Source organism: Mustela putorius, unplaced genomic scaffold, assembly GCF_011764305.1.
Source record: "Mustela putorius furo isolate JIRA1106 unplaced genomic scaffold, ASM1176430v1.1 tig00537235_pilon_pilon_pilon, whole genome shotgun sequence".
NCBI classification, from domain to species: Eukaryota; Metazoa; Chordata; class Mammalia; order Carnivora; family Mustelidae; genus Mustela; species Mustela putorius.
Window position 1 is genome coordinate 1 of NW_025422375.1, and position 113158 is coordinate 113158.

The following is a 113158-nucleotide window of genomic DNA, read 5'->3' on the forward strand; positions in this document are numbered from 1 at the left end:
CCAATGGAGTGCTCTTTCTTCTACCTAATGCCAAGCACTAGCTCCTTCCAAGCGAGGCATTCTGGTGAATGAGACAAGATATGCAGTGTGGTGACTAAGTCAACCAGAAAGCCCAATGGAACAACCTCTCCTCCTGCAGCCCCACTGGGACCCCTCACTGCTTGGGAGCACCTGCAGGTTGATGCCTCTCTGGATCTCCTCATCTCCTGCCCTGTGCATTGAAGCCTCTAACAGCCTATTCTCTCAGTGTGATTCCCGTGACTCCTGAGGAGGAGTGCACTTTCCACCCCTGCAGTCGTCCCAGCTGACCTCCCACTGCCAGTGACATCCTGCTCAGGCTCCCATCCGATCTTTGAATCCCAAAGGAAAATATCATATTCTCCCAAGATTTTTTTTTTAACCTTGTACATCCAAACTTCAAGGATGCTCTGGGAATGATAATTCTTCAGCTCCACCCACCTTCAGCCCGGGTGGGCGGGACATATCAAGGGTCAGCAGACGCCCCAGGTCTCGGTTGTTCTTAGAGCTTTCTCCCTGATAGTAGGGCTGAAGTGCTTCTCCTCTTAGTTGCTAGGGGTTGCGCTGCCCTCAGCAAGTCCTGCAGAGCTTTGTCTAACCTCTGTGTATGGACCAGGAAGACACGTATCACTCACAGTCCTTAAATGTGTGATGTTTACCAAAATGCAAAGTCAACCAGAAAGCCCCATGGAACATCTCGTTGCACCCAGCTGAGGAAGTTTGGGGCCCTGTTCAAAACAGTTACACAAAGGCAAGTTTCACCACCATAATTTTGCACATTTAAATACCACACAGCAGCTCTTCTTAGCTTTCTAATCTGTTCCTTTGTGTCTCTATAAGTTTTCCGCCAGCCTCTTCAGCTCTGAGTGGGTTATCGAGCAGGTTGCCCTTACTGACATACCTGCAGGAGATGGCTTTACTCTCCTCCAACCCCTGCCCACCACCTCCCACAGAGTCTCCTTCACAACCCTGCTCCAGCCCACGGGAAGTTATTTACAAATTACCCTCCAGCTGTGGATGGAGGGTCACTTAGAATTGCTCCTTGAGTCTAATTAGAGCTAACTTCAGAGTGTGGTCGACGTTGCTATGTGTTCTCCAAGATCATTTTGTCTTTTCCAACATACAGGATGGCCACTTGTCCGCCTCCTTTGTAGCTGGATGAGGACCTGTGACAGATTTTTTCTAGAAGATAAATGGAAATGGTACGTGATTTCTAACAGAGGCAAATAAGAGCAGGAATAATGTTCCCCCACTCTCCCTGCCAGCGATTGTGACCTTGAAGTCCCACATGCCTGGGTTGGCATTGCTGTGTGATTAAGACGGGCTTCCCAACCCACACTGAGCCGTAATGTGAGCGGGACATACACTTGTTATGTTGAGCCACTGAAGTTCCAGGATTATTGACTACTGTGGCTGACTAATAGAACAAAACTTTTCTGTTCTCCTTAAGTCCTCCTTAGGGTTTGCCATTTGAAACTGTTATGGTTTTCGAGTTAAAGAAGAAAACAATACTAAAGCAGTTATTGTGTGGTAGGGAGAGTGTTGTGATTTCCTTCCATGATCTTTCATCTCATTTCTCCTTTATAACGTTTCCTTTTGCCTTCTGCTCCGGACATGCCCCTGTGGACAGAGCCGTCAGTCAATAGGTGTTGAATCGCGAACTGAGCTCTGGGGCCCTATTTTAGGAACAGCTTGATGAAGAAATCCATTATCCATCCCACGACTCCCAGAGCTATTAACAAATGACTTTGATTGACGGGAGCTTTTTTTTTTTAAGAGTTTATTATTTGAAGGAAGAATATTAAACAAGCAGCAGAGGGGTGGAGGGGCCAGAGTGAGAGGGAAAAAGCAGACTCCGGCCAAACAAAGGGGAGCCCGATCCAGGATTCAATCCCAGGTCCCCGGGATCATGACCCTGAGCTGAAGCAGATGCTCAACCAAGTGAGCCACCTGGGTTGTCCCTGACAGGAGCTCGTTTAATTCCCAACAAGCCGTCTTTTTTTTTCTTCCTCCTCTCTTAAAATAAACCAAAGACCTATTCTCTTTTGTTGGGTGGTGGCCAAGAATCAGAATATAGACATTTCTCACGGGAACTAAGGGATTACCAGAATCAACATCATTTCGTGTATAGGGAGAACACACAGACAAAGAAAGCAATAAGGAAAGGGGGAATCCGTGACCATAGTCACTGAGCGCAGGAGGAATGAAAGGTGATGGTGCCAAAAAGCTGCTTTGACGTGGTGTCATAAGATACAGAAAGAAAACCTAGCCTGTGAGAAAGATAGGGTGCAAACGGCATGCACAAGTCAGTTTTATCTGCACACAACCCACTAACACGGCCAAAGACCACACAAACGAGATACCCTTACTATCGGCCATAAAAAAAGAAAGTGAAATATTATGGCCATTCTTTGGAGCAGTGGACATGGCCTCAAATCCATTGGAGCGACATGACGCAACCATCAGCGAAATAACACAGCAGAGAAATGAATCGATACTACACAATAAACTAATCTAAAGGTTTGTCTACTGACCTAAAGACCATTAGCCTAAGAGCACCAAACAAACCATCACAATGGAACTACCAGAATGGACATGGATAAATAGATTTGTGTGTTGTCGGAGGGGTTCTACCCACAAGGATTGGCATAACCGGGGGTGGAGACAGAAAAATAGTTTTGTAATGCAAAAACGGATACAAACTTGGTCTAGGTCTATGAACTAAAGTAAGTCCTTGGGGTTTTCATTATGCCAGCTGTGGTGACTAATAGTATTAGAAGTATCATCATAGTTCAATATTGGCAAATGATTGCCTACAAGAGATGTAAAATCTTATAAGTGTAACCATCCAAAAGAAAAAAATCTGTAGTGTAAATTATGTGTGCTGATGCAGACTACTACGATAGACTTATTGTGGTGATCACGATTTGTCATATATGACAAATCTTCAGATTCACTACCTAATGTAGCAAAAAGCGTGAAAATGTGGAAGGCCCCTAATAATGTAGACATGAAATTATATCTCAGTCCAACGACACGCAAATTTTAAAAGAACATAATCCCATCCAAAGGATTGCATTTTATCTTATTGAATCAGAAAGCAGCCGAACCTCCGTAAGAAGACACATTGGTCTGATTATTCCTGAGCTGAGCATTAAGGGTAATATCCCGCAAAACAAGTCTGGTCTCATACGCGGTACATTCCACAGAGGGGAATCATGTTTGGGAAATCTACCCTAGAGTTTGATTAAACAACATCGGAGCGCACTCCTCCGTTTCTATCTGAAACGATATAGTAAGGTTGTCTTTGGGGAAGGAGGGGAGGGAGCTCAGTCTCTAGTCATAGAAGCAGAGGTCAAATGTCTTGACTGTTGACTCAAGTGGGGGAGAGCATGCTTCAATTTGGGTAGGGATAGACCATATGCCAGGAGCTCCGTCTGAGGCCATCCCAGCTCTAATGACTAAGCTATGGGACTTGGACAGCAAATAAATGTTCTGGACACCACTGACCATATCTCTATCACTACTTTTTTTTTATTTCTTCTTCCTGAAAAAAAAAACAAAAAAAAACAAAAAAAACCGCGCCCTCATGAAGTTATTAGCACCATGAGAAAGTAAACAAGAGGTTCATTGCGGACAAGCAGCTTATCCTAGTTGAGTCCCAGATTGGTGCTAAAGTTGCAAAAGTACTTTCTGGGTAAAGTCAAAACTGACCAGGCACTCTGGAAGGCAGACCTCAGGAAAGAAAAGAAAGCGTGATGCTGACCAGGTTTTGTTTAAAACTGGGTCTTGGAGAGCACAGGACTTTCTACATCTACATCATATTCAGGAACAGAGTTACCTCACAGGTGATATCAGTTTGACCCTTGTTTCTTTTGGAGCTTCGCTTAAGATGAAAGTTGCTTGGAGAACAAAATGCTGAGGGAAACAAGGTAACAGGGAAGAAGACCCAAACCCCCAAAAATTCTGCTTCCAGCCATGCACAGCTGGTGTGGAGCTCTCGGGGACGTGTGAGCGTCCTCTTGCTGGGTGACACACCACCCTTAAGTTAGTCCCATGAGGGGGACCGGGGGTATGGTCACTTTAAATTATTAAGGGATCCACTGGGGGAGAGGACAGCAGGTCAATTCCCTCCCACCGCTGGACTATATGCGTAGATGGGTTTCCAGAGAGCAGATGGACAAGGATCACAAGGTTTCATGGGACCTGGCACCAAAGGTCAGAGCAGGCCCCAGGTTCTATTGCCAATATCTCATTATCTGGATAATTTAGACCCAAATGCATCACACTTCGTTCAGTAGCTTGCTGCTGACCGAAAATTCCACAGAATAAGTCCTTTAATTCTCTGTCTTGCAAGGGAGAGCTGGTCCTCTATTTCCCAAATCTCTTTCCACGTAGTGCCACCTGGGTGGGTGTGTGTTGGTTAAGGATCTGACTCGATATTCTGCTCAGATCATGATGATCTTGGGGTCATGAGATCGAGCCCTGGGTGGAGCTCTGCTGCTGTGTGTGGAGTCTGCTTAGGATTCTCGTCTCCCTCTCTGTTTCCCCCCCCCACCACTCTGTTCTCTCTCTCTCTCTCTCTTTTTTTCTCTCTGCGCAAAAAAAAAAAAAAAAAAATCTCTTCCTAGGTACACAACCAGTGGATGGGTAAATGGTCCAGCTCCCCCCCCACCCGCCGCCAGTGCACCTGAAGTCCTTCTCAAATTGATCTCTCTCAAGGATCGTCAGATAAACTGAATAATATATCTGAGCAAGTGTTTTGTTAAAAACAGGGACACATAAAAAAGAATTTGTTTCAAATCTAACAATGAGGAGTGTAACTAAAAGCCTCCTTCTGTCAGTTGCTGGGACCCTTCCTAAGGTCTGCAATCTCTTGCGGGTCTAGTCCATGGGTGTCAATAAAAATGTGTTTCTGAAAATACCACATTCTTTTCCTGAGACAGTATCTCTTCTTCCTCCTCCTGTTTATCCTCAGAGAACAAATGATAGCAAATTCATGGTTTGTTGTTTGTTGAATGAAGAAATGCCCGAACTCCTCCTCCTCTCCATTCCCTCTCGTCCCCCTTTCCTTAAGCCAAGACTTTACTTAGTCGCTCTTCTATGTGTCAGGCTTCGTCAAATATCAGCTCGCCTAACACTCAGACATTACAGAAGGGGGAAACCAAGGCACAAAAAGGTTAAGTCACTTTTTCAAGGTCACTTTTCCAAGCTAGTAAATAGGAGAGCTGGGATTTGAAGGCAAACATCTCTCAGCTCTAGAGAACGTGTGTGCTCTTAACCATACCCCCCACAGCCCTGCTTCACTTCTTTAGGAGCTTTCTCAACATGCCGCTTTCCCTGCGAGACTTCTTAGCATTGTCTTCCTTAGTTGTGACTTTCAGAAGGCAAATGAGTTTGCTCTGGAACTTCCAAAGAAGAGTTTAGTTTTTCCATATTGAGAAAAATCAGACTGTGGAGTAACTGAGGTTAGTGGGAAACGCTTTTCATTTCCACATGGTTTGCAAACTCATGTCCTTCCAGCACAGCCCCTTGGTGCCAGACAAGGCACCAAGAGATAAACGTGGCAGTGCTTTGTTCCAGTGAGGCTCCTCATCTGCTGGGAGGAGAAGGTTTAACATAAAGTGTTAACATAAGTCCCAAGAAACCCTCTTGTTGAGAGCAGAAAGGGAAGGGAAGGGAGAGTGGGATGCTCCTGGCTTGAACTCTAAAGGCCAGAAAGCAGCGCATTACAGATAAATGGGGCATCGAGGGGATCGCGAGGGAGAGGGTAGAATGAGGTATTGCAGTCAAAGGCATTTACAATGATGCAGGTTTTGAAAGGAGAGTGTATGGCTTTGTCTTCAAGAACTGTTAGCAATTTGGGTATGTGGAGCTGGAGATGTAATCAGAGGTTAGAACCTGCAAAGTCACTTCTATTATGCCTAAGAAATAAAAACTAACCAGAGAGGCTTTTTTTTTTTTTTTTTTTTTTAACTAGACCCCGTCGTTTTAAGTCCCCACCCCCCATCCTCTACCCCTATCCCAATCCCCTCCTATCCCTCCTTCCTCTCCTCCCCGAGCCCCACAAACTACCGCTCAGTCAGGATTTCCCTTGCTCCATCTGCATGGGTCTCCACCAACCGCTCTGGCTTCCATAACCGTGCTTGTTCAACTGGTCCCACATCAGATTGGTGTCTTCTCCAACAGATATCCTTGAGTGGAGGGCATGAGCACCTATTGTAGGAACAGCAGCTTCTCATCCAGTAGATGGATTATAGTCTTAGAATGCTCGAAAAACTGGCCAATGTGCTTAGAGGTCAAGCTTTCACAGCCAGAGATGAGCAGCTGTTTTATCGTTCTCATGTGAGGACCTGCAGCCTTCACCCTTCCAGTTCTTGTCCCGTGGGCAGCAGCCGTGGTAGGGTGGCGCGCTCCAAAAACTGAAAGCATCCATTTCCCCAGCTTTCCCTGGCATCTGGCGGGCGTGGGGTGGAAATTGGGGTGGTGGAAATACTAAGACATTTGGCAGCTTTCTACAGTTCGTTTTTCTGGGGGGAAATTACAGTCTTTGGCTGCAACAGCATCAGGGCTTCTGTAGGCTTAAGCCTTGGTCTCAACTTGTCTGAACCCAAAGGAGGAGCTATCTGGCTCTTTTTTCTTTACTTTCCAAGTGTCGTATGGACTACCTTTCCCCCCCCCCCATGGGTTACTCTGGTAAATACATCCTGAAGTAGAAGGAGTTAATGCCCAAATGGGGCAAACTGTGGACCAATAAGAGATCGGAGACCCAAAAAAAAGGACCCACCATCTTAAATCCTTCCCCTGCTTGATTTTTTCATTCCACAAGGGACCCATCTTCCCATAGACTTTAAAGCACAGTGATTCCACATTCTTTCTGGAAGAACACCTTATGGGACTGAGCAACAGATTGTGTTTTCTTGTGAAGCTTCAGCAGCAGCGTGAGTGGTAAACAAATGAACTCCCTTCCCTGTCTCATTTCCTAGATTTTTAAAACAGCTTTTTTTTGAGATGTAATTCGCATTTTCTCTTTACCAATTTCACCCATTTAAAGTGTACCATTTGGTGGTGTTGAGGATTATACAGACCCTGTGAAACCATCCCGTGAAACTTAGAAGTTTTCATTAACCCAAAGAAAAAAACCCCATTACCGTGAGCAGTCCACTCTGGATCCCACCTGGGGCCCATTTCCCTCTCACCTCAGCCCAGGCTGACAACTAATCTACTTTGCATCTACCACAGAGTTGCCTCTTTTGGGGCACATCATCTAAAGAGTCTTGTGTCATGTGATCCTTTTGTAACCTGGCTTCTTAAACTTCGCATAATTTTCGCTTTTTTTTGAGGTCATTCTGGAGCACTTGTCAGACGATTTCATTCCATCATATAGATAGTCTATATTTTATTTACCCATTCAACTGTTGATAGGCATTTGGGCTATTTTCCTCTTATTGTCTATTAAGAGTAATGCTGCTAAAAATATTCATGGACCAGTTTTTTGAGTGGATACGTGTTTTTCATTTTCTCTTGGGTATATATCTAAGAGTGGAATTGCTGAGTCATGTGGTAACATTGTGTTTACCCAAACTGACCCATTTTAGATTTCCACTAGGCATTTTACATTTTCTACCACCCATCCTTTGCCAGCTTTGGCAGCGTTGGTTATTATAGATCATCCTCATCTGCTCCTCCTCCTCTTCTTCTTCCCTTTATTTTTTTTTTTTTATAATCCCCCAATTATTATTATTATCATTACTATTTAGCCATTTCTAGCATTCTAGTGAGTACGAAAATGATATCTAATTGTGGTTTCAATTCATATCTCCCTTTTGACTAATAATGTTGGATTGGGCCTCCTTTTCATGTGCCTTATATGGCCATTTATGTATCTTTTCTGGAGAGAAATGTGGTTTTCATATTCTTCATCCATTTTTTAATTGGGTTTATTTATCTTTTTATTATTGAGTTGTAAGAGCTCTTTATATATTCAGGATACAAATCCCTTATCAGACATGAGAGTTACAGTATTTTTCCCCATTCGGTGAGTTGTCTTCTCACCTCACTTCCCTGATAGTAATAGTTTGGAAGCACAGGATTTTTATTTTTGATGAAATCCAGTTTATCTGTTTTTTTCTTTTTTATTTGTTGTGGCTTTGGGATGTGTATATAAGAAAGTTTTGCCTAACTCAGGATCATCAAATCTTATTCCTGGTGGTGTTTTTGTTTTTTTTTGTCCAGTAGGTTTTGGGGGTTTAACTCTTACATTTAGTCCATACTCCCATTTTGAATTAACTTTTATGCAGGTTTATAAGCATGGAGTATGTCTTCATCATTTCTGCATGTGGATATTCAGGTTTTTTTTAGCACATATGTGTTGGAAAAAGTTATTTTTTACTCATTGAATTAATTGTGTTGGAACCCTTGTCAGGAATCAATTGACAATAAATGGAAAGACTGATTTCTCTTTTCTCAATAATTGCTCTACTGTATGTACATTCTGATGCCAATATCATATTTCTCTTGATTACTGTACCTTTTGTAGTAAGGTCTGTTTGTTTACTTTTAGGATTTAATTTATTTTATTTGAGAGAGAGAGAGAGCAGGGGGAGCGGTTAGAAGGAGAGATACTCTTTAGCGGATTCCCCACTAAGCATAGGGGCCAAAACAGAGTCTCGATCTCACCACCCCGCTGAGATCATGACTTAAGCGTGAGATCAAGAGTTGGATGCTTAACCGACTGAGCCACCCAGCCACCCAAGTTTGCAGTAAATTTTGAAACAGAAAGTATATGTTTTCCAGCTTTGTTTTTGTTTGAAAATAGTTTTTCAAGATTGCTTTGTTTCAAGATTGACTGATTGATTTTGGAGAGAGGCTTTTCTGGACATATTCCATATAAATCTTAGGACCAGAGCTTGTCAATTTCTGAAAAAGAAAAAAAAAAAGACGCGTGGGATTTTGATAGAGATTGTGTTGAATCTGTAGATCATTTTTGGCGGAAATATTACCATCTTAACAATATTAATTCTTTTGATCCACGAACGGGGATATCTTTCTTTCCATTTATTTACGACGTTTTCTTTAGCTACTTAACTTTGTGTTGTTTTTTTGGAATACAAGATTTACACTGCTTTTGTTGAATTTATTCCTAAGAAATTTAGGCTTTTGATGCTATTAATTTCACTTTGGTTTATTTCATTGTTACTATAAAATGCAATTTTGTTATTTTTATATTGATGTCATACCCTGCAAATTTGCTGAAGTTACTTACTAGATCTAGGAGTATTTTTATTCAATTATTTAGGATTTTCTTATATGTCAAAGGGACCTTTCATGTATAAATAGAGATGGTTTTTACTTTTCCCTTGCAATCTGTATATCTTTTAATCTATTTTTGTGCCCATTGCCCTTGCTAGAAACCTCCCGTGGAACGTTGAATGTGAGTGGCAAGAGCGAGTCCATCCTTGTCTTATTTCTGATCTTGTGGGAATACATTTAATCTTCACCATTATGGATGATGGAAGCTGTGGATTTTTTATAGTTGGCCTTTATCATGTTGAGGAAGTTCCTTTTAATTCCTACTACTCTTGAATGTTCTTAAAATGAGGGATATTAAATTTTGTTAAATGCCTCTCCTTAGTGTACTGAAATGGTCACGTTAGTTTTGTGGTCCTTTTATTTCCTTTGGTATGACGTTATACTAACTGACATTTGGATGATTAGCTGGGCCTGTTTTGTCCTAGGACAAATCCCATTTGGTATAGAGAAGTTTGTAATTGCTATGTCTTCTTGGTAAGTTAGTCCTTTGATTTTTATAAAATGCTCCTCTTCATCTCCAGTAAAATTGTCTTTTTTTTAAAAGATTTTTTTTTTTAATTTATTTTGACAGATCACAAGTAGGCAGAGAGGCAGGCAGAGAGAGAGGAGGAAGCAGGCTCCCCACTGAGCAGAGAGCCCGATGCGGCGGGGTTCGATCCCAGGACCCTGAGATCATGACCTGAGCTGAAGGCAGAGGCTTTAACCCACTGAGCCACCCAGGCGCCCCTCCAGTAAAATTGTCTTAACAATCTATCTTTTTTGTCTGTTATTTGTTTTAAACCACTCCAGCTTTCTGACCTTACTGCTTTAGGGTATATTTTTTCCATCCTTTTATTTTCACTCTACTTGTGTTTTTGAATCTAACAGTGTGCCTTCGGGGTGCCTGGGTGGCACAGTTGTTCGAGTGACCGACTCTTGACTTCAGCTCAGGTCACCATCTCAACGTCATGAGATTGAGCCACACATCAGGCTCCATGCTCAGCGGAGAATCTCCCTAGATTCTCTTTCCCTCTCCCTCTGCCCTCCGCCACCCCCCACTTGTGCTCTTTCTCTCTAAAATAAATAAATAAATCTTTTAAAAAATGAGGGGATAGCATGGGAAAATCTGGAGATAACATGTAGTCTTACATTTTGGTTGTTGTTAAAACTAGACATTTTAATGTCTTATAGTGACTCTTCTCACACGATTCTTTCTTCCCCCTCCCCCAGCTCCAGCTGTTACTGCGATCTGGTTGTCTGTATAGTGACTTGGATGGACTTGTTTTGGTAAAGTCCGCTTCCCTACGCAGACTTTAATATTGTCTTTCGGCCCATTTGGTCTTAGGCATACTCATAATCTCCCTGACCTCTTCTCCTCTCAGCCAGGATGGCAGTGCATTGAATAGGAGTCCCTTTGACTTTTTCCCTGATATCCCTGTTAAGTTCTGGCTGGTCTGTTGTCTCTATGAACATTATATCTAGCTCTTAGCTTCCAGTAATTGCTAGCTGAATGATCTGTTGTGTTCGATGGGCCTTAAATTGCTCCACAGTCTGATCCAAATAAAGTCAGGCCCTTTTCAGGGAGATCCTGAGGCCAGTCTTTGACACTCCTCTGACCCCATGATGACTCTTCATATCTGTTTTCTTTTCCCTAGTTCTTCTGTTATACTTCTAAGTAGTCTACCTTTTTCACATATTGGTATCAGGGGAGCTACTGGCTCTTCTTAACTTGAACTCTACCTAAATCTCCGCTGTCTTTGACAGTCCCCTTTGGCTTGAACTTCCCTACTTTTTCCTCCAAGTAAACTCAGTCCCCTTAGAGATACTTACGGAGTTCTCTCTTCTAGGCCTGTCTTCCCCCTTAACAGAACGCCTGCTCCAACACTCTGGAAATGGATACAGGGATAGCAAATGGCTTCTCTTGGAATAACACTCCTGCTTTTACGAATAAGTTCCCAGATAGAGGCAGTAACTCTCAGTATTCTTGGCTTGTCTTCCCTGGTGTGGAAACTCAGCCCTATGAGTAAGAGGTGGTGAGAGTGACTGGGACCCAGTATTCTTGGCCTGCCATGCTTGGGGTAGAATTTCAAGCCTATAAGTGAGCAGTATTGTATAAAAGAAGGGATCTCCAGTCACACTATCCTGCAATGCAGTTTGTGTAATGCATTGCTTGGGGGTGGAGGGTGGTGGGTGAGGTGGTACCGATGGCCAATACTGACTGTCTGACTTTCTGAGTAGAATTTGTAGCCTAAGACCAGGAGCTAGGGTTAGAGGGAGCCACATCCTCTTGACTGTGCCTTCCCAGAGTAGAGTTTTCTTCACACTGAGTGGGGAGGTAGGGGCAGAAATAGGTCATGCCACAGACTCTCACAGGTTTTACCAATATTTAGAAGATTTATTTTAGTTGCTGAATTCCCAGAGGGCAATTTCCACAGACCAAAGGGATATTCTTTTTGTTTTCAATAGTTCTTCTCAATTACAGTTGTCTCCCTAACACTAGGGAGAGGGTCTATAGAACTCCCCACACCACCATTCTAGAAGTGTTTCTCCCTTGCTTCCTTTTTTCTCTCACTTTGCTACCTTTGGTTTGCACCACTCATGTAAACTTTGTCTCACACACAGTTTTTCTAGAGAACCAGGACTGAGGTGATTTTAGAAAGAATGTTTCATGTGGCTGTGTGCAAAGCACTTTTGCATGGGTGGAAATGATACCAAGGGCGGACCCTGCAGGCAAGGCTGGGGGGGGGGCTGGAGGTTTGGAGGAGACAGCAACCTCGATCTGGAAGACAAGGTGGCTAGTTGCTGTAGAATTCACATTTTCCTCTCACCATCCCCTGACCTTGGCTTCACTTCTCTCATAGTGATTGTACTCTCAGCTACCTGATGATTGTATGGCAAAGCATGTTGTAATATATTCACAAAGATTTGAAACTTTAGAGCAGGAAAGAGACCTGGAGTGGATAGCATCTTCAGTTTTATAGATGACAAAAGGTGAAATGTTTTTCCCAGAGTGTAGCAGGTAATTAAAGTCAAAGAATAGAAGTTTTCTGATTCTTGTTTTTGGTCTTGTTGTGGAGCACTATGGGAAATTCTTTCCCATTTCGTTTTAGAAAACAAAAGTAAAACAGATGTGCAAATGAAAAGACAAGTATCTAGTCTAAAGAAGTTTTCCACTACAAGTTTATGCATGTCATCTTTCTTGAAAAAAATATTGACCCAATATGGTGACCTACTAGTGGTCAACCTCTAAGTTTAGTGACTAAATCAGATCTATTTTTAGAGCCAAACTGCAAAGGAAAGAGAAAAACCCATATGCGAGCTCTTAATCCTTGTCTTACTAAGAAGTTGCATCTAGGTGCTAGCCTTCCTCAACAGAGGTAGCTCTGTTTTTCCAGTGATCTCTGCTGAGCATGGGGTGGAGGGTCGGAGTGATCCACACTCACTAACATGAACCAAATGTATATATATATATATGAATTGTCCTGCAATATGATACGGAAAAGGCATTGAGACCGTTTATGAAGATTAATTTGCTTTTTCCATTGAGCGCTAATCCGCATTGCAACAGAGTTCTTGTTTTCATATAGCCTAAGAAATGTGAGGCAAAAATAATAATACCAGCATTTATTATGTGCCACTTAAATGCCAGAGACTTTACTTGCTTTATCTCTTTTAATGCTTCTAGTCAGTCAATGAGGTAGACATTATTACCCTCCCCCCCTTTTCAGAAAATGATGCTTTGAAAAAGTAACTAATTTGGTTAAGGTCACTTGGCCAGATATAGTAGACCAATGAATCCATTTCAAATTCTTCCATAAACCCTCTGTGGCACTGCTCTTTTCGAACAAAATAAACCGTAATAACAAAATTCTTTAAAATGAAAAAGTTTGGGGGCACCTGGGTGGCTCAGGGTTAAAGCCTCTGCCTTCGGCTCAGGTCATGATCCCCAGGGTCCTGGGATTGAGTTCCTGCATCAGGCTCTCTGCTCAGCGGGGGAGCCTGCCTGCTTCCCTCTCTCTCTCTCTGCCCGCCTCTCTGCCTACTTGTGATCTCTCTCTCCTCTGTGTCAAGTAAATAAAATCTTTAAAAAAAATGAAAAATTTGGATGTTCCATGGAGGGGTTTTATTACAAAGTTTTAAATGTATTTCATAAAACATGTTTTTTTCTGCCCCCCCCTTTTTTTTTTTCCTGTGTTAAGTTCTTGGAAACCTGGAACTTTCTTTGAATTACCGCTCATGAGTTTGGTAATGTGTTATGCTGCCTCCTTTTCCTTCCTAATTTACAGAGACCATATGATCCCGGGATAACCCTGGCTGACACCCATAGTCTGACATTAAGTATCAATCGCTCTTCTCTACTCTCAAAAATGCCCTTGTGTGGATGATAATTACAAGACCACCTTAATCATTCATCATTAAACATGCAGAAGTGTCATTTTGCGGCTGCCCACTAGGTGTCAGCAGCGTAACCGCCGGAAAAACCCTCAAGGAGAGCATTTCATTACAGAAGTCCTATCAGAGCAAATAATTAAGTGCAGGAGCTACCTGCAGCCTTGCCCATTCAAAACAAGTACGAGAGCAGGGGGGAGGAGAGAAGGAACAGGTGCAGGACAGGTAGCTCCTTACTGAGACCTGGTGGAGAGGGAAGGATCGCCTTCCTAGTCAGAAGGACTCCAGTGATACCTGGAACGCACACCGTGGTGTCCTTCTTAATTTTCACTCACAAGATGAAACCAGTGTGCCGTGAAGTGAGGAAACAGCTTTGAATGAAGACATGTTTTTCCCCTTCCCAAACTGTTCTTCAAATCACGATCGGATGAAGGTCACACAGGTGACTTGGGCTTTACCGGGTCTACTGAATGACTGACGCCTTGGCCAGAGGCTCAGTTGTCTGGACACAAATCCTTTAAAGGTGATTTGAAAACATCGACACTCAGAATACCATGGCAAGCTCGGACTCTTCCTGGAATGACCCACAGACTGTATGTATATTACCTTTGACCCAGGAAGACGCCTCTGTGCTCTAGAAACCCTCCTTGCGGCAGATGTGTGGCACACAATCGCACACGGGGTAGGAGAAGCCCACAGCATGGGTTTTCCAATGCTTGTGCCTTTCAGTCCTTGGAGCTGGGTTGCTACTGCTGGTGGCCCTCAAGTGTTCTGAAGCATCTTCAGATTTGAACAAATCCACAAATTCCACTGCCCAGCATGAAACCTAATGTTCGGTTTGCGGCTGCCAGCTTAGAGGCCGATGAGAAGATATCTGTTTTTGCCCTGGATTATGACTACGTACAGATTCCTTATGAGGTCACCCTCTGGATACTTCTAGCATCCCTTGCAAAAATAGGTAAGTCCCCCAGACGCCTGGTTGTGGGAGTTGTTCTCCACGTGAGGTAATATATGTGAACTTTCACATACATTTCACTTGTAGGTGGTGAACTACATGGATTTTTAATGGTTTACTGCTATTAGATTAAAAAAATCTGTTCCTTTGAGTCAAGGGAAAGTTGTAACTGCTTTTTATGAAGCCATGTAATACCTCAGGATTGTGCTTTGAAATTTGAGCAGATTTCTGGGTCCTGGGTTGTTTTGATTTCTTCTTATTTCAGGGTGACAACTATGGGACATTATTTGGCATGTAAAAATCTCGAGTTCTATGCATTAAAAACTAGGGAATAAGGCATTAGACCTTGGAATGATACCCATTGGAAATTTCAGGAGCACATAATGATTCTTCTGTAAAATAGTCTTCCTTCATTCTTGGCCATGTAACTGTGGGTTTCATCAATGACTCCCATTGTTTATTCTTTAAAAGTGACATGTGCTCCTTGCAGAATGACAGAAAGCAAGGAACAAGACAATCACAGGCCACTCTTATATCACCCAGTGGTGGGATATGGGGGCGTAAGGGAGGATATGTCAGTAAAATACTGGTTCCAGTGGGGTACCTCTGCTTTCCTTTGTGAAATAAAGGGAGTTTCAAATTCGTGGATTAAATTCTAATCAGGATTATTTGTGTCCAAACCCAAAATAATGGTTTACACCTTGTGAACCTTTAATCCCTAACTCCACCCCCCCTTTCTCCCTAAAACCAGCTTATTCCAAAGTGAAAAACTGATACAATTATCTCAGTCACTATGCAGGACATCTCCTTTGCCTCTGTGAGGAACTTCATTACTTGGTAGATAAGTTGTCCTATTGGGATAGAATCTATGATTCATTTGGATGCTTATTTATAATTTTCCCCTAGCATGGGTGTGAAACAAGGGTTGAGCCTTGGGATCCGGCAGATAACTCCTGGGGATCAGGTCTGCGGGCTCCGACTCCCCATTTTACTCCCTCCCGGGGATGACAGGATATGAGTGTAATCTCTAGATGCCCTTCACAATTGCTACTCATTTTGAGCTAGTAAAGTGTAAAGAGAATGGAAATTGTTAATTAGAAGAACTCCTGTGTGATTTATCCAAGCATTAAATTACATAGAGGGTCTCCTGTTATTTCTCAAAAGTGCTCAAGTGAAAATGGCTTTCTGATGGGATAACATTCTCCGTTCAGAGGTAGGGTTCTACCACCTTTCACGCAACTGCATGGGTGCTGGTATCGTTCGAAGTGATCTTATATGGATCTTGTCTTTTCCTGGGTGAACAGTACTGTCCCCCCACCCACTCCTTCCCTCTTTACAGTAAAGGAAGAAGTTGGGCTGGGAATCAAGGAACTAGAGCTGTCACTGACCGACTAGTCACATTGTCTAAGTCTTTGCTGTGAAATTATTTCTAAGACCTCCTTTTGGTGCAAATAAGGATTATCTAGTGGCAAAAAAGGTTTACATTTTATGTCAGTGAATGGTTCAATGCAGAGAGGATATATTTTATCTTGGTCTTATATTAGCATAAAACTCAGATTTTTCTTTTTAGAATATTGCCCATATCCAGACCCACAATGTCTAGAAGCTCAGAGGATGGTAAGGATGCTGTTATTCACAGGACTATGGGCTTTAAATGGTCTTGATTTTCATTTTGGTGAAATGCAGCATACTTTAGAAAAAGAAAGTAACTTCAGTAGGTTATCATTTGGATCATTTTTTTTTTAAAGATTTTATTTTTTATTTGACAGAGAGAGAGGCATACACACACCCACACACAAACCACACACACACACACACACATAGCGAAAGAGGGAACACAAGCAGGGGGAGTGGGAGATGGAGAAGAGCCTTTGATGGAGAAGTAGCCTTCCTGCTGAGCAGGGAGCCTGAAGCGGGGCTTGATCCCAGGACCTGGAATCATGACCTGAGCCAAAGGCAAACGCTTAATGACTGAGCCACCGAGGTGCCCCTGGATCATTCTCATTCAAATACAATTTCATACTTTCTAGCCTTTAAGAACTCAGACTATTTCTATATTGTACATGAAAAGAAGGCTACATTTAGTGATTATTATTTCTTATGTCAAGTACTGGGCTCATAGTTTTCTATATGGTGGCTCATTTGCTTGGGGCAAAAAAAAATGACATAAAAGTTTCACACATGAAGAATCTATATAGATTTTTTAGATTCTGTATTGTGAAACTTGAATCAAAATATAATTAAACAATATTATATTTAGCATTCATTCATTTTTTTTAAAGATTTTTATTTATTTATTTGACAGACAGAGATCACGAGTAGGCAGAGAGGCAGACAGAGAGAGAGGAGGAAGTAGGCTTCCCACGGAGCAGAGAGCCCGATGTGGAGCTTGATCCCAGACCCTGGGATCATGACCTGAGCTGAAGGCAGAGGCTATAAACCCACTGAGCCACCCAGGTGCCCCTTAACATTCATTCTTTCATTCAGTCATCTGTTGTTGACACACATTTTTTGAATACCCCTACCATACATCGTAATGACCATGGTTCCTGGCCTCAAGGGACTTAGCACAATGGGGAAAACAGATGAATCTAGCACTGCCTGGCAGGTGCTCGGACACAAGAACATCACAACTCTCCCCCAATCCTTTTTAAAACAGCCAACTCTATGTGTTATAGAAGAATATTATAGAACAAAGATAATACCGAGTCATCTCAGATTTTGTTGTTTCTTTTATTTTAGTTCCACTCCTTGGCACATTACAGAAGGGTGTTCCTTGAGTCATTGGGCAGAATGGAATGGTAGAACCATCTCTGACTTTCAGGCAGGACGTTGCTATCAGTGGCCATTTAAATTTCAGGCACTGGAACTGAAAACTCTCAGTGACAACTCAGGACGGATGCTGTGGTCCATTGTGAAAGAAAAAGAAAACTGGAGAGTGTGATGCACATGGTGTTTCTCCTTATATTGCCCTACTTTACAGTGCACAGTGCCTCTTCCTGCTACCACTGTGTAGGCGTAACTTGGGCTTAGACAGGGTGGATCCATTTCAGGAAACTTGATTCCTGGAAGAAGGACCAACTGGGAAGACACAGAGCCTGAGGAAATCACACTGTAGGCTCTTCCACCTCTTTTACATGTTAAAGAATTCAATGTAGTTAAAAGGAGCACGAATTGAAGAAGAGGAAGAAGGAGGAGGAAGGTGGGGAGGAGGACAAGAAAGCCGTTGTTAAGGAACGAAGAGAGCAGGACTCTGAGAATCTTGAAGGAGACCTCAAACTGGTCTTAAAGCCAATGTTGTAGGCTTGTGGTTTTGGACAGTCCCTTGATACTAATATATCCTATCGTAATAACCTGCCTGCTGATTACAAAAAAAAGAAATTCAAAGCTGTGATCAGGTGAACCTACAGACTCTTGGATGTCTTTTTTTTTTATTTTAATTTTTTTATTTCAAGTTTTATTTAAATTCTAGTTTATTAACATATATGGTAAAATTGGTTTCTCATAGAGAATTTAGTGATTTATCACTTACATGTAACATCCAGTACTCATCACAACAAGTGCCCAAAAAAAAATAACATCATCCATTTAACCCATCCCCCCACCCACTTCCCTCTATCAACCCTCAGTTTGTTCTCTATAGTTAAGAGTCTCTTATGATTTGCCTCTCTCTCTCTCTTTTTTTCTTCCCTTATGTTCATCTGTTTTTGTTTCTTAAATTCCGCATATGAGTGAAATCATATGGTATTTATCTTTTCTCTAACTGACTTATTTCACTTAATATAATTACACTCTAGCTCCACCCACATTGTTACAAATGGCAAGATTTCATTCTTTTTCGATAGCTGAGTAATATTTCATTGTGTATATGTGTATATGTGTGTCTGTATATATATGCATACATATATACATGTATGTATACATCTATATGTATACACGTATGTATACATATATACACATATATGTGTATGTGTATATATATACACATATAGATGTATACATACATGTATATACACACGTCCATCAACTTATGAATGGATAAAGAAGATGTGGGTGTGTGTCTGTACACATATACACACATATACATGTATGTTATACATACATGTAAATATATAATGTATACATACGTGTATTTATATGTATGTATGTATATAGAGACACACACCCACATCTTTATCCATTCATAAGTTGATGGACGTTGTGGCCTTCTTTCCACAATTTGGCTATTGTTGATAATGCTGCTATAAACACTGGGGGAGCATGTGCCCCTTTTGAATCTGTATTTTTGCATCCTTTGGGTAAATACCTAGTGTGCAATTGCTGGGACATATAAGGTAGTTTTATTTTTAACTATTTGAGGAGCGGGCTCATCATACTGTTTTTTCCAATGTGCTGCTGCAATATAATCATTTGCATTTCCAGCACCCCAAATATATATAATCCAGTTAAGAAATGAGCAGAAAGACATGAACAGACATATTTTTCCAAAGAAGAATACATCCAGATGGCCAACAGACACATGAAAAAGATGCTCAACATCACTCATCATCAGGGAAATACAAATCAAAGCCACAATGAGATACCACCTCCTTCCTGTAAGAATGATCTAACCTTTCCTTCCTGTAAAATGGAATTAAAATTAAAATTCCTAAGGAGATATTCAATAGCTCACTATGGCCTGTGGAGAAAATCTTACATTACTTAGCCTTGAACTCAAGACCCTGTCTTATTTGGTTCAATCATCTATGGACTCTTCTTTCCAGTATTCTTCCCAACTCATAAAAACTTTGCTGCAACCAGGTGCATCTCCTCAATGAATGTCAGATATATCTGACTGGGGCTATTCCTGTCTCCCCTTTTTTTCCTTGGGGTTATCATCCCCATTTAAAATATCTTCCATTCTGCTGTCCAAATATGTAAGTCCTAATCACTCCCAACAACCTGTTCAATTCCTACTTCTCATATAAAAGCTTCTCTGGTGAACATTTAACCAGATCGATCATTCATGTACACACTTATAGATTCTTCCAGCAAACAGACCAACTTGTTGTGGGCAAGACACCTTGCGAAGCACTTTGGGTCAGTTGGAAGAATTTGGAGGTTAGTAGGGCAGATAAGTCATGCACAGAAAATGGTAGGAAGAGAACATTGTTAGACAGATACTGATAAAATATTACAGTATTTCAGAGGAAGGCATATGATTTCCTTGGGAAGTGGTCGGGAAAAGTTTAATTTTGAAGACCAAGAAGGGGACCTAAGTAGGTTGAAGAAAAAGAACAATTCAGGCAAGCAATAAAATAAAGATACAAAAGGGGACCACAGGGAAAAGGTGTGTTGGTGTGGCTGTCACATAGGATGCATAAGAAGGACGATGTTGGGTGGGAGGGATACTGACTTGGAGAGAATCCTGGAGTGGCTGCTGTGCACTGATCTCTTCTCCTGTTTGGTGGCACGGTCAATGTACACTTCACTGCATTCCTTATGCATTGCCGTTGTCTTTGTCTTCCTATTTGTTAATGTGTTATTTTCTTAAATGGTGTTCAAAAAGCTGGAATTATAATAAGCCTGTTTGGTTCTCCACATCACACACAGTGCTCAGCAGTGCCACACAAAACCCTCAGCTAAAAATCTGTGAGATGCTTTGTGTGCTTTGAGAGTCCTAGGTCGGAAATGGGATGAGCAGATACACATGATTTGGAAAAGTCATCTCTGACAGGGGAAGGTGGAATGGGCTGGGGAGTTGAAGGTGAGACAGGAGACCCAGGAAGCAAGTGCAGAAAGTCAGGATGGAAAAATGGGGAGCCCCTACATAAAGGTGGTGACTGTATGAATAAGGAGGAGGAGATGGTCCTTAGGGTGCAGCTACTGAGAGACACAGATGACGAAATAGGGAGCTGGTTTGCACGAGGAGTAAAGTGATGGGGTTAAGGAAATGCAACTTGATTTCCTTCCCTTTTTTAAAGATGTATTTATTTATTTTAGAAAGAGAGAGAGTTTGTGAGTGGTGGGAAGGGTGGAGGGAGGGAATCCTCACATAGACTCCCCCACTGAGCATAGAGGCTGACATGAGGGCTCCATCCCATGACCCATAAGATCGTAACCTGAGCCAAAACCAAGAGTCAGACACTCAACTGACTGAACCACCCAGGCACCCCTTGATTTCCATCGTATGCACCTGACCAGATGGCAGTGTCATTTGTTAAATGAGGAAAATACAACAAAAGACTGAATTTTCATGTATTGGCTTAGTGGAAGGGTAAGTTTGGAAGAAACTGACGGTGATTGATTCTGAATGAGCCCTTAGAGGGTCTAGAGCCTCTCAGGGAGCCTTAGAGCTCCTTGCACAGGAGCTTCACCTCCTTGCTCTTCTTTCTCTGCTGCCCTCTCAGACCCTGTGAAGTGGGGAAACAGGAAAGAGGAAGAGGAAGGGGACAGCAGACTAATTGGAGGACTAATATGAGAGACCTGCACTGAGGCCTGGCCCTGTAAGTACTTGATCTGACTGTGAAAGCCCTGGCAACACTTCCAGTCCCTGCTGCAGATGGGGTGCTAAGGCTCAAGGAGACACATCACTGTATTTTATCTCCCAGGTCCTCATCTGCTTGGTTTCAAAGGCCTCTTCTTTTCACCAGCTCCTGGTATCTTCATGCCAGAGCCATTTTATTAGCAAACATCTCAATGTAGTTCTCTGCTCTTTTCTAGGCTTTCATCTTTACCACAGACTACCAGGCCTCATGCCAGAAAAGCTGCCTCCTCATCATAGTTGGGGCTCTGGTGGGCGCCATCATCTTCGGCACTGACCATAAATCTCCTACCCCGTCATGGATTCAAGCATCTACTTCCTGTACCTTCCCCTCCTTCCACCCATCCCGTCGTCCTGGAGGGTGGTTACTTCACTTACTTCCATGCCCACCCGGCCCCTTCTTTGAGAACATTGGGTCCATCCTGTGGTGGGCAGGCCTAGGGGCCCTGATCAATGCCTTTGGCATTGGCCTCTCTCTCTACCTCATCTGCCAGATCAAAGCTTTTGGCCTCACTGACGTCAACCTGCTTCAGAACCTTCTATTTGGCAGCCTGATCTCAGCCGTGGACCCCGTGGCCGTGCTGGCTGTGTTCGAGGAAGCGCGTGTGTGAACGAGCCACTCTACATGATGATCTTCGTGGAGGCCCTTCTCAATGACGGCATTAGTGTGGTAAGATGTCAAAAGCGTATCCCCAGGGAGAGCAGGGGTCAGGGTGGACCTGGAGACAGGAGTCTGTCCTCAGGGCAATGGGAGAAGGCTGAGCAGGACTGGGTCTTGGCTAGGGTGGCGATACGGCTTTGGTCAATGGGAATGTGACCCAAGTTCTGGTGACTTCCCTTATGACCTACATCAAGTATATAATTACTAGCTAATAGTGTTTTTCATTCAGTAACCAGATGACCTCTTTAAAGAGAGAAAAAGTAGAGGACAGATATCTATCATTGTTTAGTTAAACTCAGTTTTTCACTTAGCAAGAAGGAACTGGCTGCCAGGGCTCATCTGGTTTTCACACTGGGATAAACAATACTTAACCATTTTTCTTTCTCTCTCATTCACTGGACCTCATCCTCCTTCTTTTTTTATGTCCTTTCTGTTTGTTTGTTTTTTAACGTGTTTGCATGAGATGACGAAGTCAAATAAAAGATGGGGTAAGAAAAAAATGAAAAGGATTTGCAAAAATACTTTGGCTGGGCATATCTGTCTTGATTGCCTGACTCCGCCAGAAATATGTGAATGAGACCATTTTGCTTTAGAAACTCCCCCGGAGAGAAGCTGAGAAAAATTTTAACAGGCTGACGGCTGATTCAACACAATATGTGTTAAGGCCCAGAAGATATCTTTGGTGCTGGGATAGTCAGACTAGGCACTCCCACTCCTTAGTTGTGTTACATTACTACAAACCTAGACTAACACCAGGTGTTAGTCTAGGAAACTTTTGTATATAGTTTGATTTCCCTTCCTTACTTAAATTTCTATCACATCACATGATACTAGAATGCACTTTCAGTGTAGAAGGCTCAAACGGTGCAAAATTACACAGCAAAAAACACAAAAGCCTGCCCCTTGTCCTTCTCCTCCCTGTCTACAGTAACTCTGATCAGTTTTTTTTTTTTTTTTTTTTTTTTTTAATTTTTTATTTTTTATAAACATATATTTTTATCCCCAGGGGTACAGGTCTGTGAATCACCAGGTTTACACACTTCACAGCACTCACCAAATCACATACCCTCCCCAATGTCCATAAGCCCACCCCCTTCTCCCAACCCCCTCCCCCCGGCAACCCTCAGTTTTGTTTTGTGAGATTAAGAGTCACTTATGGTTTGTCTCCCTCCCCAATCCCATCTTGTTTCATTTATTCTTCTTCTACCACCCACTTAAGCCTCCATGTTGCATCACCACTTCCTCATATCAGGGAGATCATATGATAGTTGTCTTTCTCTGCTTGACTTATTTCGCTAAGCATGATACGCTCTAGTTCCATCCATGTTGTTGCAAATGGCAAGATTTCATTTCTTTTGATGGCTGCATAGTATTCCATTGTGTATATATACCACATCTTCTTGATCCATTCATCTGTTGATGGACATCTAGGTTCTTTCCATAGTTTGGCTATTGTGGACATTGCTGCTATAAACATTCGGGTGCATGTGTCCCTTTGGATCACTACATTTGTATCTTTAGGGTAAATACCCAATAGTGCAATTGCTGGGTCATAGGGCAGTTCTATTTTCAACATTTTGAGGAACCTCCATGCTGTTTTCCAGAGTGGCTGCACCAGCTTGCATTCCCACCAACAGTGTAGAGGGTTCCCCTTTTCTCCGCTTCCTCCATCCCGCCAGCATCTGTCATTTCCTGACTTGTTGATTTTTAGCCATTCTGACTGGTGTGAGGTGATATCTCATTGTGGTTTTGATTTGTATTTTCCCTGATGTCCGAGTGATATGGAGCACTTTTTTCATGTGTCTGTTTGGCCATCTGGATGTCTTCTTTGCAGAATGTCTGTTCATGTCTTCTGCCCATTTCTTGATTGGATTATTTGTTCTTTGGGTGTTGAGTTTGCTAAGTTCTTTATAGATTCTGGACACTAGTCCTTTATCTGATATGTCGTTTGCAAATATCTTCTCCCATTCTGTCAGTTTGTCTTTTGATTTTGTTAACTGTTTCCCTTTGCTGTGGGCAAAAGCTTTTGATCTTGATGAAATCCCAGTAGTTCATCATTTTTTTCCCTTGCTTCCCTTCCGCCTTTTGCGTTGTTCCTAGGAAGATGTTGCTGCGGCAGAGGTCGAAGAGGTTTGCTGCCCGTGTTCTCCTCAAGGATTTTGATGGATTCCTTTCGTACATTGAGGTCCTTCATATCCCATTTTTGAGTCTATTTTTTGTGTGTGGTGGTAAGGAAATGGTCCACTTTCATTTTTCTTCTGCATGTGGCTGTCCATTTTCCACCCCAGCACCATTTATTGAAAAGGTCTTTCTTTTTTTCCATTGGACACATTCTTTCCTGCTTTGTCGAAGATTAGTTGACCATAGTTTTGAGGGATTCTATTTCCTGGGCTCTCTATTCTGAATTCCATTGATCTATGTGTCTTTTTTGTGCCAGTACCATGCTGGTCTTGATGATGACAGCTTTGTAATAGAGCTTTGAAGATCCCGGAATTGTGATGCCACCAACGTTGGCTTTCTTTTTCAATATTCCCTTTGGCTATTCGAGGTCTCTTTTCTGGTTCCATATAATTTTAGAATTATTTGTTCCATTTCTTTGAAAAGATGGATGGTACTTTGATAGGAAATTGCATTAAATGTGTAGATTGCTTTAGGTAGCATAGACATTTTCACACAATATTTATTCTTCCAATCCAGGATCATGGACTTTTTCGTTATTTTTTCCATTTCTTTGTGTCTTCCTCAATTTCTTTTCATGAGTACTTTATAGTTTTTCTGAGTATAGATTCCTGTGTCTCTTTGGTTAGGTTTTTATTCCTAGCTTATACTTATGGAGTTTGGATGCAATTGTAAATGGGATGACTCCTTAATATCTCTTTCTTCTGTCTTGCTGTTGGTGTAGAGAAATGCAACTGATTTCTTTCTGTGCATTGATTTTATATCCTGACACTGTTACTGAATTCCTGTATAAGTTCTAGCGTTTTGGAGTGCAGTCTTTTGGGTTTTCCACATATAGTATCATATCATCTGCGAAGAGTGATATTTTGACTTCTTCTTTGCCGATTTTGGATGCCTTTAATTTCCTTTTTGTTGTCTGATTGCTGAGGCTAGTACCTCTAGGACGATGTTGGAATAGCAGTGGTGATAATGGACATCCCTGCCGTGTTTCCTGACCTTAGCGGAAAAGCTTTCAGTTTTTCTTCTCTCCATTGAGAATGATATTTGCGGTGGGTTTTTCAGAGATGGCTTTGATGATATTGAGGTAATGTGCCCCTCTATCCCTACACTTTGAAGAGTTGGGTTGATCAGGAAGGGATGTTGTACTTTGTCAAAAATTTTTTCCAGCATCTATTGAGAGTATCATATGGTTCTTGTTCTTTCTTTTATTGATATTGTTGTATCACATTGACTGATTTGCGGATGTGAACCAACCTTGCAGCCCTGGAATAAACCCCCACTTGGGTCGTGGTGAATACTCTTTTTAATGTACTGTTGAATCCTATTGGCTATATTTTTTGTTGAGTATTTTTCGCATCTGTGTTCATCAAGGATATCGGTCCTATAGCTCTCTTTTTTGGTGGGATCCTTGTCTGGTTTTGGGATCAAGGTGATGCTGGCCTCATAAAATGAGTTTGGACGTTTTTCCTTCCATTTCCTATTTTTTTGGAACAGTTTTCAGGAGAATAGGAATTAGGTTCTTCTTTAAATGTTTGGGGTAGAAATTCCCCCGGGAAGCCGTCTGGCCCTGGGCTTTTGTTTGTTTGGAGATTTTTTTAATGACTGTTTCAATCTCCTTACTGGTTATGGGTCCTGTTCAGGCTTTCTATTTCTTCCTGTTTCAGTTGTGGTAGTTTTATATGTTTCTAGGAATGCATCCATTTCTTCCAGATTGTCAAATTTATTGCCGTAGAGTGCTCATAGTATGTTCTTATAATAGTTGTATTTTTCTTTGGTGTTAGTTGTGATCTCTCCCTTTCATTCATGATTTTTATTATTATGGGGGTCCTTTCTCTTTTCTTTTTGATAAGTCGGGCCAGGGGTTTATCAATTTTATTAATTCTTTCAAAGAACCAGCTCCTAGTTTCGTTGATTTGTTCTATTGTTTTTTTTGGGTTTGGGGTTATTTCATTGATTTCTGCTCTGATCTTTAGGATTTCTCTTCTCCTGCTGGGCTTAGGGGTTTCTTTCTTTGTTCGTTCTCCAGCTCCTTTAGGTGTAGGGTTAGGTTGTGTACCTGAGACCTTTCTTGTTTCTTGAGAAAGGCTTGTACCGCTAGATAGATTTTCCTCTCAGGACTGCCTTGTTGTGTCCCACAGATTTTGAACCGTTTGTATTTTCATTATCATTTGTTGCCCCCATGATTTTTTTCAATTCTTCTTTAATTTCCCGGTGGGTGACCCATTCATTCTTTAGAAGGATCCTGTTTAGTCTCCATGTATTTGGGTTCTTTCCAAACTTCCTTTTGTGGTTGAGTTCTAGCTTTAGAGCATTGTGGTCTGAAATATGCAGGGAATGATCCCAATCTTTTGATACCGGTTGAGTCCTGATTTAGGACCGAGGAGGTGATCTATTCTGGAGAATGTTCCATGTGCACTAGAGAAGAATGTGTATGCCTTTGCTTTGGGATGAAATATTCTGAATATATCTGTGATGTCCATCTGGTCCAGTGTGTCATTTAATAGGCCTTTATATCCTTGCTGATCTTTTGCTTGGATGACCTGTCCATTTCAGTGAGGGGAGTGTTAAAGTCCCCTACGATCATTGTATTATTGTTGATGTGTTTTCTTTGATTTTGTTATTAATTGGGTTTATATAGTTTGGCTGCTCCCACATTGGGGGCATAGATATTTAAAATTGTTAAATCTTCTTGTTGGACAGACCCTTTGAGTATGATGTATAGTGTCCTTCCTCCATCTCTTATTATAGTCTTTGGCTTAAAAATCTAATTGATCTGATATAAGGATTGCCACTCCTGCTTTCTTCTGATGTCCATTAGCATGGTAAATTCTTTTCCATCCACCCCCTCACCTTTAAATCTGGAGGTGTCCTTCGGGTCTTAACGGTGGTTTTGTTTCTTGGAGGCAACATATAGATGGGTTTTGTTTTTTTTATCCATTCTGATACCCTGTGTCTTTTGACAGGGGCATTTAGCCCATTCACATTCAGGGTAACTATTGAGAGATATGAATTTAGTGCCATTGTATTGCCTGTAAGGTGACTGTTACTGTATATGGTCTCTGTTTCCTTTCTGATCTACCACTTGTAGGCTCTCTCTTTTGCTTAGAGGACCCCTTTCAAGATTTCCTGTAGAGCTGGTTTGGTATTTTGCAAATTCTTTCAGTTGTTTGTTTGTCCTGGAAGCTTTTAATCTCTCCTTCTATTTTCAATGATAGCCTAGCTGGATATAGTATTCTCTTGGCTGCATGTTTTTTCTCGTTTAGTGCTCTGAAAAATATCATGCCAGCTCTTTCTGGCCTGCCAGGTCTCTGTGGATAAGTCAGCTGCCAATCTAATATTTTTACCATTGTATGTTACAGACTTCTTTTCCCGGGCTGCTTTCAGGATTTTCTCTTTGTCATTGAGACTTGTAAATTTTACTATTAGGTGACGGGTTGTGGGGCCTATTCTTATTGATTTTGAGGGGCATTCTCTGAACCTCCTGAATTTTGATGCTCATTTCCCTTTGCCATATTGGGGAAATTCTCCCCAATAATTCTCTCCAGTATACCTTCTGCTCCCTCTCACTTTCTTCTTCTTCTGGAATCCCAATTATTCTAATGTTTGTTTCGTCTTATGGTGTCACTTATCTCTCGAATTCTCCCCTCGTGGTCCAGTAGCTGTTTGTCCCTCTTTTGATCAGCTTCTTTATATTCTCTGTCATTTGGTCTTCTATATCACTAATTCTTTCTTTCTGCCTCATTTTATCCTAGCAGTGAGAGCCTCCATTTTTTGATTGCACCTCATTAATAGCTTTTTTGATTTCAACTTGGTTAGATTTTAGTTCTTTATTTCTCCAGAAAGGGCTTTTAGATCTCTCGAGAGGGTTTCTCTAATATCTTCCATGCCTTTTTCGAGCCCGGCTAGAACCTTGAGATTGTCATTGCTGAACTCTAGATCTGACATATTACCGATGTCTGTATTGATTAGGTCCCTAGCCCTTCGGTACTGCCTCTTGTTCTTTTTTTTGTGTTGAATTTTTCCATCTTGTCATTTTGTCCAGATAAGAGTAAATGAAGGGGCAAGTAAAATACTAAAAGGGTGGCACAAACCCCAGGAAAATATGCTTTAACCAAATTAGAAGAGATCCAAAATCGTGAGTGGGGAGAAAGGGGATAAAAAGAGGTTCAAAAAGGAAGAGAGAAAAAGAAAAAAAAAAAAAAAAAAAAAAAAAGAAAAGAAAAGAATTTTAAAAAAAAGAAAACACCTAAGAAAAATGTAAAAAAAAAAATAAAATATATATATATATATATATATTTAGATAAACTAGTAAAAAATCGTTAAAAAAGAAAAAGGTAACAGTTAAAAAAAAAAAATTTTTACCCGAAGGCGAGAAAAAAAAAAAAAAGAAAAAAAAAATGAAAACGCAAAAAAAATTAAATTAACTGCAAGACTAAAAAATCACAGGAAAAAAGCCATGAGTTCCGTGCTTGGCTTTCTCCTCCTCTGGAATTCTGCTGCTCTCCTTGGTATTGAAACCGCACTCCTTGGTAGGTGAACTTGGTCTCGGCCTGGATTTCTTTCTTGTTGATCTTCTGGGGGAGGGGCCTGTTGTAGTGATTCTCAAGTGTCTTTGCCCCAGGCGAATTACAACACGCCCTTACCCGGGGCCGGGTGAGTAATCCGCTCGGGTTTGCTTTCAGGAGCTTTTGTTCCCTGAGCGCTTTCCGTAGAGTTCCAGAGGACGGGAATACAAATGGCGGCCTCCTGTCTCCGGCCCGGATGAGCCGAGAGCCCAGGGCCCCACTCCTCAGTGCGCCCTCAGAGAACAGCGCCCAGTTACTCCCCTCTCTCCTGACCTCCGGCCGCGCTCCGAGCTCACCGAGCCTGCGACCGGTTTCAAGGTAACACGGAGCTGCGAGCTTACTGTCTTTTTGCTCTGTCTCTGTAGCCGGCTTTCCCGTTCCAATACCCGCAAGCTCTGCGACACTCAGACAAACCCCCGATCCTTCTGTGACCCTGCGGGACCTGAGGCCACGCTGACCCTGCGTGGGCTTCGCCCCGGTTTAGCCTCTGGAGCGATGTCCCTCAGCGGAACAGACTTTTAAAAGTCCTGATTTTGGTGCGCGGGGTTGCTCCGCCGCTTGCCGGGAGCCGGCCCCTCCCCCCGGGTCTATCTTCCCCGTCGCTTTGGATTCACTTCTCCGCCGGTCCTACCTTTTCAGAAAGTGGTTTGTTTTTCTGTTTCCAGAATTGCTGTTCTTCTTCTCTTCGATCTGCCGATGGATTTTTCAGGTGTGTTTGCAATCTTTAGATAAGCTATCTAGCTGATCTCCGGCTAGCTGAAGCAGTCTCAGCTTGCTACTTTCTCCGCCATCTTGACTCCTCCCCTCCTTTTTTTTTTTTTTTTTAAAGATTTTTAGTTATTTATTTATTTATTTGACAGACAGAGATCACAAGTAGGGCAGAGATGGCAGGAGGCAGAGAGATAGAGAGGGAAGCAGGCAAATTCCCTGCTGACGGCATAGAGCCCGATGCGGGACAAAACGATCCCAGGACCCTGAGATCATGACCTGAGCCGAAGGCAGCGGCTTAACCCACTGAGCCACCCAGAGCGCCCCTCTGATCCTTTTTATTGTCCTTCCTTCCCTGTCGTTATTATATGTGTATATGTATATCAGTGTGATAATGCACACACACACATATATGTAGGTCTATATTATTTTGCATAAATTGGGTGCTATTTACATTGTATTGCTTAAATATACAAGTCTTGGAATTCATGTCTATGTCATTTTAATTAATTATTAGGTAGTGTTTCACAGATTACATTGACGATAATTTATTTTAACCATTTCCTCACAGATGGATATTCAGGGTTGCTCCCAGGATTTTTCACGAACCTTCATTTTGTTTTCTTTTTTTTAAATTTCTCTTTAAAAAAAAATAGGATGTTGTATTGAATATTCTTGTTTTCTGCATGCATCTCTTTTTTGTTTGTGAGTATTTTTATAGGATATTTTGTCAGAAGTGAAATTTTCAAAGTGAATACCTTCAAAAAATTTGAAAGACCTGCTATTTTAATCACCTCCTCTTCATGGGGTTGATGAGGGAAGGATTTCCTGCCCCAGGGAATAGAAGCGACAGCTCACCATAAATAGATGACACCAACTAGATGCATATACTCACAGCCCATGGGAGGAGGACGCTGCACACAACCCAGGCCCACATGGGGGCTACACGTGGGAACAGAAGGGAACAAATCAGTGGGTATGGGTGTAAGGCTTTGTGTTGTAAGCAAGAAGAGAGTTGCCGAACTCGCTGGTTCCCACAGGACGGCGTGATTGGTTTGTGTTACATAATTCGCACATAATCCCAAGGCTGTCCCAGGAGTATTGACATCGAATACTCATTGGATGAGCATGTATGGCACCCAGTCCCCAGCATTAAAGGAGGGCTATTTGGCCAGCAGACAATCAGACTGGGGAGGAAAAGTTTGCAGTTTACATGATTGAGGACCCTCCCAGCTTTACCAAATGACAAGGTAGCACATAAAAACATTGGATCTTAATTTTAGGTCTTACTTAACCAGCTATAGCTGGCTAGAATTTTTCTGGAAACTCCTTATGGTCTTATATTTTTCCATAGACATGGCAATTAAATATTATTATATTTAAGTATTTGGTTCCTTTTATTGAATCCCCACAACGGACATTGCTTCTTAATGTTTTTCCAATCAAATGAGCAAAAACGGGGTTAGGCATGTTGTGTTTAATTTGCATACATCTCTTCCATGATCTTGCATCATTAGTGTTTTTCATGTTGTGAATTGGAGGTTCACATATCCTCTTACAGTTTGCCAGACTTTAAAAAACAACAACAACCAACTGAGGATACCCAGTCAAATTGAAATTTTCACATAAACAATAATTTTTGTTTTAATGTGTGCCCCAGTTTTATTGTATGCAAATACCACATCCTGTCTGTTTTCTTTCTCTTTCTTTGCTGGTTTTTTTTTTTTTTTAATTTTTTAATTGATTTGTAGAAACTCATTATCTAAATTTGAAACCTTGAGTATTACATGCAAATTCAAATACTTTCTCTCATTCTGGTCACTTAAAATTTTTTAGACTAAGATTTTTTTTATCTTATAAAAGTTTTAAAATTATTATGAGCTCAAACCTAATGTACTCTTTTATTGCCTCTGCAATTTATATTCTTGTTTTGCAGAGATTGTATCTAACCAAAGAAACATGCAAACATGTTTTTTTTTTAAGATCTTATTTATAAATTATTTTACAGACAGAGAGTGAATGCCAGCCGGGGTTGGGGCAGAGGGCGGAGATAGAATCTCAATCAGAATTCCTGCTGAGTGCAGAGCCTGGTGCAGGGCCTGATCTCATAACCCTGAGATCATGACCTGAGCTGAAATCAAGAGTTTGGGCCACTTTACGACTGAATCACACAGGCACCCCACAAACATTGTTTTGTTTTGTGTTTTGTTTTTCTTTTCACCTTTTACAATTAGCTATTTAATTCATCTGGTAGACAATGCTTATAATAGTGAAGACTTCATGCTAAAGTAGATAGTACGATAGTACGGGACAAAGTCTCCTAAAAAGTAAATCCAAGACATCTAGTTTGGATTCACCAAGTGAAGGAGACCCATACATGAAGTTGGAAGTCAATTTATTGATTCATAATGCAAATCTCTAACCGTTTAAGAAGATGCTGACTCATAGAGGGCTCCATAGTCTTTCCTTTTGGGCAAGTTTCCACAGGAAGCCAAGTTTGTCAGAAAACTGAGAGGGGAGGCTGGGAGTCCAGACTCCGTGTTCCCCCGCTCTATGCCTCAGAAATCACCTCGGTGATTCACCTCATGAATATCTGAATGTCCAAACCCCATCTCAGACTCTCTGAGAATGGAACCTGTCAATCCAAATTTAAACAGGCACCGCTCTTGATGATTATCGACACACTGTGAGAACTCTTGGTTTCCTGCCTTTAAGTTGAGAGTAAGCTGCTGTATCTTGATGTAAAAGTAGTGCTATGTTTGGAGCAAGGGCAGCTCTCTCCTCCTCACACTGGGCTGGATTGCCTCTGAGATCCCCTTTCCTTACCCCATTCTGTCTTTAGATATTTTCATCCTTGCAGTGTTCTTACAATGGAGTAAGTGGCCTCAGCTGGGAGGCCTATCCACTCCAAGATGGCCCCTCCTATAAGCAATGAGGGTGTTCATTTCACAGTTCACCTTCCAAAGATTTCACTTTAAATCCAAGTTATTGGGGTTTAACTACTTGCTTACTTGTAACTCCCACTACTCTCCCCAGCGTCAATGAGGAGGCTTATCTGTGATAACATCAAAGGCACCTCTTGGCAGGCCATTCTGAGGTAGTTTTAATTCTTCACAACCTTTTCTTTTCACCAGTGCCTTTCCAAATCTTACTTCTTGTCATTTTCCCAGAACGTGCTATTTATAGCACAATGGACTCTGTTACCTCTTTGGGTTGCCTCTGAACTTGAGAATCTGACGTCCCTCTGAATTTTCTCTTGATTTTACATCTAGAGCCAATCACAGCTTGGTTTCTTTCTGGTTGGAGATTTCTGTGGCTAACAAGATTTGTTTGACTTTCCCAGGAGTTTAATTGTTTCCACTTGGACTATTTTTTTGTTTAATGATCATTTCAAATAAAATTGCAATTTTCAAACCCACCACAGTATCTGCTGAGGGCACTGCTGTGACCCTCCAGTGGGCCAAGCTGTAGTTGTGTTGGCTGCAGGGGGGTCACCCCCACACCGTCACACTCCTGGGTCACTCTGTGGTCGCCCACAGCACAGTGAGTATTAAGTGTGTGCTGGGGCACTTCTGTGACCCAATGTGAAACCAGAGAAGCTCCAGGGCCAGATTTAGAAGGCAGTTTTGAAAGCAACTGGTATTTAATGCAGTCCAGTTGTATTTTGAGCAAAGGCCCTTGGAACTCACCCTTCATTGAGGAAGGGGGCCTTCCCGAGGGCAGCAGTCACAAGCACGCTCTTTCAGCAGAAAGTCTGAGTCATCGGGAAAGCGATCTGTGATTTGTGGGTTACATGTGACAACTCCACGGATCTTTATCCACTGAAGAGATGCTTTCTCAGTAAAGAAGAGCTTGTTCTAGAATTGTCGAAATACCAATTGGACCCTCCAGGTCCTCTTGTCCTACGTATTTTATTTTTCCCTCTTGCTGAACATTCACCAGATCACACTCTTAGTGGTGGGCAAAGGGAGCAGAGACAAAAACCCGAATAGCTCTAATATGATCACTAGCACCCCCGGTTGAACGACATGGCCAAAAGTCATAGCAAGGGACTATATCCAGCTAGTATATCCGGGCCCTGGGTGGGATCACCTCAACCCTTATTATTTTATTAAATTCTTTCTTTTTACTATGACACATGACTTAACAACTCCATTTCACAGATAAAGAAAACAAGGCAAAGGAAGTTAAAGTAAATTGAACAAGGGCATTGTTTGGTTAACAAAGGACAATCTGGACAAGACACACAGCTCTGCCGCATTTCAATCTTTTTCCTTGTATTCTTACCTCTTGCTTTTCTTCCCTTTTCTTTTTCTTTCTTCCCTTCTTTCCCTCCCTCCCTCCTTTCCTTCCCTCCCTTCCTTCCTCTCTCTTTCTCTCTAAAGATTTTTTATTTTTAACTAATCTCTACACCAAGCAAGGGGCTTGAACTCACAACACCGAGGGCAAGAGTTTGCCTCTCTACCCACTCAGCCCATCCCTTTGAGTTTCCAACTCATGGAGTCCCAAGAGATATGAGAGAAACCCATGTGTTACCACTGAGTGCCCTGGGCTCGTGTCCACTTAGCAGGGAAGCCAGTGCTCTTTGAATTGGCTAACGGGGCCGAGTCCAACTTATGGCTCCGGGAAAGGTTCTGATCATCTCTGTGTCTCATTTCTGTAAATATTGGAATGATGAGATTCCTTAGCTCCTAGGGTCACTGGAAAATTCCTATTAAACATGCATGAGTACTCAACACGCAGGGAACGTGAGTGTGTCGCAGAAACTCTTGGACACGGCATGGCTGTTGGCTTACTCTTAGTGGGCAGTCGGTTTGAAATACGGTGCTCCTTCATTTTCTGGAGGCAGATGGTTCTCCCTGAGGGAGGATTGTGTTTTCCCCTGGTTTCCCTGAGTCAGTCAGTTTCCTGGTCAGTTTGCTACCAAAGTCTCTTTTGTGTCTCATCTCTCCCCATCTTTCTCCCCCTCCTCCACCTCATCTGAGAGGTCCAAGAGGCCAGCACAGGCAGGACTGACACTTGAGCCAGGGCGGAGGGTTCCAGAGCAGTCTGCTCCTGACCGGTACTCTCATGCTCTCCCACCTCTCTTCCTCTCTCCCTGCGCTTTGTCTTTCCCTCTGACTTTCTTTCCTTTGTATTCATCTGGCATCTTGCTACGGTGGAGTCCACCCCTCCAGCACAACAGAGAATGAGAGAGTAGTAGAGGGAGGCAAATGAAAAATATCGGACTGAACACAGACCTCCGGCCCCTCCCGTGGCTGGTGCTTCATGGAGATTTCCTTATTCAAGATTCACTGCAAACCTGATGTAGCCAGCGTTGTTGTCCCCATGGCATGAAGGGACAGTATGTACGGGTTAAGAAGAGAGACACCCCCCACCCACCCCGGATTCCAACCTCCGGGTTCGCATCTCCTGTTGGTTCTTCTTGCTTCTTTGAGCCTCTGAATTCACAGATCGCCAGGTGCTTATGGTTCTTCATTGTTATTTTTATTATAAAGACACAGATGGTCTGGAAGTTGTTTTTTGGATACAATTTATTCTATGTGGTTCAGGAGCCAAGAGACAGAATGAAAAGCTGCCCTCCCCCTGCTTTTCCAGCCTGGTTTTCTAAGGCAGAAATCCATAGCACCAGGTTCTTCACAGAGAGCTTTTGCCTTTCATTCAATTTACCCCTTTGTTTATTATGCATGCTTGTTGCTGGCCTTAGATCCTAAATTGCCGCCGCCCCCTTATGCTAGAATTCCCTGACCTGTTCCTCTCCTCTCATCCCATCCTGCCATCCCTTTGCCAACCTAACTTGGCAAACTATTTGCCAGGTGAACCCCGTGATTCCGCTCCTAGCAGCTCCTGCCATTATTCCTATGACCTTCGGCTCATGTCAGGGTCCTGGAATCGAGCCCCAAACTGGGCTCCCTGCTTCTCTCAGCAGGGAGCCTACTTCTCCCTCTCCCTCTGCCTGCTGTTCCTCCTGCTTTCTCTGTGTCAAATAAATAAAAATAGAATCTTGAAAAAAACAACAATGATGAAAGGACCAGGTTCTGAGAGTTTGGGGGTTGGTGAAAGTGGAGATTTAGGGATGTGGTGTGGTCTGGAGAGAGCATGGAAGCTCCCCACACTGTCCCCCCCTGTGCCTTACCCTATGCACCCCTCCATCAGGCTGTTTCTGAGTTATAACCACCTATACCAAACTGGTAATCTGGTCAGTAAAATGCTTCTCTGGAGTCTGGAGGGTGAGTTTATGTGAGCCATTCTGGCACATAAATAGAATCTGAGGAGGGGGTGGTTGGAACCTCCTTTTTATGTTCAGCTGATTAGAGACACAGGTGACAACTTGGACTTGTGATTGCCATCTGGAGTGCAGGTGGGGAGGACATTCCTGTGGGACTGAGTCCTTCACCTGTGGGGTCTGACGCTATCTCCAGTTGAGTTAATTGCTCAGAGTTGTGGGATTAATCACACTCATAGCTACTGGTGTCAGAACTGGGTGTTAGTAATAAACACAAGTCCACCTATGTGAGTGCTTCTGAGTCAGGAATCTCCTCACACCCTAGGTGATGCCACGTTACCCAGTCGATCAGGCAGTCTAAGCTTTTCCTAGAGAAGTGCTGTGCGCAAACTTGACTCTTTAGTGGGCATGGTAGGCATTATTTTCTTGTCCTCTTTTTTTACCTCCTTATTTCCTTATTTCAACTTATTCAGGCTCCTAGGATAGGAAGTGAGAGGCTCCACATACAAGTATAAATACAGTTTCCTCTGGCCAAGAATATAGGGAGCTCAGGGTAGAAGACAGAGGCAAAACTTACAAGTTGTACAATCTTGAGCAGGTGGCTCAATCTATTTGCGTCTCCATTTTCCTGTGTGTACAATGGGATAACTGATCTCACCTCAGAGAGCGGTTTTTTTGGTTTTGAGGAGGATATGAAAAAATACACAAAAGATGTCTGGCACAATAGTAGTTAATGACTAAATGTCCCTTTGTCCTTCCCATATTTGAAGGGAAGTTCCACACAAGAAAGGCAATCTGGTTGGCATCTGTTGGCATAGAAATGGGAAGAAGCCCTGAATCACAGACAAACTGGGGCCCTGGGAGCCTTGGCTGGTTGGGTGTAGGTGCCTGGGGAGTGAAATTTACTGCCCCCCGCCCTTGCAAGGGCTCAGCAAGTGCACCGAGCTGTGAGACTCCTCCCCCATGGCTGCTTCTGACCCACCAGTGGTGGGGGAGAGCAGGTTTGTCTGGTGCTCGCCCAGCCAGGGGCCCAAGCAATTTCCTTCAGACCTGGTGTGCTTTCCACAAAACATTTGGAAGTTAGCCCACAGCTTTCACTGGCAGTGAAATATAGTGCTGACTATGAGGTGCAGGAGTGGGCACACGCCTGCACACGTGTGATGCAATGGCAAAAAGAACTTGGGATGAAACAGGATGTTGGAGAGGTCACAGATTCACCAATCTGGAGGAGGCAAATCTGACTCCTAAATGTCCCCAATTGGGTGACATCGGTTACCTCTCCAAAATATCCTATAGACTATTGTTTCGCCAGCAGCCTTGAAAGATCTGTCCCCTAGATGCATGTCCCAATTCAGGAGCTTACGCAGTACAGGGACAGAGAGGGACACTGCAATCATTATTTCACTGGAATTCCTCAAAACTTGATTCACATACACTTGTTTGGTTCATTTTTCTTTGGGTTGAAAAAACAATGATTGCAGTGGGAAATTGTGTAAATCGACTTTCCTCCAGCCTACGCCGTGAGCCCTTTAGGGGTGGTTAGAGCTCCCTCCAACTCCCAAGTGCAGGAAAAAAGAACAAAGCCTCCCTGGTTGTCAAGTTGTCCTTCCTTTGTCAGGAGGGTGGTTGAACAGCTGTGGAAATGAATTTGGAAAAGAAACACTTGGGGAGAAAATCAAACTCTGTAAGCCTTTAGAGAACAAGCAGAATGAGCACAGAAAGCATGGGCAAGCACTTCTTTCAGAACCATAACGACCCACGCACTGCACAGCGACTGCGCTAAGTGCCCGGATGCAGGAGCTCAGGAACGTTTGTCTCAACCTTTGATGAGCCACCAGCTATCAACATTTGCCTTGTTTCTTCTTAGCTGTAAATTCTTTTTCTTGCCCTACAACCAGGAACCTGCCTGTTCTTCTTTTATTTTTTATTGTCTTTTTTCCGTTTGTCGATTTATTTTAGAAAGGAGAGCCTGCACTTGGAAGTGGGGGGAGGGGCAGAGGGAGAGACTCTCAGACAGAATCCCTGCTCAGCGTGAGCCCCACTTGGGGCTCCATCGCCCCAATCCTGCAATCCTGAGATCATGATCTGAGCTGGCCCTGAAATCATGAACCCAAGAAACCAGAGACCCGAAACCAAGAGTTGTTTGCGCAACCAAGTGAGCCACCCAGGTGCCCCCTTCTGTTTTCTCTTACTGCCCTTTCAAGCCATAGAGATTTTCTTAGGAAATTACATAATTCATTAATAAAAGTAATTGACTTGGGAGAAAAAGCCTGGAACTACAAAGAGAGTTTCCTAGTTCAGTGGTTTTTAATGGAGCCCACCCTCCTGCATTCTCAAGGGTGAGTTGGGTGTGTCGGGCTGTGGTTGGGAAAAAATATGCTCAACGTCAGGTGAAAAGCCCCACGAGTTGGCTGACAAAGAGTTTCCCTATAGCTTCCTAAATGATTGTGTAAGGTGAACAGTAGGTCCAGCAGAACCTGTTGCACAAGGCTGCTCTGTGAACGTGATACCCAGATGGTGGCCTGGAGGGGTGAAGCCATGGGTACTGTCTGGACTGTCTTTCTCCAGATTTTACTCCTCACAACCTAGGACCAGCTATGGTCCTTAGTAAGTAGGAGACTCACAGCCTGGAAGAAAAACGGGAGAGATCATGAAACCCAGAGCCTTAATTTTAAGGATGCAAGTTCAGTCCTGTTTGAGCCAGAGAGCTCCTGAATTCGAATCATCTATTTACTCCTCATTCTTTTTATTCACAAAAAAAACTATTACTGAGCAACCCCTTTCAGTTTCTGAAAGTTCAGTTTTCTCCAAAGAAGCCAATCACCGAGCTCGTCTCCAGTGAATTTAAATCTACTGGTCACAGCTGATGTTTGCTTTTATAGTTAATAAAATTTCTGAGGTTAATAGCCTTTAAGTGACTTTTCCTGCCATGTTGGTGTACTAACACCAGATGGTGAAACATAGCCCTGTGGGCATTTGCTCTAAGCTGATGAGAGGGCGGGGGAGGCTAAGCTGAGGTAGACTTTGGAGTGCTAGGCTTCGACCTTCCTTGGATGGTAGTATGGGTGAGGAACAGGTGTTGGTAGGGGCCACGTGATGACTGTTAGGTGAGTTTTGACCTGCTGACTTGAGATAACCTATAAGCCATTGAAAAGAATTTTCCCTGAGTTTTACAAATAGGAGTCTGGAGGAGGGGTGCAGGATCTAATGGACGTGCATGCTTGGAAGCCATTGGCAGGTAGGTGGTAATTGTAGCTTTGAAACCTGGCAGCCCTCCTTCCTACCATTCTTCGGGCTGAGAAGAATTTTCAGGCTTTTTGTATGAAAATGAATTTCTCAAAGAAGCTTCTTTGCTGGGCCCCCTACATCAATAAAGTCCTGCTGCTCACACTTCTCTTTATTAAATCTTCTGACATCTCTTCAGGTCATCTTCTTGGCCTCTGTTTCTCTGAGGTTCTAAGCAACATGTATTCAGGGATATCCATCCTAGGAGAGCTGGGAAATCCCGTGTTAAGTGTCCTGTCTGGGGTTGCTGATCATCTCTTTCCTTTCTTTAGGAGTGAGGCTGAAGCTTTCCTCCATTCTGTCTTTTATTTTAATATCATTATGCAGTGCCTTTAGGTCATTGCTGTGTTCCTTAGTTGATTTCCTTTACCCGTCAGAACCAGCGGTTGTTAAGGAAATGCTCTATGACAGAGTTTAATGTGTCCATGACCCTTCAAACAAAAGAGAAAATTAGCTGGGCTTATTATTTAATTTCCTGTAAGGTCGTTGGGTACAGCTCCCTCTGACAGTCTTTGTACCTGTCCATTATCTGATGGGAGAGAAGGATCCTCTTTACTGTGATTCTGAAATTTCAATGCTTTTCACATGTATGTGGAGTCAGGAATTAGTTAGGCTTTTTGTTTTTAAGGAATCGAGTTTATGGCAAACTTAAGGAATGAGATTAGTTAAAAAGACATACACAAAGTCATCAGGAAGATAGAGATCCCAAAGTAGTCTGTTAGGGGCCACCATAATAAATAGCACAGACTGGGGGGCTTACACCAGAGAAATGTATTTTCTCAGACTTCAGGAAAAGTCCAACACCAAGGTGCTGGTTGGTTTGGTTTCTGGTGAGACCCTCTCTCCTCCTGGCTGGCAGTTGGCTGCCTTCTGGCTGTGACTTCATGTGGCCTTTCCAGTGTGCGCTTTCTTGGTACCTGGTACCCCCCCTTCTTTTTCTTGTAAGGACACCAGTCTTACTGGATTAGGACCCCTCCCTTATGATCTCATTTTAACTTAATTACCTCTCACTAGACCCAATCTCTTATTCACTCATATTCTGTAGTACTGGGTGTTAAGACTTCACATAAATTTGAGGGGGACACAATTCAGCTCAGAGAAGACCCATCAGGAAGCCTTCAGGAAATGCTTTACTACCAGGCCTCATAAAAGCTGTACCTGGAACCAAGCTGGTTTTAGGGGTTTCAGAAGTACCTAAAGTTCAGGAAAAGAAACAAACAAACAGAAAAGTAAAATCAATGAATCACTGAAGTAGTCGTTAGTGTAAGTTTATTGTGTATAGACACAAAAAGATGTCTGCAAACCAGGAGCACTCAAACCAAAACATGGGAGCGCCTGGGTGGCTCAGTGGGTTAAGCCGCTGCCTTCCGCTCAGGTCATGATCTCAGGGTCCTGGGATCGAGTCCCACATCGGGCTCTCTGCTCAGCAGGGGGCCTGCTTCCCTTCCTCTCTCTCTGTGTGATCTCTTCCCTTCCTCTCTCCTACTGTGATCATCTCTCTCTGTCAAATAAATAAATAAAATCTTCAAAAAAAAAAAAAAACAAAAACCCAAAACAAGGAATGAGGATATGTTGTGAGCAAGAAGCTTATCTAGTGTGAGGGCAGAGACTGTTCTTTATAGTGATTGGTTAAGATATTAGAATTTCTTAAATGAAAGGGAATTGGTTAGTGGTGTACTTCATATCAATTTTAGGGAATTATTTAAGTTTTGCTAGAGCGCACCTGGGTGCCTCAGTAGGTTGAGTGTCTGACTCCTGGTTTCGGTTCAGATCATGATCTCAGGGTCCTGAGTTCAAGCCCCGCATTCAGCAGGCTCCACATTCAGCAGGAAGTCTGCTTGAGATTCTCTTTCTCTTTGTCTGTCTCTCTCTCTGTCTCTCTCTCTTGTCTACTTGAGATTCTTTCACTCCCTCGGACACTCCCCTTGCTCACTTACTCTCTCTCTCTAAAACAACAAACAAATAAAATCTTTTAAGTTTTGCTAATGATTTTCAGAGGTGTATGCAAAGAGAGACCCAGGTGGTGCTAGCCTGGCCTTTGTCTCACAAAATAATGTAAATTAAGTGTTGCTGACTAAAATGGTTTTGTCTGCTCAGGAAATTTTTCCACTCTGGTTTCCATTTGTGTTTGGCTTTCACAGAATCAAGAGTTCCTAATCTTCTGGCTTGTCAGGGAAGGTCCAGATTATGCTGTGGTAATAAACATCCTTCTAAACCTCTTATTTCTTACTTTACACTACTGGTTTCTCATGGGTCAGCCAGATGCTCTATTCATTATTGTTGCTCGGGACCCCTGGGCTTATAGAGCAGGCACCATATTGCACATTGCTGGGCACTGCTGGGAACTGTGCCACAGGGTAAAAGAGTTATGGAAACTCATCTCATTAAGCAAGTGTCCCATCTCATAAATGATATATATCACTCCTCGAAAACTCATTCAAAATCAAAACTTGGCCAGGCTTAGTCACAATGGTGGAGCTGAAAGTGGAGTCCTACCAGGTGCCTTGAAGGAAAAGAACTATGGGCTAAACTGTGCTAATAATTATCACATGATCCCTCCAGAGCACTGCCTCCCCCACCCCCACCCTGCCCCACCATGGATGCACCATGGGTCAGTTGCTTAGAATCTGCTCCTTTGTATAGCTCTTTCCAGTTTCATTCCAGTAGAGTCAACGTAATCTACTCAATTATCTTTTCCACTAATCCTACTCCAATTCTTACTTCTTTGTGCCTCTTTATCATCTCTTAATTGATCTCATGGTATTTATTTGTCTATACCTAGTCAAGTCTCCTGTATTTTTCAGAAAATAGAGTTGTTATAGATCATAAGCAAACAGGGAGAGGAGGATATTCCTGACAGTTACGTCTATGGACAGTTTTCTCAAGAGTCTGTGTACTCTGTTCTTGAATGGGAAGTCTCATGTTGAAAGCCGCATGAGGCTACCCCTTCCTTAGGTTCAGTGGGTCATAGTAGTCACCCTTACAAGGAGTCCACTGAATGGTGGGGAGTATGACTAATGATGTCATGAGGGTTTGTGTATTGAAAGGGTTTTGCCGACTTTTTTGCAGTGGGTTTCTGGTTGGTTAGTTTGTTTGTTTTAGATTTTTATTTATTTATTTATTTGAGAGAGAGAGAGAGAGAGAGAAAAGAGAATGAGTGATCATGAGCAGGGGAGAGAAGCAGAGGAAGAGAGAGAAGCAGCCTTCCCACTGTGGAGGGAGCCAGATGCGAGGCTTAATCCCAGGACCCTGGGAGCATAATCTGAGCTGAAGGCAGACACTTAACCAACTGAGCTACCCCAGGTGCCCCTCAGTGGTTTGCTCTCTCTCTCTCTCTCTCTCTCTTTTTTTCATTTATTTGACAGAAGGATACCCATCAAGACAGGGAACACACAGCAGGGGTAGTGGGAGAGGGAGAGGGAGAAGGCTTCCCACAGACCAGGGAGCCCGATGTGGGGCTCGATCCCAGGACCCTGGGATCATGACCTGAGCCGAAGGCAGACGCTTAACGACTGAAGCCACCCAGGTGCCTCCTCAGTGGTTTCTCTTAAAGGGTTGATGTTATTATGATCTTGGGAGGTTTCATGAACTTCTTCAAGGGAACATAACGGGACCATTCCCTGAGCCCCCACCCCCCACCCCCGAACTGTTGTGTTTTACACTGTTTGTGACACAATCAAATGTGTGGCTGTGTTTTCCTATAACCAGCCAGTTCTCAAACTATCCAGACTTGGTGTTCTACAGTTTAATTTAATTCTGACACTAATTCTGAATAACACAGATCCCACAGATGAAGGACTCAGTCCCATTAAATGGCCCCCACTTCAGACATCCATTGTAAGTCTGGGCCACTCATACCGAAATTGGGCTGCGAAATTGGGAGTTCCGAAACCCTCTCCTCATGTTTGATAATTTGCTAGAATAAGCTCATAGAACTTGGGAAAGCACTATACCTTGGTTGCCAGTTAGTTATAATGGATGGCAAATCAGGAAGAACCAAATGAAAAAGAGGCATAAAGCAAGATATAAAAGGAAGGGTTGATATTCCATGTCTCTCCAGGCATGCCATCATCCTGGCATCAACCTGGAGACTTTCTGACTCGGGTAGTTTCAGATTTTTCTGGAGGTTTCATTACATAGGCATAATTGATTAAATCATTAAGCGCATTGGTGATTGAACTCAATCTCTAGCCCCTCCACCTGCAGATCATGGAGTGGGGATGAAAGTTACAACCTTCTAATCACTTGGTTGGTTCCTCTGGCAACCAGCCCACCTCCAGAAGCTCTCTGGAACCCAGACAAGAGTAACCTCATTAGCAGAAACTCAGGTGTGGTCAAAAATGGTCCACTTGTGAACAACAAAGGATGCTCTTCTCACTCAGGAAATGGCAAGGTTTTTAGGAAACTCTGTGCAAGGTATTGGAAACAAAGACAATAAATACAGATTTTTCTATTATATCACATTACTGCATCTTCCATCTCAAGTGAAGAGGGTAAATCTAATCTTGTTTCCATGAAATGCCATGGACATGTTTGACATTTAGCATTGGCTGAGATTTTCCCCTCCAATATGTGAAAAAGATCCACAAGATTGTGATTGAAATGAGTCCAAAGAAAATCTTTTACAAACTTTAATGACATCCAGAGCCATGTAATTTGGAAAGATAAGAATTGTTTTTTTCATGTAGTCATAGGGGACTGTGGTTTGTAAGTGTAGTCTTCTTAAATTATATGTGCTACTTTAGCTTCTCAAACTAGCATGCATCTTTCTGGCAGTGTATACTGGTGTCCAGGGACAGGGCTGGCCCAACTGACTTTCCCAGACCCTGGGAACAGACTGAGTAGCTCTTTAGAACCCGGAGGGCTATGCATAGGAGTTTTCGTTTTGTGGCAACAACATGCAAATCTTTGAGTCTTAATCATATCCCCTTGTTTCCTCTAGATTTGAGAGTCAAATAAACTCCTAGGTCTCACTAACACTCATTCAAATACGCCTGGAATGTCTGGCCCCACATCTTGGCTTCACTCCTTGGAATATGAGCACTATCTGCAGAGGTTGTCTGTATGTGGGTTGTTCTAAGGTCAGGCAGAAGGTACAATGGGGACCGAATAAACTCATTGAGCTGGGATACAACCACTAAGCTTCTGTTGTGTCCATTTTGAAACCTAACATCACAATTTCCTTTCAAACACTCAGCCAAGATTTTTCTCTCAAAATCTGGCCTCACTTTGCTTAAACCAAAGAGACCAATATTATAACAGCTTTGTAAATATGCTGGGTACAGTTGGATAGATATTGTCCAGGTCAGCCATGTGCCAGATATTCAAAGGGCATTTAGATGCACAAGAGATGTATAGGGGAAATTCCTATTAAAGAAAGATGGGGGGGAGCTTAGAGAAACGGGGAACTCAGACCACCATGCAGAGTGACCCCAGCTGAGCAAAAGGGGACCTGAAGGGAAACCGGAGGGGACTGGCTGACTGCATTTCTGAGAGGGCTTATAAGCCCCAGTGGGAATCTTCAGGCTAAGAACATCCATCAGAGGATCCTGCACCTTCCAAGAATGGGCCTGCCTTAAGGCGCTGCCACACCAGGTTCCTTGGCTGAGGACAGCAGTAGGAATCAAGGTGTAGTCCCTGGCTGCTCAGTTTCATTCCCTGCAGTTGGAGACCTGAGGGCTCCTGACTGCCATGGAAGGAGAGGTAGATCACAGATGATGGACAGAGAAAGCAGGATTAGAAAGGACATACACGGGACGCCTGGGTTTGGCTCAGTTGGTTAAGCAGCTGCCTTTGGCTCAGGTCATGATCCCAGGTTCTGGGATCGAGTCCCACATAGGGCTCCTTGCTCGGCAGGGAGCCTGCTTCTCCCTCTGCCTCTGCCTGCCTCTCTGTCTGCTGCCTGTGCTCACTCGCTCTCTCTCCCTCTGTCTCTGACAAATAAATAAATAAATAATCTTTTACAAAAAAAAAAAAAAAAAAGAAAGGACATACACAGTGTTCGTTAGGCATACATCTCTGTGTACCTTCCTCCCTCCCTGCTTATCTGTGATGCAAAGGAATTAAAAACACAAATGCAGACTAGCACTTACCACATGTGGGGTGGTAAGTGGACAGGATGGTGCAGAAAAACAGCCACAGAGTACAATAGAGATATATGAATTATTGGAAATATATAGCTCTTGTGTCAGAGTGTTTCTATATAATGTTTATATTATAAACGGGTAAATTAATCCACATATAAATAAAAATGATGTGGGAGTCTATTGTTAAAGATGAAGAGGAGAATGGAGATAGAAGGTGAAACAGCAGGTGACTCTTGGATTTCTTGCAGGAGTAACTGAAGAGAAGGAGGTGCCATTGAACCTTGAGATACTATGGATCCTGAGAAACATCTGGGGGGTTCAGAGGGGAGGAGGGTAGGGGAAGGGGTAACAGGGTGATGGGTATTGAAGAAGACATGTGCTCTTATGAGCACTGGGTGCTATACTTAACTAATGATTTACTGGACACTGCATCAAGGGCTAATTATGTACTACACAGTGGCTAACTGAACATAATAAAAAAATTTTTTTAAGTATTAAAAAAAGAAAATTTTCAAATGTTGCTGACAGGAGAAAATAAACCAAATGTAGTATATATAAAAAAAAAAAAAAGAAAGGACATACATATGTGTGTGTGTGTGTGTGTGTGTGTTTACATGAGATTTACAGATGTATTTATAAATATATATGCATATACTGTGTCTATATATCATATTTAGAGTGGCTTTCTCTGGGAGGAACTGGGAGACAATACGGGGATTTTACTTTGTCCTTTTAAAATTTCTATGCATCAGCATGAGTATTCTTAAGCAAATCTGGTGTGAAATTTCAGCAAGTCTCTCCCTTTCTCTATTTAAGGCAATTCCTTTCCTAATTGCACCAATGTACAGAGCTCATGATGTAAGAGTATGTGTGTCTTTGCTTGAGTCAATTTGCGCTAAATTTTTTGCTGCTGCTGCTTCTTCTTCTTTAAAGGTTTATTTTTTTAAGCAAGAGAGAGAGAAAGAGTGGGTGGTGGAGGGAAGGTGTCAGAGGGAGAGGGAGAAGATCCCCCACTGAGCAGGGAGCTTGCTTCAGGGCTTGATCCCAGGACCCTGAGATCATGACCTGAGTTGAAATCAAGAGTTGGCTGTTTAACTGACCAAACCAGCTATGAACCCCTTTTTCTTCTTCTTATATACCTTCCCCAGCTTCTTCTCCTTTTCCCAGAAGATGTCTAGAAACATTTCTTTAGGGGAGGAAGGGAGCCTGTTTACAATCTTCTTCTACATATCCCTCTATCTAACCAAGCTTGTTGGCTACTGGCTACTAATCACATTAAAAAGCAGGAACTAATCCAGACACTGAAAAAACATGTGTCCTAGGCTCCCTAAAGAAATAAAATGGAGCCATTTGGAGGAAAGCCACAGATCAGGACTTTTTGAAATTCAAAATCAAGTTGTAGCCTGAGAGATTGACAATGAAAATCTGCTAGTCTGTAATACAAGTCATTTATTTGGGTTATAGAAGCTGTACTAGATTGAATAGTGCCCCCCTCCCCCAAAAAAGAACTCATGTCCCCCAGAACAAGATCACATGAGATGTGATCTTATTTGGAAATAGTTCTTTGCAGATACAATTAGTTTAAAATGAACTCACACTGGAGCGAGGCGGGTTCTAGTCCAAGGACAAGTATCCTTGTAAGAAGGCAATGTTGAAGACACAGAGGAGGGGACACACAGAGAAGTCCATATGTGGACAGTGGCAGAGACCACAGTCCTATGTCCACAAGTCAAGGAACACCAAGGCCTGCCAACAACCACCAGAAATGAAGAAGAAGCAAAGAACTATCCTTTCCTAGAAACTTCAATGGAGTGTGTGGCCCTCTCAGCACCTTGATTTTGGACTTCTAGCATCCAGGGACAGTGAGAGAGAATCAAATTTCCCGTCCAAATTTGGGGCGTGCTGTTTACAGCTGCTCTGGGAAACTCATACAGAGGGCAATGTGACAAAGCTGCACTGGGAAAGGGAGGTACACTGGACACCCTCCTCATTCTCTCCCCTCCCCATTCAGCAAAGTCCATTAGTGATACAGCATCCTACATGAGGAGTGGAGACAACCGAATGACGTTGAGGACCGACCTTTCCACCAACTCATATTCCAAAGACAAAAGCCATTCTGTTCTGGATAAGACTTTTTTTTTTCTTATAATTCTCTTTACTAAAGGTATTGTCATTCCCAAAGCTAGAGGATATAGGGATGGAAGTTTCCATTTTAAAGGTAAGTGTTCACAGCTGCAAGGGCCATGCAGGAACAGGAAACCACACAACACATTGTCATTTCCGAAACATCATGGCAATATAAAAGAGTCAAAAAAAGGCCCAAAAGGATCTTTAAGGGAAAATTAAGATGGAACAAAATTGGAGGCTATAAAATGGCATATTGTGAATGCATGAGAATCCCTTATATGAGGAGGTAGCATCATAGTTTAAGACCCATTATTAGGGAAACCCAAACACAACAATGACTTTTCAGCTTTTAACAAATTCCCAGGAAAACAGAAACATTCCTGGGTTTTTTTTCCCCATTTATTGTTTTTCTTTGGAGGTTTGAATTTAATTGGAATTTATTCTATTAACTTTACTTCTTTGTAAGTTAGTGTTCAAAGACTAAATGTGAAAAGTCACTACTCTTGCAAGATCTTGTAGCAAAACCCTAATGTCTTTTTTTTTCTTTTCTTTTTTTTTTTTCTCTTTCTTTTCTTTCTTCTTTCTTTCTTAGGAGAGAATATGTGTGTACAGTGAGAGGGAGGGGTAGAGGGAGCAAGAGAGAGAGAGCACCAGGCTGGGTGTGGAGCCTGACTTGGGCTGGATCTTGCGACCCTGAGATCATGACCTGAGCCCAAATCAAGAGTTGGACACTTAACTGACTGAGCCACCAGGTGCCCCCAAACCCTATCTTAAAGAAGGTGATATACAAGTCTGTGATTCAGAAAGGAAACTCAAGTCCAGAGGTTCTGTAGGGAAAAGTAGACAGTACAAGAACATTTTCCCAATGAAAATGTTTTCCCAAATTTGACATGCAAGGATCCAAAACCAGATTAAGAAAGAAGAGAATAGTATTTCCAAGAGAGGGAGGCAGGGAGAAAGACCTGAAGTATCACTGTAAGAAAGAAGTGCTCTACATTTGGCCAGATTAGGTGCACCCTGGTGGGTGTGGGAGGGCAGTGGAATGGCGGCCAGCACGGAGAACAGTATTTAAGTGTTGGTTACAGTATAAGCAAGTTGTGTATGTTCTGTGGAGTGCCTATAGTTGTAATAGTAACCAGCTAAATATGTAAGACTTGAAGAATGGAATATTTAAATTCTTCTTAAGAAAAAGAACACCAATTCGTCCTTCAGAGATGTAGTACAAAGTACTATGCTTTCCATAGACTCCCAAAGAAGGACATGATATGGGCATAAGAACCCATCCTGCCCCAGCCCCTTACCTCCCATCTCCAGAAATAGACTTAAGTATAAAAGTAGTAGTAGTACTTTTTTATAAAAGTAGTAGTAGTAAGTATAAAAAATTAACGTGTTAACAACTGGACTCTGGGGAGTTCTGTCTACATGTCCACAGACTTTTAAACAATTCTGCTGAAAACTTTTTCAGACAGGCCAATCGAAATTTAAAACCTGTTGCAAATCCCATATTGTCTAACTTTTTTTTTTTTCTTTCTCATTCTAGCTTTATTGAGCTATAATTGACATATACCCTGAATAAGATTTTTTTTTTGCAAAAAATGTATTTTCTTTTCTTTTTTAAAAAAAATAATTTTATTTATTGTGTTAGAATGATGAGAGAGTGAAAGAGAAGGCACAAGCAGGGGGAGCAGCAGGCAGAGGGAGAAGCAGGTTCCCTGCTGAGCAGGAAGCCCAATGCAGGGTTTGATCCCAGGACCCTGGGATCAGGACCTGAGCCAAAGGCAGATGCTTAACCACCATGCAGGCATCCCTGGGTAAAATTTTTGCTCTCCACAGAAATGGATAACAAAGTGTGTTAACAGTCTATACAGTAACTCTAGGGCACCCATGAACAGAGACACACATTGCCACAGAGACGCAGCTGAGCTTGTGCTATTTCTATTTTCTGCTACTGGAGAACAACCTCACTCAAATAAATGAGGCACGCCTTAGAAAATAAATGCAAATGAGTTAAGTGGGGCTTTGCTTTAAATGTACCTTGATGGTTTATGATTTTTGAACCTAACAAGAAGCCAGCCTAGGCTTCTTCATTGACCATCTCTGTCAGAAAAACAAATATTTTTTAAAGATTTTTATTTATTTATTTGACCGACACAGATCACAAGTAGGCAAAGAGGCAGGCAGAGAGAGAGAGAGAGAGAGAGAGAGAGGAGGAAGCAGGCTCCCTGCTTAAGCAGAGAGCCCGATGTGGGACTCGAACCCAGGACCCTGAGATTGTGACCTGAGCAGAAGGCAGAGGCTTTAACCCACTGAGCCACCCAGGCGCCCCAAAAAACAAATTTTAATCAAAGGTGATGTCATGAGGTATCAGCAGAGGCCCTTCACAGAGCAGATCTGGAAAGGGCAGGACTGGGATAAGGGCTGGAGAAGCAATGGCGGATGAAAGACCATGGCCAAAAGGTCAGTGTGTATACAAAGCTGCCAGTAGTTTCTGGTAAGCCTCATGGGTGAAGTCAAGGCCAGTATCCAAATGCTATCAGGGCGCCCTGTAGAACAGAGGTGACACTGAGTGTCTCAGTAAGGAAAGACGAATTGGGGATGGAGAAGTCAGAGTCACACAGGAGGCTCAGGCCTGGGCAAGTCTTGCAGGTCACAGAGTAGGGGATCATTCCAGAAGTAAGGTGAGAGCAGAGTGAGAGCCAGAGTAATGAATGGGATAGAGACCCAACCATACTGGAGGGTCTGTCCACTCCTGTGGTTCCACATACAGCAGATAATCATTGACCTTATTTCCTTGAGTGTTAGCTTCTGCTCCTGCTCTGATTCCCCACCCCCCCATTTTTCCTAGTATAGGCAAACAAAGGCCAATATGTATATTTGTGGTTTATCTGGGCTGTTCAGGGCCTGATCTTCTCAAAGGTTCTTCAATATCCTCAGAGATCTCACTTTATCTGTGTGTCTCATTAACGGTGTGGCAGCTGCCACTTTTCAGAAGTTCAGTCTAAATTCTGGGCTGCCAAGCACATGAAAAAGCAGCGATTCCCTAGATTCCTGTAATTCATTCATTCATCATTTCATTTCATTTAGATTTTATTTATTTATTTGAGAGTGAGAGGGAGAGAGAGAATGCAAGTGAGAGAAGGAGCAGAGGTAGAGGGACAAGCAGACTCCCTGATGTGTGTGGCTCCATCCCAGGACCCTGAGATCATGACCCTGAGCTGAAATCAAGAGTCGGATGCTTAACCACGTCACCCATGTGCCCCCACTCTAATTTCTTACACTTACGTTGACCCACGTTGACTGAGTAGAGAAATAGTCAGGAAAATTGGGGAGTGAGTGTATCAGGTGGGCTTCCAGTGGTTTGAAAGATTCAATGAGATGACATTTTATGCAAAGTATAGTAGGTCGGGTCCAATTGGAGAGAGAGAAACCACACACAGTAGGTTAAACAGAGAATTTTTTTTAATATCGAAATGATTAACTATAACAAAGAACTAGCTGTAAACTAGGAGAACTCTTCCTTAGAATAGGGTAACAGGTTTACCAAAAACATAAACTTGAAAGGGATTTCCCATCTCCCTGGAGGTGTGGATGGACCATTGGGCAGGAGATAAGATGGCCATCGAGCTGCTGGGCAAAGAGCAGGGGCAACCCCTCAGGGAGGCAGGCAGGGAAGGAGGGGCATCAGTAGTTGGTGGCACAACCCGGTGTGCAGTGGGAGGTTTGGGCTTAGAGGGGGCACAGGGCCTTCTGAGAAGGCTGTTGTGGGGCAGGAGAGGGTTTTCCACAGAGTGGGCTGCCCAGGGCCCCTCACGACAGACATGCTGCATGAGGGGGGGTTATGCCCAGGGCTTCTTTTTTCCATGTCAGGAGGTCCCCGGACAAGTTATCCCCAGAGGAAGCCGTAACTTACAGACCAATTTCTTCCAAGGCCTGTGAACCCGCCCCTCCGAGGACCTACGGGAAGTCTCTCAATTACCTGCACAGACTCTTGCCCCTCCACCGGAAGTTGCTGGAAAGCCCCTTCTCCCAGCAATGTCCCTTCAGCTCCCTCTGCTGAGAGAGCTGTAACATGCGGCTCCCTTGAAGGAGAAAAAATCTGCAGAGGGGAATTCCGTTGTTTATTATAGAGCCCAGTATTGAAAGGTGGGGCATTTGGAGCTGGGAGGGAAATTGAAACTAGTTGATAACTGAAACAGAGAGCTTCGCAAAGAGAGAAAGAGATGGGGCACAGAGTAGGTGCTCAGTGGGGGACTACAGCTGTATTAGACTCTTACCCACTGTAATGAATAAGAGTAAATTATGTAGAATGATTTTTTTAAAGTTAGTTTGTAAGACATATTAATTATATATGGTCCTGTAATTCACTTATGTATTACTCAACTGGACATGAAGTTAAGAATCTGTGTGTCAAGTAATTCTCATTTTCCTAATTCTTGTTTCTTTCGTTTTTCTTTTTGTCTAGGTCTTATACAATATATTATTGCCTTCACAAAGATGCATAAATTTGAAGACATAGAAACCTGTTGACATTTTGGCTGGATGTGCCCGATTCATTATTGTGGGGGTTGGGAGGAGTGTTTTTCGGCATAAATTTTTGGGTTTATTTCTGCATTTATCACGCGTTTCACTCAGAATATCTCTCTCTGCCATCGAACCACTCATCGTCTTCATGTTCAGCTACCTGTCTTACTTAGCTGCGGAAAAACTCTACCCTCTCCGGCATCCTGGCGTGAGTACAAACCAAGGACTGACTCTTACAGCAATAGAAGAGAATGCAGGGGGGGGGGACCCCACAGCATGGGACTAGCATTTGCAGAAGGCACTAACTTTTGACACTAATCTTGCAAAGGTGTTGCTGGATTTAGGTTTTTTTTAAACTTCCCGTAAAATCTGATTCAGGGGCCTTTGCTAAAAACACAAATGTTCCTCTTCCTCCCAGCCTTTGTGTTTGCTCTTCTCCTGAATGAACCTTAGCAGAGCAGAGCAATTACGAGGTCAAAGGTTGAAAGACTCAAAAGCTCTGATGCAGAGAAGAACTAGAAGTTTCAAGCTTAAAGCCTCAATTTCAATAGGCTTTTTTTTTTTCCCCCTTGAAAAGGTTCATTATTTTGAAGGTAAAAGGGCCAGCATACCATGAAGGACTGGGTCATTCTGAGGCTGCCTGCCCCTTCTGCTATTTCCCCTAAATTACATCACACCAGACTGGAATGAGACTAGGTAGATGGGGATAAGAACCAGAGGCCCAGATTCTTGTTCCTAATGAAAGAAACTATTTGTAAATATTTATCCTTCCACTAGGTCTTGGAAATGAGGTTTGCTTAAACTTGGCTGGCTATAATCTGGTTGTGTTGTTGTTGGTTTTCTATGGCATTATCCGTTCATAGAGCCCACGCCTGAATCAGGCAGAAAAAAGATTTAATTTTTTTATTGGCCTAGAAAAACACTATTTTAAAAATTTAAAATCTAATAGTAAGCAAAAATCTTATAGTTACTTCATTATTTTTCAACACCAAAATAAAAAGTGGTTATAAATGTAACTAGGGATCCCAAGGCAAAGGATTTTTTTTTTCTCTTCGCCTGGGCCCCTCAGGTGAACCAACCCACCCACCCATTTTCTTTTCCCCGCTGGAACGTGGCTTTAGTGGGGGGGACCCTGAGAGTAAAAAAAACATTTTTTTAAATAAAAAAATTTTCTTCATTAAAAATGTTGTAAGGGAAAACATTGCTTTTCAGGGGTGGGGGGGGAAATGAGAAGGGGGGGGGCCGTGCGTCATGAATTTTTCCAGAAAAAAATAAACACTGTATGCTGTGGGGTTTTGTGCACCCAGTACCAACAAATGGTTTGTTTGATACCATTTGTCTTTTTTTTTTTTAAGGTTTTAGTATTTTTTTTTTGACAGGGAAAAGGAGAAATTCCACAGGGCAGGCAGAGGAAGGTAGGGCATAGAAAGGGAGGGGCAAGTGGGAAAGCAAAGCCATCCCCCCACGGAGCAGGGAAAGAGGCTGGTTGTGGGGACCCCCTCAGTTCCCCAGTGGCCCTTGGAGATCATTTGATCCTAGCTGAAGGGGCCAGAGGGGCTTAAAAACCCACTTGGAAAACCACCCCAGGGGAGCCCCTGCTGGGCCACTTTTTCTTGTGAGGAAAAAAAAAGTCCCCAATTGCCCCCATGGTTTCCAACCTTCTTTTTCCTAAACATTACTCAATTGAGGCAAAAAAAAAAAAACTCTTTTGGTGGGAAGGGATAAGGGGGAAATAAATGAAAAACCTGTGGGGGGAAAAGGGAGAAAGGGGGGCAAATGGAGGGGACGGGTGTTTTCTATGAATAATAAAAACAGGATGTGGGTATTCTATCACATCACCCAGGAGGGGAATTTTCCGTGGGGATGGGGAACAAAATTTCTTTCCAGGCGTTCTTCCATGAAGATGTTTATTTCTTTCTGCATAATCACAGCGCTGAGGAGGCGTATTCAGTAACAATGATAAGAGAAGTTATGTAGAGGAGGAAAATGTTTGTCCCAGAACATCCTACACCCCACCATCATGGTATTTCATCTGAAGACATGCTGAGCAGCGTCAAGTCGCGAAAAAACCTTGCATCTTCATCTTCATTGGGGTGTGTCCACCATTGGGGAAGAACCATGAATGGAACTGGGCCTTGCATTATGTTTCACCCTGGTCTTTCGCCAGATCTGAGGAGCCATTAGTAAGAGACAGCAGGGGGGGGTTGAACCCCCCACAGAGGCTTCTGCCTGGCTTGCTTTTTACAAATTTTCTCTTTTCCCTTTCTGCAGTGTTTTTGTAACAACCTAAGTAGTGAGGTGAACCAAACTGGTTTTGTTAGGTTAGGGGGTAAAAAGTAGAGGCACTTTGTAGGGGGGGAAACAAGGAATGTTTGTCTGTGTGTGCTCCCTCATCATCCAGATTTCCAGAGAAACTAGGGAGGCTAAAAGAAGGTTGTGCACTTGAAGCAGAGCTGGGGGAGGGAAGGGAAAGGAGTTGATTTTCTCTTTTTTATTTGAAGAGAGAATTTCACATCTACAAACATTTAAAGATATAACTCACTAAATTTATCCCTTGTTGTTCTTCATTTCCTTGTTAGGTTTTTACCCCTCTTGCACCTTAAATAAGAATATCTTAGGTTTATTACCACTGTGAGCAATTACACTTTTAATTACAAGAAAAAAGTGAGAGATCTCACTACGGTATTCTATGTAAGGGCAGAAAAAAATAAAACAGTCCCCCTAAAACCCACACAGGTGATTTTAGTTGAGGGTTGAAGTTTGACCCGTACAGAAAACCAAGGACCAGGAAGTGAATCTTTATTTTATTTATTTTTTTAAATATCTTTTTTTTAAAGATTTTTATTTATTTATTTGAGGAGAGAAATGGAACTGGGAGAGAAGCATGAGCGAGGAGAAGGTGACGAGGGGAGGTAAGGAAGCAGACCCCCCCCCCCCGTTGATTTGGGAGGCCCAAGGTGGGACTCGATCCCAGGACGCCGGAATCATGACCTGAACTGAAAAAAGGCAGAGTCAAGGGGCAAGTCAACTGACTGACTTGAGCCACCCAGGAAACCCTGAATCTTTATAGTTTTTTAAAAGCTCTTATTACTAATTAGTAAAGCCCAATTCCATAATGTAACTGACTTCACCTGTATAAAATGTGCCTAGCTTAAAAAACATGAGATCTCTTGACTAATGGCTGCTTATGTTATCTTGTACATCATGTTTGTCTGGGGCTAGCGTAGTTGATCGAGAACATTAAGTACAGAATGGACATTATAAGTGCATGCTGTGCCCTTTGATTAGAGCCAGGCAGTTTTTATTTTTAAGTGATTTTGACCAGGATTTGAAACATTTGCTTGATTGAACTTTATCAATATTTTAAAGCTAATTACAGTTAAAGAAGAAAATTAGGAGAAATGATTCAAGAACTTACCTTGAACATGCAATTCTAAATTAATTTAAGGTGGGTTTAAATCTAGGAAGGAATAACAAAGAATGCAAAAATATTAAAAAATATTCAAAAAAAAAACCAACTCTGAATATGTATGCTATATTCAAAATCGTCTTCCTCAACCACAAAATGGGAGGCATGAACAAATTTTCTGGGTTCCCTTCCCTCTCTAATGGTCAAGAGAGAAGTAATATTACTGAACTTCAGCCCAGCCAACAGGAGTATAAAAACCATCTAAGAAAAGGATTAATTATTTTGGATAACCTCAATATTGTTGGTCCTTGGTGTGACAAGGACAAGAAACTTGGTGACCAACTTCCCCCTCAGATTCTAGCTGACGAGAATGGCTGGACTGGGTCACGTACCACAGTGAGGGGGGGGACAGAGCCAGCTGACAGGGATCCAGGTTCTCTCTCCCAAGCCTCTTCTCCTCCGCGCAGGCTCATGACTTGTGGCTGAATAGTAGCCATGAAGGCTTTTATAACGCAAATTTCTGCTGTTCCTTTTGTTATATATAGAATATTTAATTTATGTAAGCCCTTCCCCCATCTACTTCTGAGGTAAATATTACCATTACATCTCCTCCAGAGAGATGGGACTACATGTTGGAAACAAAGAGATTTTAGAAAACCTTAGCCCAAACGTCACATACTAGTATGTGAAGGGAGCACACTCAGGATCACATAAAAACAGACAAATATGAAAAAATTTTAGATTTTACCATCTCTCACATCATCCATGTGTGGCCCTGTCATCAAGGGGTTGCTTGCTTGTTGTGGAGGGGTCTTCTGTGTGATTAGAAAGTCAGTCACGTGGATGACTGAGAGTTTTATTCTGCAGTAAAAAGCTCCTTAGTCAGAGCTTGGTTAGTGAAGGACCTTCCCCACCAGGGGAAAGCAGGGCGTATTGGTGCGTAAGCTACTGGTCATGATGGGCCACTCAGAGATGTGGGGGAAAAGAATCAGTGAGGTAGGGGAAAAAAGAAAACACCTCTGTGGGTTTTATTAAAACAAGCTCTGTCACCCTCCACCTTCCACACTTACCGATCGTAAGAAAACTACCCCCCCCCCCCTTTGAGCCCCTTGCCAACTTTCTTGTTTGCATTATTGAACCTCAAGAAAGAACCCAAACCAACCACACAAAAGTTTTTAGCTTACCTCAGCAGAAGGACTACACAATCACTAAGAGAGTCCTCTTATGTTTTAAAATTATATATGGCCTCCTTTGGGTTTACTCACTGAAGAACCACGAGACTGGCAAATAAATGTTTCTATCCCCCAAGTAATACCTTTTTGCTTTACCTAGTTTTTTTGAAAAAAAGGGCCAGCAGCGTCAAAATTTTGTGAGTCTTAAGAGTTAGACCATATTATATGTCACCATACACTATCAAAAATAAGTTATTTCAAGATTCTTTTGAAGGACTTTTACATAAATCCTTCTAACACACAACCATGCGAAACAAAGTTAAGGAAAAAGCTTACAATGGGAAAATAGTTACTCCATGGTTTCCACAACCTACTCAAGATTACAATCGTAAAGTTTTGTAGGGGATTTTCTGTTGGTGGCATTTTATTGGAACCCAAGACATAAGATGATTGATGTGAAAAATTAAGTTTGCATTGGGTGTGTGCGGGGGGCAACAAAAACCCACCCACAATTTGGGGTACACATTAGCACTTGTACTATTTTCTAACTTCATTCATTGACACCTTGGCTCTAAATAACATATTTTTCCCCCTTTTTCTTAGGGCGGGTTATATTGCTTCTTCTTCTATGTTCAAGTAAAAAAACCTAGTTTCGGGGACTCTTTCCCCCCCTTCTCCCATCACGGAACAGTGCATAATTTTCTTACAGGTGGTGTTCGACGGGCTGGGAAGTTTTTTTCCACTTGCATTTTTTCTTGCCTTTCCTCTGTTCCTCTGCATTTTCTAGGAAAGGAAAAACCCTCTGGTTGTACCACCTGCTTACTCTAGTAGGTTTATAATTTTGGTACTGTAATTTAATTCAGGTTAGTGATGATTTTTTTGCATTATCCTGTATTATAAGGGTAGACCGTTCTTTTCAAGATTAATGTATTTTTTTTAAACATTCTATTAAGGTACACAAAAAAACAAAGGGGGGATTGCTTGTGCTTCTATCCAATTTGAAAAACATTTATTGCTTTCCAGACCCTCCAAACTAAATTTTTCCCCAACTTAACTTTCTAGATCATGTTTGTATTATATCCCTTTAACCTCTATTAAATATGTTTTCTTTTTAATCAATAAGAGTATATTGAGTTCAACAAAAATACCCAGTCCCTGGGTAGCAGGTGAAATGGTAGTTACTCTAATTGTGTTTACCTGAAAAAACAAGATTTCCCAAGTAGTTAACTGGATTGAAGCTCAAGTTTTTATTTTTAGCTGGCAGGAGTTTTTTTTTCTCAGCAAACTAAATGATCTGAGGTTATTTTAAGGGTGGACCTGACCACTACAAATTTACTGCATCCTTAAAAAGTAATGCCTCGCTTTTTTTAGGGGCACCCGGGCTGGACTCAGTGGTGTTTTAAAAGCCCTTTGCCTTTCGGCCTTTTTCAGGTCATGATCCCCCAGGGGTCCATGGGGATTGAGGGCCCCCACCACACTCGGGGCTCTCTGCTTCAGCAGGGAAGGGGGTCTGGCTTCCTCCCTCTATTGCCTGTTTCTCTGCCTACTTGTGATCTTTTCTGTCTCTGTCATAAATAAATAAATAAAAAATCTTCAAAAAAGTAATGCTTTTTTTTTTTTAAAAGAGAAATGCGATTTCTTAAAGCTATGCGTTTCTTTTTTTTTTAAAGAATATTTATTTTGTTGTTTATTTAGCAGAGGAGAGACAGCAATAGAGGGAAACACAAGAGAGGGGGGCGTGGGGAGGAAGCGAGAAGCAGGCTTCCCACTGAAGGCGGGGGGAAAATGGGAACTTGACATGGGGCTTGATCCCAGGACGACACTGGGATCATGGCCTGAGGCAAAGGCAGACACTTAAGGACTGAGACACCCCAATGAGTCCCAAAATACGTAATATTCTATTTTTCATGCCAGGGGGGGGGGCAGAATTTGAAAGACTTAAATTAAGAACTTAAAACATTAGAGCATTTATCCAAAATGCTTATGTTTATTACAAAAAGATATGAAAAAATTGGAAAGGAAGCTCTACAACACGTTTTGCTAATTAGAATTTGCTTTCTCTATACAAACAATCTTTACTACAACAAACTCTTTATTTGTTCATTTGTGTGGTCTAGGGGAATCACAATTGGGGCCCCCCACTGGTCAGGTACCTGGATTGTTGTTAGAAAGACCAATATAAAAAAGAATCCATCAATGAAGAGCCTTCATATTCGTGTGTAAGTTATCTCTGTCATAATTAATAAGGAAAAAGGGATGTTCTCCACTTGTCACTGTGACAGGAGTAATCTAGACGGCTTTGGTGAGGAGATGGGTTGCATTACACATTACTAAATGTAGCTTCTTTCTTCACTAGCTAGATTAAGAGGGACTGTTACTAGTTTCTGATTGCTGCTGTAGGAAATTGTCACAAATTAAAATAGCTTAAAAAAACCATTAGTTATTATTTCTTATAGTTCTGGAAGGTCAGAAGTTCAAAAATGGCGTTCCTCTCACTGGACTAAAATCAAGATGTACTTACTGACTGGCTGCATTTCTTTCTGGAGTTTCTATGGGGAAAAATCTGGTTTTTCTTGCCTCTTGCAGCTTCTAGAATCTTCCAGCATTCCTTGGGCTCATTGGACCCCTCTCATCTTCAAAGCTAGGAATGGCCACTCAGGTCTTTCTCATGTTGCATTTCACTTTCTGATCATGAATTTTCTAGCCTTCCTCTTCCACATTAAAGACCTTTATGATTATGTTGGGCCCATAGGTGGTTAAGCTATTTAGGATATTCTCTCTATCTTAAAGTTGGCACACTTTAAGTCCAACTACTATCATTAAATTTTTCCTTTGCAATATAAAACTAACATATTAACCAGTTCGGGGATTAGAAAATATAGACATCTGCAGGAACCATTTATTCTATCAGTCTGCCCTTGGCCCCTCAAAAGATTCGTATCTATTCCACAGGCAAAATACATTAACTCTATTCTGAGCGGTCCCCAAAATTTCTCAATCCATTGTCCATTGTAGTGTCAACCACAAGAACTAAGATCTCACCTAAATTTTATCAGCCCCAAAAGTCCAAAACTCCTCTCATCATCTCAGTCATCTAAATCAGGGATGATCCCTTGACCCTCTGGGTATTATCCATCCTCAGGCACAGCTCTTCTTCTTCAACGCTTGAACCCTGTTGAAATTCAAGAGCCAATCTCATCTGATCCCCAAAATACCCCCACTGGTAGGCAGTCATAAGATAATGGGCTATATTCCCTTTTCAAAAAAATGGGGAAAATGGAAGGAAACAAATGGAGTCATTTCTAATGGGGACTGGGAAGTTTTACTTGGTTTCAAGGCCTGGGAACTGCCTCTGTTCTCTCAGACTTTCAGAACTCCAATGTAGTTTCCACCCTCTGGATTTTCAACTCCACCCTCTGAGTCATCCTTCCTGTTTCATGAAAAGGTGTGGCCTGTGGTGTTTTTTCAGCTCATTCCTTTGATCTGCCTGTTTTCTTGCCTATAGAACTTTGGAGTCCCAACCTTTGCTTTCATTTTATCTATTTGCCTTGCTTTGGTTTTGGTTCCAGGGGGGGCTGGAAGTGTTTTCTGTCAGGATTCAAACAGGGAAGCAGAACCAGTAAGAGATATATATTAAAAGAATCGTCATTGGAAGGAAAATTGGCTTACCTACTGTGTGGGCTGACTATAGGCCAATCCCAGCAAACCTACAAGACAGCCCCTCAGGATGGTAGTAGACCAGAGAAACCCCCTCAGGCATATGAGCCATAGCTTGCACAAGGTGCACAACTGGAGTTTTTTTTCTCTTCATCAGGGAAGCTTCAGTCATACTCTTCAGGCCTTTTAACTGAGTGGGCATATTAGGCCCACCCAGGTTATCTGGGGATAATCGCCCTCACTTTAAGACACAGCAGATTATGGGTTTTTAATCACATCTACTAAAATACCTTCACAGCAACATATAGATTATTGTTAATAGTACCTGGGACTAGCCTTGCTTAGAGGGACACCTCAAAAATCCATCACAGTAACTAATGCTCATAATTGCCCTACTTGCTTCTGAAATCGTCATTCCAATGGAACATGGGCCCCTTCTGCTCTTTCTGAACTTCTCATTAGGGAAGGGTAAACACTTCTTACTCCTTCTGCCGATACAGCCTAGTACAGTTTTTCAGTGAAAACATTTCAATTCTGACAAAGAATGAAGTTGAGCATGGTTTCTATTCTGTTTTAAATTCAATACCAGTATTAGATGGATGCCATTTTGTATGGCTTCCAGAGCAGCATAAAAAATGGGAAGGAATACATGGAAGAAACAGAGGGAAAGAGACTTCAGCTCTCAGCTAAGGAAGACCATTCTGGCAATGGCTTCTCCCACAGAACACCCAAAAGCTAAAATGGATGTGTAACAAACAGTGACTAATGGCATAGCTGCTGTAACAGGAGATTCAGGCTCTGTGGGGGATAATTGTCTCAGATAATTTTGGGGTTTATTTTTTGCCTAAAACTTCATGATCATGATGCTGGAGAGACTGATGAAGTCTTTCAAAATCAGCCCTGAATTTTATGGCCAAAGTCATCTAAACCCAAACTGACAACTTCAAGGCCATTGAAAAATTTTCAACAGATGGGGATAAGGAGCAAATGTTTTAAAAATAAGAAGTGTTTTGGGGATCCTGGGTTACTCCATCTATTAAGTGTTTGCCCTTTGGCTCAGGTCACAATCGCAGGGTCCCTGGGATCAAGCCCTGTGTCGGCTCCCTGCTCAGCAGGGAGTCTGCGTGCTTCTCCTTCTCTTTTTGCCCCTCCCCCCTGCTCATTCTCTTTCTTGCTCTCTCAAATAAATAAATAAAGTCTTTTAAAAAAATAAGAAACACTTTTAACCTGATTGAAGATTTTTGTTTCTATTTTTTATACCCTCTATTCAGCATTTTTAGAAATTAAATAATACAACCTAAGACAATAGAACTTGGGTACTTTACTCCTTCCTTAATTTTTTCTCAAATAGAGTAATAATTACTGGTAGAAAGTACATCAATTAAATATTTCAGAATTAATTTAGTATTTTTAATGTATTTTGCAAAAGTATTTTAGAAGTCAGCATAAACTTCAATGATTACACGTTTAAAATTATGACACAGACTTCAAGTAATTCATACATTTTGAAGAGGTTATGCTTTTTTCTGAAATTCCTGTTAATACTTTGGGTGAAGCAAATTTAGTATAATTGGCTTGGATTGTGAAGTGTAATACTGAGACAAAATAATCAGATAAAAATGAGGCAAATGTTATTGTTGTTATTATAGGATATCTGTAGAATTCTATTTTCAGAAACTCTATAAATTGGATCCTGACAATATTTTTCTTGTGTGTTGTAATTATAAGTAACAACTAGAATTAACATTCATGTGATCTTAGTAATGAGACATTGTCCAAGTCATTCTAGAAAAATACTATTCAAAATAAATAGCAGGTACCCTGTTTTCATCAAAAGTTATGTGCATTATTAAGGAGATTATCAGCAGAGTCTGAATCATGAAACTAAGTTGAATTACTATGGAAGGCATTATAAGTTTCAGTTACATGAACAGACTGATAGAAAAGAGGACATGTTCCAGGAAATTAAAACCTCCTTTGTTTTCCAAAGTGTATTAGCTTTCCTTGTGTGTCTTTTAGCTAGAGAGTTAACGTTTCACCAGCAATCATTTTCCTGTATTTGGTTTGGCAGCTGATGGATCACTTGAAAGCTGGAATTGAAGATGTGTGTGGGCAATGGAGCCACTACCAAGTGAGAGACAAGTAAGGAGGCAGAGGGTTTTCACTGCCTAGGAAGGATATCTGTGACCCGGAGGAACCTCAGAATGTTTACATTGAAAATTGAGCGAAAGACTTAAAGAATCCAGAGGAATGAGACCAGGGGAATACAAAGGGACCAGCAATCAGGGCATAGTAGAGGCAGGTGGGAAGCTGTGGGGAATGCCCAGCTTGTGAGTGGAGAGTTCTCAGGTGGAGGGGCCATAGATTTGGAAGAGGTTTGTGTCAGAGAGAACTAGTGCAACTTTCAGGTTGAAATTAGAGAAGTCAGACCTAAGTTTAAAACAAGGACAATTTTCGTATCCTGATGAAAAGAGAAGCTTAACCATGAAATGACTGGCTTCATAAGGCTACAAAGGGAGTTTAGTGAGTCATCAAGGATCCTGAGGAAGAAACTCCTCTCCACTGGGGAGGGGGGGTTGCAGTGAAAGACCTTCAGGGGTCCTTTCTATGTGATTCTATACAAAAAATGCCAAAGTCTCTCTTCTCCCACCACATCTCATATTCAGAACACATTCTCTTTCCTGGATTTTAGTCTACAGCATATTTCTTATGTGGCCCTGAAGAGAGTTTTCACTCAGAATAAGGAAGATGAGAGCTTGGGAGTTAAAACACAGCTATTTAGTGAATGTAGGAGTTGACAGTAGTTGAGTTAACCAAACGACAGAAGTTTTCTTTCTAGGGCTTGCCAACATATTGATGGTGATGCGAAGAAAAACTGACTTTTGGAAAGTCTCGCAGTCGAGATGCGTAGTGGCACCTAAATGAGAAACTGAGAGCTTTTGTGTGGGGTCTTTAAGTTTTATTTTATTTTTTCTTTATTTTGTGAGTCTGTGGGTAATCTATTTTTACATTTTAATTCCAGCCAGTTAACATGCAAGTGTTATATTAGTTGTTTTCAGGTGTACAACATAGTGAGTGATTCAACACTGCCACACAACACCTGGTGCTCATCACACACAACACAACAAATCCCCATCCCCCCGTTTTACCCATTCCCCCCCACCACGTCCTCTCTGGGAATCATCAGTTCTTTATAGTTAGGAGTCTGTTTTCTCAGTTTGTCTCTCTTTTTTTCCTTTTTCCTTTGTTTTGTTTCTTAAATTCTATATGGTGAACTCATATAGTATTGGTCTTTCTCTGACTGATTTATTTTACTTAGTATTATATTTTCTAGTTCCATCTATGTTGTTGCAAATGGCAAGATTTCCTTCTTTTAGATGGCTGAGTAATATTCCATTTTATATATTACATCTTTTTTATCCATTCGTCAGTCAATGGACACTTGGGCTACTTCCATTGTTTGGCTATTATAAATAATGCTGCTTTAAAAACATAGGGCTACATGTATCTCTTTGATTTAGTGTTTTAGTATTTGGGGTTAAATATTCAGTGGGAAATAATTTTTGGATAATAAGGTAGTTTTATTTTTAACTTTTTTTTTTTTTTTTTTAGGATCTTCCATACTGTTTTCCACAGTCGCTGCACAAATTTGCATTTTTGAGTGGGCTTTTTTTCTTTTTTATGAAGTAAAACGGACAGTCCTCATAGTGTTAAAATAGAACTTAATATATGTAAAATGTCCACCAACCTAGAACCTAGGTCATGGATTTTTTGAAGTCTAAACTTGATAGTTCACCCAGTGAAAAATCATTTAATATTATTCCATTTTTGGCCAAATTTATACCAAATTTTTTTTCTAGACACTAAGCAGTAAGACACACTCAATGCATTCCAAATCCTCACATTGCTATAGACAAGGTTTTGGGGGGAAAGAAAAGAGAAAGAGCCTGAATCAATAATGATGATCCATAGAAGAAATGCTATAACAGAGGCAAATGCATAGAACTATAATTGTTACAGAGGTGGGAGTACATTTTGAAAATACATGAGGAGTTCTCCAGGCAAAGAAGAATGGAAAACATGCCAAGCCCAAGCAGCAGCAGTAGCAGCAGGATAAATTTCAAAATGTAAGGCAAGAAAGAGCACAGCATGGTTTGGACACAGTCAGAGAAAGGGACGTGGTGAGACAAGAGGTTGGAAAGACAGAGATACTCTTCTATGGCACAGTGCTAAGAAACTCTATACAGCCACTTAATGCTATAAAATTCCATTTGATGTTGAACATTCATATCAAAAGAGTCTTAGATAGAATAGTGTAAAATAGAAGAGTAGTGGAAACAGTTGACAAAGCCAAAAGACAAGTTGGCAACCAGAAAACAAATAACCCAAGCCAAGGAATGGGCAGAAGACATGAACAGACATTTCTCCAAAGAAGACGTAGAAATGGCCAAAGAACACATGAAAAAATGCTCAACATAACTTGGCATCACAGAAATACAAATCAAAAACCACAATGAGATACCCCCTCACACCAGTCAGAATGGCTAAAATTAACAAGTCAGGGAAAATAACAAATGTTGGCAGGAATGCAGAGAAAGGGGAACCCTCTTACAATGTTGGTGGGAATGCAAGCTGGTGCAGCCATTCTGGAAAACAGTATGGAGGTTCCTCAAAAGGTTAAAAAACAGAGATACTCTACTCAGCAATTGCATTACTAGGTATTTACACAAAGAATACAGATGTTGTGATCTGAAGGGGCACCTGCACCCCCAATGTTTATAGCAGCAATGTCCTTAATAACCAAACTATGGAAAGAGCCCAGACATCCATCGGTAGATGGATGGATAAAGTAGATGTGGTGTATATACACAGTGTTATATTACTCAGCCTTCAAAAAGGATGAAATCTTACCATTTGCAATGGCATGGATGTAACTAAAGGATATCACAGTAAGCAAAATAAATCAGTCAGAGGATGAAATTATCATATGGTTTCATTCATATGTGGAATTCAAGAAATAAAACAGAGGATCATAGGGGGAAGGGAGGGGAAAATAAAATAAGATGAAATCAGTGAAGGAAATGAACCATAAGAGACTCTTAATCATAAGAAATAAACTGAAGATTGTAGGAGGGGAGGTGGGTAGGGGGATAGGGTAACTGGATGATGGGCATTAAGGCGGGCTCGTGATGTAATGAACATTGGGTGTTATATGCGATTGATGAATAACTGAACTCTGCATCTGAAATTAATGGTACACTATATGATAATTAACTCAAATAAAATAAGACACATTTTTTAAAAAAGGAAAAAGAAAGAAGTAAACAAATGGGAGAGTAGTACGATCATACTTGACTTTTGAAAGGCAAATAACAACAGCGATATGGAAGCTGAATTTTGAGAGATACTGTGGGTGTGAGATGTGTAAGGGGTATCCACATGGACGTAAGAATTTCATCCTGTAAATACAAAATAAGCCCCAGGTACTATGCTAGCTGTTTCATATATTGTATCTTACATGATCTCCTGAATCGCCTGTGTGTTAGTCCTATTTTTCTCATTTTGAAGCTGAAGAAACCAACTCCAGGAGATCAACTAACCTACAACGGAACCTTGATTGAATTTAGGTCTGGATTTAGAACCTCTTCTGTTTTCAGTGAGCCACAGAGTTTTCAGAATCATAGGGATGAGGAACTAGCAGAAGGCAGGCATGGGGACTGGCCAGGGGCTTAGGGAGAGGACAGTGAGTAAAGACAGTAAGAGTGACTCTCACATTTCCAGATAGTGAGTCTAGGGGGATAACACCACCATGGTGAAATGTGTAGACTAATAGAGGAATGTTCAGTTAAATAATACCAGGGTGTGAAGAGGGGAAGCTGAATGAGGACAGGACTCTGAGAAGCTTCATTCCTCTGGGACAGGTAAGGAGGAGGAAGAGATTTGGAAGAGACCTTTAGGGAGGCTGAAAGGGAAGCAGGTGTGGATCAGGTAATGGAGGGCACAGAGGAAATGACCTGGCGGCCCTTCAGGAGAATCCAGGTGGCACATAGGGCACCCCCCCCCTCCGTGTTGAACAGTAAAGGTCAAGGTGAGCTCGGTATGAAGAGAGTCAGGGAGGTCCTATGGGTGGGGAGCAATGCAGTGGATTGACCAATAGGCAGGAGCAACAAACAGCCTCTCTTGAAGAAAGGCAGAAAACAAGAAGGCTGAGGGGTGAGCCCACTTGGAGCAAGAACAGGTCTGGCAGGAGCCAAACGTGGGTCCTGAGGAATCACAGCCTGCTAACCCCAGAGGAGACTTGACTTATAAAGGATCCATCTGCTTCACACACCAGGAGACCAATCACCAGATAAGAAGGCAGCAGCCCAGGGAGTTGCTTTCCCCTCCAGAAAATAAAGCGGGCACACAAATTACTCTTTGAATGTAAAATGATTGGAAGTGTTGAAAATTCCTACTCCAAACAAATAGCCGACTCCAAAGACGCCATATGCGGACATGCAGCTCAGTCTAATGGGTCAGCCAGAGGTTTGCTACAATAGTCAGCGGCCATCAGCGCCTAGCCTATTCAGCTTCCCCATCATTCAGACTGTCAGGATATGTGGGTTCTCCCCCCCACTGCTCCCTCTTGCATTGTCAGGAATCAAAATGATCTGCAGCATAATGGGCAAAACTACTGTAACTATTGGGCCATTTAAATTTATTGGGTTCTGGTTGAATAGGCCAGTATTACTGTAAGTGCAGCTGCCACTGTTGGGAGCTGTTAGAATGGAACATTTGTTCAAAAGCCTCAACCCCTCATTTCTTCTCTTACAATTGGAGCTGAGCTGAGCTGGGCCTCCCCCGCTCCGCACTTATGCATACTTTCTGCCCTAATTGCAGCTTGTCCCTCCCTTTTGTCTAGTTGATTTTCAATGTATTCAGGCCACTAGGTTATTCTTTTCTTTATATTAAAAAAAATATAATAAAAATAAAATTAAAAATATAAAATTCCCATTATTTTTAAAAAATGTGTTCAAAGACTGAATTTTCATCACTATCCTGGTGTTCAGAACAAAGTGAGGTAATAGTTTGTATTAGGAAAAATACATACTTCTGTAACACTTACAGAGATTAAAGGTGTCCAAATCATTGTTTTTTGTTTTTAGGTTTAAGAAGTTTGATCACAGATATTTACGGAAAATCCTAACCCGAAAGAACCAGCCCAAGTCCAGCATTGTCTCCTTGTACAAGAAGCTGGAAATGAAACAAGCTATCGAGATGGTAGAAACTGGGATCCTCAGTTCCACAGCCTTTTCCGTACCCCACCCGTAAGTCCCATATGTCCTTTGATCTGGACTTTCCATATCAGAATTCCTAGGAGGCACTAACTCATCGTTTCAATTACAGATAATATGAGGAGTGAAGAGGCAGAAATTTCAAGGAGGAATCATGGGAAAAGGATGACCCAAGTCTTGGCCATTAGGTCATTGGCCATTTGTACTTTGGCCCATGCTCAGCCTCTCTCACCTAGTTTCTGAACATTACTTTCTAGCAAAAGTTGCATGCTATAGCTGTATGACTCCTTACCTTGGGAAGGAGGGGCAAGTGAATTTCTAGAATGATGGCATGGTTTACAAGACTTTTTCTTTCTCTTTTTGATTAATTTCTATCCTTTAACCCCAGTTCATTTGATTTTTGCTAATTGTACACTCATAATAATAATATGTATTTCTCCTGCAAGTCGTTTATTTCTCTTCCTGTCTCATATGAGGAGGAGAGACCCAATCAGCATCCTTTGTCACTAGCTGGGATTAGGGGTCGAGGGGTGGTAACAGGAGGTGTGGTGGTTGGTGAGCTAGTTACATTTACCTGCCAACCCCCTCCCCCTGCCCACTCAAGGACAGCCAGGTTTCTTTCATGAAGATGTTTATGAGGGTTGCCTGGGTGACTCAATTGGTTAGGCGTCTGCTTTCCACTCAGGTCATGATCCCAGAGGCCTGGGATAGAGCCCCACATCAGGCTCCCTGCTTGGTGGGAAGCCTGCTTCTCCCTTTCCCTGCCACTCCCCCTGCTTATGTGCACTCTCTCTCTGACAAATTAAAAGATATCTTTTTAAAAAAGGAGTTTATGAATTGAGGAAAATTACTCATAATTTCTATAGGAGAAGGAACACTGCCATCCGGTCCTCTTCTGTAGACACTTGATCATGAGCTCTAATTGAGTCTTCACGTTTGAAAAGCAGGTTGAGATAAGAGCCAAGAACAGATCGCAGTAAAAAGGTCGCTAATGACTGAGTGTGATCTTGCATCCCTTACTTGCTAATGAATCAGAAACACCCTTGCCTTTCTTCCGAGGCCTGAGAAAAATCTTAAGTCCGGTCCCTGAGGGCATCTCAGTGTAAACAGAGCTTTTTGCCTTATTTCTCAGTGAGACTGTTTTTGTGGTTTGCTTGTTTGTTTTGGTGCTCCGGGTTGCCTGGCTTGCTTTAAGGAAACTTCTGATCTCAAAATGGCAGTGTGCTAACAAATATTTATTGGCAGTGCCATGTGGAGCCATGTTAGAGCCTAAGGCAGAAGAAAAAAGAAAAAAACACAGAATAAACCTCAGTATTGTCAATCCTGTCTTTATTTAAAATGTTGATATTGTACTCATCGTGGATTGTTTTCTTTTTTACAGTGACATTTGTTTTCTAAAATATTGTGTTTGCATTCTATTTAACTTACCTGAGCTTTTTGGTATCATCTTGGGCCCAACCCTGTTCCTTGGGTACCAGTTATGTGCCAGGGACTTCAAGCTGACACAGTCCCTGGCCTTATGGAGCTCAAACCCTAGTGGGGTCATGGCATTAATTAAAAAAAAAAAAAAAAAAAGTCTCACAAACTTATAATCCTAAAGTCTAGGGAGCTATGAGAGTGAAAAGAGGTGACCCTCTGGTCCCCAGGCATTTGACCTGCCCACTGAAGAGGGAAAGGGGATTTAATGCCCTGCAGGAGGTCTGGATAGCTTCGGGCACCTTAAACCATTAGGAACTTCCTCAATCCATTTGCTTAGTAGTCCTGTGAGCTGTTGGTCTGAGAATGTAGGGGCACTTATCTCAAATGAGAATCAGGCTGTCCCGTGCTAAAATATATTTGCAATCTCTGTATTACGTTGCATTGGTCATATGCAGCCAGCCCAGCCCGTAACCTCAAGGCAGTTTCCAAGCCAGCTTTATCTGGAGGGAGCCTTTCTGTTGAGTTCATTAGTTTTTGGATATTGATTCAAGATTAGTAAGCGAGCCCAAGAGGTTAGAGACTTTTTCCCCACCCCCCTAATAGCCCAAACCCATAAGTTAACTGGGTTAGGAGAGGAGATTCTTTTACCTGATATTTTATACAAGTTTAATCGTATTTAAATTGCATTCATTTGATCTCAGAAATCTGTACAACATCAAGCAAAAAGGAATTCCTCTCCCAAGATCAAAGCAGCTAATTTCTTCAAAACAAACCTTCATACAATAATAGGAAAAAGAAGTGTGTACTCAGATCGCTTTTTATTATTCTGTATGAGATGATAACAACAAAATGCACATATATTTTTTTTCTTTAGAAGTTTAAGCAATTGTTCTACGAGAGAGTTAGCTTTCCAAACTCTGTGAACCTCAGGAGAACACTGTCACCAGAAGTTGTCAATAGCACAGAGCAGATGGCCTTTCTTCTACGGAATGCCCCCCCCCTTTCTTGCATGGATTATGTTATTTGACCTTCGAAACAACCCTAAGAAATAGATAGAGTGTGTACTTGGATTGTTATTTTAAACAAGAGGCACCCTCGTTTCACCAATGAGTAGGAAGCTTTTACAAATACCAGACAATAAAGGCTCAAATGATTAAAAGTGTCAAACCCTTAAAAATATTTGATTAATATTAGAGATATTGAAGTGTGTGTTTAAAGTTATAGGTATATAACAAACTACAACTGTAGAACTTCAAAGCTTCATCCTTAAATGCTCCCAAAGAATTTTAACATGTCGTTTATTAAAAAAAATCCATAAATTACTTTATTGTAGTTGAAGAATTTTTCAGTTGATCACACATTGGCAGGTAGAGGCTTACATTTATGCTTCTTATGCCGAAGATTCTGGTGCCATTTTCATTTCCATAAAGAAACACTGTATCATGAGGAGCCAGGATCTCTCCTACACCACTCTTCACTCATCCTAAATGTTGGTAGTCTACGTGACCTTTCTAAAAAGACACAAGGAACCCACACACAGAGAAGAGCAGTTGAGTCCCATTGGTTTATCAGAGGATGCATTCTTCATTTACCCTAACATACATTTCTTATGGATTTCATGTGTGAAACTATCACAAGAGAAAGGGGGGTTCTTTCAAATGAATCAAGGTATAATATTTGATCTTTTAGGAATTCATATCATGGCATAAATAGAAACATCTACTAGATTTCATATTTATATTGCTATATTTCGAACTGAAGTGTCTTTTTTACATTATTATAGCATCTGATTTAAAAAAGCTAAGAGTAATGTGAACCTTTTATGTAAAAACATTTGGATTCAGATTTTCCCAGTTTGATCTTAATAGTCATGAAAATTACTTTTATTTAAGGTGCCAGAAATTTCCTTTATGGATATTGAATGAATGCTCCAGTGACAAGCATCTCTCAGCTTATAATTTTATTTTTTTTGACCTAGAGATTATTTAATATTTGGTTTTTCTAAGGATTATATCTCTCTGTGCTCACAATATGATCATCTCAGGGATGATTTTGCTAATGAAGTGGCATGTAGAAAACTCCAGGTATCACCTTGCCTAAATTAATAATTCCTCTGTATAATGTCATAGCTGTCGCTTCTCAGTGTGGGTCAGTGTGAGATAATGCCTTTGGGATCCCTGTGTTACACGTCTAGCCAACAGCCTGAATGGACCTTAATTAAGTCTAATCTTTCCCATAGTGGCCAATTATAAACTGGGAAGGGTGCCAAGTGAGACCTACTGCCATCTTGAGTTTAACTTCGCTATTATCTTATGGTTTCTTTCCTATTTGGTTGTGAGTATCATTATGAACATAGGAAATGTAATTTTCGATTAGTTCTTTTTTTCTGCTAAGCAAGAAATTGCTTTCATCATAATAAAGGAATGTGTTCAGATGGTGGGAATGTGTAGGTATATCTCAATCAGAATAAATTTTACTTCAAGGACTTTTCAATAGTGAGGTTGAAATGCCCTGATAATAATGTTTAGATCACCAAGGGTGGTAACTGAATATCAATAGTGTTGACATTTGCAGCTTTGAGATATGGAAACTCTGATTTCAAGGATTTTATAGAAAGGGCATTAGTCAGTCTACAGATAGGATTGCTAAATAAATTCTGGCATGCTGTGATACCTGGTATCTGAGTTCTTAGCTCTTAAAAATATTTTCTTAAACGTATTTTCATAAATATTTTTTCTTAAAAATCTTTTTACCAATTGTACTTACAGATGCACAAAAAGTACTCACAAGATGTTCTTGCTATGTTGCTACTAATGTTTAAAAAAGTGGCCTGTATTGAAACCAATAACTACTGATTTCTGTGATCAGAAATCTTAAGACCTTTTGCAAGCAGATAGTAAGATCTCTGTGCCTTTATGCACCAAGAAGAGCTCCAGCAAGGAAAGAAAAAAAAATCAACATTCTGAGAGGTTTTATACCAAGATATTAAGGGAGAGGAGAGTATTAAAAGATGTATTTAATTTTCTTTAGTTCTCTCTCTTTTTTGTTCTTTATTTTTTTATAGTGAACATATATTATTCATACAATGAAATGTTTACTAGAAATTTCTGCCACTAGATTAAAATGACTGAAATCAAATATATTTGTCACATGGGAATTCTGCACATAGCAATGTCATAATTTTGAAACCCTCAGAAGACAATTGTGCATTGACTGATAACCTGGACATGACTTGATATTTAAACCCTTTCGGGGGCACACTGAGGGGGTGGTGACGGGGAGGGCTCATGGTGAAGGAAGCCTTGGGGAGCTGGTCATGCGGAGGCAGAGAGCAGTCAGTGGCTTCTAGAATCTCACAGAGTGCCCAGTGTCTCAGAGCTGGGCTGGCTTTCAGAATAGAAATAGTCCAAATAATCCTTGTAAAATATGATTCTAGTTTCTTACAATTATTCTTTAACCAACGATAAAATTCCTAAAGGGACCATTCCAAGGTAAATGTACTCACAGAATTTTAGTAGTCCCTTAGATCAGTGTTATTCAAAATGTGGCATGTGAAATGGTGTTGTCTGTGAGCCGTTTGTCACCTGTCTACAATGAGATCAGTGCAGACCTAACCACAAGCCAGTCTTGATGAATACCCTTATTTCCATTGAATCTATCAGTAAAACATTTGGTTCTAATTTTATAGTATCTTTTTAAACATTTATTTTGTAGCAATTGATTTTTGTTGTATTTTACCAGAGTGTCTGCTCATTACAGATGTGGAGGGAAAAAATAACTGGTTTGTAACTACCTTCGACTCATTTCTAAAAAATGAGTTAGTTCCCACATAAAAGCTTTAGGCAAGGAAACCATATTTTCAAAATGGTAAGTCAAGACACATGTATTGTGTCTTACTAAACTTACTAACTAAAACGGTAGAAAACATTGTGTTAAAATATGGGTTCTGGAACTTAGAACTCCCATATATATATATATTGACACTTTTGTGGCGCTCTTGCCAGGATGTAAGAATAATGCTTGGCTTCCCTCCATTGATGTTTCCAGGGCCCAGAGGATACACAGAACTAAAAGGCTTTCCCCGGAAGACGTGGAGTCCATGAGGGACATTCTGACACACAACATGTACCAAGTTCGACAAAGGGTGTGTATAAGCCATCTGACTTGTCTCATTTGCTTGGCCTTGGAACCAGTCCTTCAGGAATCCTTTCTTGTTCACATTATCTCCTCTAAAGCAACCTTCTGGCTAAACCATTTCTTTCTGCCGGATTTGGAGAACAGAAAGTTAATTGGTTTACTTTTCTGCTTAAAAAAAAAAAAAAAAAAAAAGGCACAATGCAGATCCATTGTTGTAAAAAGGAATGCAGATCCCAATTGCTAGCCCTAGGGGTCAGGCTGCCCTAGCCCTGCAGCCTGGTACTTCGTTTTCCAGACCAACAGAGATGAACAACAAGTGGTGGAGCTCATTCACCACACCACAAAGAAAGAGGGCACCAGGACGCCAATGATATGCTCAATCTGTTTGACTGTAAAAGAGCTTAGAAGGTTGAGATGGTTATTGAAATGCTGGCCTATATTAGAGGAGCCTACATTAGAGGGGATGTATTAAGTATATTATATTTTAATTTGGGGAGGGGTAAAGTGTATGGAGTCTATACTACCACTTGGGAACTGGTGGAAAGTATATAGTAAGAACATTCCTGGGGCAGTGGGTGAGTCCTTCTGAAATTTTGATGCAGTCAAATGACATTTAAACTTGCAAAATCTAATTATGAGGTGGTTTTGTTTGTTTGTTTGTTTGTTTTTTCCAGTTTGAGGATTCTATTGAACATGCTAATTGGCTAAGTATGGCTACAAGTAAATTCATTTGGGAGCCTTGGTTTTTGTGACTATGTTATAGATCAGAGTCTTGAGTGGGGCCAAAAAATTTCATCAGGGTTAAAGCCCCCTAGTTTCAAGGAGAAGATGCTGAGGGGTTAGGCGAGTTGTTTATCTGACTTGTTGAAGGTCACACAAGAAAAATCCAAGTTAAGAACCAGGTCTTCCAACTGTCCTACCCAGTGCTCTTTCCATGACTCCAGCCTTATGTGATCCAGTTAAAGTGAATGTTCTCTCGCTTTCTGTTTTGGAAAGGTCAGTGATTTAAGGGGAATGTGTCAGCGAAAGACTCTGCACCTGCTGAAGGAATATAGGTCAGCATCAATCATAGCAAGCTTAGAGTAAATTTAAGAGCTTTCAAATCATTCCAAGTAAAACTGTTTCAGTAAGACTATCACATTCTGATAAATAGTTAGATAAATTCTTAAGAGCTTCCTGGTTTGAAGAATGTCAGCTGGTTTCTTGGGGGCCAAGCTCAAAGACAGGGTGAAACTAGCCTTTTCCCCACGTGGACAAAGGTTGAATTTAAGGAAAGGTCCAGAAATGGAGAGCGAGTTCCTGGGACTCCAACCCAGCTAAAATGAAGTTAACTAACCATTCTCTCTTTCTTTTCTTTCATGAAGATTCCCAGACAGCCAAATGTCTTCTTTCATAAGTATACCTATTTAGTCTGTCCTCCAGGTTTCTCCCATCTAAGCAATATAGCATCTTCCCTTCTTACTGCCCCCAAATAAGCAGATAGGTCAGAGAAGGTCACACAGGGAGAACATAAATAATAAACAAAAGGGAGTTTCAAGCCCCTAATTTGGCTTTTGCCTCCACTTTTGTTACTTTGACAGAGTGAGCCTTATCAGTCCTTCCCTTCCTATCTCCTTTCTTACCCCATCTTTTATATAGGTCATGTGACTCTAGCCCTCTTGAAAGAAAAACTGCTCTAGAGATGCAATGCAGGTCACGTGTCTCCTTGGTTTCTAGTGGGTGATCTACAGTTTTGAGGATTGTCACAAAAGGTGACATCTGTTATATCTAGCCTGGGTGGTAGGTCACTGGACCTCACACAGTGTGGGGCTGATGGCTGGGGCATTTCTCATGGTCTCATCTCAGAAGAGGCCATCCTGGGAGTCAGGAGTCACTTCAGGGCAAGGGTGGGCTGAATGCAGGGTTTGACTCTGGGGATCCTGATTCATAGTTGATCTGGAACTGAGCTGGTCCATCGCACCTGGGAGGGCTCTGGCCATTCCTGTTTGAAGTCACTCCCCTCAGCACGTCCAGTATCAGATTGTCACTGCTGGACAAGTTAAGAACTAGCCTCTGGAAGTTCCCATTGGGAAGGCCTCTGGGATACAGAAGCTCTCTGCAATGCCCTGAGAATGGAGATGGAGAAACACTTCCGTTCAAGGGAAGAAACTGACCTCACCTCAGACTCTAAGGATAAGTCAGAGGTTGATGGGCAGTCCCCTGGGGTGGCCTAAATGATCAGGTCACACTCAGAATTCTCACACACTTTCAAAGAAGGAAAACAATTTATTCAACTTCAATTCTCTTCAGTCAATATTTAATACACATCTATAGCCTTTTCCCATAGAACTCAAGTTCTAGGGGGAAATACAGTCTTTCATCAATCACCAGCTCCTTCATTAAAGAGCTGGACTAAATGAAACAGAGTGAAGGAAGTTGCGTATACGTTATGTGCATAGGACCTACTATGCTCCCTGCAGACAAGCAAGGATAAGCACATGGGTGATGTGATATCAGGTTAAATAGAACAAAAAATGTCCACATGTTCCTCAAAGTACAGGCTTCAAGTCAAGGTATAGGAAATTCCTACCAGTACTAAGCATACAACACACACACACACACACACACACACACACACACATATATATACACACACACAGACACTCATATATAAGTGTGTGATTATAAACATACACACACACTGACTTTACTTTTGCATGAATTTAACGTTGATAAAAATTATAAAAGTTTGTCTTGGGATTCTAATACTCGGTTTTAAAATGTTTCTGTGATAGTATCATGTGTCATTCCTTAATATCTCTATCTATACAGTGAGTGCACTGAAGTTGAGGTTCATCATTAGTGATGGTGGATAAGAGTCCCTATTTCAAACATATTTCAAAAATTTAATTTTTTGCCAGGTTTTTATCAGATTGGTTAATTTGTCAAGAGTGGCTTGTAAAGATCTCCTATCAGGAGATGGTGAAAGTTAGCTTTGCAAATTCTTCATCCTTCCCCTGGCCTCCAACCTCTGCCTTCTATATGGAACTCCTTTTAGACAATTGTCTGTTTTATGAGGCTTAGTTACCTAACAGATAATGAAAGCCACAAATCTACTTCACTGGCTGTATAGACACAAAAAGACAAGCAATAAACTGAAAACTAGTGAACCAGTGAGGTTGACTTCCTACTCTTAGTCAACTCCTCCTTGTTACAAACATCCTCTTCTGTTCTGGGAGGAAACTAGACCATCCCCTATATTGACCAGGGAAGGGTCTATTATAAATCTACATAGTAAGTACAGAGAAACTTAATTTCTTTCATATTTTTATGAAGATGAATGGAAACACAAGTGTTAGTATTCTTTCCTTACACTGGAGATCATCTTATAGTATCTCCTAGAGTATGTACTCCCCACTTAGGGAACCCTTAACCTGGACGATGGAATCTCATCTCTTGGCAGGTTGTCCCTAGGTGCTCCGCCACCCCCCCCCCCATACCTCTGTCTCATTTATCACCATGCTTTGAATTAAGTACTAAATTTTCCTGTGGTAAACAGATTCACAGCTCTGCTCCAATAGGTCCTCCTCTTTTCCCATCACATTTTTTTCAGAGCTATGTCTTATCTCATGTGTTCAGTCTTCCTGAAGGGAACATCTACTCATCTTTCAAGAGTCAGTCCGGGCAATGCAGCTTTCCTACCCAGGACTGGATCAGTGCCCTTTGCCTGTACTCTATAAATCCCTGCAGACCCAATATCATAACACATAACATAGCACATAACAGTATATGCTTGTTTGATTCCCCAAATAGACCATGAGCCTTATGAAGACCGCTCTTCAAAATTATCCATTTTTAAAAATCCTGTGCTTACTGTGGCACCTGATACACAGAACAATTGCCCTTCTGCTAATTGGAAATCCTTATCACAATTTTCATTAACCAGGAGCACAAGGACCTGTAGTTTGAGTCTGTTACCTGTATTCCAGTGAGACTGGTATAGTCACTGTTGCACAGTGAAAGGTACAGAGAGAAGAGATTCCAGTTTAAGTACTTTGTAAACATTTGAAGACCAGTGTTGGTCTGTGGTTTAAGACAGGTTATTGCTGGCCTGGTGAGAATAAGGAAGAACTTTTTTTTTTTTAAGATTTTATTTATTTGACAGAGAGAGATCACAAGTAGATAGAGAGGCAGGCAGAGAGAGAGGGAAGCAGGCTCCCTGCTGAGCAGAGAGCCCGATGCGGGACTCGATCCCAGGACTCTGAGATCATGACCTGAGCCGAAGGCAGCGGCTTAACCCACTGAGCCACCCAGGTGCCCAGGAAGAAATTTTTTATAATGATAATTGTTTCAGTTTGAAGGACTACTCTTTAATCGGTAATTATATCTTTCCTTCATTTTGGTTGGGAAAAAACCTCTTCCTTTTTAAACAGTGATGGTAATTGGTTGATTTTTTTTTTTATGTGTCTTTAACCAGAAAAATGTAAAAATAGCAACCTTAATGAAATTCCCAAAGCAGTTTTGACATTTTCTTCATCCATTGGATCCAAACATTCAGTAAGAACTGTCCAGGCATAAAAACACGACGGGGGGAAAATGGGTGGGTATGGGGCAGTTGAAGTCCACGGGTATCTCACTGCAAAGATACAAAGGAGACAGTACAGGGGGGACAGCAGGGTTGTGTGGGCTGGAAGGCATAGGCTCCAAACCACAACTCTCTCCTGATAGGGTGGTGCCTCAGTCACAGGCCTTTCTTCTCAGGGGCCACCGCTTGCTCCCCTGTAATTGAGGCAAATGCTCGGGTGGCCTCTTCGATGTCTTCTTTCTCTTAGTTTTGTGATATTTCCATGGGCTCCAAAAGCCATGGTGGTTTTGGAAATGTCCTGACGTATTTTGACATTCTGTTCCTTCCACAGACCCTGTCCTACAACAAATACAACCTCAAACCCCAAACGAGCGAGAGAAAACAGGCTAAAGAGATTCTGATCCGCCGCCAGAATACCTTAAGGGAGAGCATGAGGAAAGGCCACAGCCTGCCATGGGGAAAGCCGGTAAGGTGGGGTCCGTGGACACACCTGGGGGCTGTATCAGTCCCTCTCCCAGGCCTCCTCTGTGATGGCCAGTGGTAGTTACACAAAGCCAGCACCTTGCTGTAATACAATTAGTAATACAAAAGCAAGAAGGCACAGGACATGATACAACTTCCCTCTGGGTCCAGAGCTTTAGGGTTCGTGGTTAGGGTGGACCTCCCAGATGGGGCAGTGTTGGGAGCACAGTCCCTGGGCTGTGAGTCTAGATCAAGTGTCACGGTGGCCTTGTACTGACCATAGGGGAGCCTCCATGGACTGGGGCTCTGGGTCTAGGAGGCTTCCTTCTCTCCCAGAAAGATCTAGGGAAGGATCAGTTCTTACCCAGACTCTTGGGCTTGTCTTCATATTACCACGGTGCATCTGAACTATGCTATTTGAGGCCACATCAAACAAATTCACTGGAACTTCCCGACAAAGGTTACGTCTGGATAGATTCTAATTTCTACCCTAGTCTCCATGGCTCAAATGTAGTGATAATAGGAGGATAGTAATAATAGCACTAACTGCCTGAACAGAGGGTTAAGTGGCCTTGTTCAAACATTTTAGTTTCACACTTCATCATTTTCAAAATAAAATCAAACAAAGTATTCAACCTGTGATCCTGTAGGAATGCTTACCTTAAGCACACATCTGACGAGCTAACATTAAAAGGTACCTGTAAACTTCCTAGTGATATCTTATTTGCAAAGAATACGATGTATTACTTTATCCTCAGACTCTTTCCATGAACAGTGAAACAAAGGCATTTTATCCCCTTTCTCCAGACAGTGGAACTCCAGTACAAAAAGGCTAATTGGCTTATCCCACTTAATCATAATTAATCCAATGAGTAGAATACATAGATCTTCATACAAAGATCTTCGTAGATCTCTATTTCTTCCTATAAAAATACAGCCCAATAACCCATAATTTTGTTTCCCTTAATAAAAAACAAATGTTTTCCAAAATAAAATCATCCAAGGGGTTCCCTCATGGGAGGGAAAGGAAACACATATTGGAGACTGAGGCATTCTGCTGTCTTTAAACCAGAGAAACAGGAATACAGGCAAGCCTGTAACTTACATGAGATGCCCAGTGTGGGCCTGTGGCTCCCACTGTTTCCCATGGGATAATCTGAATGGCAGACTCACCTATGCTTTTCCTTTCTGCTTCTTACCCACAGGCTGGTACTAAAAAACATCCGCTACTTGTCCTTTCCCTATGGCCACCCTGAGCCAATAAGAAGAGACCCCGAATGTTGCTGATTTCACAGGTAACCTGTCTGCCTGGCTGTTCTTTTTCCTTGTGCTTGGTTTACAGACATTGAAATTTGAATTTTATCTCATTTTTTACCTGTCATAAAATATTCTTCTTTTAACTTTTTTTTCAGCCCCTTAAAAAGGTAGAAACTATTCTTTGTTCACAGGCCATATGAAAAGGCAACAGGATGGATATAGCCCAGGGGGGATAATTTGCCAATGTAAAATGGGCACTCTTTGGAAATATTTGAAAAATTTTAACTCAAATTAAATATTTGAAATATTTAGGAATTAGCAGAATTCTCCAAATTTGGTTAAGTCTTACTAAAATAATTTCATCAAATTTACAGATTAACCATTTCCCTTTAATGTCTAATTTTTAAGTAGAATTCTTAGAATTTTTGAAGCTGTCTATTATTCTAATAAAGGCCGTTATTATTGTATATGTAAAATGATTCTCCCATCCAAGTACTAACCAGGCCCGACCCTGCTTAGCTTTCGAGATCAGACGAGATCGGGCGCGTTCAGGGTGGTATGGCCTTAGACGTAAAATGATTCTCTATGAGCAAAAGATGATATATAATATATAATATGCCATATTATCTATTTAAATTTTTCCAAATTTTTAAGACTTAAAAATCGATTCGAATTCAAATAAGCTAAATGTATCAGATTTTAGAATTCAGTCTTTGAAGAGTGAATATAATTATTCTTCAAAATGAAACTTTATTTTCTTCTGATTTAAAAACATGCTTGATATAAAATAAAAATCAATCAGTAGGAAAAAGCATAAAATAAGAAAGTTAAAAGCACTTGAAACCCCAAGAGCAGGATATAATCACTATAGAACATTATGGTAAGCATTCTTCTATAATTCTGTCTGCCCATCCTGATCTCTACCCTATCTGTACCTGATAAAAGAAAGAAAGAAAAAAACACACAGTATCATATTATCCACAAAATCATTGTGTCTTACTGCTTTGGAATTTTTATAAATTGTCTAGTATACTCAACCATCTACTATAGACATATTTCCATTCAATTGATATGAACTAAATAATCATTTTTATGAGTAAATAACAGTCAATTATATAAAATAATCCTAGCCTAGTCAGCCAAATCCATATTAATAACAATTAAGGTATTTTGTTTTTATATGTAATATGAGAAATGATATATAATAGCTCTTCAAATCACTTGTGATTTTTTTTTGCACAAATAACCAATTATTGCCTTAGTATATTTTCTTAGAAGCAAAATTTGGGGGTCAAAAATTGCACGTATTTAAATTTGCCCTTATACCAACAGTCTATGAGAAAGGTCATTGCCAATCATTTCACCATCACTCAGACTTCCGAGTAAACTATGATGAGATAGGATAAAATTTATATACTATATTAATTTTTATCTGAGCCTGTTTCATTTTTAGTAAGGTCAAATCTTTTCATATTTTTGGAAGCAATGGTATTTCTTCTTGGGAAGTTTCTGTTTCTGCCTCTGGCAATTTCAATTTCTTTTTTTTTTCTTTTCCATTGTTTGTTTTGTTAAAATAAATTGGAAGAACACTGTTTAACAAGGATATCATCTATTGTCTCATGTTTGTTGCCCATGGTTTATCTTCCAGTTTCACATTTATCTGTTATTTTTTAGATATATTCACCATTCAGAAAATTTTATTCCAACCAATCAGATCTGCTCCATCTTCCACAGAAAAATTAAAAAATGATTTACCCAATGTTTTTAAACTTTAATAGTTTAACAATTCCATTTAAGTTTCGAGCATTTGAGATATATCTTTGTGTAGATTAAGACAGAGACACCCTTCAAATTGTTTTCCAATGGCTGTGTACCTGCCCCAACCCCATCTTTTCCTCTAAGATGAGATGCCCACCTTTGCTGTGCTAAAGTCACTTATCCTAAGAGAGTTCTGGGCTCTTCAGTTCTGTTTCATTGATCTAGACATCTATTCCCAGAGCACCTTCTGGAAAGCAGTGCCATTTTATGTTATAAAAGAGCTAGTCCGCAAACAAAAGTAAACAAAACAAAAGAGCACCATTGTAGGGTGTACAGTAAATTAATTTCTAACAATCTTCCTGGTACAAATAATCTGGTGCAATTTATATTGTTTGAATGCATAGAAAACATGAAATTCTCATGGTCATTTCTTGTGATGAACATCAATGTCACATGCTCCTGTAGCAGGAGACCACCACATAGCAATCTCACTTGAGCAAAATGTGAATTCCTTAATAAAGCATTATTAACAAGATACAGTAGAATGTTAAAGAAATACTATACCTTACAAAGTGGGATTTATTCCAGAAGTAGGGGTTGTTTAACATTTGGAAATGTGTCTACATTATTCACCAGATGAATAGATGAATAGGTCAAAGGATCCTGTTCTTTGAACAGATGTCCTAAAAGGCATCTCACTCATATTTTCCATAAAAATAATAATATACTAAGGACTTATATGAAGAAAACACAAAAGCCTACTTCTTCGTTCTCTCTGTAAAGAGGAGAATATTGATTCCTCCTACATAGACCAGTGTTGTCCTGAGATGAAGCCAGTCAACACATACAAATCTCCCAGAACAGTGCCTAGAATCAAGTAAATGAGAAAGAAATATTACCCATTATAATTAGTACTACTGAGTAACATCAAAAAAGACTTGATGTGGGTAGCTAGAGGTGTTCTTGCAAAGAAAGACACTTCAGAATTGCCACTTGAACATGAATTCTGGGAATGAAATGAAATCTTCAATGTCCAATGCAGTATTTTTCCTTCAACTGTGCACAACTGGCTCAAAATTTTTATTAGATGAGCAAAAATCGTGGTTAACCTAGAAATCTGAGATGGGAAAGTAATAAGTGAGACCTATTTTTAAATTTTTTCAAGTATTTAATTTTAATTCCAGTATAGTTAAGATACCATGTTATATTAGTTTCAAGTGTATGATATAGTGATGCAACAATTTTGTCCCTTACTCAGTGCTCATCAAGATAACTGTACTCTTAACCCCTTTATCTATTTCACCCATCTCCCACCCACCTCTCTTCTGGTAACTATGTTTGCTCTCTATAGCTAAGAGTCCGTTTCTCGGTTTACCTCTCTCTCTTTTTTCCCTTTGATCATTTGTTTTGATTCTTAAATTCCACATGTGAGTGAAATCATATAGTATTTGTTTTTCTCTGACTGACTTATTTCTCTTAGCGTAATACTCTCTGGGTTCTTTCATGTCATTGCAAATAACAAGATTTCATTCTTTTTGAAGGCTAAATAATATTCCACTGTATGTATATACCACATCTTCTTTATCCATTCATCAATCAATGGGCACATGAGCCGCTTCCATAGTTTGGCTGTTGTAAATAATGTTGCAGTGAACATAGAGGTGCATATATTCTTTCCAAGTGGGACTTAATTTATCAGCTATCCTTAATAAATTTTAAAGCATTATAATAATCAGAGTTAGACTGAAATAATTCTCAGTGTGTCTCTGGGCACAATTATTTGAATTCACATTCTCTCCAAACTTGAAGTCTTTCTGCACCAGGACAAAACAAGGAGTGGCCAGAGAGCTTCTAGGGGAGATTATGGAGGGATAGACAGCATCCAGCCAACAGTCTCTGGGTAGCCAGGCTATGACTTGGGGAACATTCTCCTTTCTCACTGTACCCTTGCTCTCCAGTATTGGAATATACCTTAGTCTAGATGTGTGGGGGCTCCACATACTTTTCCAAGGCTCTTCTGTAAAAAGCCAAGGCTCACTTGGTGCTATCCGTACAGAACTCCTTCCTGGACACTGACCTCTCCTGCTCTGAGATAGCTGACAATCCATGTGGATTGGGGAAAATGAGAGAGTTCTGGAGATGGGCACACAGCAGTGTAAATGTACTTAATCCCACAAGATTATACAATAAAATGGTGACAATGGGGAAAAAAAGGTTAAAATGGTATGTTTTACCAGAATTAAAATAATACCATGAGGAAAGGGAGCAGGGAGGGTTGCACCCAAGGTCTAGGTCTCTAAACAGCAAATTTTGTATGAGATAATCCATGGTCACCCCCTGAGTGTCAGGCTCTGCTTTGCCCTATGCAGAAGCACTTCCTGTTTCTCCTTCACCCTGCCCCTGGGTGCCAATGTCCAGAAGTTAAAGTGGAGGATAGAAGAATAGATGTTCAGAATCTGCTGCAAGTTCTCCATTGATCTCTCCCTGGAACTGCCAGCCTGAGTGTTGCAGGCAGGAGGTTTTGCAATTGGGACAAAGCCCAGCCCCAAATATTCCTCCTTCCTCTTCCCCTTTCCCCTGGCTTCTTTCTCCCCTTTTGGACACATCTACTGACTTAAGTTGCGTGGAACCTTGTAAGTTGTCTGTTCAAGCCTCTTCCTAGGGTTTGGAACCTATTTTCTAATAAGCAGAGGTGGTCTGGAAACATCAACTATAATCTATGTGCTGATGCTGAACATACACTTAGAAGGAGGGGTAGGAAACCAGGAGGGGGAAGAGGGGAGGGACAAAAGACTGCTCTTGGGGCAGAAGCATCCAGGCCATTGTTTTCTTAGGTAATATTCCAAGTACCAAAGGATCAAGAGGAACTTTTGTTCCAGGCCAGGTCATGGAGCACAAATTAAAGGGAGGTAATGAAAAAAAAAAATGGACAAATATTCTGAACTAATTTTTTTAAATTCAAACAATTGATTCCTGTCCCCACTCCCCTCAACTTCCAGGCTACGTTCTGAGGATAATTCAATCACATTAGGAAAACATTAATGAACAGGTTATTTTAAATTTTTCTGATGGCTCAGCACATTTTGTCTTTTGTATACCTGTGTGCATATCTGTTCTAGCTTTGGGGTTTTATTTTGCTTTGTGGTTTTTTTTTTTTTTTTTTTTTTTTTTTAAGAGGGAATAAAGAGTGGGAGAAAACTCTGCTTTCAGATTTAAATATGAAGTTCTTAAAATCTCAGGAGACTATTTAAAGGGAAAATAAATTTATAAGGTTAAAACTTAAGGAAATGAGAATAGATGAGATTTGCGAAAGATATTCCCTTGAAGATGAGTGCACAGTAAGTAGGGAAAACACAATGTCCTAGGCATGGATGAGGTCTTTGGAAGGTCATTCGAGAGGGGATGTTACGTAGATACCCAGTGGTTTCCTTCTGCCCTTGGCATAGCCTCTGACCTGCACATGGCACGTATCAGGGAGTGAGGCTCAGTGTGGCAGAGAGCAGATGTGCATCTGGACAGATTCTGCTAAAATGCAGACCCATCTTCACTGTGTGATACTGGAAGTCACTTAACCTCTTGAAACCTCAGCCTCTTTACCTGTGAAATGGGGATGCTAACTATACTCATCTCCAAGGCTTGTCATAAGGGTTAAATGGCATTGTAGATATAAAACAGTTAGCACAGTGATGGGTGCATAGCAAGTTCTCCATGCAAGGACATGTCCACTATTATCATGGGCTGTCATGTGCCAGCGGTAATCTGTTCACCTCTGACTTCCTTTGAAGGGAGGACATCTAGTCACTGTGGCTTTGCCACACATGGCTATCTGCGGTGGCTCTCTCCCACCCATTTTTCCAAGACTGGCTCTTTCAAGGTCAAAGGGATGAAACTCAGATTTAATGCTTTCTGGTAACAATGGATTCAAAAGCAAACCGACCGGGGCACCTGGGTGGCTCAGTCAGTTAAGTGTCTGCCTTCCACTCAGGTCATGATCCCAGATCCCTGGGATCAGGCTTCCTGCTCAGCAGGGAGTCTGCTTGTCACTCTCCCTCTGCGTTCCCCACCCCTACTGCTCATGTTCTCTCTCAAATAAATAAATAAAATCTGAAAAAACAAAAACAAACAACAACAAAAAATCCAAACCAACCATGTTCCTATCACAGTTACCACGGAACCTTCAGTTAAACATTGGTCTCTGACAACACAAAGCATCTTTGTGCCTTATGGCCTAATGCCTATGGCCAGTTGATCTGATTTGTAAAAAAAACAAAACAAAACAAAAAACACTCCCTTACTTACCTGAAGGAGCCTGATACACAGGTTTCAGTGCATTTCTGTTTATAACCCAGCACATATGCTTCTATTCTATGCCTTCACTGGGGCAGGGAAAGTGAACCCCGTGACTGTGAAAACTGGAACCTCAAGGACTCTGTTTCACTCTGAGTTCTTGCCACCCCGATACGGCATCCTCTCTGACCTTCAGTCGTATTCTTTCCTCCTCTTGTCATATTTTCCTAGGTGATGATAGCAGCGATTCAGAGCTCCCATCCATCATGTTCAAACCACACCCTCGAACAGGGACACTTCAAGAAAGACGGCTGACACAAGAGATAATCCCAATGAAGAGTTTTCCCAGAGGAGGGAAGCCATGGCACTTTGGGTATTCAAGAAACACAAGCCAAGAAGAGCATGTTGGCACAGGCAGAAGGGAGGCACTACGGCCCAAACCACTGTTCCACGCAGTAGATGAAGAGTTTGAATCTGGAGAGGAGAGTGAGGAGGCCTCAGCAGGTGGGTCCCGATGGTCAGCGGAGCACAGACCCAGCAAGCAACACCACAGGTCCCACAGTCCATTGCTCCAAAGAAAATAATTTCATCATCCACAGGATTGTCTCCATGTATTTCAAGAGTCCATTTTCCTATTATTGTGGAAGAAGGATTTTCCAAGTTTCAAAGAGAGCTACTGAGTTTATTTTTCAGAAGATATTAGACATGTATCTATTAGAGGAAGGGGGATTTTTCTGGAGAATGACTTGGAACAAATTTGTGGGCTCTGCTACATTCTTGGTTGGTGTACTCTGCAGGTGAATTCCCTAAAAGTGATAAATGTTAATCATCACAGGGATTGTTGCTAAAATTCCTAAGAGTGTGTGATCTATGAAATTCATTGAGATACAAGCATGATTGGTCAAGTAATTCACCTTGACTATCTGCATGTGCAGCTTATAAACGAGTTAGAACTGGAAAGGGCCTGGGAAATCGCCTGGCCCAGTCCTCTGTGTTTACAAAGAAAGACACCTTGCCCAAGGTCCATGGTGAGTTGCTGCTTTCAAAGCTGGCTGTACTCTCTCTAGAGAGAATGCATTCAGTTTTCATTTTCATGTATACTATGTGAGAATTATACTTCTGGGGAAAGGCAAAATTTGCCACAACATGGCTATATTTAATCAGTAGCAATAATAAATGGATGTGATATGTTCTAGAGGATTAATCTGTGATATGTTCTACAAGCAATGGGCTTGTAGTCTATTTAAAAACGAAATAGCCATACACAGTCTTTAATAATGATGACACGAGCAACAGGTATTTGTTAGACATGTAGTTGTAGGCTGTGATACTGTGCCCTAGGGTTGGAAACTATTTCCCTATTTAATTTTCCATCCTCATCACCGCCAGACTTGACCTTGAGCCTCACAGTCCAGATGCTCTAGCTCACCAGCTTTGCTAGATGACTTTCTCTTTCCTCCCTTCTTGTCCTCCCTCCCTCTTCCCTCTGCTGGCCACCTGTAGATGAACACATATTTATTTGTTGTGTGAAATGGCTGATCTATCATAAACAATTAAGCATACTATCCTTGATCATTGCTATATTTGATATTTCTTTTTTTTTTTAAAGATTTATTTATTTATTTGACAGAGAGAGATCACAAGTAGGCAGAGAGGCAGGCAGAGAGAGAGAGGAGGAAGCAGGCTCCCTGCTGAGCAGAGAGCGCAATGCGGGACTCGATCCCAGGACCCTGAGATCATGACCTGAGCCGAAGGCAGCGGCTTAACCCACTGAGCCACCCAGGCGCCCTATAGTTGATATTTCTAATCATCCCCAAATGATTTAATCATATACATCTTTAAAGGATGCTTTCTGATGCACCCTGCTCTCTAGACCTGCCTTGATCCCCTTACTCAGAAGCAATGAAGTGATCTGCTTCCTCCTGGGGGTCCCCCATCACTTTGTGTGTGTTACAGAACTTATCTAGGAATTGCATGTATTCCTGTGTGTGCATCTGACGTGGTCTGAAGGACAAGGGGGATGGTCTGTTCATTTTAAATTTTATCCATTCAACAGTAGTGTTTTTTATGTTTCGTATTTACCCTTTTTCTATTCTTTTAAACTTTTCTCTCTCTCTCTCTCTTTTTTTTTTTTTTTGGTCTTAGTTATTACAATACATAGTGGATTATCTATTAATGTTGAGGCAACAGTGACTTTTTGGTATTTTTTGGCTTCTGAATCTGAAATATAAGACTGCTTCTAGGTTGCCTAAATATGTTAGGTTATGTGTTACCAAGTAATAGTAATCAGCCCAAAGAGATAGAAGTATGTATAAAAACCAGACATCTCTGGGTTTGGGTTGTTGTTTTTTTGCCGTTTATTATTGTTCAAACAAACAAGCAGTCAAAGCAACAGAAAAAACTTGATGCCCCATGAGAGGGAGTCAGTGAGTCATTATCTTCAAACTGTAGATGAAGATACAGAGACAGCGTAGAAGCATCAGAAATCACCTTTCCAAAGCCATATGCAAAGCTGATTCTTAAGATTCGGCTGGGTTCCTTGCTAGATTCTCCACATAACAGAAATTCAAACTATGAAAGTCAGAGTACCCAGCTAGTCTGGCTACCCAGAGTAGCTAGCAAAGTCTAAAGATTAGTGGACTTCATCTAATTCTTCTGTTTTTTCTCTGAGATGTTGCTGCCATTTGAGAGTGGGATTTAGTGAATAGATGGGAATTTGCCCCTTTTATTGGTAGAAAACATCATAAAGTTGTTAGCCCCGAGGCCCTCTGTTCATCTAGATCCTGTCTGGCTCTGGCTGACTGTGTCAGGAAAGTGGCTCTGGAGTTCCTTCTTGCAAAGTATGACATATTGAGGTCCCTTGTGGTCCTGGTAGCTGGTAGACTTGGCGAGCTCATGGTGGAAATGGCCTCTTTCCTCAGTCATCCAGGGTGGTTTCCAAAGGTAATGTGACCTGATCTTCATCCCACTGGCGACAGCCTACTCGGGATTGGTTGAGGGTATGATCAATACCCCAAGAGTGCTCTTGGATATGGGTTTCACATTACGAGTTTTTCCAACAGGCACCATGCAGTGCAGCAGAGAAAGTTCCCTTTTGAGTGCTGAGAAATATCTGCTTCTTGTTTCCCTTCGTGTTCAGGGAGAGGTCGGAATCCCATGAGGGTGCTCTCCTGGGCCCAGCGACTTCTCCACCAGGGGCTGAATTTGCCCTTCTATCTTCAACCTTGGCAAACACACAACCCACAGAATCTTATCCCTGCCTCTCGCCCCTCAGTGTTTTTTTACTTTCTCAAACCTGTTCTTATTATTAGCCTTAGTGGACTTAGATTTTAGTAAATTCTGAATTTGGGTAAAGGAGCATTTCCTTTTCTTTATCCTATACAGGACCCTAAAGGTTTCCCACATGTTTGCTGGTGTTTGGAATGTGGTAAATATTTGTACACACCCTACCCAAACCTGATGGGATGCTATGGGACCTCCCCTGTCTTTCATCACCTGCTAAAAGAGAAACCTTGGCTGCAGGAGAGAGTCTGCTATGACAGACTGTGGATGGCATTCTGGACACTCTATTGTGCTTCCCTCATGGTTTTCTTTCTCGGGAAGGCCAGATACTATGCTTCTCTTCTGAGAAACAGTTACAGGGTCATGGGAAGTAGGGCTAGACTTGCCACTTGAATTCAGTAATAAAATTACCATGCCTGGGTAGAAGAGGTGACTACTACTGCTCAGGTCTTCGGCCTACAATTGTTGGTTCCAGCCCATAGGGAAGTTCCTAGAAAACTTCCTCACCTCCTCAGATGTCTGCCACTCAGATCATTTAGATTTTTAAATCAACATAGTTACTTCAGTGCTCAGGCTCTGAGGGTGAAAGCCGATTTTAGCTGTGAGACTTTGGGCAACCTAGTTATCTTTCCCAAGCTAAAATTTACCCATTGATAAAATAAGGTAGTTATTTAATCTACCTCATCATTAGGATTAAATTAGGTAATATTTGGAAAATTCTCAGCTTAGTGCTTGTTTTATAGTAAGAGCTTGATCATTAACAGCTATAAGTATTTAGGCAAAAATGCAGGTACTCATGACAGAGGAATATTACATGAAGCAGTATAAATAACAGACATCTGAGACTTTTCTGAGAGGCAGTTTGAATGACATAATTGAGGACACTTGGGGCTATCCATCAATCTGTAGCAAAACCAGAAATCAGGTCTGGATACAGATTCATGTTTTTCCAGCAAAGCTTATTTAATTTTTCTGTCATTACCTCAAAATTATTGTATTTCCTTGCTTGGGGGGATGGTCACCATGGTACCCAATCCTAAGCATGGCTTACTCTCAAAGAGACAATGAATTTAGAAGACCTACTCCTGCATTTCATGACAGGTACCCAGTGAAGAAAGGGAAAATTTCTCTGCGTTGGGGTTTAACTCCTTGACTTGAAATCTTTTCTCTAAGAGACCTTCACTCTGAAAGAATGATTATTTTTAACTTATAAATATTAACTAGTGAAATAAGTGTTTAAGGACTTTCAGCCTGGAAAAAAAAGTAGTTTTTATTGTGTTTTGTAACTTCCTAAAATTAGGGAAAATATATATATATTTTAATAAATAAGGGCAGTGCATATGTTTGTGTTGTGTAGGGTTTTTGAAAATATTTTTATTGACAAGTAATACAGGTAGTTTCTTGTAGTTTTAATTTTTTTCCCCCTGACTAAACTCTGTCAAGTATCTTATTTCTAACTCCTCCTGAGAAAACCCAGCAGTGCAGACAGAAAGCTTCCTTTTAGGACATTAGTCACTGCTAATTGTTAATTGGGCCATAAGCCGAAGGGAATAAAAGAGATGCCTGCATCAGTGCTAGTCACTCCTGTAATTAGCAAGTGATATGTTGTTTCATCTGTGTACAATATTTGATTTAATAAATTCTTTTTCTTTCTGAGACTCTAACAAGCTTCCAAGCCAAGGGTGCTCCAAGTGAGTATGGCAGGTCAGAAATCAAAATTTCCATTTTCTGGCCTTCTTCATGTTAGGGCTTATTCAACAAAGTAATTGGAGCCATGTTGTAAACTGAATGGAGATGGTCACTACTCTGTTTCCAGACACAGTGATATAAATCTTGAATCAAAATGGGTGGTCCTAAAATCAAGGTGGATACTCTGTGTCCTAAGAGATTAGTCTTGAATAAAACAGTAATATTAGCCAACACTTGAGGGCTTGCTATACTCTGGGCACTATTCAAAATGCTTTACTATAGTTGGATGCAATGTCACCCCATCTGAAAAGAAAGAGTACAGCTTTAGAGAGATTGAATAAGGGGTTCAAGGTCTCCCCACTTCCAGCAAAGATGCTGGAAACTGAGTCTATTTAATTCATAGCCATTGACCTAAACTTTCTCCCTGAGGAGAATTGAGAATTTAATTTTTTTCTCACTTGGGAAAGATCCAATGGGAAGAAATGGAGGACTTCCATCCTACAAAAAAGGAACTTGGCTAGGCAACTGGGTGGCTCAGTGGTTAAGCATCTGCCTTTGTCTCAGGGCATGATCCCAGGGTCCCGGAATCGAGCCCCGCATCGGGCTCCCTGCTCAGCAGGAAGCCTGCTTCTTCCTCTCCCACTCTCCCCTTGTGTTCCTTCCCTTGCTGTGTCTCTTTCTGTGAAATAAATACATAAAATCTTTAAAAAAATTAAAAAGGAACTTGGGTTTAAAATGGACAAATAAATACAGTGGAAGGTGATGTGATTTTGAAATTGTGTTTTTTACAGAGGTTGGAAAGGGGTTAGTAGAATGACTGAGTTCTGAAGCATTCATCTAATATTTAAAGCATTCATCTAATATTTAAATACATATATTCCTGGTAAGCATTGTACCATTAATTGGAAACAGCACGTGCCTGGCTTTCTACTAAGAACTTTTCACTTTTGTTGTTTTTGTTGTTGTTGTTTTTTAAAGATTTTATTTATTTGATAGAGAGAGAGATATCCAGAGAGGGAACACAAGCAGGGGGACGGGAAAGGGAGAAGCAGTGCTCCCCACTGAGCAGGGAGCCCAATGCGGGGCTTGACCCCAGGACCCTGGGATCATGACCTGAGCCGAAGGCAGACACTTAATGTCTGAGTCACCCAAGTGCCCCCTAAGAACTTTTCATACACATTTTTAAAAATTAAATTATCAGGGTGCCTGGGTGGCCCAGTTGGTTAAATGTTTGCCTTTGGCTCAGGTCATGATCCTGGAGGACTGGAATCGAACCCCCCAGTCGGGCTCCCTTCTTGATGGGGAATCTGTTTCTCCCTCTCCCTCTGCTTGCCACTTCCCCTGCTTGTACTCTCTCTCTCTCTGTCAAATAAATAAATAAAATATTTAATAAAAAATTAAAAATGAAATAAAATTAAATATTTATAACAATCTCGTGAAGTTGGTGTTATGATTACTATCCTCATTTTACAGATGAAGAAACTGAGTCTCAGATGAGCTTTCACCAAGGACACACAGCCGGTTCAGGGATGCATCAAGGGCACACAAATGGCAGTGTGTTCACATGGAGAGCTATCTGACTCCAAAGCCACTAATTATATCTTAGCTATAGCAACACCTTCATCACTGTTGTAAAGAATACGGAGTCACCTAAAAAGTGAATCTGCCGTCTATACCACCATCATTTGAATTTTTGAGATCTCTTCACTACTTCAAGTCATAGTTCTGGTTTTATTTATACACTGCTGCCACAAACACAAGTTTCCTTTATGTTTGGCTTGATGTACATATGCTAATTGAAGCTAACAGTACCAAATCATTGCTTCTGGACTCTTGGAATAAGTATAGGGACGAGAGAACCGAGAACATGAATTATCCTTTAACTGGTTTTTATAATTTGAGTATTTTTATTCCTATCGGAGTTTATCTTTCGACTAATGAAAATACTAAAAATAAAGTCAGATAGAAATTTTCAAAATAAGGGGTCACTTGGCACCCTGGCCTTGGACCAGTGGAAAAGGAAGGAAGGCCCCACAGTGTTTCATTTATTTTGTTTCCTTACAGGAATTTTTCTAGGTAACGAAGAGCGAGTGAAACTAGGACTCTGGGTTTCGCTGGTGTACTGTTTCACTGGTGAAGGCTGCCCTTGTTTTGAGTTTGTGCTTGTCCTGGATCTGGTTCAGGAGGCAGCCCTATTATCTAACTATGCCATCTTTCAAAGGGGTTGTGTGTATGGGTAGAGAGGATGTTCCAGGTGTTCTTCTAAACACAGAAGTTAAAAAGCCAATAAGAAAGAGGAAAAGAGGATACATGTTCTGCCCTCCGAAAAGGAGATACTCTTAAAACAAGAGGACAAAGGACAGGTCCTCGCCCAGGGATACGCCCACGGGAAAGGCACACAGAGCTGGGCAGTCCAAACCAACAGTCTTAAGAGCATGGGGTTCCGCAAACAATGGTGGCTGTACTCCACCCCACCCCTGGAGCTGAATTTCAAGTTCTGAATTTAAGACAATACAGCTGGAATTTCTGCAGTTTCATTCCCTGACACATGGAACTTTGGGCAGCTCTCATTAAAAATATCCGGAAAAATACTGCAAGAACGAAAATGAATATTTGAAAAATGAAATACGTCCATGGTGAGTTGGAGTAAATTCTTCCAGGCAGGATGAAAGAAAATAGCTTTTAAAGAGTGTCTCCAAGCATGTTAGTAGTTTCATAATGGCTTGAGGAGGTAGGATGAGTTTGTTGGAGGAAAAAAAGGTAGAATTGTGATTACATCACATTACACCCTTCCTTGCTTTTAGGGTAGACTCAGGAAACCTTCATACACAGAAGATAACCTTACATTTGATAAATTATTTTCAAGGCTTTAAAGACCACACTGTTCGCTTCTAGACCATAAACTCTTTGATGCCAGCTATAGAGAAAGGCTTGGGAAATATTGGGGGCATTAATGTGTCCCCTATTAAATGGTAAGAACTAAACCTCCTAGAGCAGCGGTCAAATGTTGGTTTAACACCACAGGATCAGTTCTCCCAGGGCTTCTGAACTCTCCAGGATTACCCTGAGAGGACTCACCTGGCAGTAGATTCTTTCCCACTGGGCATTACCATCTTCCTGGGGGTGAACTGAGACCCGCCTCCTCCAATAAAGCAGAGCATAGAATTCGGAATCCGAAGGTTTGGGTTGGAGTACTAGCTCCATTGGTCAGTGCTTGTGTGATGCCCACCAAGCCCTTTCACCTCCCCAGTCAGTTCCACATCACCAAATCGAGACTATCAACATTTACTCTACCGACCTCACGAAGAGGAACAAGGCCAAGGGTTTATTCTACTGACCTCACTCTGGAACAAGGCCAAGGGTTTAGCAAACTTTGAAGTATGGAGCCCTGCCTTAGTCTTGAGGAAGCTGAAATTTGAAGGGCTGTGAGAAGTTAAGGGGGAAATCTAAGACAGTGGTTAAGAGTTGGGAGTATTGGAATAAAATGGACCTGAATCTTAATTCCTTACTGTGGCTTTTTAAAACTTTGTTTAGGCAACATTTACCATCTTCAAGCTCTTAGCAGAGTGTCCAATATGGTTAGTGTGTGATAAACTTTACCTAGTACCCTAGTGAAGGAGTTGGCATAGTTTTGTGGTGAAAGACTTGGGCCCTGGAGTCAGATCACCTAGATCCTATGAAAGAGCAAATCTTTTTTTAAGAGGTAACATCATAACTCTCAAAAATAAAATGCACACTTGTAAAAATGATGTTTAACTCATTAATTAATGAGGGAACCAATGTCTCAAAGGAGAATCTCAAATACCCTTCACTAAGGGATAAATACACATTTAAAAGGCAGTCAGGAATGCTAAAATGAAATTGTGAATAGATGTGAAATAAGCTTTTAACATGGTGGGAAGAGAGATCAGTTGTCTCTTCTGACAGAATCTATTTACATGTCTATAGACAATTGGTTGCACTACTGTCAGTTTTCTACAATTTATAGAATTGAAATTAGCTGAGAGACCACAGAATAATTCAAAGTCAACAAAAGCCTAATACCATAGTGCTTGGAGCAGGTTAATCTAGAAAATGAGAGAAAAGGATTTTTTTTTTACACCTTAATGTTGTGAACATTTGTTAAAAGCTCATAGGAAATATTACAACCCTGAAATTTCCAGTTTCTCTGGCAAAGGGGATAAGCCCCATCTACATCATTGTCTACTGTTCAAATTTGCAACTAATTCAAATTGGATCCTTTGTCCTGTGCTGTCCATAGATTTGGCACTTAAAGGATATGCGTAGTATACTGATCTAGTGGATTCTCGTGAGACTGGGTTAGCAGTAGTCTTCATTTGATTGTTACTGAGGCAGCATATATCTTAAGGTATAGTTCATTTTTTAAAAAAATTTTATTGATTTGAGAGAGAGAGAATGAACAGGGTGAAGGGCAGAGGGAGAAGCAAACTCCCCACTGAGCAGAGAGACTGATGTGGGGCTTGATTCTGGGACTCCAAGATCATGACCCAAGCTGAAGGCAGGCGGCCAACCAACCAAGACATGCAGGTGTCCCAGGTATAGTTCATTTTTTGCCCAATTAAAACTCTTTCCCCACGAGGGGCACTTTGGTGGTACGATCAGTTCAGCATCCAACTCTTGATTTCAGCTCAGGTCGTGATCTCAGGGTTGTGAGATTGAACCCCAGATTGAGTTCTTTGCTCAGTGCAGAGTCTGCTCAAGTTTCTCTCTTCCTCTCCCACTGCTCCTCTCCTACCAAGCTTCTCTCTCTAAAGTAAGTAAATAAATCTTTTTTTCAAAAAGCCTCTGACCCCATGATTTATCTCTATGTTTGTTTTTAAGCTACTCCCAACTTCTTCAAAACTGTCCTAAAATTGTAAAGTTTTCTCCTATTTCTTTATTCAGAGTGTTTGTTTCATTTGATATGTTGGAAAAAGCATTGGTTTGGGGGTGTGATGAACATGATATCAAGTTACAGTCATGTAACATTCAAACTGTGGGAACTTAGAGAAGCGACCATAACTCTTTGAAACTTGTTTATTGATATACAAAATGGGAAAAAGAATATTTCCATGGATGTAAGCTATAAATAAAATAATGCATGTAAAACACCAGGGGAAGCATCTAGCAGGCTATAATAATGATTTTAAAAAAAACTACTCTTATTCTCAGTTTATTCAGGAAGAGTCTGTGTGTTATTATGGCATATGTACACCGTGATTTGGTATTATTATTATTTTTTCTTTAAAAAATAGTGTTCCAGACCACTTGGGAGAAAATTACTAGAGTTGGGGGAAGATATTAATAAGGACCCAAGTAATGTGAGAAGACAGATAGGAAGACTCAACATAATATAATAATTCTCCCTGAATGTATCCATATATTTAATAAAATTTAAATAAAATCTGAACATGTTCAATATAGAATTTATCAAGATTTAAAAATTTTAAATTTAAAAGAAGATTTAAAAATTTATATGAAAGTGCAAAGTCCTAAGATAGATACTGCAGAAGAAGAAGGAGGAGGTGAAGGAGCTAACAAAGAAGGAGAGAGCGGAGTAGAGAGGAGGTAGATTTGAAAAACTGGTTAAATCAGATTTCAAATCTTTTTATAAATCTATAGCAATTAAGGCAGGATAGTATTAGTGAAGGGATAGATACATTGACCAATAGGATTATGGTAAAAGACTCCAGAAATGAATTCACATGTACTTGGAAACATACTATCAATAAATGATCATGAGACAACTGGCAGGGCATCAGGAAAAAAAATGAATTGCCATCTTCTGTGATACATAAAAATGACTTTTCTTTTTTTAATTTACATATAATGTCTTATTTGTTTCAGGAGTACAGGTCTGTGATTCATCAGTCTTACACAATCCACAGCACTCACCATAGCACATACCCTCCCCAATGTCCATAACCCACCCACCCTAAGCCTCTCCTACCACCCCAAGCAACCCTCAGCTTGTTTCCTGGGATTAAGAGTCTCTTATGGTTTATATCCTTGCCTGGTCCCATCTTGTTTTGTTTTTTCCCTCCCTAGCCCCTATGACACCCTGCCCTGCCTCTCAAATTCCTCATGTCAGAGATATCATATGATGATTGTCTTTCTCTTATTGATTTATTTCGCTTAGCGTAATACCCTCTAGTTCCATCTATGTCATTGCAAATGTCAAGATTTAATTTTTATGGCTGCATAGTATTCCATTGTGTATGCATGTGCCTGTGTGTATAGACACACACATACCACATCTTTATCCATTCCTCTCTTGTTTGACATCTAGGTTCTTTCCATAGTTTGGCTATTGTGGGCATTGCTGCTATAAACATTTGGGTGCATGTGCCCCTTTGGATCACTTCTTTTAGGGTAAATATCCTGTAGTGTGATGTTTAGGTCATAGGGTAGCTATATTTTCAACTTTTTGAGGAGCCTCCATACTGTTTCACAGAGTAGTTACACCAGCTTGCCTTCCCACCAACGTGTAGGAGGGTTCCCCTTTCTCAGCATCCTGGCTAACACCTGTCATTTCCTGACTTGTTAACTTTAGCCATTCTGACTGGTGTGAGGTGGTATTTCTCTGTGGTTTTTATTTGTATTTCCCTGATGCTGACTGATGTAGAGCACTTTTTCATGTGTCTGTTGGCTATTTGGATGTCTTCTTTTCAGAAACATCTGTTCATGTCTTCTGCCCATTTCTTGATTAGGTTATTTGTTTTTTGGGAGTTGAGTTCAATCAGTTCTTTATAGATTTTGGATTCTAGCCTTTTATCTGATATGTCATTGGCAATTACCTTCTTCCATTCTGTCAGTTGTCTTTTGGTTTTGTTAACTGTTTTTTTGCTGTGAAAAAGCTTTTGATCTTGATGAAGTCCCAATAGCTCATTTTTCCCCTTGCTTCCCTTGCCTTTGGTGATGTTTCCAGGAAGAAGTTGCTGTGATTGAGGTCAAAGAGGTGGTTGTCTGTGTTCTACTCAAGGATTTTGATGGATTCTTGTCTCACATTGAGGTCTTTCATCCATTTTGAGTCTATTTTTGTGTGTAGTGTAAGGAAATGGTCCAGTTTCATTTTTCTTCATGTGGCTGTCCCATTTTCCCAACACCATTTGTTGAAGAGACTGTCTTGTTTCCATTGGACATTCTTTCTTGCTTTGTTGAAGATGAGTTGACCATAGAGTTGAGGGTCCATTTCTGGGCTCTCAATTCTTTTCCATTGATCTATGTGTCTGTTTTTGTGCCAGTACCATGCTGTCTTGATGATGACAGCTTTGTAACAGAACTTGAAGTCTGGAATTGTGAGGCTGCCAACTCTGGTTTTCTTTTTCAACATTCCTCTGGCTATTCAGAGTCTTTTGTGGTTCCATATAAATTTTAGGATTCTTTGTTCCATTTTCTTGGAAAAAATGGATGGTATTTTGATAAGGATTGCATTAAATGTGTAGATTGCTTTACGTAGCTTTGACATTTTCACAATATTTGTCCTTCCAATCCATGAACATGGAACATTTTTCCATTTCTTTATGTCCTCCTCAATTTCTTTCATGAGTACACTATAGTTTTCGAAGTACAGATTCTTTTCCTCTTTGGTTAGGTTTATTCCTAGGTATCTTATAGTTTTGGGTGCAATTATACATGGGACCAGCTCCTTAATTTCTCTTTCTTCTGTCTTGCTGTTGGTGTGTAGAAATGCAACTGATTTTTGTGCATTGATTTTATATTCTGACACTTTACTGAATTCCTATATGAGTTCTAGCAGTTTTGTAGTGAAGTATTTTGGGTGTTCCATGTAAAGTATCAGATCATCTGCAAAGAATGAGAGTTTGAATTCTTCTTTGCTGATTTGAATTCCTTTTATTTCTTTTTGTTTTTTGATTGCTGAGGCTAGGACTTCTAGTACTATGTTGAATAACAGTAGTGATAGTGATAGTGGACTACCCTGCTGTGTTCCTGACCTTAGGGAAAAGCTCTCCCCATTAAGAATGATATTCGCTGTGGGTTTTTCATAGATGGCTTTGGTGATATTGAAGTATGTACCCTTTATCCCTACACTGTGAAGAGTTTTGATCAAGAAAGTTTGCTGTATTTTGTCAAATGCTTTTTCAGCATCTATTGAGAGTATCAGATGGTTCTTGTTCTTTATTTTGTTAATGTATTATATCACATTGATTAATGTATTATATCACATTGATTAATTTGCTGATGTTGGACCATCTGCAGCCCAAGATGTTGCAGCCCAGGAATAAATCCCACTTGGTCATGGTGAATAATCCTTTTAATGTACTATTGGATCTTATTGGCTAGTATTTTGGTGAGAATTTTTGCATCTGTGTTCATCAAGGATATTGATCTGTAATTCTCCTTTCTGATGGGGTCTTTGTCTGGTTTTGGGATCAAAGTAATACTGGCCTCATAAAATGAGTTTGGAAATTTTCCTTCCATTTCTATTTTTTTGGAACAGTTTCAGGAGAATAGGTCTTAATTCTTCTTTAAGTTTTTGGTAGATGGGGTGCCTGGGTGGCTCAGTGGGTTAAACCTCTGCCTTCAGCTCAGGTCATGATCTCAAGGCCCTGAGATCAAGCCCTGCATTGGGCTCTCTGCTCAGTGGGGAGCCTGATGCCCTATCTCTCTCTGTCTGCCCTCTCTGCCTACTTGTGTGATCTCTCTCTCTGTCCAATAAATAAATAAAATCTTAAAAAATAAAATAAAATAAAATAAATGGCAGAATCCCATTGAGACCCTGTCTGGTCCTGGGCTCTTGTTTGTTGGGAGATCTTTGATGACTCCTTCAATTTCCTTAATGGTCTGTTCAGGTTTTCTATTTCTTCCTAGTTCAGTTTTAGTAGTTTATATGTCTCTAGGAATGCATCCATTTCTGATACACTGTGTCTTTTGACTGAGGCATTTAGCCCATTTACATTCAGGATAACTATTGAAAGATATGAACTTAGTGCCATTGTATTGCCTGTAAGGTGATTGTTACTGTATATTGTTTCTGTTCTTTTCTGGTCTGTTACTTTAAGGCTCTCTCTTTGCTTAGAGAACCCCTTTCAATATTTCCTGTAGAGCTGGTTTGATGTTTGCAAATTCTCTTAGTTTTGGTTTGTCCTGGAATCTTTTCTCTCTCCTTCCATTTTCAATGACAGCCTAGCTAGATGTAGTATTCTTGGCTGCATATTTTTCTCCTTTAGTGCTCTGAATATATCATACCAGTCCTTTCTGGCCTGGAAGGTTTCTGTGGATAGTTCTGTTGCCAATCTAGTATTTCTGCCATTGTATGTTACAGACCTACTGTCCCAAGCTGCTTTCAGGATTTTCTCTTTGTCATTGAGACTTGTAAGTTTTACCATTATATGAATGGGTGTGGATTTATTTTTATTGATTTTGAGGGGGATTCTCTGTGCCTCCTGGATTTTGATGTTTGTTCCCATCACTAAATTAGAAAAATCCTCTGCTATAATTTGTTCCAATATACCTTCTACCCTTCTTTTTCTTCTTCTTCTGGGATCCCAATTATTCTAATATTGTTTTGTATTATGGTATCACTTGTGTCTTAAATTCTTGCCTCATGGTCTAATAGTTGTTTGACTTTCTTTTTCTCAGCTTCGTTATTCTCCATCATTTGGTCTTCTATATCACTAATTCTTTATTCTGACTCATTTATCCTAGCAGTAAGAGCCTCCATTTTTTTATTGCACCTCATTGATAACTTTTTAAAAAAAAATTCCACCTTGGTTAGATTATAATTCTTTTATTTTTTCCAGAAAGGGGTTTTATTTCTTCTGAAAGGGGTTCTCTAGTATCTTCCATGTTTTTTTCGGGCCCAACTAGGACCTTGATAATCATCATTCTCAACTCTAGATCTGTCATCTTACTAATGTCCATCTTGATTAGGTCCCTAGCCATCAGTACTGCCTTTTGTTCTTTTTTTGAGGTGAGTTTTTTCACCTTGTCATTTTATCCAGATAAGAATAGATGAATGAGAGAACAAAATACTAAAAGGGTAGGAAACAACCCCAGAAAAATATACACTAAACAAATCACAAATCAGAAAGAGACCAAAATCCATGGGGGGGAAAGGAAAGAAAAAAAGAAAAGATAATCAGGTCAGTGAATGGAACAGACCCACACAGTTGATTTGGGGTGTATTTTGATCTGTTAGAAGAAACTGTCTCCCAAAACTTTAAAGAAAGAAAAACATATGTATGTATATATATATATATATATATATATATATATATACACAAAAAAAAAGGGTAAACATGATGAAGGGATTAAATATGACTATAAATATGAAAATTTTAAATGAGTCTAAAAAAGGAATTGATAAGAAGTTGGTTGAAAAAACTAAAAAAGAGAGAAAAAAAGGAGGAAAGTGTGTGATCAAGCTGGAAACTAGAACAAAACCATTTGCTAGATTTGGGTATATTTTGATCTGTTAGAAGAAATTGTATCCTAAAATTTTAAAGAAAGAAAAACCTCTAAGTATACAAAAAAATAAGATTAAATACAATGAAGGTATAGAATATGACTATAATAATGAAAATTTTAAAATATTTAAAAAATTATTGATAAGATAAAATAGTTAAAGAACATTAAAATAGGAAAGAGGAAAATTAAAAAAATAGAATAAGAAAAAATAAAATTAAAAAATATTTAACTTTGAAAGACTAAAGTATCATGGGGAAAAAGCCATGAATTCTATGTGTTGCATTGCCCTAGCTCTGGAGTTCCATAGTTCTCATTAATCAGTAAACTTGGTCTTGGCTGGATGTTTTTGCTGATCTTCTGCAGGAGGGGCCTGTTGCAGTGATTCTCATATGTCTTTGCCTGAGGCAGAATTGCACTGCCCTTGCCAGGGGCCAGAATCTACTCTGGTTCATGCTTGTAGATTTTGCTCCCTCAACACTCTCCATACAGCTCTGGAGGATGGAAATGAAAATGGTGACCTCCCAGTCTCTAGCCTCCTAGGAACTGAGAGCTTGGGCCCCGTGCCTCAGTGTGCCCTCAGAGAAAAGCAGTCAATCCCTCCTGTCTCCCTGGTCTCCGGCCGCACTCTGTGCTCACCCAGCCTGTGATCAAGTGTTTCTGTCTCTAATGCATGGCCTTGTTTGAAGTCTCCAAACCTAGCAGATTCCTGCAACATGCTCCAGCACCACTCCTCTCTGGGGAAGAAGGTGAGTCTACCCATATCTGCCACTTATGAGGTCCCTGCTTGAGGAGCAGTAACCCGACTGTGCCTCAGATCAGTTTAAAGTAACCCCAAGCTGAGAGCTCACTCCTTAGCTCTGTCTCCATAGCCGGCTCCTCTGCTCCAATACCTAAGGGCTCTGCCACACTCAGGCACCCCCAGCTTTTCTGTAACTCTCAGGAGAGACCACACTGTCCCCAGGAGGGCTCCACTACCTGCCCCCCCACCAACCCTACTTAGCCTCTGGAGTGATATCCCTCAGTGGAGCAGACTTTTAAAAGTTCTGATTTTGTGTTCTGCTGCTCTCTCACTTGCCAGGAGCTGGCCCCTCCCCCCACAGGTTGTCTTCCCGAATGTTACCTCAGATTCACTTCTCCACATGTCCTACCTTCCAGAAAGTGGTCAATTTTCTGTTCCTAGAATTGCTGCTCTTCTTCTCTTTGATCTCTTATTGAGTTTGTAGGTGTTCAGAATAGCTTGATAACTATCTAGCTGAACACCTGGGATCTGATGATATTAGGTCTCCTACTCCTCTGCCATCTTGCTCCTTCCCCTAAAAATGACTTTTCAAGTATATCTGATGTGTTTATTCACTGGCTAAGAGAAGCCCAAGGGAAATATGTTCTGGCATCAACATTAAGATAGATCTAAAGGTATGGCAACTGGAGGCAGTCAATGAGTTATCTTCCCTATAGAAAGTTATCTTTGCCTGGGTGATGCATTTGGTTAAGTGCCTAACTCTTGGTTTTGGCTCAGGTCATGATCTCAGGGTTGTGAGATTGAGCCCCGTGTCAGGCTCCATGCTCAGCATGGAGTCTGCTTAAGTTTCTTTCTTCCTCTCTCTTTCTCCTCCTTCTGCCTACCCACTCTATCTTTCTAAAACAAATAAACAAATCTTTAAGAAAAAAAAGAATGTTCTTTTTGAAAGAGAGCACAGTAGCTCCATGATGACAACATATCCCAAATATCCAAATATTTGGAAGATAGTGAGCTGCCATAAAAATGGAAACTAGTACCTATCCTTCTCTCTCAGATACTCAACATCAATATAATCCTTCTTCTATAACACAAAATAGCCACAACAGAATGCTCCTATTAAACAGTATTACTAGTTCTTATATGACCCAGTTATGTCCTTAAATGAAACTTGAATAAAAATTCATATTGGGAGAGACAAGATATAAGAATATAAAATGTATATTAATGTGCAAGTATAGCAATAGCCAATGCAAAATATTTGTATTTAGTTTAATAGAGCTAATTAATTGTATGTAGTTTAATAGACTGAGAGCCAATCCCACTTCTATCCTTGATTCCTGGACCAGTGTATTCAAGTTACTGTTACCACACAGTCATCCCATCTTTTTTTTTTTTTTTTTTAATTTTATTTATTTGACAGAGGGGGGGAGAGAACACAAGCAGGGGGAGGGGGAGCAGTAGGCAGAGAGGGAGAGGAAGAAGCAAGCTCCCTGAAGAGCAGTGAGCCTAATGCAGGGCTTGTTACCAGGACCCTGAGATCATAACTGAGCTGAAGGCAGACGCTTAACTGATTGGGCCACCCAGACGCTCTGACATACCACATCTTCTTAAGACTATTACACAAATTCACAAGGTAGTTTCTCCCAGTTGCCTCCATAACTGAGTCTTCAATTGACTGTTCTACTACTCTACTTCTGGGTAGCGGGGTATGTGTTAAAACCAGTGGATTCTGTTGGTTTCAGTATATTGTATTTATTCTTTTGCTATAAAATATGGATTTTTGTCATATATTGTCACAATTTTGTGAGTATAAATAAGTAAACATTGTGACTATAAATAAAGAGTATGACTTTCCACAGGATGTAAAGCAAGGTAAGCAAATTTTTTTCCAGAATACCTGCCTAGAGAATGGCAGAGAAAGGAGGTGCATTAGTCTCTTCCTTCATAAAAACAATGAAAATACTGGAAAAATAATCAAAATTAACTTCAGAGCTCTGAAAATTGGCTGAAATCTCACAACAATCTAAAGATTATTTATCCATGAAAAAGTACTAAATATCAGTAAAGATGGTAGGTTTTGTGGTATTTTGTATGACTTACTTACTCTGACTACTCTCAAAAAGCCCCATGACAAGCAAATTGTGATTATGTGACAGCTCCTTGGAAAAATCTAGTTCATAGGGCTTCCGTTATTTGATCTGAATCAGTTTTTATTCAGTGAGGAAAAACTCTATCTTTGATCTATTTGTCAAAAACAATCAGCAGAAATGGTTTAATATCACAGCTGCCTAAAGCTGTGTGATACCACCTATAGCAAACAATAACTACCCAACAATTTAAAAGGAAAATATAAGAAATGAGATATCCATAGAAAATTTAAAAAGCTATGACACATTCCTGGGGATTTACAAGTCCTTGCACATGTGCAGGATAGATTGGAGAGGGTTCTGGTTTCCTCTGGCTATCTTTAAATCCCTACACAAACGGGAAATAAAGGGTATGGCAGACTTGTAAACTGCCTGAGCATTGAAGGCATGAGTTGACAAACACAGAAATTAAAACTTTGAGGATTTGGGTTATTTTGCCATCCAATGCGACATGTTGGTGATTACGTTGATGACATGCTGAGAAGGCTAGGTGACCAGGGAATAGCAAGGAGCTTTGATGTCCCATTAAGACATACATTACATAAGAGAATAGATGACTCTTGCAATGAAAATTCAAGTGTCCTCCAGGTCAGTGAGGTTTCTCAGGTCAGTAGTCTCAAACAGGTTTCTTCTTTCTTGTTTTCATCAAGGTTCTATCAAGAAACCATGAAATCTTCAAATATTGGTAAATAAGGATTTCTCAATGAAGAATCTATTTAGAAAGGTGAAGACAAAGTTAGGAAATCATCAGCAGAGGATGGTGGAATACCCTTGGGCTAGCAAAGGAAGGAAGTCTTTTTTCTATCCCTACACTAAAGACTCCTCGAGGTGAAGGGTCCACACCACCCACTTGTGCAGTTTACAAGTGCCTATTGGTCCTCCCATGCCTGATCCCAGATTATACCAATCTGATCTTTCGCTTGTCGCTCAGCCTACCTAAGCTTCTGGCTCAATGGGGTCAGACAGAACTCATCTCACAATAGACAGTTTGACAACATGGTCACTTTATGTCTCGTGGTCAGAAGCTATGAGATCCCAGGAGCCTGCTACAATTTTTAAAAGCTGCTTTAAGGTGATGCATAATTTTGTGCTGCAGATGCCATAGCCTTGCTCCAGTTGCAGGTGCCAATTTTGTGATACTTCTACACAATTTTGCCATCAACTCCATTTGGAGACTTTTACTGCTAGACATCTCTAACACTACAGCATCTACTACTTCCGATGGCTCAGGTAAGCAGAGCTGCTTATACTAATGCCTGGAGCTGTTGCAGAGTCCTTCTGGCCTGAGTCACCCTCAAAGCTGGAAGCCTCCTGCGTTACTTGATAATTGGGTTAGAGAAACATTACCAAGTATGAAATATGCTGCCTCCGAAGCCCAGGGAGGTCTGCTGGGTCTTGGGCATGCTTTTTAGTGATGAGTAGTATGAAAACACAACATTTTGTCCTTTACATTAGAAGGGACGCTCAGTAGGTCCCAGCTCTTTGGGGTATAAAATATTCAGGAAGTGGCAGATCCCTGAATCTTCATATTGTTTATATTCCAAGTTCTGCTGTCCATGATCTTTTCAAGGCTTCCAAAAACATTTGCTATTGCTTGTTCATACATTAGGATGTTCTGTATAAAATTCATAAGGTGCAGCTATCTTCAGATTGTGACAGGGGGATAGAGAGTTAACATAGCCCTGGGGCAAGAAGAGATAGATATACTGATGTCCATTCCATGAATACAAGCTGTTTCTGACCCTCCTTCTAAATACGGTTGAAAATAAATGCATTCAGCAGTGGATGACTGCATACATTATACCTGCATCCCCATTATCAGCTCTAGCAGATAGTACCGTATCTAAGTAACAGTTGCAATTAGGGCAATTATTTGTGTGAATTTGCAATAATACACAATTAACCTGTAGTATTTATGTGTTCTTTATAGGAACCAGATTGGTGGATTAAATGGAAATATTATTGGGACTGTACTCACCATGTCACTTAAGTCTTTCAGGGTGGAACTAATCTCTGCCATTTACCAAGGGATACAGTACTGTTTTTAATTTAATTTTTATCTTGGCCACAGTGAGGATGTGGCTTGACCTTGGCTTTCCAAGCCCTTACCCCATGGGTCAAGGAAAAGGTGTGGAGTTCTAACCTCCAAACCTGTCCACTTTAATTATACATTTGGAGACTAGGGAAATGACCACTGAGTGGGGCTTTGGGGACCATGGACTCACAGTCAGCTAAACATGGGTGAAGAATCAATTTATTATCTTGTTCCTGTACATGTACACTTTAACAGGTCATAATGCTCTTCAGAGCTCTCTCGGTATTAAAGTCAAATCAGACCCTATGTCCAACAGTCCTGGAAACACCTGGGTACCCCTCTTTTCTCTGTGATGGTTCCAAGAGTAAATGACTATAGGTCCCTTTAGGGAAGGACAAGGAAATCATTTCACATAAACTTGCTCTAGGGTTACAAAATAATTCCATTTAGGGGTCTGACCTCTACTTGGGTCCATGGGTTCTAGTTCTGAAATCTGGCTCAGTTTTAAAAGCTGTTAAGTAATTGCCATGTTTATTTGGATAGTGTGATAAACTGAATATTGACCTCCAAATGTGTTCATATCCTAATTCCCAAAATCTGTGAATACATTACCTTATGTGGCTAAAGAGACTTTGCAGGGGACTTAATATAATCTCTAAGGCCTGTATAGAGGAAAGCAGGAAGGTCAGATGCAGAGTAAGAGATGAGAGCCTGGAGGGTCAAAGTCAGAGAGAGATTAAAGATGCAATGCTGCTGGCTTTGAAGATGGAAGAAGGGGCCATGAGTAAAAAGATGCAGATTGCCTCTAGAAGCTGGAAAGGGCAAGGAAATAATTTTTCCTTAGAGCCTCCAATAGGAACTAACACTGCTAACACCTTAATATTGACCTAGTGAAACCCATTTCAGGCTTCTAGAACTACAGGAGAATGAATTAGCCTTCCTTCAATCCATTAAATTGGTGGCAATTTGTTACAGCAGCAATAGGGATCTCATGCAGACAGCCTCCTGAACCATTTATCCCTTGTTATTTTGTTGTAAATATTTAGTACCTTTCTTCATTACCCACCTATCACACCCCAAAACAAGATAGATTCCTTTCTAACTGCCTACTCTGTAGGTCTTCGTGGGTCTGACTCACAGCAGGCCACTCCAATCTTCATGCTATCACATTTCTTCCACCTGTCTTTCCTACTTTGGGATATTTTCCTTCTCATTGCCATCAGTGAGTCTCCTCCCATCAGGCTTCCTTATAAAGGATAATGACTCTGAGCTTCTCAGTGCTGCTGCTGTCCTCTCAATAGCACATTCAGTGTCTTCCAAAACTCCAGCAGAGATCAAAGTTGGCTGGTAGAGGATTTCTGGCTTTCCATGATAGATCCACTCAAATATTGCCAATTATTTAAGTCTTTGGACTCCCTCCCCCCACCTTTGTTTTTTTATTTTTAATCATTTGCCATAGAAGTTTGGACATTTTTACTTCACTTAATTTGGAACATGGATTTTAAAAGCTAACCTAGCATATTAGTACCACCTTGCAAAGTCTTGCTAGGGGGTTAAATCCTGAATCATGGGAGAGGGCACCTGTATTTATAAATCTCTTTTATCAAAGTTTGTGCACCCCTCACCACCTCGATGCAGCACCCTTAGGACCTGGTCCCATCCATACTCCTCCAGCTTTTACCAGTACATGAGTTCTAGGCCCTGCTGCCCACTTGGGGTGTAGGAACTTTCCCCTTCACAGGGCCTTGCACTTCTGCACCTGGACAATGTTAAGGATTAATACTAGTTAGTGCCAGGAGGAGAGAGGAACATAGGCCATGGAAGAGCACATGTAGTCTTCCTAAGCAGAGACCTCAACACCATCTTCAGCCAAAGGGAAGGGAGTGCTGGAGTTTGGTGGAGAAGAGTGGACCAGAAATTCACAGAATCTGCCATTCAAGATTTTTTTTTAAGTTCATTAACCCTAATGACTCAGGACCAAATTTTCCTAATCAGGACCCTGATCTTGGGAATTATTGGGATTGAGAATTCAGCTTTCATGGAACTCTGCTATCGCTATTATTAAGTTCTGGGTGTGATCTTTATCTCTTTTTGCTCTCCAACTTCAGGAGATGAGTGTCTTTCTAGGCTTCCAAGGAGGCTTCTGGCTTCATATTTTTTTAAAAAAAGATTTTATTTATCTATTTGACAGAGAGAGATCATTAAGTAGGCAGAGAGGCAGGCAGAGAGAGAGAAGAAGCAGGCTCCCTGCTGAGCAGAGAGCCCAATGCAGGGCTCGGTCCCAGGACTCCATGATCACGACCCGAGCTGAAAGGAGAGGCTTAACTCACTGAGCTACCCAGGTGCCCCTGGCTTCATATTTTGAATTAAATCGGTAATTTGTCACCCTCAGCATTTCACTACCTCTTCCTAATTCATTAATGGCATTCAGAAATAGCCATCTCATTCATCATTTTCCTTATAATTTCCACTTCCTTATGTCCCTGAAACACCTGAGCTATTGTACCTGTTTGTGTATCTCCTTCCACTGGTATAGAGTCCCAGTACATGACCAATAAAAGTTGGATGCAGAATAACAGCATATCAAAGGTTATATATATGTGTGTATATATATACATATATATATATAACCTTTGATATGCCTTTGATATATATATACACATATATATATACACACAATACACACACAGACCATATATATATACCATGTATGTATGTATGTGTGTTTGTGTGTGTATATATCATCGTATATGAGATCCTTATTGTTAACTGATGGGTGATGCAGTTCCAAAATTTCATTTTGAGTCTATTTCCTGGGACCAGTCCTGGCACCAACTGTCTTAGGTCTGATTCCCTGGGAAACAGACTCTGAAAAGGAGATTTGCATGCAGGAATTTTAATGGATGGTGTTCCCAGGAACACTATGAGGGAGTAAGAGCTGACAAGGATTAGGCAGAAGGAGAGATTTAACTGTAATGGAATTGCAACAAAGACCTCTGCTAAACTCATATGGAATTCTTAAGCTGAGATGGTCCTTGAGAGATGACCTGAACTAAAGCAAGGGGGCCAGGCCTTTTTACCTCTAATAGGACCCATCACTAGATGTGGGCTGCCCCAAGAATGGGTCATAGCTTTGGACAAGGCACTTTCTTTTCTTTTCTTTTTTTTTTTTTAAGATTTTATTTATTTATTTGATAGAGACACAACGAGAGAGGGAACATAAGCAGGGGAAGTGGGAGAGGGAGAAGCAGGCTTTCCGCTGATCAGGGAGCCTGATGTGGAGCTCAATCCCAGGACCCTGGAACCATAACCTGAGCCGAAGGCAGACGCTTAATGACTGAGCCACCCAGGTGCCCAACAAGGCACTTTCTTAGCTAAGGATATTTCTAGAGAAGGAATAGCCAGCTGCAAACCTTCAGCAGACAACAGCTATGCCTCAGTCCTAAAGGGGGTCTGAAGGGTGCACACAATGCCTATTACCTCCACAAATTTCACACACAATCTTGAAGACAAGGGAAATGAGGAGATAATAGAAATTACCATCCTTGCATGTTTTAAGCTATGAAAATGGCACTAATACTTGTGATTCCCCCAAGAATGTGGTACTAATATCAGTTGGCAATTTTGCAGAGCAGGAAAAGGTCTATAGTTTCACTTGCTCCTTCATGTTGTGATAGCCATCATTTGACAAATCAGGGAGCCAATTGCTGAATAACTGTGTTTCATTTGTGCATTCAGGATCTGGAAAATTAACCACAGATAGATCCATAGATCTAGCAGGCCATCGATAGCAGAACTCATACCAAAATTCCATGTCTTGCTTTACCTCATAAGCTTCTATTGGGACTAGTTTTCCCCTGTGGAATTTTAGATTTGCAGAAATGAAAGGTACCTCAAGAACCCATGTCCAATAATTCCCTAGATCTTTCTTTCTTTCTCTTGGATACAATGATAAGGAAAATATCTGCACTTACTTTGGAAAAATATTGGATGAGATATTTCATGTGTGTGGTTTTGATTTATCATGGGATGTCCAAGGGTACCTGGTCTTGCCTTTATTCAAGGGGCTCTGGGTTTGTGAACTGAGTTAAATCTGAAAATTGGCAAGTGTCTATGAATCTACTGTGGTGATTTAAGCCAATGTCTGGTTGACAAATCCAGAGATTTAAGGGATCAAGACATATTAGCAGGAGTCCTTTCTATTTCATCCTGGGAAACCAGTCATCAATCAGTGACTGCCAAAGACCTCTGAAGATCAGACCATTCTCACACCCACACAAACCAATCTGACGACTACAGTGACGGTAGCTACCCTGCCTGTGGTTAGTAAGCACTGCTACTTTTCAAGAGTTTATCATCCACTGAGATCTGGAAGTCCACTTCAAGGTTAGTAACCGAACCCTCCCAAACCTCCCAAACATATCTATCATCTATGAAAACGGCCATTAACAGTGTTTTTCAAGACACTTATGCTAAGCCCCACATCACCAAACTGAGATTTAGCTTATTTACAGTTTCAGCCCTCCCAGAAATGGAATCTTACACCAATCAATCAAGAATCCCCCTGATCAGCACTGATTAGGTAATCTGCCTGATGGGGGCCCTACCATCCCCTAAAGAAGTGTAATATTACCATAAACCAATTTACTTTTTGGCCTAATATACCTTCTTCATTCTTGCTTCCTTCAGCCTGTAAAAATTTTCATTTGTACACGCTAGCTCCTTGGAGTTCTTCTCCATCTGCCAGACTGGATGTTGCCCTGATCTCATGAATCAATGAATAAAGCCAGTAAGATTTTTGAGATTTACTCAGTTGAATTTTGCATCCTAACTTGGTCAAGGAGTCTGTACAATTTTAGCTCTGTTTTAACCCTGTAGGTCTTCAGGTCCCAAAAGATCTTCCTAGAATGTGCATAGAAGCTTCTCTGGTTCTCTGACCATGCTGTATTCAGAGAATTTAAAAATGTGGAGCCTCAACCTTGTCCTTCCTTTATACCCTCCACCTCCAGCACATTTTGGAAGCAGGAGCCCAGATAGTATTGTGTTCCTCGTGTCTTCCCCATTGCCTAAGGCAGCACTCACTCCATCCTACAAGGCCTGATCTGCACTGGGGCCATGTTTACTCTGGGTGAGTGCTGATGACAATTAAAGAAATTCTTCCAGCATTATGTGAAATGGACAGCTGGAATCTCATCTTCTTATTCTCATCAGTTTTTTTGTTTTTTTTCTTGTTTCAACCAGGCTTCTCCTTTATTAACTTCTCCTTTAAGGGAAGGCATGTTCCCTGCACCCACTGCTGGTAACGATTACTGAATAGGTTAAGAATCAGTCAATTGCTTGACTGTTGATTGATCAGTCAATCAAGCAACAGAATCCACTATCTAGTTTACAAGGAATGTATTAACTGGCATCAGTAGCTCATCGTATCATTGGGAACGAAGGAGAGATGGGTCTGGGCCTAAGTGTCCCCACAAAAAAAATGCTTAAAAGCTGTTGTTCCTGCTGCTGCCTGATGGAGAGCAGGACACCAGATGTCAGGAACTCCAACCTGTAGTCCCAACTTCCTCTGCTCCTTCCAACTCAAATCCTATAGCAAAAGCACCCGAATTGGAGGGGCCCCACATCCACAGTATACAGCTAGAAGAAGTGCATATTGAATTCTATCTGTGACACAGGCACGACGAAGATATTGACTTTTGCAACATGGGAATATATGCCAACATACAAAAGGCTTTTCAAAGGATGATGTGTGTATATATATATATTTTTTTTTTATTTATTTTTTAAAATTTTTTATTTCTTTTCTGCATAAACAGTATTCATTGTTTTGCACCAACACCCAGTGTTCCATGCAATCTGTGCCCTCTCTAATACTCACTACCTGGTTCCCCCAACCTCCCACCCCCTCGCCCACCCCCCCGGCCCCTTCAAAACCCTCAGATTGTTTTTCAAAGTCCAATAGTCTCTCATGGTTCCACCTCCTCATTCCAATTTCCCTCAACTCCCTTCTCCTCTCCATCTCCCCTTGTCCTCCATGCTATTTGTTATGCTCCACAAATAAGTGAAACCATATGATAATTGACTCACTCTGCTTGACTTATTTCATTCAGCATAATCTCTTCCAGTCCCGTCCATGTTGCTACAAAAGTTGGGTATTCGTCCTTTCTGATGGAGGCATAATACTCCATAGTGTATATGGACCACATCTCAAAAGATGATGTATATTGATTGAAAAAAATAAAATAAGGATATATTTTATTTTAATCCTTATTGAAAGGATTAAAATATAAATCTTGAAGGATTGATAAAAATAAAATAAAAAGATCCATTATATCTTTACAAACATGGAAAACTATTTCACACATATGGTGATAGGTTGTAGAAAAGACAGAGTATATCATAATAGTCAGCTTCATTCATCTGCTTATTTATGTATTTATTGTTTGCTTCTTCTGTCTATAGTATGAGCTTCTGGAGGCTTTAAAGTTTTAGGATATCATGGATGTATCGGCTGGCTTTAGGTATGGATAAGAGTTTAAACCCAGGAAAGTTAGTAGATATTACTGAACAGATTAAGAAATAAAACCATCTATTTAGAGCTATCTAGTGGCCTTCTTGATATGTGGCCGTGTTGATGTTTGCACCCAAATGAAGGGTGTGTTAAGGGGCTTACTATTGTGGGGGTATTTTGGTGGAATCTAAAGTGAAATGGTCCAATTTCTTTTTCTGCCATGGGGCTGTCCAATGTTCCAGCACCATTTGAAGAGAGGCTGTTTTCTGGGCTCTCGAAAAAATTCTGTTCCATTGATTCTAGTGTCTGTTTTTGTGCCAGTACCATGCTGTCTTGATGAGGACAGCTTTTGTAATAGAGCTTGTTGAAGTCCGGAATTGTGATTGTTTGCCACCAACGTGTGGCTTTCTTTTTCAATATCCCTTGGCTATTCGAGGTCTTTTCTGGTTCCACCTATAAATTTTAGATTTATTTATTTGTTCCATTTTTTGAAAAAAGATGGATGGTACTTGATAGGAGATTGCATTAAATATGTGGTAGATTGCTTTAGGGTAGCATAGACATTTTCACAATATTGATTCTTTCCAATCCAGAGCATGGAACATTTTAGATTTTAAAGTTGACCAAATACTGTTGTTTGACTTTTAGGAAAATAACTTGCCTTCTAACGGGACTATCAGTTAGGAGAGACCCGTGATTTGGTATTAAAACTACAAAATTCTGCTCCTGGACCACATGGTGTACCTGAGCAAGTTATCCTAACTTCTCTGTGACCTCAGTTTCCGTATCTATGAAATAATGGTATCATAGTCCCCATAAGATTGTGGTGATTTTACAAAAAATTACCCTTAAGTGTTTGTCACATGGGGACATCAGGACACTATTACAAATGGCCAATTCAATTTCCAGTCCTCAGATCACAGAAGCGATTTTGTGGTTTTCTGACCGCCCTAGAGGGCTCCCCTAGTTCTTGGGGTGTCAGATGTGGTTTTTAATTTCTCTGGAAGGGGTTTTCTTTCTCTGAAATTTGTCTTAATCCATCCGCCACTGTTTCGTCCAATACGATTAAAGTAAACACATGTCTTATTCAAACCTGAATATACAGGCAAGCTTCTTTTGAGAGTGGCCAGAGAAATTACCAAAGTTCTTATTCATCTTTATTTTCTTTAAAATCTGGTGCAGTAGCTAACACATTTAGCAAAATGATTTAAACATGCTCAGATAAAGGAGTCACACATACAAGTTCTTATATAAGATTTCTGTAGGTTTTTCTGAGAAAGTGTTTGGTTTAGCATAAGATAAGGAAATGAGCAGGAGTTTCTCTGAAACTTAGATATCTCATACAAAGGGAATAAGAAATCAAGAAATAATCATTATAAACATGACTCAGAAAGA

At 41.0% G+C, this 113158-nt stretch overlaps 1 pseudogene; it reads left to right on the top strand.

Moving 5' to 3' along the window:
* Positions 1-6285: 6285 nt before the first annotated feature.
* On the top strand, positions 6286-78914 carry LOC123390132 (annotated as a pseudogene).
* Positions 78915-113158: the final 34244 nt, after the last annotated feature.